General features: G+C 43.7%; 1 protein-coding gene across 1 annotated transcript; it reads right to left on the bottom strand.

Annotated features, from left to right (window-relative positions):
• Positions 1-4,025: 4,025 nt before the first annotated feature.
• Positions 4,026-67,921, bottom strand: LOC117355339 (leukocyte elastase inhibitor-like). Its single transcript, XM_033933755.1, has 8 exons — positions 67,883-67,921; positions 59,373-59,563; positions 54,607-54,681; positions 41,049-41,186; positions 30,499-30,613; positions 25,189-25,331; positions 9,878-10,045; positions 4,026-5,360 (listed from the first exon to the last, which is right to left on the bottom strand). The coding sequence occupies exons 2-8, from the start codon at positions 59,538-59,540 to the stop codon at positions 4,962-4,964; spliced, it is 1,206 nt and encodes a 401-aa protein (XP_033789646.1). The 5' UTR covers positions 59,541-59,563; positions 67,883-67,921; the 3' UTR covers positions 4,026-4,961.
• Between the last annotated feature and the right edge of the window lie 57,758 nt (positions 67,922-125,679).

The following is a 125,679-nucleotide window of genomic DNA, read 5'->3' as shown; positions in this document are numbered from 1 at the left end:
TTCTGGGGATTATAATGCTACTGATGAACAGTTGTCTTCTGGGGAGGGAAGGATTACAAATTTTGTACTGGATCTACTGCCCAATTAAACTGTCTGCTGAAGTCCCTGTTGCGTTCTGCTGAGGTTCCTGCTTTGCTGCTCCATCTGCTGTCATGCTTAAGGTAGTATACCCGGTGAGTAGGGTATACTCACCGGGTATACTACCTTAGGCATGACACTATACTAGTCCATCAGAATTGCAAATGGGCAAGAAATAACCAACACCTTTATTACAAAAAAGTATATTCAAGCTCAGTGGCATTTTCAATATGATGTCTAAATCCAATTTTGGATGTTTTGTGAACACGTCCAAAAATACAGTAGCAAACATGACTATTTTCAGAACAGGAAATGTCTTTTTGTTTCAAAAATAGCCATTTCTTAGAAGTGTTTTTGCATAGCATGTCGATCTTTTGGAACCATATGGGGGGGGGGGGGGGGGGAAGGGGGGTAAAAAAAAAGTTCAAAAGAAAAATGTGTAAAACAAGCTATTAGGATGTAGGAGGGGCAGCATGTTTACTAGACTGGCCACACAGACATCTCAGCAGAGCAGTAGACATGAAATGTCCCACGTGCGCATCTCACCATAACCCCCTAGAAACATAGAATATGACGGCAGAAAAGGGCCATAGCCCATCAAGTCTGCCCATGCTAATGGCCCACCCTCCGAACTTCACCCCGCTAGAGATCCCACATGCATATCCCATTTCTTTTTAAAATCTAGCACGCTGCTGGCTTTAATCACCTGCAGTGGAAATTCATTCCAATAATCGACCACCCTTTTGGTGAATACTTCCTGGCGTTGCCATGAAATTGCCCGCCCTTGATTTTCAGCGGATGTCCTCTTGTGGTCGAAGGTCCTTTAAGAAAGAAGATATCGTCTTCCACCTCGATGCGGCCCGTGATATATTTAAATGTCTCAATCATGTCCTCCCTTGTATTGTATGGTGAGCCCTCCAAATCCACCCAAAACCTAATGGATCCAACTGTATAGTAAACCACAACAATAGCCCATATGCCTGCAGGTGTCACCAATATTTATTTAAAATAAATTATATACCGCCTAAGCTCGAAGCGGTTTCCAGTATGAAACATTCATAAAACAAAACCATAACGACATATAAACCTTGATAAATAGTCTCTATCTAATCATACAGTCTGAACCTCGTAATACAGCATACAGGACACACTGTCTAAATACAGCATATGATTTTTCTCTGCTTCCTTCTACATGTACAAAAAAGTCTCTCTTGCCATATACAATCAAAAACGCAAAGAACTCCTTAATGATGTTTGCAACTAGGTAGCTGAACAAAAGCTGCATTAAAGCTAAGTTCTATTATGAATATTAAACTAAAACTAAACTAAACCTTAAGTTTATATACCGCATCTTCTCCACAGATGTAGAGCTCGGCACGGTTTACAAGAACTTAGAAAGAGCAGAATAAAGGGTTGGGGTTGCATAAAGGGGGGAAGAGAAAGGGTAGGGGAAGCGTGACAAGGGGGAGAAGAGAAAATTACATTTTTGTGAAAAGCCAAGTTTTCAGGTGCTTACGGAATAGTTGGAGGGAGTTCAGGTTCCGTAGTGGGACAGTAAGATTGTTCCAAAGCCCTGTGATTTTGAAAAGGAGGGATTTTCCCAGTTTACCCGCATAGATAATACCATGTAGAGAGGGGAAGGATAGTTTATGTTTTTGGGTAGGCCTGGTGGACTGAAAAGTTAAAAAGAAATGTTTTAAAATGTAATATGAAGCTTGAAAGATAAGAAGAATGGACGATATAATGAATAATAGAAATCAAGTAAAGTTACAAACAGAAAAACAAGTCTAAATTACACTAAATTAGGTTTTAATATAAGTTAATGGTTGATGCATAATAAAGAGTGGCAAAGGGCTTTTACACACACAGGGTGAATTCAGTGAGGAGTGCTGCTACGCTGACAGGAAACCATCAGAGTAGCGTTCTGAGATATCCCCAGTATGTAAACATCAAGGAGTTCTTTGCATTTTTGATTGTATATGGCAAGAGAGACTTTTTTGAACTTTAATTAATTGCTTGCCATTTAGCCTATTTAATAGTTAAATAACCTTCTACACGTAGGCATCAACAAACAGCTTTTAATAGTTTCTTAAAAATAGAGCAGTCAATACATATACCCCTTTTTATTAAACTGTGCTAGCAGTTTTTAGCGCGGGGAGCCATGCTGAATGCCCCACACTGCTCCCGTCGCTCGTAGAGTTCCTATGAGCGCTGGGAGCAGCGCGAGCCATTCAGAGCAGCTCTCTGCACTACATACTGCTATCGCAGTTTCGTAGAAGAGGGGGGTTAGTCTTAAGTGTCTAGGAAAGAACATTCCACAGAGACACACCAGCAACCGAAAACATTTTTGCTTTCGTAGCCGCATAATGCACTCCCATTTCCATGCTTGCTACATGTAGGTACTGTAGGATTTGGTGGGTTTTGGAGGGCTCATATGTTCTGCACAAGTGTACTAGTTAGAATAAGATATGGGCCTGGGTCCCCATCTCTACAGTCCACTGTACAGACCATTAGGCTATTCCAGAAATCTCCTTGCTGCTCAGATAGGCTGGCCATAACATCTGAAGCTGTCATACAGGTGGGTGGAAGGGGGTCGGTGACTTCTGAGGGGGTATGGGGGCGGGCATGCCTTCATCCCTCCAGTGGTCATCTGGTCATTTTAGGAACATTTTGACACTTACTCATTTTTGAAACAGGTCTACCCTCAAACGTCCAAATTGTACCCTGGACATTTTCCACAGTGTTCCATCATTGCAGAAAAACATCCAAATCATAAGACCGTCCTAGTCCCGCCCAAAGCAACATCTACAAAATTGGGTTCAAAAATAGTGATTTGGACGCTACATTTTGGCCGTTTTTCTTTTTTCTGAAAATGAACCCCATAGTGCACAGGACTTACTATAGGGGCCTGGTCCTTTGTTTTGGTATGGACAAGATTTCTTTTTTTTTAATAAATATCTTTATTCATTTTAAACCTCCCCCTTTATACATAACCAACAATTACACTCTAAATAAAAATAACTCCCCACCCTCCCTAGACGTGCATGATCAAAGAGCAAAATCAACAATCACCCCTTGCAGAATTCTGCCAATGGCTCCCAAACATCCATAAATTTCTTATAATGTCCCTGTTGTATGGCCGTCATAAGCTCCATTTTAAAAGTGTAACAAAGAGATTCCCACCAGAAAGTGTAATTTAATCTATCACAATTCTTCCAAATCCTCAAAATAAGTTGTATGGCAACCCCTGTCATTATAAAGAGAAGTTTGTTATTTCGAGCAGATATTTGGCTTTTAGCCCTCATTAACGTACCACATAGGATGGTATGGACAAGATTTCTACAATAGAGGAGGTCAGCCAAAAAGACCGCAGCTTGAACTGAAAGTGACAATAACAGAAAATGACAGAAAGTAGACAGTTGATTCAGAAATTGTTTATTGAATTGCTAGATGTAGCATAGTCAACAAATAATACATCACAAGTGATAGTTAATAAAATGCCAGGCATACAGTTTTACTGTGGATTCTGAACAAGGGCTTAGATGTATGAAATATATGCAAGAACATTTGAGGGGGCCAGCATGTACAATCAACAGCCTCTTTGGAAGCAGGGGTGAGAGTGTCACACTGGGTGGTTTGCCTTCTTCAATTACTTAAGATTTAGTGCAAGACAACGAACAGTAAATTGGTTAGTGCCAAGAAGGTATAGGAGGCAATTATTTAAATGGGTGCTAAAAGTTAGAAACTCGCCATCTACTACTATTTATTATTTCTATAGTGCTGAAAGGCGTACACAGCACTCTCAGAAGAGCTTACAATCTAATTTAGACAGGCCATTTCAGGATTGGGGAGATTATAGTGTGTATAGGTATCTGACAGCAGTGAGTGGGAGTTAAAAGTTGAAAGCAGTTTCAAAAAAGTGGGCCTTTAGCTTGGATTTGAACACTTCCAGGGACGGATCATGACGTATTGATTCAGGCAGCCTGTTCCAGGCATTCGGCGCAGCAAGAAAGAAGGGACGGTGTCTGGAGTTGGCAGTGGAAGAGAAGGGTACAGATAAGAGGGGCTTACCCCATGAGCGGAGATTGTGGCGCAAAGGGCCAGATTGTTGGCAGCCGCCGATCGTGTGCCGATCACATGATGGCGCTGGTTACAGAATCGCAGCCCCTGGCAAAGGTAGGCGCTGGATATGTAGGTCAGGGTTCCGGCGCCTTACCTTTGAAAATCGCACCTTCGTAGGAGCTTTAGGCTGCCAAACTCTAGTTCTGGCATTAGCCACGCCCACAGTGGCGTCAGATGACCTAAAGCACCTATGGATGCGTGATTCCGGCGCTGAAGTTTTAGGCGCTGGGAGGCACTTTGAAACTCAGTTAAAAAGTAATTTAAATGGCATTTTTAAAAACTGAACTTGGGTGCCTACCAGTGCCTAAAAAACTGGCACCGTTTAGAGAATCCGGGCCTATGCTAGTATTCAAGTCAGCAGTTAAACAGCACCACTTATGTTTCCTGTATGGCAGGGATACATTGGCGGGCCCAAATGCAGCAGTTAGGTACCTAACTGCCAGTATTCACTAAAGCAGGCAGTTAAATAGAATGCCTGTGACATGCCGCACGCCCTTTCTGTGTGAACACTGCCTCTGCAGTCATGTGCTAGGCACCAAGTTACAGGGTAGTACCTATGTGTACTTAAAAGCCATTTCATTGCTGTTTTGGTGTCTAACTGCCGCTTGAGCGCCAAAGGTAGGTGCCTAACTTTTAGCGCACATATAGAATGAAGGGGATGTTGCAGAAACCTGAGTACTTTGTACGAATCACTGGTAGACGAGATGCCTGTATGCCTGATCTATGTCTCCCCTGTTCAGATATAGAGATCCAACATAGTTCTACGGGGAACAGTATTTACCAAGGAAGAGGATGTTGTTAGTTTGGTTGTGTTGAATTGCGAAAATGAAAGGATGGTTTGCTTTGAAATCAGTGAGAATCGGTAAACTTTTTGGAATCACAGTTGCACCAGTGGCGGCCGCTGCCTCTGTGCCTTCCTCGCTAACATCCACAAAGGATTTTTGGAACACGTCAGAAACTTTCAAGCCCTTATTGGTGGACATAGCAGACAAATCAGCAACATCTGAAAAAAGATCTTTCATTCCCATTTCTTGCAAATTCGGTTTGAGACTATAGTTCCCTTCAATCTTGAAGGAAGGTAGAGACACACGGACTTCAGTTTCCTTTAGATCTGAGTTGATCCAGTTTGCAAAATTTTCATAGGTTAGTCCATTTTCAATCTATAAAGACAAAGAAGGCAAAACAATTTAATATTGACAAAGGAACTTAATTATTAAGGATTTTGTCTTTCCCCATTCTGTGCCTATGGAAAAACAGGTCTATGTTGGTTCAGTCCTTGATATCTTTTGTTATAAACATCCCTACTGAAATGTTGATCTTTAATAAATATGGAGAGGCAATATTTTACATAGATCTGAATCGCTCATTTAGGGAATTCAGGGCTCCTTTTTACAAAGGTGTGCTAAGCGTTTTAGCGCACGCTAAATATTAGTGCGCACTAACCACATGCTAAACGCTAAGGTGTGTATGTTAGTCTATGGATGCGTTAGTGGCTAAACCGCGCTAAAACGCATAGCGCACACTTAGTAAACAGGAGTAAAGTTTCAAAACATTTTTGGAGTGACCTAATGTGGTTAGATGCGGCCATCTCAGTACCCTGAAGTTGTGAGTTCAAATTTCCCACTGTAGCTCCTTGTGACTCTGGGCTAGTGCCTGTCTGATTCACCAATTTGAACTGATTCACCGATTCATTTCCGTGAATCGATTCGTTGTCCGAGAAAACTGGCCTCGCCGATTCCAGCAACCGACCCTCTCGAGAAAATTAGCACATTTTTTGTTGATGTTGAACACTTATGGGAGAATTCATCACGGTTACATTACCTATTTAGTGCGTGTAACCATGTTATGTGCGCTAATTGTTTAGCGCGTGCTAATAAGATAAGTTGTCCATTAGAAATTATATGGGTGTCTTAGGGCTCCTTTTACTAAGGTGCGTTAGGGCTAAATTGCCGCGCTCGCTAGATCTTAACGCCAGCATTGAGCTGGTGTTATTCTAGAAGTGTACCGTGTGGTTTAGCGCATGGTAATTTCATGGGTGCGCTAAAAACGCTAGCGCAGCTTAGTAAAAGGAGCCCTTAGTGTTTAGTGCCCCTTGATGAATTCCCCCCTTACGGGGCAATTCTACAACTGGGTAACTTCCATTTAGGTGCCCTGAGGACGTGCTGTAGGAACCAATTCTCTAATGACCTCTGGACACTCCAGTTGCTTTATAAAATGCTAATGTGATTCAGTCTCAGCCCGGATGATATTCGGTATGAGTAAACTGGCCAGGAACAGCCACTGACTAGCTAACTCACATCTTGGCGGCTAACTGGGCATTTCAGTGGCATTTGACCAGTTATCACCTCTGAAAATGCCCACTTCCCCCCTCCCCCTTGATATCGGGGCAGTCCAGTGTCATGACCACTTAAGTCCCATTATTTGGAATTTAAGCGGCTAAGCTTAACGGACAACTAAGACTGCTTTAAAAATAGACCTAACTGTGCCCTTGAAATCATGGCTAGTCACAGTCCTGAAAAACACCTTAACTTGCACATGTGTTAGCTTGCCTTTGAAAAAGCCCAGAAATCCAATGCCAGTCGCCAGATATGGCTCGGTATTGAAATATGTGAGTTTACATATTGGGCAGAGCTTGTCTAATGCTACTTGTGTACAGTTCCACTAACTATAGACATAAGTGTAACTGTGGGCATGTAATACGCATGCTTATAGTATTCCAGTAAGTAATGTGCATAGATGGGTATCTTGCCTATTTCCAACTCATGCTCCACCCATGTATGTCCCCCTTGTATTTATGTGCTATGTAAGTTAGGCATATCATGCCAGAACAGCACTTATAGTCACCCTATTGTCACTTTCATGGGTTAATGCACAATGAATATACATAAACTTGATTTGCATTCAATGCCTTCATTATATGCAGATTTCTTTCATGCATATTCATTTTGGATATGCTGAAAACTTGACTGGCAAGGGGGTACTCCAGGACCGACTTGAGAAACACTGCTTTAAAGAATCATGCTTAGCGATGCCTAAGTCACACAAGTATATCCAGTTCAAGCATGGAGGGGCATAAGGCCCTAAACGTTGAAAGTAGAAGCAGGGAAAATGTCCATTATAAAAAAAAATGTCCAAAAGGAGGTTTTTTTAAATAATGGCTTGCTTCTACGTTCAGCTGTTTAAACACCCAGACCAATACTATGTCTACACTAACAACATAAAATCAACCAAAAATGCCTAAGTCCCAAACGCCCAAAACAAGGGCTTTTAGGTGAAGGACGGGCCAGTCCTTCGCCTAAAAGCTGGATTCTGTAACTGGTATCTGCCAAAAACAACACTGGTTACAGAAGCCATCCCCCCCCCTGACACATCGGGGCAGGAGGAAGCCCAAGCCCTCCTGCCCTGGTGAGCCGCGACCCCCCCCCCGACAAGATCGGGGCAAGAGGGAGCCCAAACCCTCTTGTCCCAGTGAGCCGCGACCCCCCTGATAAGATTGGGGCAAGAGGGAGCCGAAGCCCTCCTGCCCCGGCACGCCATGACCCCACGACAAGATCAGGGCAAGAGGGAGCTCAAGCCCTCCTGCCCCGGTGAGCCACGACCACCACCCGACAAGATTGGGGCAAGAGGGAGCCCAAGCCCTCCTGCCCAGGCGACCCCCCTACCTTCCACCCCCACATAAGATACAGGCAGGAGGGATCCCAGGCCCTCCTGCCCTTGACGCATCCCCCTCCCATGATCACCCCCCAAACCCCTGATTGGCCCCCCGCTGAGCCTCAAGACTCCCCCTCTGACCCCTTGACCCCCCACCCCAAATCCCCCTCCCCGTACCTGTACAAGTTGGCCAAACAGATGGGTCCTAAGCCCATCCATCTGGCAGGTCAGCCATCCCTCGAATGGCAGGCCTTAGGGCCTGATTGGCCCAGGCGGCTCAAACCCCGCTCACAGGTGGGGCCTGACGGTACCTGTGCCAACCAGATCGTACCTAGTAGCCTTAGGCCCCCTCCTGTGGGTGGAGCCTTAGGCACATGGGCCTAAACCCGGCCCATGTGCCTCCTGCCGTATCTTAGTGGGGGTGGGGGGTAGGGAAATCACCTGGGCAGGAGGGGTTGGGCTCCCTTCTGGCCCGATCATAATCAGCGGGGTGGGGAGGGTCGCGACTCACCAGGGCTGGAAGGCTTGGGCTCCCTCTTGCCCCGATTATGTTGGGGAGGGGGGGGGTTATGACTCACCGGGGTAGGAAGGCTTGGGCTATCTCCCCTGCCCAGCTATCTCCCCTGCCGCGATGTGATCACCCCTCTACTCAGACTGCCATAAACCATGGCAGGAGAGATTGGGCATCTCTCCTGCTGCGGGTCACGGCAGTTCAGGTAGAGGAGTAATCGCATTGTGGAAGGGGAGATGAGCCATCTCTCCTGCCGCGATGGCTGCGGTGGGGTGTGGGTAGGTTACCGGGCCGCTGAGCTGATCGCACCAGCCGCCATCAGCTCAGCAGGCCCTTTTTCGGCACTTATACCTGTTTTGACTTAGTCTAAGTCAAAACGTATAAGTGCCGACTAAGCAACCTGTCAAAAGGTTTGGTTATACCTGCTTTACACCTAGGTGTAGGTCGGCCTCTTTAGAGTCAGGGAAAAGGCTTAAGCTGGTTTTAGATACGTCTAAAACCAGCTTTAGTTATGGGTACTTGGACAATCAGGCTTTTTGATTGTCCAAGTACCCATTTAGGCCACTTTTTAGACTTTTTTTTTTTATTATGAGCCCCATAGCATATAAATGCTCATCAAATAAAGTCAAAGGCAATAATTTATCAATGATCAAGTCCACATTAAATGGCCGAGAGTGCCAAAGCTTAAAAGAAAAAAGGTAAAGTAACAAAGTGGGGAAACTCATTCTCAAATTGGAAGTATCTTAAAACAGTTTTTGAAATATATAAAGCTTTATATTCTTCCGAGCTTTATTCAAATAAAGAAGTTGAGGGTTTAAAGTTTTGGAATTAATTATGGGCCTAAAATTCCTAAGCATATAAAAGGTACTCTTGATGCGCCTATATCAATGAAAGAATTTCAAGCAGCATTGAAGTCCCTTAGAGTTGGATCCGCTCAGGTGGTGATGGGTTCACTGTAGAGTTTTACAAATCATTTCAATTTCTCTATTGCCTCATCTATTAAATTTATATCAGGCTCAACTGACTAAAGGTTGTATTACAGGTACTATGGCAGAATCTTTAACTATAGTTTTGCCGAAGCCAAATAAAGATCCTATGTTGGTTTCAAATTACAGGCCTATTTCTTTGATTAATGTAGATGGACTTTTGGCTAAGTTATTGGCTTTATGCTTGGCCAAGGCTCTGCCTTATATTATTGGTATGCATCAAATGGGGTTCGTTGCTCAAAGACATTCTTCAAATAACACTAGGCCGGCTTTCCACATGTTAAATTTGACAAAAGCCATGGAAGATCCGGCCTTCTCTGTATCCTTGGTTATGCAAATTTGTAAGATGAAGGTGCTTTTACTAACTTATTATATGATATATATTTGTGTATTGCACTTCTGAAGTTTAGAAAATTAATAAAGAATTAAAAAAATATATATATATTTTTATTTCTAATTTCAACTTATGTTAATGTATTTTAAACAACCACACCATAATATAGTATATTAAATTAAAAGAAATTGTTACCTCTTTCAGGCCAGTGGAGTCATCATCTATTTTGTTTGGAAGAAATATAAGCATGCGGAATTCGTTCTTACAATATGGGAGTTCAAGGATCTTCATGTGCATCTCGGGTATAGAGGCCAGTTTAAATTTACCATTTTGATGCATCATCGGGACTGGCTTGCTCTCTCTCTAGAATAACAACAAAAATATACTTATAAACTAGTGTTATCTTTCATTCAGCTATTCCTAAATATACCACACATTGTTCATAGATGAGAGTTACGTTGGTAATCTGTGTTATTTTACAAAGCGCAGTGTTATGAAGGTTTATGTACTCATGTAGTATTTGTTCTATGATATACTAACAAAGTTATAAACAATAGAAAAGTCAATTGTAATCATACTGACCATTCTTCTTCGGGCAAGGATGGTTTACAGCAGGGGTGTCCAACCTTTTGGCTTCCCTGGGCCGTATTGGCCGAAAAATGTTTCTGGGGCTGCGCAAAAGCTGCAGCAAGACAGAGGAGGGAACCGGCAAGACGGTAAACACCCGGGGCAGCAGAGGAAAACACTGCACCGCCCTCGACCGGGGCCGCACAAACTACTTCACGGGGCCATATGCGGCCCTCGGGCCACAGGTTGGACACACCTAGTTTACAGTATACCCTGCATTACAATTATTTAAAAGTCTGGAAGAAATAGGCAATATGGGTGTGAATTAAGACCATGGTTTTCATCATAGTTCTCAGGGACCATCTGGTTAATTGCCTATCAAAACAAGAGACTATATTGTAATGATGGATTGCATCCTACTATTGCAGGAAAAATAATCCTTGCTGAGAAATCCAGGCAATATGTTTCTATGTGTTTAAACTATAAGGTTGGGGTGGCACGAGGATGCGGGTCACTTCTAGTGGCCACGCTCAACAAAAGACAAAATGTGACAGTAGTATAGATAGCAATGTAAACAATCTTAGCGATTCACTTCTTAGCAATGCAGCAGGAAGTGAGACGAAACAAAAAAATACTATAGAAAAAATGAGATTGCCACTGAAAGGTAGCTGGAAAGCAACGACCGCATATGCTCGCAGTCTAAGCAACAAAAAACATGATCTGCAAGTCATTTGTTAGCGGCAGACTTGGGTATTATTGCTATCACAGAGACATGGTTCAGTGATTCCCATGGATGGGACATAAACATACCGTGCTATAATCTGTTTTAGGAAGGACAGAGATGGTCCAAGTGACTGAAATGCAGGGTACTTGGGGACTTGGGGAGAGAAAGACGTGATATGGATCACTTTGAAAAGAGAATAAGGAACTTCTATCTGTAGGGGCGCTGTCTACAGACCTCCAACACAATCACAGCAAATTGATAAAGATCTGGTTGCAGATATCCAAAAGTTGAGAAAGAAAGGGAAGGAACTGTTGCTGGCGATTTCAACCTGCTGGATGTGAATTGTAAAGTTCCAGTTGCAGAATTGGAAAGAAATAGATTGTGAATGTCTTTCAAAGTGCTATGCTCATGCAAATGGTGAGGGAACTCATCAGGGAAAAAGCGATACAAGATCTGGTGCTCACAAATGGGAGAAGTGTCTCTAATGACCGAGTGGGTGCCCAACTGGGCGGTAGCGATCATTACACTGCTTGGTTTGACTCGTAATAGCTAAAGCAGAGGCAGCCATAGAAAACTCTGGATTTAAGTCCTGGATTTAAAACGTGAGGACTTTAGCAAAATGGGGGAAATATTTGAAGAAAGAGCTGTTAGGATGGGAGGATATAAGGGAAGTAGAAAAACAGTGGCCCATGCTGAAAGGAGCGATATAATTGGAAATCAACCTTTATTTGAGGAAAATAAATAAAAACAAGCGCAAAAGGAAAGAGATATGGGTTGCCAAACAAGTTGCGGAGAAAATAAAGACAAAAGAGTGTTTGTGAAATACAAATAAACTCAGGAAGAGGAGTACAGTAAGGAATACTAGATGAAAGCCAAAGAAGCCAAGAGAGAGAGATACTTCTGGTGAAAGAAGAGCAAATGACTAGAAATGTATAAAAGGGAGACAAAACTTTTTCAGGTATATTAATGAAAGGAGGAAGACAAAAAAGTGGAACTTTGAGACTGAAAGAAGCTGTGAGTGATGAGGAAAATGCAAATGTACTAAACAAACACTTCTGTGTTCACGGAAGAAAATCCCGGAGAAGGACTACTATTGCTTATATGGGACTTTTTTTGCTATATATTTTTTGACACGTTGGACACAATTGGGCACGAGGAAACATCTGTAGTCAGCTCTCCCTCCGTATTCATGGGGGTTAGGTGCAGAGCCAGCCCACGAATAGGGAAAAATCACGAATAAATTTTTGGGCTGGCTCTGACCCACCCCCACCTGACCCCTGCATCCCTGTACCTTACCTGGTAGTCTAGCGGTGACGCGGGGCAGGAGCGATTGTCCTATACTCTTGCCCTTTGCAGAGCCATCATCAAAATGGCTGCCATGAATTCCCGTTGTCCCATTTTGATGATGGCTCTGCACGGGGCAAGAGTATAGGACGATCGCTCCTGCCCCGCGTCACCGCTAGCCCACCAGGTAAGGTCCGCGGAGGTTCAGGCAGCCTGCAAATAGAAGAAAAATAGAAGTACAAAAAAAATTGTGAATAATCGAATTCACAAATAGGGAAACCGTGAATCCGGAGGGAGAGCTGTATTGCAAATGCATGAGTGCACAGATGGGAACAGAGACAGCACCACCTATGAGGTTTATTTCTCCAACAAAAGATAAGTGTTATTTTTATTTTGATAGAATTTTGTAACCAGTCTCTATTGAATAGTGACTCGATTTTAGCCACATAGCAACATTGTTTAATAGCACAATATGAAGGAACCTCAGTAGTGCAGTGATGGTTCCTCTTCATAATAGTTTTATTTACTCGTGACTTCTATGTTGGAGCACTGAGCACACCAAAAAACCATGTGCTGTTATATTTTTGTGGATATTCATGAGAGTTATTATTTTATTTATAATATTTTGTTATTAAAGTTTTAAGTACAATACTACATGGTGGTTTGAAGTATGGTAAGTATGGCAGTAACACAGTGAAATAGTCCCTTATTATTTTTGGTAGTAACATACAAATTGGGGATATGGCGATCGCCGGCTGGGACTCTAAATCCAGGCTGTCAACAGAATGGTTTTCTACTCTGCTATCTGGAAATAAATTTTATCCCAGGACAAGCAGGCAGGTATTCTCACTAGTGGGTGATGTCATCCGACAGAGCCCCGATACGGACATCTCACAAGCATGTCTTGCTTGAAGAAACTCAGAAGTTTCGAGATACTCGCACCGCGCATGCGCCAATGCCTTCCCGCCCGATGGTCCGGGCGTGTCTCCTCAGTTCTTTTTCTTCACGGAGCTGAGAAGTTTACTTCAATTCTGCGCCCATTGAATCTGTTTTTTGCCTTCTGTATTGCCGCGGGTTGGGTTCTTTTTGCTCTCCCATGCATTTATTTCTTTCTTTGATTTCTTTTTTCAAAAAAAAAAAAAAAAATTTTTCTTCCGACACCGGGTCGGCCGCGTGGCTGGGGCCTCGCGCCTTCGACCTTGCGGCGGAGCTTTTCCAGCCTATGTCCCGGCTGATAACCGGTTTTAAAAAGTTTAGCAAGTGCCAGCGCGCGATTTCGCTCACGGACCCGCATCGACGCTGCCTACAGTGTCTGGGTCCGGATCACCTTCCGAAATCGTGCCGGCCTTGCTCCACTCTGACGGCGCGAGCGTTTAAGCGCCGCTGTCTGCTGTGGGAGTCCATGTTCAAGATGGAAGCTTCGTTGGATCCTTCAGCTTCGACATCGACTGGTGCTTCGACTCCGTCTGCGAAGCCCTCTGCCTCCCCGGCTGCTTCGGGCCTTCTGAAACCGGCATCGTTCACGCCGGTTTCGGCCTCAACCTCGGCGCCTTCCTCCGTCTCCTCGGAACAGGTATCGACCCCTACAGTTCCACCAGTGGTGCTTAAAGTGCCGAAGGCTGGCAAGCAAAAGCACTCTGCACCGAAAGAGCGCAGAGACCGTGCGGAAGGGCCCCCTTTTGGTGCGGATCCCTCCATATCGGCTTCGTTGCAGTCCATTCTGGAGGCTCAGTTTGTGGAACTCATGACCACCCATGGGACCCCGGCTGATTGCCTCGATCCAGGGTGACCTCCCAGTTCCGGTTCCGAGGGGCGGGCCACCCCCTCCTCCTCCGCCGCGCCGCACGACCTCGTTGCTCGGAGAGGAGGAGCAGCGGGCGGTGTCCGGTTCCTCGAGGCGGGCCTCGGGTAGTGCCATGCCTCCCTTGGAGCCGATTCCCTCGAGGAAAGCCTCCCTTAGTGACATGCCTCCCTTGGAGCCTATTCCCTCGAGGAAAGCTTCCCTTAGTGACTTGCCTCCCTTGGAACCTATTACCCCTCCCCATGACACAGTGTGGCGTCCACCTTCGAAGCCTCCCAGTCCTGGGCATAGCAGGAAGCAGGACGAGTTCTTCCGAACCCCCTATCAAGCCTGGGTGGCTTCTGGGGAGGCACAGACTCTTCCGCCTCTCCGATCGACGGCCTCGAGTCCTATCTGCTCTTTGGAGGCTTCTGGGGACCAGTATTCTCACAGGCGGGCTCGATCCCCTTCCAGGCATCGAGAGGGGCATCGATCCAGACACTCTTCGAGGCATTCCTCTCGGCACTCGACCATCTCGCCTCAGAAGAAATTGCCTCGTATGGGGTATTCTGCTTCGGCTGGGTCTCCTCCTCCGGGCCCGGAGTTCGAGGACCCCGAGGTTTTTTACTCGCCCTGTAGCTCGCAGGCCTCTGTGGAGCCCGAAGCCTCGACTTCTTCTAGTCCTTCTCGAAGACCGGCGCTGGCGGACCAACTGTCTTTTTCCTCGTTTCTCAGACAGATGGCGGATGACATGGACATTACCCTCGATTCTGGGTCTCGATACTCCAAGGAGTACCTCGATACCATGCACTTGCCTCGTCCTCCGGCCGAGTCATTACGCACAAGCTCCTCGACCAGACCTTCATGAGGTGCTTTGAGTCTCCATACTCTATTCCTGCGGTCCCTGGAAAATTGGATGCTCGTTACCGCACGGTGCATCATAAGGGCTTCGAGGGACCTCAGCTTTCACATCAGTCCCTCCTGGTCGAATCCTCGCTCAAGTGGTCTCATCCTGGCCAGGTGTATGCTTCGGTGCCTCCGGGCCGCGAGGGCAGAACCATGGATAAGTTTGGACGACGCATCTATCAAAATTCTATGATGGCATCCCGAGTTCTGAATTATAATTTCCACTTTGCCACCTACTTGGAATTTTTTCTGCCTGTGCTTCGGAAATTCATGCCCTACATCAAGTCCCAGGCTCGGTTTGAGTTTGAGGAGGTGGTTGCTTTGCTGTCCCAGCTTCGCCTTCAGTTGATGCAGTCTTCCTATGATGCCTTCGAGCTCTCGGCCCGAGCGGCAGCCTGCTCGGTGGCGATGCGCCGGTTGGCCTGGTTGCGGACCATTGACATGGACCCGAATCTTCAGGACCGCCTGGCGAACGTCCCGTGTGCTGGGACAGATCTTTTTGAAGAATCCATCGAGACAGTCACGAAGAAATTGTCTGATCATGAAAAGTCCTTCCAGTCCATTCTTAGGCTGAAGCCTAAGCCTCAGCAGTCTCGACCCTCTCGACTGCCATTAATCTATCAGCGGCGTTATCAGCCGAGGCAAGCTCCACCTGCGAGGCAACCTGCGAAGCGGCAGCCTCCTCAGAAGGCTCAGCAAAAGTCTCAGCCGTCTACTGTTCCTAAGGCTCCTCAGCCTTTTTGACTGTCTCTTCGAGGGCATAACCAGCCTCGTTCTGCCTCCCCCTGTTTTTCCTATCGGGGGGCACCTCCATCATTTTTATCATCGCTGGGAGGCAATAACCACCGACCTCTGGGTCCTTACTATCATCAGGGAGGGATACTCTCTTCAATTCCATCGGGTTCCTCCGGACCACCCTCCAAGAGAGTATCCTTCCAACTTGACTCAGACCGCCCTTCTTCTTCGGGAAGCTCAGGTGTTGCTCCGGCTTCGGGCCGTCGAGCTGGTCCCTGTGGACCAACTCAACCGAGGGTTTTACTCCCGGTACTTCCTTGTTCCGAAGAAGACGGGCGACCTGCGACCCATTCTGGATCTCAGGGTCCTCAACAAATTCCTAGTCAAAGAGAGATTTCGCATGCTGACCCTTGCTTCTCTCTACCCCCTCCTCGAGCAGAACGACTGGTTATGCTCTCTGGATCTCAAGGAGGCCTACACTCACATTCCCATTCATCCTGCCTCTCGCAAATTCCTCAGATTTCGGGTGGGACATCTACATCTTCAGTATTGAGTGCTTCCATTCGGTCTGTCCTCGTCTCCCAGAGTCTTCACGAAGTGTCTGGTAGTGGTGGCCGCTGCACTTCGGAACCAGGGTCTTCAGGTATTTCCCTACCTTGACGTCTGGCTCATCAAGGCTCCCTCGGCCTCGGAAGTCATCTCGGCGACCCTGTCCACGATTCTGTTCCTGCAGAGTTTGGGCTTCGAGATCAACTTTCCCAAATCTCATCTGCAGCCTACACAGTCACTCCCCTTCATCGGGGTGGTCCTGGATACCATCCGTCTCAGAGCATTCCTTCCTTCTCAGCGCATGGATGCTCTCCTTCATCTCTGCCAGTCTGTGTCTTCTCGCCAGTCCATCTCAGCGAGACACATGATGGTCCTCCTGGGCCACATGGCCTCTACAGTTCATGTGACACCGTTGGCCAGACTCCATCTCAGAATTCCTCAGTAGACCCTGGCATCTCGGTGGACTCAGGTGTCGGATCCATTGACTCGACACATCATCGTCACTCCTGCTCTTCGGCAGTCTCTAATTTGGTGGATGACCTCTTCGAATCTATCCAGAGGTTTGCTGTTTCATTCTCCTCCCCACCAGAAGGTTCTCACAACCGATTCCTCGACCTATGCCTGGGGAGCGCATCTGGATGGGCTTCGCACTCAGGGATTCTGGACCAGTGCGGACCGACTCCATCAAATCAATCTTCTGGAGCTCAGAGCCATCTTCAATGCTCTTCAAGCTTTTCAACATCTGCTTCACGACATGGTGGTCCTCATTCGCACAGACAATCAGGTCGCCATGTATTATGTCAACAAGCAGGGGGGCACGGGCTCGGCCTCCCTCTGCCAGGAAGCTCTCAGAGTCTGGAATTGGGCGGTTCGCCACAACGCCTTCCTCAAAGCTGTCTACATTCAGGGGAAGGACAATGTCTTGGCAGACAACTTGAGTCGTCTACTCCAGCCTCACGAATAGACACTCCATTCCACACCCCTTCATCAGATCTTTGCTCAGTAGGGGACGCCTCAGATAGACCTCTTTACGGCTCCCCACAACTTCAAACTGCCTCAGTTTTGCTCCAGGATCTATACTCCTCATCGCCTCGAGGCAGATGCCTTTCTGCTGGATTGGGGAAATCGCTTTCTGTATGTGTTTCCTCCATTTCCTCTCATTCAAAAGACTCTGGTCAAGCTGAGGTCCGACCGTGCCACCATGATTCTGATAGCTCCTCGGTGGCCCCGACAACCTTGGTTCTCCCTTCTACTTCAACTCAGCAGCAGGGAGCCTTTTCTCCTTCTGGTGTTTCCTTCACTGCTTACTCAGCATCAGGGATCTCTACTTCATCCCAACCTGCAGTCTCTTCACCTGACAGCTTGGTTCCTCTCAACGTAACTCCTCACCAGTTTTCCCAGGAGGTGAGGGATGTCTTGGAGGCTTCCAGGAAGCCTGCTACTCGTCAATGCTACTCCCAAAAATGGACTAGATTTACTTCATGGTGTATTTCCAATTCTAAGGAGCCTCAGAGAGCCTCCCTATCTTCTGTATTGGACTATCTTCTTCACCTGTCTCAGTCTGGTCTCAAGTCGACATCTATACGAGTCCACCTGAGTGCTATTGCGGCTTTCCACCAGCCGCTACAAGGGAAACCTCTCTCTGCTCATCCTGTGGTTTCCAGATTTATGAAAGGACTTTTTCATGTCAATCCTCCTCTCAAACCGCCTCCAGTGGTTTGGGATCTCAATGTTGTCCTTTCTCAGCTTATGAAACCTCCTTTTGAGCCTCTGAGAAAGGCTCCACTGAAGTTTCTCACTTGGAAAGTGGTTTTTCTGGTAGCCCTCACATCTGCTCGCAGGGTCAGTGAGCTTCAGGCCCTAGTGGCGGACCCGCCTTTCACAGTATTCCATCATGACAAGGTGGTCCTCCGCACTCATCCAAAATTCCTACCTAAAGTGGTCTCTGAATTTCATCTCAACCAATCCATTGTACTTCCAGTGTTTTTTCCAAAGCCTCATTCTCATCCTGGAGAATCAGCTCTTCACACTCTGGACTGTAAACGTGCTTTGGCTTTCTACTTGGATCGCACCAAACCACACAGAACTGCTGCTCAACTTTTCGTCTCCTTTGATCCAAACAAGTTGGGACGACCTGTATCGAAACGCACCATCTCCAACTGGATGGCAGCTTATATCTCTTTCTGTTATGCCCAGGCTGGATTACCCCTTCCCTGTAAGGTCACAGCCCATAAGGTCAGAGCAATGGCAGCCTCTGTAGCCTTCCTCAGATCGACACCGATTGAGGAGATTTGTAAGGCTGCCACTTGGTCCACGGTTCATACATTCACCTCTCATTATTGTCTGGATACTTTCTCCAGAAGGGATGGACAGTTTGGCCAAACTGTGTTACAAAATTTATTCTCCTAAATTGCCAACTCTCCCACCATCCCATTGAGGTTAGCTTGGAGGTCACCCACTAGTGAGAATACCTGCCTGCTTGTCCTGTGATAAAGCAATGTTACTTACCGTAACAGTTGTTATCCAGGGACAGCAGGCAGCTATTCTCACGTCCCACCCACCTCCCCGGGGTTGGCTTCTCTGCTAGCTACCTGAACTGAGGAGACACGCCCGGACCATTGGGCGGGAAGGCACTGGCGCATGTGCGGTGCGGGCATCTCGAAACTTCTGAGTTTCTTCAAGCAAGACATGCTTGTGAGACGTCCGTATCGGGGCTCTGTCGGATGACATAACCCACTAGTGAGAATAGCTGCCTGCTGTCCCTGGATAACAACTGTTACGGTAAGTAACATTGCTATTTGGGGGTGACTTCAGGAACAAGTGCTGGATTGGGATGATATTTTGAAAAAAAAAAAAAGAAAACACAGAAAAATTTGGTTAGGTTTAAATATTGCTGTGCACAAAGAATACCAAGGGGATTACATTTACAGAAAGAGCCTATGTATGTGGAACGTTGTATGTGGAAGGAGTATGTGGAACGTTGGAACAAGGTCATTGCACAATGTTCATTGGACTTGATGCTGCTAACTGTGGATGTGTTAGAACAGTGTTCTTCAACCACCAGTCCATGGACCAGTGCCGGTCCACAGAAATCAGGCCCAAAATAGTGTTCTTCAACCGCCGATCCACGGTGTGATCGATGCGGCGTTATCTTCGAGCCAGCTCCCTCTTCCTAACTGATTCAGTGCACAAAGCCACAGGCAGTGGCTCCAACGGGCATCCTGCGCCTGAACCGGAAGCCTTCTCTCTGATGTTGCAACGTCAGAGGGAAGGCTTTCAGATGAGGCACGGGACGTGCAAGGTGTAATTAGTACTATTATGGGGATGGGGTCTGGGGTGGAGATTGGGTAGAAATGGGTGGGGTCTGGCCCACGACTTAGCCCCATGTTCTTCAACCGCCAGTCCACGGACCGATGCCGGTCCACAGAATAATTATTTTATTTCTGCCGGTCCATAGGTGTAAAAGGTTGAAAAACACTGTGTTAGAACACATTATAGAGGAGCTAACTAGTAAGGTACAGACTAAAATGGATACTATGAAGGAAATTGAAGATGCGGAGGCATATCAGGGTCACTTAGCAGACCATATTAAATTGATTCATAAATATCTCATGGAACAATGGTTGCTGAAGATGTCAAAATTCAAGTAGGATTTATTTGATCACACGAAGGGGTTTGTTTACCCCTGGATGGACAAGATACGTAGGAATTTTTAAAAATCCACTAAAGGGGGCAAGAAAAAGTACGAATTTAAAATTCCATCGAGTGACTCATCTGGAGATGACAGTGCATCCACCAGATCTATGGTCAAAATAGATCAGCGAGGTGAAATTAATAAAATAACTGTGCGAGATGAAAATTCCGCGCGACCAGAGTCTTTGTAGAGGGCACCATTCAAAGTACTGTGAACAAAAAAGTGGGCAAACCCCACGGGGGGGGGGGGGGAACAAGAACTAGTTAGGGAAGACCTTACTTTGACACCAAGTCCCTATTAGAATCTTAGGCTCCTTTTATTAAGCCGCGCTAGCGGGGTTAACATGCGTGGCTTTTCATCACGCGCTAACCCCCGCACTGGCTTAAAAACTACTGCCTGCTCAAGAGGAGGCAGCAGCGGTTAGCGTGGTCAGTGGTTTAGCGCACGGTATTACACGCGTTAAACCGCTAGCGCGCCTTTGTAAAAGGAGCCCTTAGTGTTGTGATTAGTGAACAAATAAAAGGAGCCCTTACTTTCATAATATGCTATCAAGCCGCGCTAGCGGGGTTAACGTGCATGACTTTACATCACGCATTAACCCCCGCGCTGGCCTGAAAACTACCACCTGCCCAAGGGAGGCGTTAGTGGCTAGCGTGGCCAGCAGTTTAGCGCGCGGTATTATGCGCTTTAAACCGCTAGCGTGGCTTGATAAAAGGAGCCCTAAGGTCTTTCATTGATCTTCAATTATTATGAATCACTGTTCACAAAGTCATATATACTATTTATTTGTATGGACCTTCTGACTGCAACCGAGCACCACACTGCCTCAGTTGCTACATTCTTCATCAGTCCAATCTTTATTAAATACTTTTTATTTTTCCTTTTTTTTATATATATAAAATATTTGTTAACTTTTAGTGTCTAATAGTCATCATATTCCTTTTGAAGATGATCAGGTTCAAGTTCAGGCGGCAGTCTCACTAGACAGACGAGAAGTCGAGGTAACTTTTCAGGAGGATATCAACGGGGATGAAATAGACAGAGAGGGGTACGTAGGGTTGGTTTTCAAAACAACAATCAAACTATATATAGACCCCATACTAGATCCCAGCAGGAATGACATCATACCCCCACTGCTCACATGAATAGCACGGAGTCCATGGTCATCAACATTTCAGACACAAGATGTAATAGTCAGCAGTTACGGATTTTGAATTTAGGTTTAGGGTTTGTACCAACTCCCAAGTATGATCCGTTTGAGACTAGACTGTCTATCTATCGGTTCTTACGGACTCTACAGTTAAAGGCGGTTTTTTCTGAACATGTGACCAGTAATGATGGTTCTATTATATCGGGCAACTCCAGTTGGTCTCCTCCTGGCCCCTTTCATCTGAATATAACCATCTTTAGAGATCTGGTCTTACAAGATTTAGAAATAATGGAAGCATAATTTGAGGCATCCAATAAAAACTATAACATTTCACATGATGAGTTTATGATGATTCGGCAATTAGGAGAAGACCCGAATATTGTAATATCTAGGGCGGACAAAGGTGGGGCCATGGTCATTCAATCAAAAGAGAAGTATAATAATGAAGCTTATAAACAACTGAATAATGTAAACCACTATAAATGCTTACCTAACAACCCTACGGAGGATATCAAAATGGAGATTGACCATATCCTAACTCCAAGATACAAGAGGAATATGATCACGAGTAAGGAATATGAATTTTTAAAGGAAAATCATCCTATAATCCCCCAAATTTACTTTTTGCCCAAAATTCATAAGAGCTTAGATATCCCTCCGGGACGCCCGATAGTCTCTATGAAAAATTCCATTCTGGAACCTCTATCGAAATTCATCGATTTATTTTTGAGAAAGGAAGTGAAAAATTTAAAAGACACTATCCACATGATCTCTACATTAGCTGCTATAACTACCATTGGTGACAATTGGATCTTAGTCACACTAGATGTTGCAGCATTATATATCATGATCCCGGCAGAAGAAGCTTTGAACATGATAAATGAGATTTTTAATCATAAAACTTTGATCCCCAGAATTACTCCTGAATTTCTTATGGAACTAACTGAATTGGTCTTAACTAGAAACTACTTTTGGTAGCCCCATCGATCACCAATCTGTATATGGCGAACAGAGGAGAACTACATATATAAATCGGAGGGGTTTAAAAATGTTAATATCTGGAAAAGATTTTTGAACAGCTTCTATGCAGGAACTGGAGTGTTTTCTTGAATGGCTGAATGGTATATTGCCGAATATTAAATTCTCAGCAACTATTAATACTAGGGAAATTGCTTTTTTAGATATTATCATACAAAAAGAAGCAAATGGATTTAAAACCACTTTATATCGAAAAAGCACGGATATAAATAGCTTGCTACGATATCATAGTTTCTACCCTGTTCGGCTAAAGAACAGTCTTCCTATCAGCCAATTCCTTCGGCTAAGGCAAATCTGTTCCACCCTGGAGGAATTCAAAATACAGGCAAAACTAATGAAAGAAAGATTCTATCAGCGGGGGTATCCAGAGATCATTCAGCAAGCATATACACATGCTATATATGCACAGAGGGAGTTATTATTGAACTATCATGAGACCAAAGAAGAGGTAGGCTTAATCTTTGTTCAAAGATTCACCCCATTGTCTTGAAAAATTAATAAGCTAATACTTAAACACTGGCATGTGGCCAGGTTAGCTGTACCAGAATTTCCAGAGAGACCAATATTTTCCTATAAACGCACTAAGAACATTGGGGAAATGGTGGAAAATAAACCTTATAGAGATAATGTTGACAGGGGTACCCATACCGCATGTGGTAGATGTCAGTGGTATGTTTTAGCAATCCCAGGGGAATCATGGACTCACCCAATATCAGGAAATACATACCATACTTATGTTTCCACCACCTGTGAGTCCACTGGGGTGATTTATTTGATTCAATGTCCATGCAATAAGATCTATGTTGGACGGACAATAAGATCAATAAAAACTTGCTTAAATGAGCATAAATCTCGTTTACGCACAGAAAGGGACACTGCACCATTGGTAAAACATTGGCAACTGATGGGGCATACTTGGTCAGATATCAAATGGAGGATTATGGATGCGTTTACAGTAGGGTGGGAGGGAATATACAGAAAGCCTTAGCCATTAAAGAACAAAAATAGATTTTTAGACTCAAATCCTTAGTACCTGAGGGGTTAAACGAAGAAATAGAATGGTTATCCATCTTGTGAGGGTTTTATATTTAATTCTATACCCCGGGCTTCTTTTTTGAAGCTAAATGCTGTACTCCTTCTTTTATGAAGCTGAGCCCCGCACTGCGCGTAGAATGACGTCATACGCGCTGCGATATGCGTCAGGCCAGCTCTATTTAATGGCATTTGTTCAAACTGCAGCCATGGTTTCAGAATGAATTGCTCCCACAAACGGTAAGCATTGGCGTTTTTGCCTGTTTGCTTCATTTTTAGGGACTAAGCTTGGTTGAGGCACTGTTGTTAAGATAGTCTAATAATTAAAGAGCAAATTGTACAGCATAATTATTTCTGTTTGCTATTTTAGTTTACCTCGACCCTGAAGAAAAGTTTCTTTTTTGAAACATGCATGTCGGGAGAGGTGAAAGATGAACTAATCACTATTAAGCTAAATGACGTTCCTCTTATAAATAGTACTAATAGTAATATGATGACTATTAGACACTAAAAGTTAACGAATATTTTATATATATATAAAAAAAGGAAAAATAAAAAGTATTTAATAAAGATTGGACTGATGAAGAATGTAGCAACTGAGGCAGTGTGATGCTCGGTTGCAGTTAGAAGGTCCATACAAATAAATAGTATATATGACTTTGTGAACAGTGATTCATAATAATACAAGTGAAATTGCTGGAGTTTAGATCTAAAGAAAGACTTAGAATTGAACAACTGTTTGAATATACATCAGTTGACATACTTTAGTGTGTCATTTATCTTCAAGACACCTTGCTTATGAAGAAACCAAAGTATTATAACTTGGAATGTCCTTTGTCCCTTCAGTCCCACATGACTTCTTTTTAGTAAGATGTCAACTTCAAAAGTTTTTTCAGAAAATAAGATTGTGAACATTTTTTGGAGATACGAATACAGAAGCAGATCCAATGGAATTTTCATTACGGGGTAAGCTACCCTCAACTTGGTCCCCCCTGGAATTCCGGACCCCTCCATAACAGCTTTTGAAAGACTGGTATTACTCATTACCCTTTGGCATGGTCCCTTCAGCCGGGGCCTGCCAGGCGGAACAGGCCTGCCTGTCACATGGCCCTTTTGGGCCATCGGGAGGCCCAAAGAAGTTAGGCAGGGTCTCAGCCATGTGGTGCTTGGCTTTGGTGGGGAGAGGAGAGACGATGAGCTGGTTCCTTTCTCCTCTCCCTGCTGGGGATTGTGTGCATCAGTGCCTGGGGTGGAGGTATCGATGATTGGGGGGGGTCATGGGTTTGGGAGGGGGGCCTGCTGGCAGGAGGGAGTAGGCATCTCTCCTGGCTATCATGGTTGTGGTGGTGGTGGGCTGTTTCGGAGGTTCAAGCAGGAATGAGTGGGCATCCCTCCTGCCGGGGACAGTTGGGGGGTTGTTTCGGGGTGTTGGCAGGAGGGATTGGGCATCCCTTTTGCCACAGAGAGTCTCAGGGGGGTGTTCCCTGCTACAGCCGCTGCCACTCAGCTGATTATGGTAGGAAGATTCCCTTGCTGCGATCAGCTGATGGCAACACAATTCTCTAACCGGTGCCTGTGACATGGGTGCTGATGATTAGAGAATCGGGATGGTTAGGCGAAGTGATGCATCTGTCTGTTAGGAGAGAAATGATTTTGTATAGGATGTTGGTGTATGATCTCAGCTGCCGCTTAGGCAGCAGCTGAGACTGGTGTTCTATACAGAATCTGCCTGTTAGTTTTTAGCAGCTAGCAGACAGCCAGCTATAGCACACGACTGCAAAATTTCAAATACTAAACAGCTATGTGTAGCAGTGAAATGGAGCTTTGCAAATAGCTGGTCTATCTTTGGCTGCTATAAACTTAGCTGGCCAGTTCTGGACATCGACTTGGCTGGCTAAGTTTATAGCGGCTAAAAATAAACCAAATATTCACTACCGGTTGCCCGGCATTGAATATCCAGGCTTGGTGCTGATTAGGGGAGCAGCCCAGCTGTTGTCTGAATATTAGCCCCCACTGTTGTTGTTTTTTTATTTTTTTAAAAAAATACCTTATTCAGCTGGAACGATGCTTCTTTTGTGTTTTCTTTATTAAATTGTGTTTCCCACTTTCCTTTGAAGTAGATAGCACTCATCAAAACTATAAGGGTATCTGGTCGAAGAGAGTCTTTAGCGATCATATCCTGAATTTTACCTTGACAAAAATAAATCCAACATTGCCATGTGTTTTCATTAGTGCCGATGCTTTTTTAAAAAAATCTTTATTGAATTTTCATATCTTACAAAAAGTGCAACATATCATACATGTCATAACCATAAACAATTAAGTACTTATAAACATTCAGAATCAGTTCATCAATACCCAGAAATACCCCCTCCCCTCCCAACCTTCAAAGAAAAGAACAAGGAATCATATAAAGATATACCTCCACCCCCACCCCCACCCAAAGATTAAACTACAACAATTCTACAAAAGACGCCAATTGACCCCACACTAATTTGAATATTTTTGTGTTCCCTGACAAATCAGCATTCATTTTTTCATATTTATACACTAAACATAGATTTGCCCACCAGAAAGTAGTGCCGGTGCTTTGTGGTATGAAAATGACAAAAGACCATAAATTCTGAGACAAAAGTATTTCATAAACTATTTCCCACTTCTCTTTAATGAAAACAAAAAACAATCCAACTGGCCTGGCGTGAAACACAATCAGAAACTGCAGACAAGAGTACAAGATGCAGGCTAAGGGCTCCTTTTACGAAGGTGCGCTAGGGTTTTAAGCGCACGCACAAAATTACTTCCCGCTATAGTGTGCGGTAGCTGAAAATCTACCGCCTCCTAAAAAGGAGGCGGTAGTGGCTAGCGCACTCGGGAATTTAACGCACGCTATTGCACGCGTTAAGGCCCTAGCGTGCCTTTCTAAAAGAAACCCTAAGTTTATTGAAACAAATCTATGTTGTGGTTAGTGTCACCATCTTTTAACAAACCAGGGGACCCGACACGGTCCGTGTTTCGGTTAACACGCTTTCATCAGGAGCCCCTAATTTGGAAAGGTATCAAATTAGGTAAAACCGCAACTAAAGTAAACTTAATCCCATTACATTAACGGGTGCTTAATGTCTTTCTTTCTTTCTCTCTCACTGCCCCTGTCTCTTTCTTCTTTTCTTTCCCACTATTTGTCTTTATGTCTATCCGTCTCTCTCCCTGCCCCCCTATGCAGCAGCATTTCTCTCCCCCCTCCACTTCCCTGTAACCCCTTTTTTTCTGTGTGGTTTTTTGACTGTCACCTTCTGTCTATCTCTTTGGCTGCTGTCTGTATTTCTTACTTTTGGTCTCTCTGTCTGTGTTTGTTTTGGTGTTTGTCTCTTTGGCTGCTGTATGTGTATCTGGTTTTTTTTCCTGTGTGTCTCTCTCTCCTTTGTCCTTCTGTATGTGTGTTTTTTTTTCCTGTTTATCTGTCTCTCTAGTAATTTTTGTTTTTTTTTTTGCTGTGTGTCTCCTTGTCCATTGTCTGTCTGTCTTTGTTTTGGTATCTATCTCTTTGAATCTGTATCTGTAGTCCCCTTGTCCTTCTGTGTGTGGTTTTTTTTTCCTGTTTGTCTGTCTCTCAAGTAATTTTCCTTCTCCATTGTCTGTCTGTCTGTCTTTGTTTTGTGAAGACTCCAAGGTCCAAAGTGGATTCTGTCAGGATAGCTCAGGAGTTATAAGCCACCCTCTGGATCAGACCTAGGCTACATCAGTCTTCATCCATTCAGGGTGTGAGTTATTTAAAAAATAATGAGTGAGGGCTGTAATTTAAACATAAATACAATATGCCTGACATAGTAATCACTGCAGCAATCTGCTTGTGTATCAATTGTCTGTCTGTCTTTGTTTTGGTGTCTGTCTCTTTGAATCTATATCTGTTCTGTGTGTGGAGATGTTTTTCACCTACTTTTTTTTTTTTGTAATAATGGAAGTTGCACAGAGTAAGTTGTTTGTAGTAAATCGTCAGAGTATAAATGGTACAAAGTATGAAATAGGCACAGAGTGGCTTGTATAGGTTAAACCGCCACTTGACACTCATTTAATAGCGAAAGTTTGCGCTTCGAACATGTGCACGTGCAAAACAGGATGCAACATTGTTATGGCGACTGTGTAAAGCGCCTACTATTACCCGGATGTGATGCCACGTTTGCTTTATGTTTAAGCTCGTTCATGTACCGTAACTATATCTTAAGTGTGAGAGAGCTAGTTCCCGTGCGGGTTTGCTGGTTTATGTTTTATTAGTCTTAGGTTTCCCTGGGGAGAGCTGCACCCCTCCCGATCTGGAGCGCGGGGAGTAGAAAAGAAATGGGGGAGCTGACCTAAAGGTACTCTCCCTCTACAGATCAGAAGATGGGGGCTGGAAAGCTGTAGTTTTCCCGATTGGGGAGAGCTCTTCCGTCAAAGTTCATTTTTTAGTGCACAGCCGACGCTGCGACTCCTCTCTCGATCTCCGCCTGAGTTGGAAGTCTTCTCCGATGCTGGTGCGTTTCGAGAGAGGAGCCGCGGTGGCGACTTTGAATTGCTAGTGTTCCGTAGCCGGCAAGCCCACTGCGAGATTTGGAGTTTGGAGGTGGAGAGCAGGGAGGCTTGTCTGGCGCGCATGCACACTCCTACCAGCTACAGCGCGACAGATCAGGAATCAGGGAAGCACGCGGTGAGAGTGCGTTTTCACGCTTAGCATTTTATTATTATAGATTATATCAGCAGTAGATTTTCTCTAACTCATACTCCTTTACTCTGCCAGATGATACAGCGATTGTACCCTGAAGAAGACAACCATTGTTGGTGAAACTTGGATCTGAGCTGGGACTTTTTAAAAAACTTGGTCTTACATTAAGGGCTGCTTTTACTAAAGTGCGCTAGGGCTTTAATGCGCGGAATAGCGCACTCTACATTGCCGCGTGTGCTAGACCTTAACGCCAGCATTGAGCTGGCATTAGTTTTAAAAGTGTAGCGCGTGGTTAGTGCATTGTAATTTCCTGCGTGCGCTAAAAACGATAGTGCACCTTAGTAAAATGAGCCCTAAAGAGTAAATATCAATCCCAAATGCTAAGGGAAAAAAAAAAAAAAAAAAAAAAAAAAAAAAAAATATATATATATATATATATATATATATATATATATATATATATATATATATATATATATTCAGTATATATATATATATATATGCTGGTGCATTTATCCCTATGGGGCCACCATTTCACCTCTATTGTCAGCTTCCTCGAGATGCCCTTTTCTTTCAATTCCTTTTCATCTACAACAAAAAATTAACATGGCTGATTTACCATGCTACACTAATTTGGAATCTAGGATGTTTCTGCACGGACACTTCAGCCCAGCTAGCCCAGTTCAGCACGGCCGTTTAACCACAGCTGTTTCATCACAGCCGTTGTAATGGTGAAGCAGCTGCGAGGTTTGAAAGAGAGGGAGGAATAGTCTCTCTCACCCCATTGGCAGGGCCGGATTAATGGGTAGGCCCAGTAGGCAAGTGCCTAGGGCCTGAACTTGTCAGGGGGGACCCGCTGAAGGAAAAAAGAAGTAACAGAAAGCTTTTTTTTTTTTTTTCCCCCCAAACGGCAACAGGCCCCTGGGAAAGATCGGCAATGCGGGCCCCCCCACCCTCGGCATCATTCCCCCCTGGCATTGAGCGGCAACCGTTCCTCAGCCAAAAGCTTCCCCTCTGACGCAGCTTCCTATTTCCGCCTGGGTGGTTCGCGTCAGAGGGCCGCTTTGGCCGAGCAGCAGCTGTTTTCGTTTTGGTCTTATTCCTGGAGCTGAAGTTTCATTCTCAGCAACTTGTTGCATCTGAGAAAATTCACAGAGAAGGGGTTGGAGAAAGGCAGCTTAAGGAATGATTTCAGGAGGCAAGAAGACTGCCGGAGTACCATAGAATGTTGTTTGATAGTGGCAGGAGCTGAAATTTTGGTAACTTTAAAACAATATTTTTGAGAGTATGGTGGGGCGTTAGATCCTGGCAAAGGACACCTAGGATTTCTTGTTTTCTTTAACTTTATTTTTCTTCTGAACTACTTTTCAACCCTTATTTACAGTGTCCAAGGTTTGGATAGTTTTAGACTTACTTTTTTTATTTGCATGGAATTAATTAGGTACATATTTGACCTGTCAGAAAATGATAGTTGTGTTTCTCTCTTTCTCTTTGGGGAAAGCATTAGGCCAAAGAATTGAGTGGGGGTGGGGAAGTGAATGGGAGTCTAAATTGAGATAAAGGAAGGCAGGGATTGTGAAAGAAATAATCGGCTGACAGTTTTATTGACGCTATATATCGAGGGATAAATAGGTTGAAGATAGGGGACAGGTTAAAGAGGAGACATTGGAACTGGAAGGGAGGGTAAAAAGCCTGTCTGCCAACATGGTTCAAGAGAACAGCCTATGGAGGAAAAGCTGTACTCAGCATCTCCCCAGTATTTATTGCACAGGATAGACACCTACCACATGGGCATCACCTACCATGCATTGGCAGATACCATGTGTATACTCATGCCATCTACCAATGCAAACCTCAGCAAAGGAGAACACAGCCACTATAGTGTAATACTCCATTCCAGTCCAATCCCCTTCAACTCATACAACCCTTCTGATTAACACCTTCTCCATGGATAGCAATCTCTCACTAATTAAGGCCCCTTCTCATGATCTAACCGCCTCCAGATCATGGCCTCCCCCCAACAAAGAAGACTCCCCTTAACCCCTCACCCCCACCTGGTACTCACCCAGGGGCTGCTATGGTAGTTCAATGGGTTGGGGTAACAGCACTCTCAACCCTGTGCTGATTTGGGTTCAAAATGGCACTTTTGATGTGTAGCCAATCTGCAACACTCTTATACCGCTAATTCTACACCTGGATCTTACTCTTGTCCCTGCTAAGGAGCTAACATGGGAATTTTTCTGTACTGGATGATTTTAATGTGTTATGCTAATTAATAGCACACTAATGGCAACTGCTCGATAAAATCTGTGCTAGCTGCTTACTGTGGGATACCAGTTGGGGGGAGGGATTATCTTATCAAGGAGCATTTGTGTGTGTGTGTGTGTGTGTGGGGGGGGGGGGGTTAGATGATTTATTCTGCCGCAGCAGGTTGTTTTTAGACTGTATAGGGGTCCATGTTACATGCATCAGCAGACAACATAGATGCACATGTGCTCTCAGTTGGGCCAGATAACATGGACTTATGTGCTATGTATGTGTTTTGAGCAAACAGTTCCGGTCAGATGCTCCTCCCCCCTCTTCCCCCCCATTACTTTCATTTATTGCTTGGGCTTTGCAAACAATAATTACAGTTTAGCGAACATGTCTTTTTGCTCTTACCTTGTGTCTCTTTCTCGACCCACAAATTAATCTTCTTTCTGACCTCCTCTACATTTTTAAAGTCAACATCTTCAGGCACTGAGTTATACATTTTTTCAACACAGCTTAGATATTCCTACGAAAACAAGAGCCACACACACTGGAGATTATTTCTATAAAAGGAAAAACTGAAAAATATATCAGTCCTGGATATTTTGTAAATGGTATGCTGGTTAATTTTTTATTTTGATTAATTAATAAATTTAGCTCAAGGTTCGACACATTCAGGTAGCGTATATTAATTAGAGAATGACATGGGGAAAAAATTTGTCCCCATCACCGCCCTGTCCCCGCAACCACTGTCCCCGCCCCATCCCTGTTCCCGCGACCACTGTCCCCACCCTGTCCCCGTGACTACTATCCCTGCAGCATCCATACAAGCCTCAGTACTGCAATATTTAGCTTATTCCTTCCTTATAAATCAAAGTTCTGGCTGCTGAACTAGAGAAAGAGATGTTTAGCTGGCAGGGCTTTGTTTATAAATATATATATATATATATATATATATATATACATATTATGGTATTATAAGATGATCAATGAAAGAGGGTATAAATTTTTATAAACACAACTAATATACTACTTTATCCTAAAGCAAAAAAAAGAAAATAAATAAACAGAATAAAATAGAAATTTTTTTTCTCTACCTTTGTTGTCTGGTTTCTGCTTCCCTCATCGTCTCATTCAATTCCTTCCATTCACTGTCTGTATTCTCTCTGCGTATTTCATTTACTCTGTTACTGTGCCTCCCTTCAACCCCACCCAATTGGTCTGGCAACCATCTTCTTCCCTCCACTCCCCCATAGTCTGGCATCTCTGTCTTCTTCCCTTTCAGCATCTTCTCCCCACTCTCTCTTCCCCATTTCCCTTCAGCATCTTCTCCCCACTCTCTCTTCCCCATTTCCCTTCAGCGTCTTCTACCAATCTCTCTTCCCCATTTCCCTTCAGTGTCTTATCCTCACTCTCTCTTCCCCATTTCCCTTCATTGTCTTCTTCCTACTTTTTCTTCCCCATTTCCCTTCAGCGTCTCCCCACTCTCTGTTCCCCATTTCTCTACAGCGTCTTCTCCCCACTGTGTCTTCCCCCCACTCTATCTTCCCCATTTCCTTTCAGCATCTTTTCCCAACTCTGTCTTCCCCATTTCCCTTCAGCGTTTTCTCCCCACTATCTGTTCCCCATTTCCTTTCAGCGTCTGTTCCTCTCAACCTCCCTTCAGCATCTGTTCCTTTCCTCTAGCACCCTTCCCTCTTGCCACCTCACCACCCTTTGGCACCCCTCGCACAGCCCCCTCCTTCCTACCTACCCGAATCTAACTATTTCCCTCCCTCCCCTTTACTTTCACTGCGCATTTTGTGTAAGTTCTTCAAAGCCATCGGAGCCTACAAGCAGTAGTGTGTATGTGGGCAGAAGCTTCTCTTCTGACGCAACCGGAAGTTGCGTCAAGTTTCAAGTTCAAGTTTCAACTTTAATTAATTTTAATATGCTGACCATTGACTTGCATCTGGCTGGTTTACAATGCTAAAAATGAAAGATTAAAATAAATTATTATAGGGGAGGGGAAATGTGAACATTAAGGGCTCCTTTTACGAAGTTGCGCTAGCAGTTTTATCGCACGCAACGGATTAGCACGCGATATAGCACGCGCTAGCCAAAAATCTACTGCCTGCTCAAAAGGAGGCGGTAGTGGCTAGTGCACACAGCAATTTAGCACGCGCTATTCCGCGCGTTAAGCCCTAAGCGTACCTTCATAAAAGGAGCCCTAAGTGAACAAATTACAGATACAAACCATGAGCTTGAGGGTGAAGGGGGAGGGGAAAGTTAATAATTGCATCATTAAAAACAAATTAAAAAAGGGAAGAGGGGGGAGGATATAACATTAGGAAAGGGGATCGCTTCTTAAAAGTGGTTCATATTTATTTTGCTAACTGTTGGAAGGAAATATTTAGATGCTATGGTATGCGTCTTGGAATAAGAACGTTTTGAGATTAAGGAACAAATGAGTTGAAGTTTGTGGAAACAGGCTTTTATGACAGAGCTTATCTGGTCATGAAAGGTTAAATCTTTGTCTAGAATAACTCCGAGCAATTTTATTTTTGATTCCATGTTTACCGGGCAAGGTAAGAGGAGAAGCTTCCGCCTACACACGCATGCTACTGCTTGCAGGCTCTGATGGCTTTGTGAAGAAGTTACTCAAAACGCGCCACGAAGATAAGGGGGAGGGAGATAGATAGATTCGGGTAGGTAGGAAGGAGGGAGGGGGGCTGCGCATGATTGGTGACTGCGTGCATTCCCTCCCTTAACTGCGGGGATGAGGTCATTCACCGCTCTATGGGGCGGTGGATGGCCTTGTCCCCATACCCGCAGTGGGCACTTTTTCATCTTCACCATTTCGGCGAGTTACCCGCGGCTACCCACAGCTAGCTGCAGGTAACAGCCACCGTGTCATTCTCTAGCGTATATACTTCCCTCTATTTAGAGGGATTGCCATCATAGGGCTAGATTTACAACAGTGGGCTACTGCTTGCAAAGCCATGATATAATTGGCCTGGTGACATTTTAAGGTAATATTACAATCTTTTCCCACAAATAAAACAAGGATTATATATATATATATATATATTTAAAAATCTTTATTGATTTTTAAAACTTATAAAAAGTGCAACAATTATACATTCAAAAATATCAAATAACAGCACTTATATTCTTGCAAACAACTGAAACAAATTACCCTATCTCCTCCCGCCCCTTTCCCTCCCTCCTTACCTGGATGTGTGTAGAATCTAAGTAAATCTAAGAACTAACGGATTTAATCATTCTGTTGCTTAACAAATGCCTCCAATGGACTCCAAATCTCTTTGAACCTCTTACTATTTCCAGATTGTTCCGTTATCACCCTTTCATATTTATAGTATAAACAAAGTGTTTCCTACCAAAAAGAAAAATTCAACCTATCCCAATTCTTCCAGTTTCTAGTTATTAATTGCATGGCCACCACAGTCATAATAATAAGAAGTCTATTTTGATATTTATCAATTGGACTATTAAGTTTCAACAATGTCCCAAATAAAACCACATCATACGACAATGGAATAGACACCTAATACCAGGTTGATTTTGCTCAAAATTGACTTCCAAAAATTGAGTATCAATGGACAATAAAATAAAAGATGATCCAGTGTCCCTACGTCAAGTTGACAGTGCCAGCATTTATTATATTTAAAATTTTTATAACCTGCCTAAAATACCTAGGCGGTTTCCAAGCAACATACACAATCCTTTAAAAAAAATTAAATGTACATATATAAGAATACAGCTGGAAAAATTGGGATTGACTTAATTTCTCTTTTTGGAGGGACTCTTTATGTTTATGCTACAAATATGAGAAAATGAATTCAGAAATGTTGTGTAATAATAAGTTATTTAAATTAACATGGAGTCCATTGACAAATTTTGTTAACAATGATTAGCTGGATTATTCTCCTGATTTCTTATTCGATTTACACATCCAGGGAGGGTGGGTGGGGGGGGGGGGGGGGGGGGGGGCGGAGGGGTATTATATTTTGATGTTATCATTGATCAATAAGTTCAATATGATGTTCACTATATGTCTGAAAGAATGCATTTGGTTTTTGTTCTTGTATTGGGGTGGGAGCGAGGGGGGGAAATGTTTTTGAAGTATTTCTATGATTGATGTAAATGCAATTTTGGAAGTTAATTATATGTATATGTATATTTTAATGCATTGTTTTGGAATGAAAAATTAATAAAGATTTATAGAGAGAATAATACAGCTTAATATTTGCATAACATTGACAAGAAGATGCCCAGTGGCATAGCGACGGTAGGAGGTACCGCCCCTCGCGTCCTCCTCTCCACCTCACTGCTCCTTTCCCACCCCCCATGGCACATGCAAACCCTCCCTTTCCCCTGTACCTTTTTAAATCCTCACCAGCATGAACAGCTTCTCTGGCTTGCTGCTCCTGCCAGCGTCGGCTATTCCTTTGACCTCACTTCCTGGCCCCGTGACCCAGAAGTGATTTCAGGGGGAAGCCAGGTCAGCATGTGCAGCAGGCTGGAGAATTTACTCATGCTGGCGAAGATTTAAATAGGTATGGGGAGGGGAAGGGGTGTAAGCGTAACATGGGTGGGGGGGGCAGAGAGGTGCCAGTGCTCCCACCAAAACAACACCCTGGGCGGTCCACCACCCCTTACTTTACCACTGAAGGCGCCCACTTGTATGCGACCCTGTTGTATGTGTGTTCTGGCACAGAGTTTGAGAGGGGCATGGGAGGAGTCTTGATTTTCACATGATTGTTGGGCACCTGCTCCTCAGCCAGAATAAATGTCCATGGTTTGATCTTGCTGTGCTTTCTGCTGATTTACACCTCATATTTCTATAAAGACACGAAGGTACCTACTGGAATGTGTCTTTATAAAATAAGTTAGAAGTAAATGCCTACTTGGCCTCCCACCATAAGTGACCTAGCTGGTTTCAATATGTGCATTAGATCTAGCTGTAATAATTTGTTTAACTAATTGTGCAGAATGTGGAATCATTTTCAAGGCTGCATTAAAGATAATGTGGCAAGGGGCCCAAAGTAAAATAAATGCCCAGTTAAACAGAGGCACACTAAACAGCTGATGCATAGGAACTAAAGGTGTCAACAAAGAAGTATGAAAACAGTATGATATAACAATGAGCCCCTAAGTAGCTTCAGTATCGGTTAACATCTCCTCTTTTTTCTTTGCACCTATGTGCTCACCTTTCCATTGTGAATATCCCACAGAGCAAGTCTTTGAAGTGACCTTGAACGTTGGCCAATGTGAGTGTAGACAGGGCTTTTCTATGTGTGAAGCTACTGATCCCTGACGACCATTGATGGACTATCTAGCATGGTAAGTATATTTGGTACTGGCATGCCCACTTAAGCAATTTCAGTAGCAGGCATAAATGTGCATATTAAAAATGCAGCTCTTTAGTTCATAAATGAAAGTATTCTATAACCTAAATGAGTAAATATTTGACACATCCATGCCCTACCCCCATGTGCGCCTTCCCCTGGGCCTGCTCTCTTGCATTTATACTCTATGGAGCTCATTTTCAAAGCAGATGGATGCCTCAAAATGCAAAAAACAAAACAAAACACCAACCCCCACAAACCCAGCTAGAATATACTAGCTCTACAAGGACCCTCTACAAGAGGAGCTCTACATCCTCTTGCTAAAAATGTCTAAAACATGATTTTGGAAACTTAGAATTTGGATGTTTCATGCAACAGATCATCCAAATAGTAAAGGGTGTGTTGTGGGCATGTTTTGGATAGGCCTTAAACCAGGATACCCAAAAGCAATTTTAAAATGGGAGAGGGGGATGGGATAGCCATACTACCTTTTTGTGATTACACAATCAAAGTGGTTTACATATATAGTCAGGTACTTATTTTTGTATCTGGGGCAATTAAGGATTAAGTGACTTGCCCAGGGCCGCAAGGCACAGCGCTGGGATTCAATTCTACAACCTCAGGGTGCTGAGGCAGCAGCTCTAACACTAGGCCACTCTTTACTACAAAAGAAATGTCCATGTCTTAAGAAAAAGGGAGATTTTATCTAGACCTGATTCAGTCATGTCTAAGTTACAAAAAGTTCCTCTAATTGAGCTTCTGACTGCTGAAGGGATTGAGACATGACCCCTCTGTCATCCCCCCAGGGGTTGCTGTCCCTCTCCCTCTTCCCTGAAAGTGAATGGGGGATATCAGGATCTAATCTAATCTAGTCTTCAATTTATATACCGGATCATCTCCCATCGGCGCTCGACTTGGTTTACAAATAGTCAAAAGACCAGAATATACATAAAAATAAAGAAGATGAGAGAAAAAAAAAAGATTAGTTTAGTCTATCATAGTAATAAGTTTTACAATATTATCAGCTGGTAGGTCCTGTAGATAAACTGTTTAGATCATGGGTGTCCAACCTTTTGGCTTCCCTGGGCTGCATTGGCTGAAAAAAATGTTTCTGGGGCTGCCCAAACGTGCAAACGCTGCAGCAAGACAGAGAAGGGAGCTGGCAAGACAGTAAACACCCGGGGGCAGCAGAGGAAAACACTGCATCGCCCTTGACCGGGGCCGCACAAAATACTTCACGGGGCCGCATGCGGTTGGACACCCCTGGTTTAGATATTGTGAAAATAACAGAGTCTACGACAGCTACAGGTATTAGGGCCATTCTGAATAAAGTCGCAAGCAGGTCAGAGGAGTGGTCCAGTGGTTAATACAGTGAAACTGTAAAGCAAGGAACCCTGTTTCCAGTCCCACTGTACTAGGGTTACCAGCACTTTGTCCGGGTTTTGGAAAGCTTCCACCTGGGGACCACATTGGGAGGGCATCTGTGCTGGCGTGAATGCAATACAGTGATGTCTCACGCCCAAGGACGAGAACAGGTTGAGGTGGGCAGGGCGGGGCTGTGGCTGTGGCGGAATAGGGTGTGGCCTGGACATAATGAGGTGGGGCTAGGTAGAACTGGGCAGGCCTGGGGATGGGGCTATGGGTCCGGATTTTACGCGAGTAAAATCTGGTAACCCTATACTGTACCTCTATTATTTTTTTCCTAGGGCTTCCTCCAGGAATAAAAAAATACATACTGTACCTAAAGACATAAGACACCCGCAAGCCCTATTGAAGTGGTCTACATTCAAGTACAGTAGGACCATATTTACAAAAAAAGAGTTGCAATGAATGTCCCTTGGTTTACAGCAGGGGTGTCCAACCTGCGGCCCAGTGAAGTATTTTGTGCAGCCCCGGTCGAGGGCGATGCAGTGTTTTCCTCTGCTGCCCCCGGGTGTTTACCGTCTTGCCGGCTCCCTCCTCTGTCTTGCTGCAGCGGTTGCACGTTTGTGCGGCCCCAGAAACATTTTTTTTCAGCCAATTTGGCCCAGTGAAGCCAGAAGGTTGGACACCCCTGGTTTACAGTAACATAATATAAAAACTCACTTGTATACCGCAAATACCATTAAGTTCTATGCGGTTCACAGAGATTAGCAATACGAATGAATAAACATCCAATGTCTAACTTCCGAAAGATTCCATATAAAGATGCGTCTTTTAAGCACGTCAAAATTGTTGATACGAGTTTGAAAGTGTGAATATGTGAGTCAGATCCCTAATCCATGAGGCTGCCTGAAAGGACAGCAATCGTTCCTGGAATTTCTTGTATTTGCATCCCTTTGCAGAAGGAAACGAAAATAGTGAATGAGATTTTCTAGAATGTTTGGAATTTGTCATAATGAAAGATTCCATAAAATACTTTGGGATTAGACTTGTTAATGCCTTAAAACAAATACAGCCGAACTTAAATTTAACCTGTACTTCGACCAGAAGCCAATGCAATCGACAATAGAAATCGGTGACATGGTCATACTTCTTTAAATCAAAAATCAGTCTAACTGCTGCATTCTGAATTATGCGCAGTCTTTGAAGATTTTTTTGAGCACCAGCAAGATGAACTAACAGTCAAAAGGAATTCATATCAAAATATGCTCTAATAGTTCTTAGTTTCCATAGAGTATAGAAACCCTTTTGAATCAATGAGTCAACCTGATTTTTCATGGTAAGGGTTCGGTCTAGAATTATACCAAGTATCTCTATGGTTGGCTGGATGCTATAGACTTTGTTATTTAAAGCAATAGATGTAACATCTTCATTTAAATTTCTTGATGCAAAAAAATTTTGATTTTTTTCTGTATTAATTTTCAATTTGAATTCTGCCATCCAAAATTCAATTGTCTGAAGAATCTCCATAACAGTTTGATTTGAGAGAAAGAAGTATGAATAGGAATTAAAACAGTGATGTTGTCTGCATAGCTAAATAATTTAATTTTGTAATGAGATAATCTATTGCCTAAAGAGGCCAAATAAATGTTAAAAAGCAATGGAGACAAAGGAGACCCCTGGATGCTCCACAAGGGTTACTCCAGCTTTTTGAAAACTCATTATTAAGCTTTACTTGGTAAGTTCTAGATTTAAGATTGTCTTATATACAATATTTCTTGATCACCCTTCAAAGGCTTGTCTTATTTACATGGTCAGTTATATGCCTTTTGGATTTTGACTCTTTCTGACCTAGTGTTTGTCAAATAATATCCCTGAACGTAATTCAGTAATTTTATATGGGTAAGCCAACAAAAAAGTAGCTCCCAAAGGTAGAACATCTTGTCTCATGGCCAAATAACCTTTCTAGATTCCTGAGTTTGTCTTTTTACATCTGGATAGATCCACACTTTTTCCCCATAAAATAAAACTTGGGAATTCCAAAAATACAGCTTCAACACTAAACTTATATTTCCTGTTCCCAGGACAGGCGTTCTATACAGAATCGGGCCTACGCCCGCCCAAAATAAACCCGATTCTGTAACCGATGTCCATGTTTCAGACGCCGGTTACAGAACAGGGCTACTGTAGATGCGGCCGCTATACTTATCGCGGCAAAGGATCTCCCTGCCGCGATAAGTATAGTGGCCACGACTGCGGCCGCCAAGCCCTCCAAATGATTGAGGCAGGAGGGAGCTCAACACCTCCTGTCCAAAGACCGGAAGACCTCCCAACGAAGATCACGGCAGGAGGGAACCCAAACCCTCCTGCCCGAAGACCCAAGACCCCCCGAAGAATATTGAGGCAGGAGGGAGCCCAACCCCTCCTGCACAAAGACGCCCCCACATGTGGTAGACTACCACACCTGCTAACCCCCCCCCCCCATTAACATTGAAATGTTGGCCAGCCAGCTGGGTCTTCCTACCGTCCAGCCGGCAGGCCTGCCTCTATCAAAATGAGGTAAGCCTGCCCCTTTCTGGCCCATACCACAAGAGGCTAAGGCCTGATAGGCTCAGGCGCCTAAGGCCCCTCCTATGCACGGGGCCTTAGGCACATGGGCCAACCGGATTCTGGTTGTCCCATATGCCTAAGGCCCTGCCCCTAGGAGGGGCCTTAGGTACCTGGGCCAATCAGGCCTTAGCTTCCTGTGTGGCGGGCCAGAAAGGGGTGGGCCTGACTCATTTCAATGGATGCGGGTCTGCTGGCTGGATGGTTGGAAGATCCATCCATCTGGCCAACTTTTCAAGGTTAGTGGGGAAGGGGGAGATTAGCCAGGGGTGGTGGTCTACCGTACTTGGGGGAGGGGGGTCTTTAGGCAGGAAGGTCTGGGCTCCTTCCTGCCTCAATCTTCATCGGGGTTCTTCCAGTCTTTGGGCAGGAGGGATTGGGCTCCCTCTTGCATCGATCTTCGTCAGGGGGTCTTCGGTCTTCGGGCAGGAGGGCTTGGGCTCCCTCTTGCCATGATCTTCCTTGGGGGGGGGGGGGGGTCCTCTGGTCTTTGGGCAGGAGGGGTTGGGCTCCCTCCTGCCTCGATCGTTCGGGGGGTGGGGGGCTGGTGGCTGTAGTCATGGACGCTATACTTATTGCGTCAGGGAGATCCCTTGCCATGATAAGTATAGCAGCCGCGTCTACTTAAAATGTAGGCCAGCATTTTACTGGCCTACATTGTATGCATCTCCTGCTGTCCTAGGGAGATGCATAGGGCCACCTAGGTTTGCCTAAGGCTACCGCCTAACCTTAGGTGAGCTTAGGTGGGCTTGCGGGCTTTCCTAGGCTCCCAAAGATGCCTTCAATATAGGCGGCTTGCCTGAGGAGTATTTTTTTTTTAAAACGTGCATCCCACTTGGCTGATTAGACAGCTGTAGGACACCTACAGCTGCCTACAATCAGGACACACTTTGCAGAATCTGGGCTTATTGTGTGAAGACTCTCCTGTATTTGTTGAAGGAATATAATAAACTCTATTTAATGGAGGAATATTTTGTGTGGAAAATTTAAGAATTTCAACCAAATATTCTTAAGGAGATCTTGGAAAGTTCAGAAAATCAAGATTTAATTACATCTTCTTATGAATTACAAGGAGAGTGTGGCATAGTAGTTAGAATTACGGCCTCAGCACCCTGAGGTTGCGGATTCAAACCCTGCACTACTCCTTGTGACCCTGAGCACGTCACTTAATTTTCCACTGCCTCAGATACACTAGACAGACTGTGAGCCCACGAGGACAGAGAGGGAAAATGCATGAAGTACCTATATATAAACTACAAAAACTTGTTATAAAACTACAAAAAGGCGGTATACAAGTCCCAATTCCTTTCCCTTTCTTTAATTACAGAAGAAGTATCTTTCAATGTTCTCATTTCCTCCTTTAAAATGTTATTTATGTGGAAAATTCCATTCTAGTTCAATCCAAGCTTTTAGATAAATCATCAATTTTACTCACGAGAGATTAAATTTCTCTAACAGATCCAAGTTTATTCATGACTTACTATACTGCAGCAAGGATAAAAACCTTCTGGGCGGCACAAAACCAGCACAGCACAAAACCAGTTTGAATACAGACTTGTATTCGAATATATTTTCATAGAATATTTTTAAAGTAAACTTTGTTAGTGGGTCCAACTTATGGCAATGTCACAAGCAACTTACATCTGTACATGGAAAGTCTTCTTGTCCGTACAGCTTATTGGCGATGTACAGCACGCAAGACTGATCACTTTTTTGCAAGCTGCTGAGAAGTTCATGGAATTTGAAGTGAACATTTCCTTCCTGGCAACACAGTGGCACCTTTTAATAAGAGGAAAGAAGCAAGTCAGTCTAACATTGTATATGTTTAAAAATGTATCTAATTATATTTAGTAAACTTTGAGTTTGTTGTGAATCAATAAATCTGTAAGACCAATGTTTTAATGTTTGCTAATATTGACTGATAATGCACAGTAATTAGGTAATATGAATGTCTCGTGCTTTATACCAAGGAATCACCAAATGAATAAAACACCTATAGATTATTCAAAACACATATGTGAAATTGATCTTCAAAGCAAAAAAATATGACCACATGACCCCCCTACTAATCAAGGCTCAGTCACTGAATCACTTATAAAATCATTTTGCTAACATTTAAGACAAAATTATTTCATTCCCAAGGCTTCTTGGATCAACTGATAATCCCATATAACCCAACAAGAGCATTAAGGTCAAACTCTCAAAAGCTTCTACTTCTCTCTACACCATCTTTTCTACGACACTACACGCAAAACAATCTTTTCAGTTACGGCGCCTACCCTCTGGAACTCATTACCAGCCCCTCTCCGTTAGGGGTCATCTCTAGATAAATTTTAATCCAGCCTGAAAAGTTTTCTATTCAGAGATGCCTTCAGTCTATAAACTCTTTCCTTTCACTCCAAGCAGACAGAAGATTACTCCCTCTAAGAAGAAAGGAGATTACTCCCGTTCCCTATTGTACTTTCCCCTCATTGTTCATCTTTCCTATCAAAAATTTTATTTCTTCCCCAGATACCTCATGTTTAAACTTGTTCTGTCATGTCAGTCAATGAGTCTGTGATTTTTCCCCTACAAATCTTGGATTTTATACTCTTTTTATAGGCCGCTTTGATATCGATAAAGCGGGCTTTCAAATTTTTAATACACTTGAAACTTGATATACTCATATAAAAGAGTTTTTCATTACGAGGGGGTGCTGAAAAGTCCCAACCAAAAGAGAGAATGAGGTGGATATGGTTCAATCAATGGTCTGAAACAATGTCAAAACATAGAATTTTGTTTTTGCAAATTGGCACTCAACAAATAAGATAACACTTTTTTTTAGCTACAGTGGCAAAATAATGCTCAGAATTTAGGAAATTGGTTGGTTGGGCTGAGAATTTTTCAGCATCCCTCGTAATGTACTAGCATAAAGGTTAATGTACTAGTACAGACATGATCACATAGCTTAACAATACCTCCCTGTAATAGTTATTTATTTTTACGATGATGGGTTTTAATTTTGTACATTTAGGGGGAATTCATCAAGGGGCACTAACCGATTTAGCACGCGCCAATGATTGATGTGATCGAAATGTACCCATTATATTATCTGGGTGTCTTAGCATTTAGCTCACGCTAATTGTTAGCATGTATTAAATTGGTTACTGCTCCTTGTTGAAGTTCCCATTTACTGTGTAAAATTTTCCAGAGGACACTAGTGAGCTCAGATCAACACAGCTGTATAAGATCGTGACATAGGAACATAGGAAATTCTACTTTACGGAGAGGGTGGTGGATGCTTGGAATGCGCTCCCGAGAGAGGTGGTGGAGAGGAAAACGGTGACTGAGTTCAAAGAACATAAGAACATAAGAAATGCCTCCTCTGGGTCAGACCTGAGGTCCATCGCGCCCAGCAGTCCGCTCACGCGGCGGCCCAACAGGTCCAGGACCTGTGCAGTAAATTTCTATCTATACCCCTCTATCCCCTTTTCCAGCAGGAATTTGTCCAATCCTTTCTTAAACCCCAGTACCATACTCTGCCCTATAACGTCCTCTGGAATTGCATTCCAAGTGTCCACCACACGTTGTGTAAAGAAGAACTTCCTAGCATTTGTTTTGAATTTGCCCCCTTTCAACTTTTCCGAATGCCCTCTTGTTTTTTTATTTTCTGAAAGTTTGAAGAATCTGTCCCTCTCTACTCTCTCTATGCCCTTCATGATCTTGTAAGTCTCTATCTTAATCTTCTCTTTTCCAGGGAAAAGAGTCCCAGTTTATCCAATCTCTCAGCATATGAAAGGCTTTCCATCCCCTTAATCAGTCTTGTCGCTCTCCTCTGAACTCTCTCGAGTAATGCCATATCCTTCTTAAGGTACGGTGACCAATACTGGATGCAGTACTCAAGATGTGGACGCACCATTGCCCGATACAGCGGCAGGATAACTTCTTTCGTTCTGGTTGTAATACCCTTCTTGATTATACCTAGCATTCTATTCGCTCTCTTAGCAGCCGCTGCGCACTGTGCTGTCGGCTTCATTGTCATGTCCACCATCACCCCCAAGTCCCTTTCTTGGGTACTCTCATTTAATAACATCCCTCCCATCGCATAATTATACCTCGGGTTTTTGCTTCCCACATGCAATACTTTACACTTCTCAACATTGAATTTCATCTGCCATCTCTCTGCCCATTCCCCTAGTTTGTCCAAGTCTCTTTGCAATTCTTCGCAGTCCTCCTTTGTCCGAGCTCCACTAAATAGTTTGGTGTCGTCTGCAAATTTTATTATCTCACACTTCGTCCCTGTTTCTAGATCATTTATGAATACGTTAAAAAGCAGCGGCCCGAGCACCGAGCCCTGCGGAACACCACTCGTGACCTTTCTCCAGTCTGAGTAGTGGCCCTTCACCCCTACCCTCTGTTTCCTACTTTCTAACCAATTTCCGATCCATCTATGCACGTCTCCGTCCACCCCATGGTTCTTCAGTTTCCTGAGTAGACGTTCATGAGGCACCTTGTCAAAGGCTTTCTGGAAATCTAGGTATATGATGTCTATGGGGTCTCCTCTGTCCTTCTGTTTGTTAATTCCTTCGAACAAGTGCAGTAAGTTAGTCAGGCACGACCTTCCCCTGCAGAAACCATGTTGGCTGGTTATCAGAAGTTCGTTTCTTTCAAAATGTTCATCGATGTTTTCTTTTATCAGTGCTTCCGCCATTTTCCCCAGAACCGAGGTCAGACTCACCGGTCTGTAGTTTCCTGGGTCACCTCTTGATCCCTTTTTAAAGATGGGCGTAACTTTGGCTATCTTCCAATCCTCCGGAATCACACCTGTTTTCAGAGATAGGTTGCAAATTTGCTGCAGTAGTTCCGCTATTTCCTCCTTTAGTTCCTTCAGAACCCTTGGATGGATTCCATCCGGACCCGGCAATTTGTCAGTTTTTAGTTTTTCTATCTGCCTGCGTACATCATCAAGGCTCACTTCCATGGATGTTAACTTCTGTGCTTGATTTCCCTTTAAGATTTGTTCAGGTTCCGGTATGTTGGTTGTGTCTTCACTTGTAAATACAGACGAAAAGAACCTGTTAAGTCTTTCTGCGACCTCTTTCTCTTCCCTCACCGCTCCCTTCCGGTCTCCGTCGTCCAGTGGTCCCACCTCCTCCCTAGCCGGCTGTTTCCCTTTAATATATCTAAAGAACGGCTTGAAATTTCGTGATTTCCTGGCTAGCCTCTCTTCATACTCTTTTTTGGCTTTTCGAACCACACGGTGACATTCTTTTTGATACTTTCTGTGCTCTTTCCAGTTTCCCTCAGATTTGTCCTTTTTCCATTTTCTGAATGAGTTTTTCTTATTGTCTATCGCTTCCTTCACTATTTTAGTTATCCACGCCAGGTCTTTTGTTCGACTCTTGTTGCACCCTTTTCTGAATCTGGGGATATACAGATTTTGCACCTCGCTCACCGTGTCCTTGAAAAAGGACCAGGCATGTTCTACCGTCTGCCATTTTTTGAAAGTGTTCCTAAGTTTCTTCTTTACCATTCTTCTCATTGCTTCGTAGTTTTCCTTCCTGAAGTTAAAAGTTGTCGCTATGGTTCTCTTTCCTTTCAGTGTTCCTATTTCCACCTTGAACTTGATCATATTATGATCGCTGTTTCCCAACGGTCCCACTACTTCCACTTCCTTTGCAGGTCCCTTTAGCCCATTTAGGATTAGATCCAGAGTGGCATTTCCTCTCGTCGGTTCTCTAACAAGCTGCTCCAAGAAGCAATCTTGTACAGTTTCCAGAAAGTCTGTCTCCCTAGCGCATCTTGAGCTTCCAAGACTCCAGTCTATCCCAGGGTAGTTGAAGTCTCCCATAATAACTGTGTTACCGCTTTTGCATTCTCGCTTCATCTCGGCTTCCATTTCTTCATCGATTTCTCCGGTTTGTCCAGGTGGACGATAGTATAGACCTATCTTTATTTCAGGCCCTTTCCTTCCTGGTATTTTAACCCATAGCGATTCTAACTTGTTGGCTGTCTCTGCTGTGTCCATTCTTGTCGATTGTATGCTTTCTTTTATGTATATTGCTATTCCACCGCCTTTCTGTCCTAATCTGTCTTGGCAATAGAGTTTGTACCCTGGCAGTGCTGTATCCCATCTGCTTTCCTCATTCCACTATGTCTCGGAGATTCCAATGATGTCTATGTTCTCTGCAATGGCCATGGCTTCTAATTCTCCCATTTTGTTTCTTAGGCTCCTTGCATTAGTATATATGCAATTTAGCTCCTGGAATTTTGTTGCCTTCATTTCCTTTCCCTGTGCTTCGGTCTTTAGATTCTTCTCTTTGGTTGCGATCTTTCTAATCTCCTCTCCTTTGTTAGTCGACTCTTGTAATTTGTCCCTTGTTTCATCCCAGCCTTTTTTCTCCTTAGTATCTTCACGAGATACCTTTTTCCGAATCATCGACGCTTGGTTGACTTTCGGCTTTCCCCTTCTTCTTAGTTTAAAGTCTGTTCTATTCCTCTCTTGACGTTGTTTGCTAGAAGTCTAGTTCCCGCCGCGCTCAGGTGTAGTCCATCTCTCCTGTAGAGCTTGCTCTTGCCCCAGAACGTCGTCCAGTTCCTCACGAAGTGGAATCCTTCTTCCTCACACCATCTCCTCATCCATGCATTTATTGATTGTAGTTCCTCTTGCCTTTTCACATCTGCCCTCGGTACCGGTAGGATCTCTGAGAACGCTATCTTCTGGGTCCTCATCTTCAGCTTCCTTCCCAGAATCTTGAACTGTTCTATCAGTGTGTTTCTTCTGTAGTTCCTCCTGCTGACATCATTCGTCCCGATGTGGATCATTACTGTGGTCTCTTCCGTCTCCGCTCCTTCCAGGATCTTTCCAATTTTGTCCACGATGTCCTTGGCTCTCGCTCCCGGGAGGCAGGTCACCAGTCGGTCCTCTCTCCCTCCTGCTATGTGGCTGTCCACATGCCTCAGGATCGAGTCCCCTACTAGGATCGCTGACTTTCCCTTCTTCAATGTTCGCTTCGGTCTCAGGTCGATGTCCTCGGTGTGCTTCTCTCTTTCTTCCTCTGGGCATCGGCTGGTCACTTTCTCGCCCTCATGCGTTTTTCCTCCGGGGGTGTCTTCTTTGCGGTCTTCTGTTTCTTGCTCTTCCTTCGATGTTGGTGTAACTTCTTCTTTCATCTGAAGTTCGTTCTCTTCCACCCTCCTCTTGTATGCCTCCTCAATGAAGTTCTCAAGTTCCCTGACTTCCTCCTCGATGTGCCTCTCACTCATGAAGTCTTCAGGTGTCCTGATTGGGTCCTCCGTGGTGTAAAGTCCTTCTAGCTCCTGTATCTTGTCCTCTAGTCGCTTGACTTCATTCTTCAAGCTTTCCAGCTCCTGACACCGACCGCATACATACGACTGTCTCCCCGAGGGGAGGTAGCCATACATATGACAGTCGATGCAGAACACTGGAAAGCTCATCTTCTGGTTTCCCTCTGCTTCCATAGTCGTTCCTATTTTAAGATAACACTTAAGACTACGTGTTCCTTGTGGGATGAACACAGAGGGTCTAGAATCAGAAAATAATATTAAATATTGAACTAAGGCCAGTACTGGGCAGACTTGCACGGTCTGTGTCTGTGTATGGCCGTTTTGGGGAGGTTGGGCTAGAGAGGGCTTCAATGGCTGGGAGGGTGTAGATGGGCTGGAGTAGGTTTTAACAGAGATTTCGGCAGTTGGAACCCAAGCACAGTACTAGGTAGAGCTTTGGATTCTTGCCCAGAAATAGCTAAGAAGAAAAAAATTTAAATTGAATCAGGTTGGGCAGACTGGATGGACCATTCGGGTCTTTATCTGCCATCATCTACTATGTTACTATGACTCAATCTTTGATTGTGCAGTTTCACACATGGCAAAATCTGTTTTCTCTTTGTCTCAAGTTTATCAGCTAAATGCCAGTATGACTACAATCAAGTCTACTAAGTCAAAATTTGTGAATACAGTATCACAGAGTTAGCATCTCAAACAAGATCACTGACTCCATAGAAATCAGCAGACCCTATAGAACAAGACATCATACTGTAAACCATAAGATTATGCAGCAAACCATGAAGGAAGAGCTTCAGGAACCTTTACTGAGGCAACAGTTATACTCAAGATAGGCAAAGCTATAAACCTATTTCTCTTAGTAATATCTATGGTAAATACCCTTCAAAATTCTAGCTCAGCAATTAAGTAGCACCTTACCATTAATTATTCACAGGGGTCAGACTGGCTTTGCACCAGGGTGGAAGTCTTTAGATAACACAAGTTCTGTGATTTAATGAATGTTGCAAAAAAACCCAATCAGGATTCTCCACTACTGGTATTTTCACTCAACACACAAAAAAGTGTTGACCGTATTGCTGTTTTAGATTGGTTTGGGCTTGGCTCTAAATTTATACAAAATATCCATGCTCTTTATGTCTCCTCCAAAGCACATACGTTAGCTCTTTTTCATCCAATGTGTTCAGTTTGCATCTGTTACCTCTCTCGTTCAATCTAGTTTTTGGAGCCTATTGACTTAGCAATATGTCAATCTACTGTAAAGTCAAGAGATGGGAAAATAAAATGTTCTTTTATGATGAAATGCTTTTATGATGAAATGCTTGTAAAGGAAAAAAAAGTGTAAAGAAAGAAAAAAAAAAAAAGGGAGAAATACTGCTATGTAAAAGGTCAAAGACAAAAGAGAGTAGGAGTTGGCCAGTGGTCTTCTGAAGCACAATCAAAAACAGAGGACATCAGAGAATAAAAATACAGATTTATTGGTATATATAAAAAACAAACTTGGCAAACGACAACAAGATCGTTTATTATTATTATTATTAATAATAGTTGAATAAATTTACCCCTCTTTTACTAAAGCCAGCAGTGTGGGCTAGCGCAGTAAATACTGATGCATATATGAATTTAATGGGTGTCGGGGCATTTTCCATGCGGCAGTCGATTGCACGGCTTTGTAAAAAGGGGGGGCTTAATATACCACATTTCACAATAATATCAGAGTCCATGCCAAAGTGGCTCAACAATACAGATGGATAAAATATTCACCAAGAGGCATAATGTAAGTACAGATGGCCCCATAGAATGCTATTGAGCACAGATGGACTTGACACGGCACCATATTTCAGTGAACCTCTCACATGATAGACAATGAAAAATGTTGCTTCATCAGTAATTGTAAGTTCAGAGCAGGTAAACATACTTTGCAAATCAAATCTGTATTTCTATCCTCTGGTGTCTGTTTTCAGTTGTGGTTTCAGAAGACCATTGGTGTACCCCTGCACTCTGATGCTTGTTTTCAGAGCACATTCTCTCCCTTACATACTAGAACAAATTGAGGTATTCTCTAATCATTCGGAATGTAAAGTTAATTGGTCAAAAATACTGATCCTCCTCCTAAAGGATCTTATTTTGAAGGAGGAATTAGCTCCCTGTCAGTGGCAAAGTGAGAGTGAGAGGCGCCCAGGGCTTTTTTTTTTGCCTCCCCATCCTTGCGGTCCAGCATCTCTCTAATAACCATTTCCCCTGTGATCCTCCTGTGATCCCTATGTGTTCCTCCCCTCCATAGGATCCAGTAAAGTAGCTACTTCAGGCTGCAGGCAGCGTGAGTAAAGTATGCACACTGCCTTCGGAGGCTAGGAAACTTTCTGCCTATGTGGGGACAGAAGCAGTAACAGAGAGAAAACTTCTGGGCCACCGAAGTGAGTTTGTTTACCTCACTCAAGTTGTCAGCGGCCCAAAGAGTGAAAGAATTGCTGCAGTGAAGAATCTCACAGTGGGGGAGAAGGAACCCTGGAATATAGTGCGAGCCACCCACAGGTGCCATAAGGCGATAAGAGGGGCCAAAAGAAACTATGAGGAAAAAAATAGCCAAGGAGGCAAAAAACTTCAAGCCATTCTTTCGATATATTAAGGTGAAACAACCTGCGAAGGAAGCGGTGGGGCCGATGGATGACCATGGAATAAAGGGAGTGCTAAAGGAGGACAAAGCCATCGCCGACAAACTGAACACATTTTTTGTGTCTGTATTTACCGAAGAGGATATACACAACATACCGGAAGCCGACAGGCTATAATCAGGAAATAAGAATGGGAAACTGACAGGGCTGATGGTCAGTCTAGAAGAGGTATGCAGGCAGATTGATAGGCTTAAAAACAGTAAATCCCCGGGACCAGATGGCATCCATCCAAGGGTAATCAAGGAACTGAAAGGAGCTATAGCTGAACTGCTTCAACTAATAGCCAATCTGTCAATCAAATCGGGAAGGATTCCAGAAGATTGGCAAGTGGCGAATGTTACGCCGATCTTCAAGAAAGGTTTGAGGGTTTGAGGGGAGAACCGGGAAACTACAGACCTGTGAGTCTGACCTTGGTACCCGGAAAGATGGTAGAGGTGCTGATAAATGACTACATCATTGATCACCTTGACAGACACAATCTGATGAGGACTAGCAAGCACGGCTTCAGCAAAGGAAGATCTTGCTTGATGAACTCGCTGCACTTCTTCAAGGGAGTAAACAGGCAGATAGACAAGGGTGACCCGGTCGACATTGTATATCTGAATTTTCAGAAGGTGTTCAACAAGGTCCGCATGAATGACTACTTTGAAAAATTTTGAGCCATGGAATCGAGGGTGAAATACTCATGTGAATTAAAATCTGGCTGGCGGATAGGAAACAAAGTGTGGGGGTAAATGAACAATACTCGGATTGGAAAAGCATCACGAGTGGAGTGCCACAGGGTTTGGTGCTTGGACCCGTGCTCTTCAACATATTTATAAACGACCTGGAAATTGGTACAACGAGTGAGGTGATTAAATTTGCAGACGATATGAAGTTATTCAGAGTAGTGAAGATGCAGGAGGATTGCGAAGACCTGCAACGTGACATAAACACGCTCGAGAAATGGGCCGCGACATGGCAAATGAAGTTCAATGTGGATAAGTGTAAGGTGATGCATGTTGGTAACAAAAATCTTATACATGAATACAGGATGTCTGGTGTAGTACTTGGAGAGACACCCAGGAAAGAGACTTGGGAGTACTGGTCGACTAGTCGATGAAGCCATCTGCACAATGCGCGGCACAGCGAAAAGGACGAATGGAATTATAGGAATGATTAAGAAGGGGATCACGAACAGATCGGAGAAGGTTATCATGCCACTGTACCAGGCCCTGGTACGCCCTCACCTGGAGTACTGCGTCCAGTACTGGTTGCCGTACATGAAGAAGGATATAGTACTACTCGAAAGGATCCAGAGAAGAGCGACTAAAATGGTTAAGAGGCTGGAGGAGTTGCCGTACAGTGAGAGATTAGAGAAACTGGGCCTCTTCTCCCTTGAAAAGAGGAGACTGAGAGGGGACATGATCGAAACATTCAAAATACTGAAGGGAGTAGACTTAGCAGATAAAAACAGGTTGTTCACCCTCTCCAAGGTAGGGCGAATGAGAGGGTACTCTCTAAAGTTAAAAGGGGATAGATTCCGTACAAACGTAAGGAAGTTCTTCTTCACCCGTAGAGTGGTAGAAAACTGGAACGCTCTTCCGGAGGCTGTTATAGGGGAAAACACCCTCCAGGGATTCAAGACAAAGTTAGACAAGTTCCTGCTAAACCAGAAAGGCTAGTCTTAGTTAGGGCAGTGGTCTTTGACCTAAGGGCCGCCGCATGAGCGGGCACGATGGACCACTGGTCTGACCCAGCAGTGGCAATTCTTATGTTCTTAAGGTCTCTGCGGGCCATCTTTAGCTTACGGGCCTTGCAATGAAGACTACTTCTTTACAGGACAGTGCTTAATTGCTTTGCTGTCATTTACACGTATGCATAATAATAATAATGACTTTATTCTTTTATACTGCCATAACCAAAAGTTCTAGACGGTTTACACTAAAAAGAGCTGGACAATCAGCGAAATACAATAATACAGTAAAAAATACAAATATTTGTAAAATAGAATACTTGGGTATAAAAGTGTGGCTATTCTGTACATTCACATGCACAAGTAGTTTGTAAGTGTGGGCACCCAGTTATAGATTACCCATTGTATTTTTCAGAACTTAACAGGAAATATTGGGAAAGAATGGCGAATTGCTGATATATGGTGCTAGAGAATAAACTGGTAGGTGATCTCTTTATCTTTCATGGTGATCTTACTTAAGTTAAATTACATTATGGAAATGTTCCCACTCAGTTTTCCTGATTGAATATAGAAAGAGTTGGAAAAGATAATATCAAGATTCATATGGCTTTGTATAAATTAAAATTGCCCTGGACTAAAGATGGTACTAGTCTAGTTTACCTGCCTTCAGGGCTTACCACAGGGCCTTTATCCTTAGTGGTAGCACTTGTGGTATGCAAGTAGAGATCAGGAAGATAGACCCATGTGGCTTACGCTGGAAGAAGTGTTTGGTCTATACCACTCTCCCTCCTGGGCATGACTTATTTGACCAGCAAGGAATTAGCAATTGTACTGAAGACCTCTTTTAGTGCATTTGGTGAGCTGGCACGAGCAATGGAAGCAAGTGACCTAATCTTTGCAGACTGCCAATTTGAAACAATCCTAAATTAACAAGTATAGCAAGCAAAAAGCAAAAAGCATTTGGAGACTCAGCCAACTGATAAATGTGTTCCATTTTAAAACCTTTTCACAGCTGAAGGATGAGTTTGGCATCATGATAGAGATAATGAAGAAAGCACTGGCAGGCAAGCACAATGCTGAGACCTTCTTTTTCGATCTGTGCACAGCTGATCGTTTTATAATAGCAACTGCAGCATTCTATAAAAGCTGGGATTCTTGACGGTCAACTTGTAGAGACTTAGAGCTTAGACGATGCACACGATAGCTAATTCTGTAATAAAGGCAAAAGCAATAAGGGGTTTCGGGGAGTCCAAGCCCTCTTGCCCCACGGCACCCCCAAATCCCCAATGAAGATCGGGGCAAGAGGGAGGCCAAATCCACCCCTCCCCGCCGAGTCCGATGGGGCCAGCCCAAGCCCTCCTGCCCCGCGGCCCCCGATTATGTTCGGAGCAGGAGGGAGCCTAAGCCCTCTTGCCTCGTGATCTCTAATCCCTCCCGAGTCCGATGGGGCCAGGTGGGAGCCTAAGCCCTCCTGGCCTCGCGCCCCCCACCCCCTACAAGATCGAGCAGGAGGGAGCCCAACCCCTCCTGCCCAAGCAGACCCCCTACCCCCCACCCCCCACTACAATACAGGCAGGAGGGAAACCAGGCCCTCCTGCCCTCGACACAACCCCCCCATCGACCGCCCCCGAACCCCCGATCGGTAAAATAAGACATGTGGAGGGGCATAATCATAAGATACAAATATCATCAACAATAAGACATGTGGAGGGGCATAATCATTAAAAAAAAAAGTCTAAGTACATTTTCACCTAATTTGCAAGTCGCCCAAAGTCAGACATAGGAAAAGGCACATTTTCAAAAAATATGTTCAAAATATATTTTTTTTCAAATATCGTCTAACTTTACGTCCAGCCGTCTGATCATCCCGGCCACTAAATTGTCTATCTTTATACCACATTTTCATCCAAATAGTCGTTTAAGTAAAAAATGCCTAGAAAAAGACCTTTTGGATGTGAGAGGGGTCAGCAAAGTGATGTACTGGACACCCAGACAAGGTACCAGAGTAGTGGGTTACCTTACAGGGCACTGCTGTGAACTTCACAGAAAGGGTGCCAACTAAACATCTCACTACAGCTCCCTTATAGGTCATGGTGAGCCCCCCCAAAACGCCCCCAGAATCTACTTGATCCACCTACCTACCACCCCAATAGCCCTTATAGCTGCAGGAGCCACTTATATGACAGTACAAAAAGGTTTTGGGCTTTTTGGGGGGTGCACATGTTTCACCATGAATGCAGTGGTTACAGTGGCTTATGGGCCTGTGTCCTCTTCTCCATGGTTCACTAACCCACCCACTTAAGATGTCTCTGTGCAGCTCTACTAGACTTTCCTATGCCAGACTGCCAAGTGCTGATGTTCTGAAGGCAGATATTTAAAGTTGTGATTACGATTTTTATTGTGGGGGGAGTTTGGTGATCACTGGGGTACTGTGTGTGGGTCTGTACTTTGTGTCTGCAGTGCTTATCTGGTCACTTTGGATAGCTTCTTGTGACTTAGACCATGTTTTATATTGGCGTAAGTCACAACGTCCAAGTTCCGTCTAGGCTGTGTTGTAAAACCTTTGGTTATACATGCAGTACGACTAAGTCTAGGAAGGCCCATGTCCTGCCCAAATCCCGCCCTCGACATTCCTCCTGAAATGCCCCATTTAACTCTGGTCGTTCAGCAGCACTGGGAAGGCCTAAGTCGTTTTTAGATACGTCCAAAACCCGGTTCGATTATCGGCATTTGGACGTCTTTCATTAATGATCGGCCAAGTGCCGATTTAGGCCGGTTTTTAGACGTTTTTCTCTTTCGATTGTGAGACCCACAGCATTTAGGTCCTGATTCTATAAATGGCACCTGAAGTTAGGCACCTAAATCAGAGGGAACTTAATTTTTTAATTGACTCAATTGACCCTGTTAACTGAAAGCACCATTAAGAACTGATTAAAAAAATCAATTAAAAAATGAATTAGCTAGTAGGCACCTATATGAAAAGAAGGTGGGGTTAGGGGCGGAGTTTGGATATGGATTGAGTTAGGCACCGGTAGACATCTGTGTGACATGTGCATCCTTGTATAATTTGTTAACACACTTTAAATTAGATCAAGAAAACCCTGGTGCCTAACATTAGGACACCTACTGGCACGTAAGCTGATTTAGGCCCTGCTAGGCATGATTCTACAAAGAACACATGACTTTGATTGACATGTGGTAGGTGCTACTTTGCCAGGCACCTAACAAATTATGCAACATTTATAGAATCAGGGCCTTCATGGGCTCTAAACTTTAATGAAAGAGCTCCTTTAGTTGTGTCTTCTATGCTTGGGTAGTTCAGTCTTAGTTTGGATAAACAGACGGGACCCAAACATTATGGGGTCCTTTTACAAAGGCGCGGTAGTGGTTTAATGCGCGGAATACCGCGCGTTAAACCGCCTGTCGCGCTAGTACCTAATGCCTCCATTGACAAGGCGTTAGGATTTTAGGCTGCCGCGGGGGTTAGCGTGTGATGAAATGTCCGACGCGCTAACCCCCGTAGCGCACTTTGATAAAAGGAGCCCTATATTTCTTAACATTACAGTACCGAAGAAGAGGTTTGGTCATCAACATTCCTGGCTCCAGTCTCGCCATGTTCCGAAATTTCATCAAAGTGAAGCACCTGTAGTTGAAAATATAAAGATAATCAATTTTAATTATGTTAAATTTTGTAATTCAAAAGGTTACTCCGTACTAAAATGTGTAATTCTATCTTTTCGCTGGGAATCAGATATCACGTTTCAGATCCAAGAGTCTGAGGTTACCTCTTAATTTACTAATTCAAGAGCTATTCCTTCTGGGAATCTGGTTTTTTAAAATATATTTAATTTTATAATATTTCCTAAATATATACCCCTTCTTTTATCAAGCTGTGCTGCCGAGCAGCAGAAGCTAAATGCCAAACCACCCATAGAAACAAAATGGGCAGCTCGGCCTTTAGCGCATGCCGTTTGGCCAGCGCAGCTTGATAAAAGAGAGGGGGATAATAACACCAAATTATGACATCAGAAAATAAAAAAAATTAACCTCCCTTTTTACAAAGCCGTACTGCCGGCCGTGGCAGTGACAGCTCCGATGCTCATAGGAATTCTATGAGCATCGGAGCTGTTGCTGCCGCAGCCAGCGCTAAAAACTGCGCTATGGTTTTGTAAAAAGGGGGGGGGGGGGAGGAGGAGAGTAAAATTTAGAAAAATAAAAAACCAATCACAAAAATAGATTTAAAAGTTTTTCTCTGCAATAGCATAACAAAGGACCAACAAAAAAAAAATACAAAGGAAAATACAGATTGGTAAAAGATGCCAACAGAGATGGTTGTTACAGTCAACCTATACAATATGAATTACCCTTGAGAGTCCAGCTCCTGGATTTTCAATACTTCTTTCGCACTCACAATTTGTAAGTGCTGCATGGAGTGAAAAGACAATATTTTCTTTCAAATGTTAAAGGGAAATTTCAAAATATAGCTAGTACCAAGAGCAGCAAGTGCCAAAAAGTCCTGACTTTGTTTGTGTAGCCTTTGACAACTCAGGAAATACAAGTAAAGAGGCATTTTCAATAGGAAGTCTAAGTCTAATTTGGATGTTTTGGAAAAAAAAACCCCAGAACCCATCCAGAAATCCAGTAGAGAAAATGTCCACTTTCAAAACAGCCAGATGTCTATCTTTAATTTTTGAAAATGACCTATGCAGACATTTTGGTCCTTAGTACATCTATCATTTTTGCCCACATAAAAAATGCACAAAAACAAGTTTTGCAGATGTACCTTGTCTGATCGCAGCAGGAGACTCCTCATCAGCTGAGCCGGTTTTGGGGGATACTGCCAGCTCAGCTGATGGGGATTCCCCCTGCTAGGATTAGCTGAACTAGCAGGGAGATTCCACTCTCCTTCCCTCTCTCCATCCTTCCCAGGCACCAATTCACACCAGTACACCTCTAAACTTACCAAATTAAAAAAGAGCCACCACGCCCTACACCCTTTCCCCCAACATGCCCCTGGCATCCATAGACCCCCAACATCCTTGGACATCCCCCCTGACATCCCCACCAAAATCCCCCAACATTCTTGTACCCCTTGACATCATTGGACCACTCCAACATCCCCCCACATCCCCTAACATTCCTGGATTTACCCGACATCCCCTGACACCATTGAACCTTTGAATGACAAATCAGCAGAAGGGATGCCCACTCCCTCCTGCCTATAGGGATGCGTGCTCAGAATAACAAGTCTTCCCCCTCCCACAGCATCTTGAGTGGGAGGGGCCTAAAGCTCTGCTCGGCTCAAAATTGCTCAAGATCTGGGTGTCGTAGACAATATGCTGAAACCTTCCACCTAATGTGCAACGGCTGCCAAAAAGGCAAATAGGATGCTAGGAATTATTAAAAGAGGGATGGTAAACTACAATTACTACTAAATGCCTCTGTACCACTCCATGGTGCGACCTTACCTTGTGTTCAATTTTGGCCACCTTTCTCTAAAAAGATATAGCAGAACTAGAAAAAGTTCAAATAAGAGTGACCAAGATGATAAATGGGATGGAATGCCTCTCTTATGAAGAAAGACTAAAATGATTAGGGCTCTTCAGCTTGGAAAAGAGACGGCTGAGGAGGAGATATGATTGAAGTCTACAAAATCTTGAGTGGTATAGAACAGGTACAAGTGGATCAATTTTATACTCCATCAAAAATTAGAGGATACTCGATGAAATTACAAAGAAATACTTTTAAAACCAATAGGAAGAAATATTTTTTCACTCAGAGAATAGTTAAGCTCTGAAATGCGTTGCCAGAGGATGTGGTAAGAGTGGTTAACATAGCTGGTTTTAAGAAAGGTCTGGACAATTTCCTAGAGGAAAAGTACATAGTCTGTTATTGAGACTGACATGGGGGAAGCTACTGATTGGGCCAGGCGCCTAATGCCCCGCCCATATAAATACATATATCTGTGATCGGTAGCATGGAATGTTGCTACTCTTTGGGTTTTTGACAGGTACTAGTGACCTGGATTGGCCACTATGAAGATGGGCTACTTGGCTAGATGGACCATTGGTCGGACCCAGTAAGGCTATTCTTATGTTCTTATTGGGGAAAGTCAGGTGTGTTATAGGGCAGCACCACTGCACAACCAGTGACATGGCTAGCCATAGAGCTGGTATAATTGTGGGGCCCTATATGCCAAAATTATACACATACATTATAGTATGCAAATCCAGATCCATTCTTTCACTGATGGCATTCAACTGTATCTACCACTGGGTGAACTCTGCGACTCCCAAATCACAAAACCCATGAACTACCTCTCAGAAATCAAAACCGGATACCCATCAATAAACTGCAACTGAATGCGTCCAAAACAGAACTCCTTTGGATCCACAAAGAGCATTGCACCCGCCCCCGCCCCTCTCTACTCTGGGAATCGACTACCATAACTGAAAAGGACTAAGCACAGCTTAAGGATATTACTTGACTCCAACCTATCGCTTTCCAACCACACGTTTCATATAGTCTCTTCCTCATTCTACTACCTATGGCAACTCTGGAAAATATGGAACTACTCGGAATCTGACTTCTCCCAACTTCTCTACGCCTTCATACTCTCCCACATGGGTTACTGCAATGCCCTATTCAATGGTCTCACAGCAAAGAATATACTATGCTTCCAATGTGTATGAAACACAGTGATCAGACTTCTAAAGAATCTTCATGCTCGTGACACTATCTCTCAGACTCTTTCATCAACCCACTGGCTATCCATAACGAAATGCTGCCTCTTTAAGGACTTGATACTAATGTACAAATTCCTGAACAACATGGCACCAGACTACATCAGCTAAGCTTCCTCCATCTTGCTAAACAGATCACTCTGCTCCTAGGAGGAAACACACCTCCAACCATTCCTTGGTCGTACCCTTCAACTACAGAACGCCAGCCAACAATCCTACTCCTATTTATTACCAAGCGACTGGAATCAACTGCCCCTGAAGATCAGATCTCTCAAAGGACTCCTGAAAGCAATAAAAACATGCCTTTTTACCTAATCCCTTGCCTATTGCTTATTGGAATGAAATCTCTCTATATGTTGAGTTTGGATGAGCAAAGTGTATTATAAGTATGGCTTATTTTAAACCGTTTTGACTGTATATTATGTATGTTATTCTGTAACCCGTTCTGAGCACGTTGGGGAGAATGGGATAGAAAACAAAATTAATTAATTAATATTCCATTAGTTATGTGTGCAAGTTTATATCTCACCCATGCTCTTCCCATGAGTATGCACCACCTTGCAAATAAACACCTGCCCACCCCCCACTGCAATGACCGCGGCAGGACAAATGCCTAATCTCTCCTGCCGCGATCGTGATCCCCCCGAACTGATGCGAATCACGGCAGGAGAGATGCCCAATCTCTCCTGTCAATACCCGAACCCTCCCGCGACTACCAGCAGGAGGGAACTCAAGCCCTGAACACCCCCCGAACCTCCCCCGACAATACCGGCAGGAGGGAGCCCAAGCCCTCCTGCCAAAAGGTGAACCCACCCTACCCCCCTCAAATACGGGCAGGAGTGATCCCAGGCCCTCCTGCCCATTGTGAACCCCCCCTATGATCCCCCAATTGCCTCCAAACCCCTGAATGACCCCCTACTACCCGGGCCACCCCTAACCCCTGACACCCCCCAACTTACTTTAACATTTGCCGGCCGGCTGGATCCCAAGCCTGTCCGACTGGCAGGCCCACCATTCTCGGAATGGCGGTCCTAGGGCCTGATTGGCCAGGCGCTAATGCCCCGCCCATATAAATACATATATCTGCAGATACATTTCATGAGTATTCATTATGCATATCCAGAATACCAGATAGCATCGGTGTCTTGAAGACTGAGGGATCCTTTTTCTAAGCTGCAGTAAGCACTAACAGGCCTCACTAACAGGCAAGCGCTCAGGTGTCCCGCAGTAGTTCTGTGATCGATGCGCATCTCCATTGCCACATGCTAACTGATTAGTGCCTGAGCCCTTACTGCTTGAAAAATAGGTGGCAGTAGGGCCTCATGCACTAATGACCATGCGCTAACGGGAAAATTAGGGTGTGGCCTTTAATTTTTTTTAAAAAAGAGAAAAATGGCCATTTTATCCATACAGATAAATGGCTTTAGAGCACAGGAATGACCCATGTAAGGGCATGCTGAGACCACATTTCACTGCAGTTTGGTACCTACCTTAACTCTTTGTTCCAGATTATAAAAAAAAAAAAAAATTAATTTACCAAAAGAAAACTTCAGATATTAATGCTAAAGTATTTAGTTCATATTTACCATACCTTTTCCATCTGGGCTTTAGTATTTCCCTTGGCTCCAACTAACACTGTGGCTAATGTAGCCGAGATGCCAAAATTACAGATTGAAATGTTTCGATCCTTGCTTTCTTTATTCAGCTCTTTGTAAAGGTCAAAAGCGAATGAAATATTTGCTGTGGCGAGGGAGCACATTGTGGAATCGAATTGGTAAAACCCTAAAAAACAAAATCAAAAAATAGTAATAGAGGGTGTGAAAAGAATACATATGGAAGGAACTGATTAGATAACGTACGTTACATTCAGTACAGAGGTTGTGCATTTGTTAGCATGCATCCACATTGCTGGTGTGCCTTAAAAATGTAGGGGCCTCATTACTAATCAGTGTTATGTAACATAGTAATATAGTAGATGACGGCAGATAAAAACCCAAATGATACATCCAGTCTGCCCAATCAGTCCTGCCCAATCCAGTGTGCCCAATAAGTGCTAATATGCAGTTAACATGGGGTACAAGGTCTACTGCAACTAGGGTTTCCAGCCGTCCGGATTTCCCTGGACATCTTTTCAAAACCCGGTATTTAGTCCGGGTTTTTAAAAGCCTCCTCGAATCGCGTCGGGCAGGGAGGAAGTCCGCGCATGCGTGGCCACCACGCGATGATGTCAGGCATCCATGTGCGTGCGCATAACATCACGTGGCATCTTTGTATGCGCAGCTTCCTCCTTGCCTGACAAGAGCAGACAGCAGGGGACGGGGCTCGGGCGGGACTGGGGGCGGGATTAGGACCTTACAGGGTGGGGATGGGCAGAACTGGGCAGGCCTGGGGGGTGAGTCTAGGGGTTCATATTTTCTATAACTGGAACATGTGTTAAAGCATTTTGTGGCAGTTTGCCTCATAGTGCGAGCTATTTTTTTTATAAACCTATTTTTCGGGAGGTGTGTGGCATAGGTGGCGAATGGGCATGGGAGCATTATCCAACTAGTACATTTTGATTAGCATACACTAGCTGCATATTGTGGACTTAAAGCAAAAGCACTTAGGCCCGGATTCTCTAACTGGTGCCGATAGGCACCTAAACTCTGTAAAAAAACGCCATTTAAATGACATTTTTAACTGAGTTTCAAGGCGCCTACTGGTGCCTAAAATATCAGCGCTGGAATCACGCCTCTGTGAGTATGGCTAATACCGGAAGTGGCATTAGACAGCCTAAAGTGCCTAAGGAGTAGCTATTCACATCAAAGGTAGGTGCCAGAAATGTAGGCCTGGAAACCCCTGGCCTACATTTCCGATGCCAGAGGCACGATTCTGTACCTGGTGCCATCATGTGACCAACAACAGCGCTGGTTACAGAATCCAGGCCTTAGGGCCTGATTTTATATATAGCACCCCAAAGAGTCAGCACCGACTAGAATGATGCTTAGCATAATTCTACAAAGTGCTTGCAGTTTTTATGGAATCATGCTTAGTGCCTGTGTTAGGCACACCCATTTAGGCCAGCTAAAACTAGGCCTAAACGCAGTGGTGTAGTGAGGGTGAGCAGAGCCCGTGACGGTGGTGCTCCTTCCCCACCCTCCACCCTGCCCCCTTCCCCTTGTGCGTGCCCCTTCCCTGCACCTTTTTAACTTCGGCATGAGCAGCTACCAACTTACTGCCCGGGTCAGCTTTGGCACGCTCTCTGACGCCACTTCCTAGGAAGTGACATTGGAGAGAGAGCAGAATCCCATGCGGGCAACAAGTTGGTGGCTGTTCAAGGCGAAGTTAAAAAGGTATGGGGGAAGGGAAGGGACACATGTGTTGCAGGGGGAGAAGTGGGAAGGCGGGGCAGAGAGGAGGAGGGATTCCGGCACCCCAAGCAAGATGGTGCCCAGGGCGGACTGCCCCCTCACCCCCCCTTAATGCGCCACTGCCTAAATGCCCCTAAGTTGTGCATGGATTGTGTTTGTTCTCTAACAGTGTGTCTAATTTGGGGGGATGCGTATGATCTGCCTCTGGCCACACCCCCTTTTCAAATTCACGCACTGCAACTGGCGCATACTTGTTATAGAATCACAGTTTCCGAATTGTGCATGTAAATTTTAACTAGTGCCAATTAGTGTCAATTTTGAGGTGCTAATTGCTAATTATTTGTGCCTATTAGGCTAAATAAGGGCTAGATTCACGAACCTGACCGATCAGTGTCTGATTCGGGCAGGTCCGATGGATTCTCCAAACTGCAATACACAGATGGGGGCGATGGGAGGAATGCCCCCATTTGCCAGCAAGAATCGCTGGTTTGCGATCCCAACACATGCGCAGACCATCTTAGATGGTCTGTGCATGCCCGTTTGAGCCGCGACTTTTTTTTTCACTTTACTTTTTTACTTTTTAACCCAGCGAGCCCGTGGTTTTAACCCGCGGGTTAAAACCACGGGCTTGCAGTGTGGAGAAGGGCAGGAGAGATTTGGGGCGCGAGGCAGAAACTGAGGATGAGCAGGGCGGCGATTTGAGGCGAGCAGGCAGGAGAGATATGGGCAGAGCAGTGTGACGATGCGGCGATTCGGGGCAGAGCAGGCAGGAGAGATCTGGGGAAGAGCATCACAAGAATATGCTGTCCCTCCTACAGGACACCTCTCATACATTGACCTTATGGCAATCTTTTCCAATTTCACTATTAGGCTGAGTTTATTTGTACAATATGATGATTGCCCCGGGGTGGTTATATAAACTTCAATTGCTACCTGTGACCCTACGCCACAAGGATGAGGTCTATTTGCATAGAATTATTCAGAAATTCTTGTGGTAAGGTAAAAAATCCAGACTTACTATATTTAAAGTAATGTTGCCCAGAGACAAAGGGGGAGGGGCTTGGTTTATTGAATGTTAGGCTAGCCATATGAGACATATCAATGATTAGTATCGTAATTCTTCTATGCTTTCCTTCACTGAAGTGGAGACACAGTTGCACTCCACATGGCATTTTAGTGCAATATTGCATGCATTTTCAGCTGAACTACTAGTGCATCTCAAAGACTGTATTTTGATGTGCCCCCTGTGCAATACAATGGCGGTGGACTTGCTGCTATCTGAATTTGTCCTCAAATATAACCCCACTTCTTCCTATAAGGAACAACCCAGATTTTTTGCCAGGTATGGACAATAAGAGCTTCTTGGACTGGGAGAATAGGGGTATTTGTTATCTCTGCATTGTTTTGACACCAGAGAGGACTCTCAAATCTTTCCTGGATCTGCAACAAGAATGTCGTCTCAGCAATAAGGACATCTTTGCCTATCATCAGCTGCATCACTAACTGAGCTCACTGTCAGCAGAACATTTGACTGAGGAGAAGCAAGAATGTTTATCATCTTTTTACTCCCTTGGTTCCTTTGGCAAAGTACCCCATGCCATCATGCAGCTATCCGTCAGACAGCAACCCCGATTTCTTATCAGCTGCTGGCGGAAACCTGGTCTGAGGATCTTCAATGTGTCCTCCTTGAGCCTTTTCGCCAATCTTATGCTACCTATTCTTGCGGAATTCCAGATGGCTCGCTTCTATGGGAAATATAATATAAATTTCTATTGCGCTGTACATCTTGCCTCGCCAAGCTTATATGGCCTCCTACAGATCTGATGACTCTTGCTCCAAGTGTCATAAGGCTTGGGCGACGCTGGGACACTTGTTTTGGCACTTTCCTGTGGTTTGGGCTTTTTGGTCAGCCATAATGGCGTTTATTCATTAACACTGGGACTTTGGACTAGTGGAGTGTCCAGTTTTCCTGTTTGGTTCTCCTGGTGGGACACAACCTGTTCGCAAGGGATTCCAAAGACTCCTTCACAAGGCGGTAACAGTGGGGAAGAGAGTGATTTTGCTTACCTGGTTGGCACCAGATGCATCTTTATGGAGCGTATGGCATACCCATATGATAGCGCTACTGAACTTGGAAAGACAAGAGGTTCACTCTCTGACTTATCTAAAGGACAATTGTTTCAGCAGACTTGGGAGCCTTTGTTTCTAGCAAAATGTGGCATGCAATTCCAAAGAGTATTGCATTTTCATTAATTTCTGTCTGCGGTCCTTCAATTGAATTGTATTTGTTGGGAGTGTGCGGAGGGTGGGGGTGGGTGAAGGGGGGTTATGGAGTGGAATTTTTGGATGGTTGGGGTGGAACTGGGAGATAATAGAAAATCTTGAAATGCTGAAATTTGATATTGAAGCTGTAACTATTTGTGTTGCGTTGATTTGCTTTTTGATGCAGTCAGACGTTTTGTGTTTTTACAACTGTGTTATTTGTTCATCATTTCCAATAGACATGATTTAGGTGGTTGTAAGCAAGATTTTATAAACAGCTTCTAAATTTTATTGACATACGGAGGGCACCGTTTCCCCAGGTGCCTACTGATTTAGGCCCCGTTTATAGAATCAGGCTCATAGGGACTGATTCTATTAGTGGTGCTTGAAACAGCAGGCATCTTGAAAAATGGCATTTACTGCATGTCAATCATGTTCAGGCACCACTTAGAGTATCATGGCTATTGGGTATTTAAAGGTCTACTATATTTCTGGCACCTAGGTTCATCATAGAATCATGCCCAGAGGGGCTAAGAGATACCTCAATTTCATGCAGATCTCTCTCATTGATATTTATTGTGGATTTACAGAAAACCTAACTGGTTGAGGTGCCTCCAGGCCTAGGTTTAGGAACCAAAAAAACACTGTGGAGAGATGATGTTCCTAAATTGCACTTTATTAAAATATATATAAAATTAAAATTTCCGGAACTTGGAGGCGAGGAGGATGGCAGTTTGAGTGCAGAGCTCCTCTCCCTGGACAATCTGGACAATGTGACTCAGGCCCCGCCCCCAGGAGGGACCTAAGACTCCCGGGCCCATTCTGATTGGTCCAGGCACCTTAGGCCACACCAGTAGGCGGAGCTTTGGAACGGATGGGCCAATCCGGCCTCATTCCGTCGTTGGCTGCCTGCCGGACAGGCGGGTTTGGCTCCTGTCTGTCCGGCCAACTACACAAAGGTACGGGGAAGGGGGTGTGGGGGTGTCATGGGAGTCGGCCAGGGGGGTCGCGGGTTGGCTGGGGGGGCGGTCGGAGGTTCTTGGGGGGGGGCGGTCATTGGGGGGAGGGGGTTTGCGTCGAGGGCAGGAGGGCCTGGGATCCCTCCTGCCCGTAATGTAGTGCGGGGTGGGGGTAGGGGGTCGCCGTGGCCAGGAGGGTATGGGCTCCCTCCTGGCCCGAACAACTAATTTTATCCACTTCATATACATTTTCATTGTGAAGTAATAGAGTGGCTTGAACAGCTGATGGAATAATTTCTGCATTATTAAAATCACAATCGAATTGTATGGGGCTGTTTTAAGTACATTGGGTCAGATTCCACTTTTTCGCTCAAGATTCATGATTAGAATTTTGCTATAAATATCCAAGTGGCAACTTTGCATGATATTCTTCTAAAGATGAGTGTCTATTTCATTCACTCTCTAATAAATGTGAGGGAAGACAGCAAACTCCTCTCTTAGAGCAGTTTAAAAAAAAATCTTTTGATTATTAATACTGAAACACACAGTGACAGATCGGGCATCGGCAATTTGTAAATCATGAGTGATTTGTTTGAAGTTCTGCTCATTGTTGAGACATGTTTTAATCAGGAACTGGTTATACTACAATTCATAGCACTTGAGTTTTTCTCACGCTTTTTCTTGACTCCTGCAGTGCAATTTTTCTCTATATTCATTGTTCCCTTAAACATTTTAAATCAAACTTTACACTTGAGACAAGAAGATACGTTTCCAATATGCTTAATGAAGTTTTGACATCCCTCTGTGTGTTTCAGGCACCCTGCAACTTTAATGGTCATGCACTATACTTTCACCTGTTTGATTGATAGCATGCATAACTTCATATTTTTCTATGAGGGGATGCAGAAAAATTCTGAGCCCAACCAACTTCCTAAATTCTCAGCATTATTTGGCCTTTGTAGTGGAAAAGAGTGATATCTTATTTCGTTAAGTGTCAATTTGCAGAAACAAAATTCTATGTTTTGGCATTGTTTCAGATCACTGATTGAACCATATCCACGTCATTCTTTTCTTGACTGGGCTGAGAACTTTTCAGCATCCCCGCAGATGACAATCACCTTAGATTAAGAAATAAGCATTTTTTTTTTGTTTGTTTTGTGTGTGCTCAATAAAGTTCTTGAAGCGTTCCAGAAAAAGGTGACAAAAATGGTAGGAGGTTTGCGCCAAAAGACATATGAGGAGAGACTGGAAGCCCTGAGTATGTAGAGCAGTGTCCCGCAAACTTTGTTGAGCCACGGCTCGAGGCATCCAAAAGTGTGTGGACGTCGACACGATGATGTCACGCACATGCATGACAACATCTCATCGACATCAATGTATGCGCATAGGTCCTATAGATGGGCCCTGAGTTGCCAGTTGGGGGGGAAGAGGGGGGTGCTGGCAGGGAAGACGTGCAAAGAGGAGAAGTGCTGATGCCGGCTGATTGCCTAAAGGATTTGCATCTCACCGTGACAGGCACATCCTGTAGGCCAGGGGTGCCCACACTTTTTTGACTCGCGAGCTACTTTTAAAATGACCAAGTCAAAATGATCTACCAACAATAAAATTTTAAAAAAACACAACGCACACTGTACGCATAGAATTGTTAATTATCATTCCTATTCCGGGGTTTTTTCAAAGAGGTCAAAGCAGATGACTCTATGCACTGTCACCTCAGTAACAACCATACAAAAATAGACAAATACCCACCCCCTCCCTTTTTACTAAACCACAATAGCAGTTTTTAGCTCAGGGAGCTGCGCTGAATGCCCAGCGCTGCTCTCGACGCTCATAGGCTCCCTGCGCTAAAAACCACTATTGCGGTTTAGTAAAAGGAGACCATATTGTAAAATATAGACAGCAGATATAAATTCTCAAAACGGACACATTTTGATCACTAAATTTAAAATAAAATCATTTTTCCTACCTTGTCTAGTGATTTCATGAGTCTCTGGTTGCACTTTCTTCTTCTGACTGTGCATCCAATCTTTCTTTCAGCCTGTATGCTTCCTCTCCTCCACACCTCATTCCCTCCCCCAACTTTTTCTTCCTCTCTCCCTGACCTTTCTTTCTTTCTCTCTTCATGCCCTCTTTCTTTTTTTCTGTTTCTCTTCTTTCCATCTGTTTCCCTGCCTGCCCCCTTTCTTTCTTTCTCCCTGCCCTTCCCCAAGCCACTGCCGCTGCCATCGGGGAACAGGACCCAAACGCCATCAATGATAACAGGCCCCAAAGCCGCCGCCGCCGCCGCCCCATGCTCTCTCTGCTTCGGGCCGATCAATCTTCCTCTCCCCGACATCAATTCTGCCTTCGGAGAGGAAGTTCCGCCCAGCCAGGCAGCGATTGGCTGTCCTGAACTTCCTCTCCGATGGCAGAGTTGACGTCGGGGAGAGGAAGATTGATCGGCCCGATAGATCGCCAAGGCAAAGGGAGTCCTGGATGATCAACTCACTTTGCCTTGGCGAGCTACCGGTTGATCGCAATCGACCTATTGGGCACCCCTGCTGTAGGCAGTCAGCCCGGCACACCTGAAATCTCAGGAGATATACTAGTGTGCCATGGCACATAGTTTGCAATACACTGCCCTAGAGGAAAGGAGGGACAGGGGACATAAGGTTCAGACGTTCAAATGCTTGAAAGGTATTAATGTAGAACAAAATCTTTTCCAGTGAAAGGAAAATGGTAAAAACCAGAGGGCATAATCTAAGGTTTGCTTTACGGAGAGGGTGGTTGATGCCTGGAATGCGCTCCCGAGGGAGGTGATGGAGAGGAAAATGGTGACAGAGTTCAAAAAAGCATGGGATGAACACTGAGGATCTCTAATCAGAAAATAATGGTATATATTGAAGAACTAAGGCCAGTACTGGGCAGACTTGCACAGTCGGTGTCTGCTATATGGCCATTCAGTTGAGGATAGGCTGGAATGGTTTAGATGGGCTGGAGTGAGTTTTGACAGAAATTCCAGAAGATGGAACCTATGCACAGTACCGAGCAGAGCTCTGGGTTTCTGGCCCAGAAATATCTAAAACAAAAGAACAATTTAAATTAAATCATTTACTATGTTACTATGGGCTCCTTTTACTAAGCTGTGCTAGCGGTTTTAGCGCACGCTTAGCACACGCTAAATTGCAACGCGCGCTAGACGCTAACGCCACCATTGAGCTGGCATTAGTTTTTGGCGTGTAGTGCGGGGTTAGCGTGCGCTAATTTGCAGCACAAGGAGCCCTATGTTACTAAATCCCACCCATTTAGGGGGTTTCCCCCATTTCATCTTTTTCCAAGTATGGTTCTTTACATTTTTAAATCTTTCTCATCTCTTATGCTTATTTGTTTTTGAAATGCCACCTTTCCTCCACAGATATCAAAGTGGGTTATAATATAATGACTAGTGGTATTCTAAGCATTTTCCTTATCTGTCCTGGCAAACTCGCAATCTAAGAACAATTTGTATTTTGAAGGCAGAATATTAAATTTGTGAATGACTCTTACAGTACCTTGCCTTCACTCAGCAATGCAGCAGGTTGTCTCTTCAGTCACTCTCTAACTGCTTTTTCCTCTTCACCGAGATTTAAAGCTTGACTTGGTCCACTCCCATTGGAACTTTTCCAAGGTAACCTGATAGTAAATTTATTTTCCCCTTCTCAAAGACTTTTTGAAAATCCACCCAGAATAAATTAAGGTCCAGAGTTACTAAGGTATGTTAATGAAGTACCATATTATTTGCCAAATACAGTAATATGCGTTAATTATCAATAACATATTATTTGCCCTTGATACTATATCAGGGCCAGTGCAAATGTATTAGGCCTCCTAGATAAAGCTTCAGTCTTGCAATCTTCCCTCCGTCTTTAATAAATTAAAGTCCACAATATATATTATGGGGTTCATAATCAAAACACAAAAACGTCTAAAAACCCGCCTAAGTCAGAGTTTGGACATTTTACTCGGCAAAACGTTCAAGCAACCATAATCAAAGGTTGGCCAGCTGCACGTCCTATGCCGCAAAATGTCTAACGTAAGTCGTACAAAATGGGGGTGTTCCGGGGCGTTCCGAGGGCGGATTTAGACCCCAAACGTACAAATACGATAACCAAAGCTAAATCAGTTTGCTCTGTGCGTTTAAAATAGCATTTTGACTTAGACCTGCTTTCAGAACGTCTAAGCTGTTCCTGAGTGTGTGGCGTTCTGTGTACAGGTAAGGGAAGGGTGTGTAATTTCGTGTGTGTGTACCCCCTCACTCTGACCATCTCTATCTCAACCTCCCCACTTATGTTCTCACTGCTGTGTGTCTCTCCACGTTTCATTCACCTCTGCATACACCCCTCTTCATCCCACCTACCTCCTATCACCATCACCAGCTCTCTCTCTTACATCTATGACAGCTTACTCATGCACTGTGGTCTCTATCGTGTGGCATGAGTGAGTATTCTGTTTCACCACCTGCCTCAATCCCTGGGGGGGAGGGGGGGTGTCGGGTGACTGCTTGGCTGGGGCCTGTTTAGACTGTAATGAGCTCTGCTTTCTTTGCCAGGTGCTTTCTTTGTGGGCCATGGAAGGGATCAATGTGGTCGTTGCTGTTGAACTTCTTCTGCAGGAGGAGCTGGAGAATGACAGGCCCCATCATCGAGTCCACCGTAGGAGGCTGTTTAGGCCTCACTCCAGCTTCCTTGAGCTCACTGACCAGCAGTGTGTGGAGCGATACTAATTTGACAAGGCCACCATCCAGGATCTCTGCCTCCAATTGCAGCCCCTGCTACAGGCCCGCACTCGCCGTAATTATCCAATGCCAGTGCATTCAAAATTAACAACAGCCCTCGCTTTCCTGGCAACTGGGAGCTTCCAGTCTGTATTGGCATCCAGCACTAAGCTCACTCAACCTGCCATTTCCAACTGCCTCACCCAATTTCTTAATGCCTTCCTAACCCACACCCATGACTACATCTCCCTCCCCACCACTCCCCAGGCCCTTCAGGATAGTATGAGGCAGTTCTACAATGTGGCTCAATTCCCCTCCGTCATCGGAGTGGTAGACTGCACTCATATTGCCCTCAGACCCTCTCGGGCAGATGAGGCCAGTTACCAGAATAGGAAAGCGTTCCACTCCATGAACATGCAGGTGGTGTGCAATGCCCAGAGAGAGATCCTGGATGTGTATACCAGATACCCTGGCTCCACACACGATGCCTACATAGTGCAGCATTGTGGCCTTCACAGGAGAGCAACCCAGGGGCACTTCAATGGCGCTTGGCTTCTTGGTAAGCACCTCAGGGACACAGCTACCCTGTTCCCCCACCCATCCCAACACTCTCTTCCCGCACCTGCAAATCACTGCCACTCATCATTGTTCTCTCTCTCTCTCTCTCTCTCTGTTTCTCTATGTCTCATAGGTGACAGGGGGTATTCTCAGCGAGTCTGGCTGATGACTCCGATTGTCCACTTCAGCTGAGAAGGAATACAACCAGCGTCACAGAGCCACCAGGAGCATCATCGAAAGAACATTTGGGCAGTTAAAAATCCGCTTTAGATGCCTGGATCGCTCGGGGGGCCAGCTGCTGTACAGGCCTGAGAAGGTGGCTCAGATCTTCGTGGCATGCTGCATGTTGCATAACCTTGCAGTACGCAAACACCAGCCACTGACGGATCCCCCACAGCAACAACTGCAGCAGCCACCTGATGGTGATGATGACGAGCCTCCCCCATCCCCACAGCACAGAGCCGAGCAGAGTGCCAGCCAGGAAGGGGTCAACGCCAGGCACCGTCTAATACAGATTCACTTCCTGTGACATGGATGCTGTACCCTAGCCAACTGACACTATATCAGTCCAGTGCCATTTAACTGGACTGCACAACCAACCCAGGCTAATGCCAGCTGCAGTGCAGATAAACTGCAGCTTGTAAACAGCACGAACAATAGTCAGCTGCAGTGTACATAAGCTGCAGCTTGTAAACAGCACAGACAATAGTCAGCTTCAGTGCAGATAAGTTGCAGCTTGTAAACAGCATGGACAATAGGTTCTTTTAAAGAAATACCTTTATTTTCCCACATTTTGTGCATAACACCACCCTTACATATACACATTCTCAACAACCCCACCCCCACCCACATACATGACCAATACCAGCCCCTTACTTACCTCCCCGTCCCCTTCCCTTGCCCACGTGGTCTCCCACGGCCCCTGACAGCCCTCCCAGCTCCACCTCTAGGTACAGATGAAGCTTCTGGACCAACTGGGCCCACATCAGTGTCTGAGCTGCAACTATCACTGCTGAAGTCAGTGTTCTGCTGTCCAAAAGCTGGCCATGTAACCTGAGTGGAGGAAGGCAGGTGTGGAACAGGCCCTAACAGCTGGGGTTGCTTTCTTTTCTCTGTGGCTTTGCATCCTGTCACCAGGGCCGCCATCAGGGCAGTACTACCAGTCCTGCATTCAGGGGCCCGGAGCTGACAGTGGGCCCGGGCTCCCCAGGGTTGCAAGCATAGTCTCCTCTCCTGATCTTTACCTGCCCTGCCGCAGCACACAGCCCTCCCTTCCTCCGACGTCAGCGCTGACATTGGGAAGACTTCCGGTCGGCTGCTTGCGGTAGGGCAGGTAGGGAAAAGGCAGTCGTGTTCTGAAGGGGGGGGGGGCATACGCCCCGGGTGCAGCCATGGGGTTGGGTGCACAGCCGGTCAGGTCCCCTTAGCCTTGTGGCGCTTCCCCCAACCGACCGACAACAGGCCTGGCCGACAAACCTCCCTGCCCTATAGCAGCGAATCTAAATTATCTTCTTACAGCAGCTTCAATACTCCAGCTGCTGTAAGAAGGTAATTTAGATTCGCGGCTACAGGGCAGGGAGGTTTGTCCGACCGGGCCTGTTCTGTTGTCAGTTGGGTGGGGAAGCGCCACAAAGGTAAGGGGCAGGGAGGGAGAAAGTGAGGAAAGGTGGAGTGGAGAAGAAAAGACGCTTAAGGGAAATGGGTAAAACTGAGGGGGGAGAAGGCTGCTGAAAGCACTGGGGAAGACAAAGGGGTGGAGGACACTGAAAGGACATGGGGAAGACAAAGGGGTGGAGAAGGATGCTGAAAGGACATGGGAAGATGGGGGGAGAAGGACGCTGAAAGGGCATGGGGAAGACAGGGGGGGAGAAGGAAGCTGAAAGCACATGGGGAAGACAGAGGGGGGAGAAGGACCCTGAAAGGATATGGGGAAGACAAAGGGGTGGAGAATGATGCTGAAAGCACATGGGGAAGACAGAGGGGAGAGAAGGACCCTGAAAGGACATGGGGAAGACAAAGGGGTGGAGAAGGACGCTGACAGGACATGGGAAGATGGGGGGAGAAGGACGCTGAAAGGACATGGGGAAGCCAGGGGGGAGAAGGACACTGAAAGCAAATGGGGAAGGCAGAGGGGGGAGAAGGACACTGACAGGACATGGGGAAGATGGGGGGAGAAGGACGCTAAAAGGAAATGGGGAAGAGAGAGTGGGGAGAAGACACTGGCAGGGAAGAAGACAGAGATGCCAGACTATGGGGGGAGCGGAGGGAAGAAGATGGGTGCCAGATCAATTTGGGAGGGGGGAGAAAGGGAGAGGCACAGTAACAGAGCAAATGGAAGACGCAGAAAGAAGAGAGACAGTGGATGGAAGGAATTAAATGAGAACATGAGGAAAGCAGAAACCAGGCAACAAAGGTAGGAAAAAAATTCTTTTTTTTTTTTTTTTGCTTCAGGATAAAGTAGTATATTACTTGTGTTGATAAAAATTTATAAACATTAGAGGCTCTGGTAGAAACCCGTTTACAAAGTATGTATTCTTCCCAATTAATATTTCCAAATTAATAAAGTCTTTTTGCTTATTTTTAAATGGGTTTCTACCGGAGCCTTTAATTCAGTAGCATAATTAAATGAAATAACTATTTCTGTAGTTTATAGGGACGGGCGGGGACGGAGGGGATTCCTCGCGGGGACGGGCGGGGTTGGAGGGATTCCCGGCGGGGACTCCTTGCGGAGACGGGCGGGGACGGAGGGATTCCTCGCGGGGATAGGCGGGGACGGGTGGGAGTCCTCATGGGGACGGATGGGGATGGGTGGGACTTTGGCGGGGACAGGTGGGGACGGGTGGGATTTTTGTCCCCGCGCAATTTAAACATGCACCTTTCTTCCTCCATCCCATGCACAGCCTGGTGGTGATGATTATCAGATTGATTCATGAATATATAATGATGTTATGAGTGTGCACCTCTTCCTTCCCATCCTCCTTAGCATGTCACATACAGCATGTTACATTACACAAAGTCTGTGTAATGTAACATGCTGTATGTGACATGTTGAGGAGGATGGGAAGGAAGAGGTGCACACTCATAACATCATTATATATTCATCCATATCTGCATGTTAATGATGTGATCATATGCACTTATTTATCATCATAACATATACATCATCATTAACATGCAGCTGTGAATGTGTAAGGACAGGCTGAGGAGGATGGATGGGAAGGAAGGAAGGTGCACATATCAACATATCGTACATTTTTAACATGCATGATGCAGCTATAGGCAAGCTGAGGAGGATGGGATAATACAGATGTGTATGTTCAGATATGCGCTCAGATGTGTATGTTTAGATATGCGCTCAGATGTGTAGTTTTTTCTGATATATTTATTAAGCTTACAGTATTTATAAAAACACATTTAATACTTGTTACAAAAAATATTGTGCAATTGTGATCTACTTCTGGCCTACAAAGGTCAAAAGAAATCCTTAACTGAGATTTTACATTCAAAAGTGAATTATAGCTACTAGCACTATTATTTATTAGTTATTTATTATACAGATGTTTGTTAGTTTGTTATTAGTTCAGTATTAGACATATGTTAGTTTAGAATAGATAGGTATAGATTAGTTTAGTTTAGGTTAGGTTAGGGCCCTGCTGAAAGAGTCTACCTTGACGTGGTTGCAGGTTTACAAATCTTTTGGTCAAAGAGTGCGGTGACAGAGAAAAGTATGTGTGTATTCGGCCCATGGAAGAAGGGGGGGAAGGGGGGAAGGGGTGCGTGGGGGGCCCAATAGGATTGCTCAGTAAGGGGCCCAGAAATTTCTGATGGCGGCCCTGCCTGTCACCACTGAGCCAGTGGTGGAGGGTGGTGCAGGCACCTGATCAGTCTGCTGGCTTGTGGAGGGAGGACGGTTTGTAGCTCTCAGCTCACTCTGGAGGCCTTCCAGCTTTCCAACAATGGCAGTGTTGGCATGCAAAAGCTGCTTCAGCAGTTCATTCATCTCCCGTTGGGTCTCCAGTGACTGCTGTTTTACCACCAGTGACTGCTGTCTTGCCTCCACACCCTCTCTCAGCAGCTGGAGCTTCTGCTGCCGATATCCCTCCAGGGTCAGATTGTGCTCCAGTAGCCTCTGGGCCAGTCTCAGCAGGTGGGGACGCTGGCGACTGGGTGCCCTCCAGCAGCCAGGCTGTGCTCCCTCACTGCCCTCCTCGTTATCGGCAGCCACATGGGCAAACTGCTCAGGCGGTGGGAGAATTGGCAGCTCCTCATCCCCATTGGCAGGCTCCTGGGGTTGGGTGTCCTGGGACTCGTCCGGCTCCTGCTGGCTGAGTGTTGCAGCTGCGTCATCCTGCTGTCCCAGCACAGTCAGTGTGTCGATGCCACTGCATCCAGCCTGATCCTCGTCAGAGCTGGCATCTACATAGGGGAAAAGCACATATGGATGTCACAGCATACCATAGGTAACATGCATCCCAAAGGTGTGTGACTACATACCCAGCTACCATAGGGCGGTGTGTTGGTGAAGGGGGTGAAAGCAGTGTATGTACAGACACCTTACGTGATCACACCTGCTGATCATAGCAATGGTTCCAAATTGTCTGTACAAGGGTGTAGGAATCTAATTCCATGCTCTGCCATCAGCACATGGAGCAGTACTAAACAGGTGTTATGGAAAGGTTTGAAGAGCAGTTGTACTCACTGCCCCATTAGAGGAGTAGAAGAAGGAGGATGAAAGAGAGGTCTCTCAGAATAGGGGACGTAGCTGTGAGACTGGGGATTAAGACAGGTACATACCAGAAGGCTGTGCAGGTGCGGCAGCTGATGCGTCCTGTGTGCCCACACCATAGGTTGAGATTGCTGACACAAAGGTGATCACCAGCTGGTCTATGGAGCTGAGGTCTGCCATGTCAGCATCTGGAGGCCGGTTGTCCACCTAAGCTCGGACCTCCCTTTTGATGGCTCTCCATTTCTTCTTGCAGTCCTCCACATTTCTCTTATGGTGGTGGACTGCATTCAGGCGCTGAGCTATTGCTGTCCAGACCTTGCTCTTTGAGTATGCCCTGAGTCTCTCACCTTGGGGTGAGAAGAGCTGCTGGTGGTGTGTGCATCTCCTGCACCAACATTTCGGTCTCAGCCTGGGGGAAGTTAGGCTTCCGGGACAGATCTTTGGCCGGTTTGGGAGCCATAGTGTCAAAGTAACCACACTTTTGATAATATGAGGTTAGACATATTTATTGGCAATTAAGCACGTCCAACAAGCCGTCAGCTGGACGTCTTCGCGTAATACGTCCATCTGGTCGGTTATGAACAAATCCGAAACACATCTAGGCCATGTTTATTGGTACGTTTAAATCCAGGGGGCTGGGATATGTCTACATCAGCACAAACGTCCGTCTCCTATCTGTTCGGAGACACCGTCCTATCTACTGATGCAATCCTAACACGTTTGCTGGATGTTACACATTACATGGTCTGCCTTTTCAAGCGTGTGGCTGTATTCAGGTAAGCAAGTATTCCTGCTTCATCGATGATGTTTTACATGCTTATAGAAATGTCTGGGCCTCACGTTGCTGGTTACCCTCTGGAAAGCCTGTTTGAAACAGCGTTTAGACGAGCAGGGGGGGGGGGGGGCAGCAATCTGCATAGGGGCCATAACAGAGTAAGGGCAAAGACTGGGTAAGCTTCCTGGAACATACCTCTTCCCTCTCCCCGTCCTCCATCCCTGCCTGGGGGGGGGGGCTCCTTATCCCACATGCCACCTCCTTCCCCCAATGATTGCTTCACCTTACCCCCCTCCCCTCCCCTGGGATTCGTTCCTTACCCTTGATCCTGGCCACAGGTGTATGTGTGGCCTTGTTGGTGGCTCAGCTGTTACAGCTTGTTGGTGTCATTGGGGGGGGGGGAATACCCTCTCAGTTGACACTGGTCTGCTTCCTAGTGCCTCACCTCGCACATGTGTAGCTCTTATGGGAATCTAACTGATTGCATATGAACGGCAGCATTGCACAGCAGTCACCAGCTCTCTTTTACATGAGTCTTCAATCATAATATGTCCCTTTAGTCGAGGGTTAGCAGAGGCCTCTAGAAAGAGGGGGAGCTATTCAGACAGTCAGGTGTTACATCCATTGCAAATCATGGAACTCACAAGTCTACATCTCTCCCCTTTTTCTTGAACTGTGGCTAACACAACCTCTGTCTCAGGTCCTGCATGTGACATGGTCCTGGTCTCAGCCAGATCTTACTTACAAGATGGCCACGTTCCCACTTTCAGTTGGCTGCCTACCTGCCCTTTTGTTAAGTGCAGGGCAGTGACATGAAATCAAGGGACCACACATGACACCCAGTTTAGAGGTAGATATCTGGTATTTATTTTGGTCTGTTTGTGTAGTCAAGATTCAAATAGAAATGCATACACCTTTGTTGAGGTAGACATGAATGGTAGAACACCTGGTCACAAATGACTGTCATAGAACAATTGCCATACAAATATGTATGCATTATGAAAACATACAGTATCATACTTACATACACCTGTCCAATTGCCCCAATATGCCTAACACTGCTCCAACCTGTGCAAAGTAAGCAAACAGTTCTGAGCCTCACATACCTGTTCATTTGTGAGGGTCAGCAAATATCTGTGAGGGCTGTCCTGCTGCAGCAGCCTCTGTCTCCAGAGGTTGCAGCTTCTAATCTCAATGGTGCTCCCTGTGCCCCTGGCCTGATTACATCATCATCATCCATTGGCCCATAGGTTATAGAAGCTATTTGTGACCTCAGAAATGCAGCCTAGCATTCCCACTTTCTCAGTTTCTAGTATGTTTTACATGGCAGCTGCCATACCTGTGCTACTGACTGGGGTGGGGTGGGGTGGGGTGGGGGGGAGGGGGCTGCCACTTACGTCCAGCTCTTAGGTGGTGTCTGGTGCGCCGGATGAGGGCTGGGTTTTCCCGGTGGACCCTGCGCCACCTGCGTCTCAGGGACTCGAGTCCTGGTACACACCATAACACCTGCAAGAGAGATATGGGAGAGAATAGGGTCAGGTGACAGTCCTTTTCAAACATATGCAGGGTTATGAGGGCACTGAGCACATCACATCTATCATGTATATTCTGATGAGGTGGGACATATCCAGAAATTACACATCTGCCTGCCAAGATATTGTTATCCTTCTTTATCTATCTATCTATGTTTCCTTTATATATATATATATCTATATCTATATTTTTATGGAACACAGAATAAGCAAGCAGTTCCTTGAAAGATGGGGGTGGGAGCAATAGGTGACAGGTTTAGAGACTAAGACACACTGGCTACATAGTGATAGGTACTGTGGGGATTCTCACCTATGCAGGGTGTCACGTATTCTGGACCAGGCCCTCATGGCGACATTGCGGGGTGGTCTTCTGCCATTGTGGCCAAACACCCATGCCTCATACTGGAGGAAGAGCTCCATCAGGGACTCGGTCTCCCCTAGAGAGTAGTTTGGTTCTCTTCACTCCACCATCACACCCGCACGCACTCACACAAGCTCTCACACACACACTCACACACCCTCTCCCACACTCATCCTAGTGGCCACACACTCTTCCTAGCACGCCGTTCCTCACTACACGATCTCTCACTCCCATAATCACTCACACTGTCTCTCTTGTCTGTCACCCTTACACTCTCTCTCACTTGATCTCACACACACACACTCACAGAAATACTCTCCAATCACTCAATCCCACTCAGTAATCAATATAAACTACACTATTCTCCACCAAACTCCTACCACTCTCCTACCTCCTCACTCAACGCCTACTACACCCACAAGGGTCACATTTCCACGTGGAGGTTTATATATGGGCATGCAGGACATTATTGGGGACAGTGTGACATCAGTAGGACATGTGCCAGGACATTTAAGTACATCACGGGACGGGTCGAGGTGGAAGATGATATCTTTCTTCTCAAGGGACCCTCGACCACAAGAGGACATCCGCTCAAACTCAATGGAGGGAAGTTTCGTGGAGACGCCAGGAAGTACTTCTTCACGGAGAGAGTGATTGAGCATTGGAACAAGCTTCCAGTACAGGTGGTCGAGGCACGCAGCATCCCAGACTTCAAGAACAAATGGGATACCTATGTGGGATCCCTACGAGGTCATGCCAAGGGATAGGGTCACTAGGACTTGAATGAGCGGGTCAGTAGAGTGACAGTATAATTACAATTGTACTTTAGGGGGTCAATAGACTTAAGAGGGTGGGTAAATGGTGTGGGCAGACTTGATGGGCTATAGCCCTTATCTGCCATCAACTTTCTATGTTTCTAACTTTCAACTTTCTAACTAATGGACAGTGGCGTACCTAGGGTATGTGGCACCCGGGGCCCATCATTTTTTGACACCCCCCCCCATCTATATGAAAAATATGATTTTTAGTACCAATCTACATATCACACCACAAGAGTGTACCTAGGAAAAGGCTGCATCTTAAACATTGCAGTGAGCACTAGAACACCAACACATACATTGTAAAACTAAACAAGCCAGATCCCACACAGTCAATTGGTCCTGTAGTCAATGCCAACTGAAAACTATGTCTTTTTCAGAACACACAGAACAGAGATACACCCTCGCCCAAAATGGAATAATCACAAACTAAAAATAGAAATATGTAGACAAAAGTTAAACTGATCCGCCAAGAAACCAGACCCTGGATACAATGCAACACCACAAAAAACAGTAACACATGTCCTCTAATACAGTGCAAAATATAAAGACAGTAGATGTAAATTTGAAAAACCTGATACATAACAATCACCACTTTATAAATTAACAAATAAAAATAAAACAAATAATGAGAAATAAAAAAATACCATTTTATTGGACTAATCCCCGTAAGCTCGGTCCCCATCCCCGCAAACCACCTGATTCCATCCACACAAGCCTTGAATTGTTTATATTAAAGTATAAAAAGAAACAATATTCTGTACAATTGTCAATTTATAAATCAGCGCCTTCTCCCCACTCTCTTCCCCATTTCCCTTCAGCATCCTCAGCCCACTCTCTCTCCACTTTCCTTCAGCGCACGCACATAAAAACAAGCAAGTAATTTTATATCATTTTCATTCTATTCATTCATAGAAATTAAAGTCTAGATAATGCCAGTCACATAACAAAACATGATTTTACAAAAATAATTCCCTGCAGTCAAGCCTGCAAGGATTACTAGATGTCTTTCAGCAGTTCCCCTCCCTCCCTCCCCCTTACCTTTGTGGCCAAGTCAAAATGATCTACCAACAATAAAATTTTAAAAACACAAAGCACGCTGTACGCAGAGAAAATGTTAATTATCATTTATATTCCGCGGGTTTTCAAAGAGGTCAAGGCAGATGACTTTATGCAATGTCACCTCAGTAACAACTATACAAAAATAGACAAATATTCCCCCTCCCTTTTTACTAAACTGTGATAGCGGTTTTTAGCGTAGGGAGCTGCGCTGAATGCCCCACGCTGCTCTCGACGCTCATAGGCTCCCTGCGCTAAAAAACTCTATTGCGGTTTAGTAAAAGGGAGCCATAGTGCAAAATATAGACAGCAGATATAAATTTTCAAAACGGACACATTTTGATCACTAAGTTGAAAATAAAATCATTTTTCCTACTTTTTTGTCTGGTGATTTCATGAGTCTCTGGTCCTTCTTCTTTCTCTCTCCCCCTGGTTCCCCTCTTTATTTCTGCCTTTCTTTCTCTCTCCTCCTGGCCCCCCTCTTTATTTCTGCCTTTCTTTCTCTCCCCTTGGTCCCCCTCTTTCTTTCTGCCTTTCTTTCTCTCTCCCCCTGGCCCTCCTCATTCTTTCTGCCTTTCTTTCTCTCCCCCTTGACCCCCTCTTTATTTCTGCCTTTCTTTCTCTCCCCTTGGTCCCCCTCTTTCTTTCTCTCTCCCCCTGACCCCTCTTTATTTCTGCCTTTCTTTCTCTCTCCCCCTGGCCCCCCCTCTTTATTTTTTCCTTTCTTTCTCTCTCCCCCTAGCCCGCACAAAGCCATCGTGCCGATTTCTCCACTTCCACGATTCTTTCCCTACCCTCACCCCCAAGCCAGCAGCCGATTTCTTCCTGCTCCTTCCCCGATGTCCTGATGTCCTGAACTTCATCGGGCAGAAGCAGCATTCACAATTCACTGCTGTTGCCCGCTTCAGGCCTTCCTCTCTGTCGGGTCCTGTCTTCATGAAAACTGGAAGTAGGCAGGACCAGGCAGAGAACAAGGCCTGAAGCCGGCAACAGCAGCGAATTGTAAACGCTGCTGCTGCCCGAAGAAGGTAATGGAGCACCGAGGCAGTCCGCTTCTCCCCCCTCCCAGCCGAACCCCCGCTGACCCTCATATCTCCCCCCCCGTGAACCTTTCCGACCTTCCCAGCGAGAGCAGCAAACCTCCTTCGCGGCTTTCTCCTCCCTCTGCCGCGTTACTGATGACGTCATCAGTGATGCGGCAGAGGGAGGATAAAGCCGACGCTACTGGAGGGAGGTTTGCTGCTTTCGCTGGGAGGGTCGGGAAGGTTCACTTGGGGGAGGAGAGATAGGATGGTCAGCGGGGTTTCGGCTGGGAGGGGGGAGAAGCGGTCTGCCTTGGTGCTCCAAGGCCTGGCGCCATTACCTTTTTCGATAATGGCGCCGATGCTGCTTTCGCTGGGAGGGTAGGAGCGCGATAGGGACCGGGCCAGCTGTGCACCCCCCCCCAAAGGCGGCACCCGGGATGGACCTCCCCCTCGCCCCCCTTGGTACGCTACTGCCCTGGGGAAACAGCCTGCAACAAGATCGCGCGATGCCAGAGATCTTTGCCTGCTTCGGCTGTTTCCTCCGCCGCGGTCCCGCCCCTCCTCTGACATCAGAGGAGGGGCAGGACCGTGGCGGAGGAAACAGTCGAAGCAGGCAAAGATCTCTGGCATCGCGATCTTGCTGCAGGCTGTTTCCAGACGCGACACCCGGCGCAGGGGGGGGGAACTGGACCGGACCGGGAGCACCCCCTCAGGGCTTGGTACCCGGGGCGGACCGCCCCTCCCGCCCCCCCCTTGGTACGCCACTGCTAATGGATAAGGAGCGCTATACGACTAGCATGCAGCAGATCGCGGCGAATACAGATGTACATCTTGTTTGGATGGTCATCATTTTGGTAGGTAAAGTTGGAAGCTTCGGTATAGCGCATGTGGACGTGTTTATATTGGATGTCTTTCGTGCTGATAATCGATTGACTTGGACATCTTTCTATTAACGACACATTTCTCTGGACGTCTTATGCCGCCGCCGAATGGAGCTTTTATACGACCTATTGATTATGCCTCTCCACATGTCTAGGTCCCCTGGGTAGGATTATTTAGAGAGAAAAATAAACTTCTAATGGCTAAAATGGTAAATTAAAAAGGACAGATTTATTGTTTTCTTCCTAGAAGAAAACCAGAACCTGTTTAATGTGGTAACCAAGAATAAAAATGTATTTAATCTGCATACTGGCTTTTCCTTAATATTGCTTGTGAAAAGAAAGAGAAGTAAGAGAGATAATCTTATAATTTTTGTAATGAGCTTTAGAAAGAACATTGTGTACAAAAAGTGCTCACTGAGAAAGAATTCAGAGAGTATAAAGCGTGTTTCCAGAAACCCAAAAGCAATCTGTCTTTTCAAACGGCCTCAGCACAGATTTCTGCTGGCTGCCGAGCCCTTGTTGTCTCCAGAGCAGAAAGGAGCGTGGGAGCACCGATCCAGACGCAGTACTTCAGATTGATAAGTATTACAAAAGCCATTAACTGATTCTGTATAGCCGTGCATGACACTGAAAAAGTTACAGTTGTAAACTTGCAACACACTGCCGCAGCCAAGGCATTCCGAAATCTGTGATACACTGTAACAGCTGCTAGCCCTGCAAATCACTGCCATAGTCTGTAACCTTACTACTGCGCAGCCTTGCAACTGTGCAATCAACCCGTAACCTGCAACTCTGTAACCCGTCCTTTCGCCTGGCAACCCTATAGTAACTTGGGGCCTGCACAACACCTCAGCAGCCCATAACCGCCTACAACATTGTTTTCAGCAGATAACTATCCAGACAGCCCACATCCCATACAGCTTATTTAGCCTGACAAACATTGCTCAACCAGACAAGCACCACAACCTGTTTATCCAGACAAACACTATCCCAACCTGACAAGCTTATAAATCCAAGACAAAGACCTCTCACTCCTTGACCTCATACACACCACCCTCCACTCCTCCCACAACACCCTCTTGCTAACTTCCAAACAACAAGTACCTCCCCTCCCCCCCCACAAACGCGCCACCATGGCCCGACCAAACTCTCACCAATGTGCCACACTACTTCTACTTTATCTACTCACCATCAAGATCTGCACAGCCGACCCTATATACTCTGCCTCCATCCCAGTTCACTACTCCTCATACCGCATGGTAAAATCCAAATTCCACACCATCACACCCCACACTCCATACGACTACCCAGAAATAGGCTCACCCGCTGACACAGGCTCTCCCCCCACCTCAATCCCCCCCTTCCCCACAGATCTACCAAGCCCCGCATAAAAATACAAAGATCACTGAAAAAACTAGCCTACTCCCACTACTCCCCAACAGACCCCACTAACATCCAGACCTTCCAAGGATACTACCTAAACATAAGATCGATGAGAAACAAATCCATTCTGATCAAAGACTGGCTAACTGAATCCAACCCCGACTTTGTCCTACTCACGGAAACCTGGCTGCTATCAGATAAAGACGTTATTATCAAAGATTGTCTTCCCCAAGGCTTCAAGATTCTATCCCTAGCCAGAACCTGGGGAAGGGGAGGAGGATTAGCAATAATCTACAAAGACCACCTAAACTGCACCACACTTAACTCCAAATCATCCTCAAACGCAGAAACTTTAGCCATCTCACTAACCTCAAAAGTCATTTGCCTCCTCTCTAACAATCACACTGTTCTATATCCCACCCAAAAAATGGACTTTAGCCAAGGAGGACTTCGCAGAATGTCTACTAACTAACTCTTTAGCAAGTCCATACAACCTATTATGCGGAGACATCAACATTCACCTAGAACAGACAGACCAGCCAGATATATCAGACTTCTGGTCACTAATCTCTCAACTAGGCTACTTCATACCCCCGCCCATCAAAACCCATCAAAGAGGTCACCAGCTGGACCTGGTGACATTCTCCACCAAAGAGCAAATCAACCCCATATTCCTCTGGAACCAAGATAACTGGACAGACTCCCTATGGTCCGACCACAAACTATGCAGCTTCTCCATTCACTGCCAACAAAAAACCTCTAAAAACAGCAAAAAAAGAAACACCAAAACTCACACCTCTAGAGGTAAGATCGACCCGGTCGAATTCTGGTCCCACTATGAAACCACTGCAAAACAAAATGAAGAACCGGATCAACTTATGACCTCCTGGATCACAGAGAGCACAAACATTCTAAATGAAATAGCACCCATAAAAACACGTAGAATCAGATCTCCTATTCAGGAAGGATGGTTTGATTCAGAGCTACTACTGTTAAAGAGGGACCTTAGAAAATCTGAACGAATTTGGAATAAATCTGGAACCCAGGAGCACAGAGTAGCATGGAGACTCAAACTAAAAAAATACAAAAACCTCACCACGGAAAAACGAAAAAATTTCTATGCCCATAAAATTGGAAATGTCACAATCAACATTAGCAACCTCTTTAAACTGGTCAATGACCTCTACAACCTAGAGACACTCACCGATAACCATGATGACGAATCTTCATTAACCGCTAACACCCTAGCAAACTTCTTTAACGCTAAGATGCAGAAACTAAGATCATCGTTAACTTCCCCTCCCATCCCCCACGGGGACTTCCCTATTCTCCCAGACACAGACAGGTCTATACTAGACCCAGGGTCCAGAACGGACCTAAGTTGGAATCAATTCACAACCATCGACTGGCACACCTTCAACAAATACTTTAACAAATACACCAACTCCTTCTGCAGACTGGATACATGCCCCCCAAACATCATGAAAACTGCTCTGATCCACTTCAAAGCCAATATGCTTGCAAGGACAAACCACCTTCTATCCACAGGTAGCTTTCCAGCAGAACAGGGCCACATTTCGATAACCCCAATCATAAAAAATACGAAAGAACCATCCAATTCGCCGTCTAATTACAGACCAATTGCAAGCATCCCACTATTCACCAAAATAACTGAAGGAGCTAACCACATACCTGGAAAAATTCAACATCCTACATGATAATCAATCAGGTTTTAGCTCTGACCACAGTACCGAAACCATCTTAGCATCTTTACTAGACAACTTACACACACTCTTTAGCCAGGGCTCCAGCGCATTGATCCTGCAACTCGACCTGAGCAGTGCTTTCGACTTAGTTGACCACAACATTCTTTCAGACTGCCTTGCATACATAGGCATCTCCGGCCAGGTCCTCAACTGGTTCCAGGGGTTCCTAAGAAACAGATCATACCGAGTATTTAAGAATGACTCCTTTTCATACAGCTGGGATAACTCCTGTGGTGTTCTGCAGGGCTCCCCCCTGTCCCCCACCTTGTTTAATGTCTACCTCGCCTCCCTGGGTAACCTTCTGCAAAGACTCAAGCTCAAATTTTTCATATACGCAGACGACATCACAATAGTCATCCCGCTATCCAGTTTCACACCAGAATTCCTCACCTTCCTTTCAAATACACTTAATCAGATAGAACTTTGGATGCAATCCTACAGACTAAAACTAAACCCCGACAAAACAAAATTTTTCCTGGCTAGCCCCAAAGACAAAATCAAAGACACCACAATTCAAGTGAAAGGTAGTATTAAATTTTTACAAATTAACTACCTAAGTACTTCAGAAATAAATGTGTTTTTAGATGTTTTCTAAATTCCCCATAAATTTCAGTAAAAATGAGCAATTGATCTAGATCTTTGCCCCATGCTGCTGCTTGATATGAAAGAAGATGCTGATGATATTTTTTTAAGTTTGCATCCTTTAACAGGCAGAAAAGCAAAAATCAAATGTGAACTTCTTTTATGTCTATTAGTTGTAAAAGAAAAAAAGTTCATTTATATATTTAGGAGTCAGACCAAATAGAACCTTAAAACAAAAGCAACTGAATTTAAATTTCATGCGCGCCTCCATTGTCAACCAATGCAACACCCGATAAAAGGGTGTCACATGGTCATATTTTTTTAATCCAAAGATCAACCTGACCGCTGTATTTTGCACCATCCGTAATCGGTGCATATGTTTCTGAGCAATTGCTAAATAAGCAATGTTGCAGTAGTCAAGTTGATTCAGTAGAAGAGATTGAACCAGAACTCTAAATGATGAAACATCAAAATATGCCTTAATGGAGCTTCCAAAGAGTAAAGAAACCCTTTTTAACCAAATAATCTACTTGGTCCTTCATTGTTAATCCCTAGTCCCTGGTACAGAAGATATACAAAAAGCAAGCTATTTACAGTGTGATTCCTGTTAGTGTTGGACACATATTTTCACCTGCCTTGCTTATCTGTGCTAAGCAAGGCTTCTGTACCTTTTGTATTTCATTGTCCAGTTTGGGGAGAAGCAATCAAGCTGCCTTTTTGTTGCTTTGGCATTTCAAAGCACTGGGTAGTGGAGGATTAAGTGACTTGCCCAGGATCACAAGAAGCAGTATTAGGATTTGATCTCACAACCTCTGAGTACAGAGGCAGCAGCTCAACCAGAGAGCCACAGCTCTCCCTCGGGGCACTAATCCAGGTTTTCTTGCCCTAATGCAGTTATTTACGTCACCATGCTGTACATAGTAATGAGATTCAAATGTAGGTAAAGCAACTCATTACTGTGTAAATTCTATACTGCGGCTTGTGGTGTGCACTGGGTACATACTGCAAATCATGGTATAGCCGGAACAATATTTTACTTCCTGGTAGCATTGCTTTGCCAAACCCTTGAGCCATATCTCAAAGGGACCAAAATCCTGAATTAAATGGGTTGCTAGTGAGTCCCCCCCCCAAGCCATTAGCTCTTCTTGGGATCTTCCATCAAATCCCCACCCCTACTGGCACACCAGCCTTATCCTCATCCCATCTATAGGCCCTTCTACCGAACAACCCCCCACTCTCAAAAGTACCTCCTCAAAGGCAGTAGCCAACTCTCCCAAAGACTCCTCCTCCACTCCAGACCTTTCTGTCCCAAAATTTCTGGTGTCTAGTGTGTGGGCAGGAGCAATAAAGGCAGTCGAGGAAACAGCCTTCCAAGAAAGATCCACCCTGCAGAAATATCATTTTTTTCTTCCCAGTGTGTGTATAGGGAGATGAGTTAGAGAAACAGATGAGTAATTATATGAGTGAAATTACTGAGTGGATGGAAAGACAAGGTCTGAGATTGAATGTAGAGAAGACGGAGGTTATGTTGGTGGGTAAATCTGATCGGGATAGATGGCCAAAAGAACTAAAAGTGGTAGATGAGATATTGCAAGTGAGGGAGTCAATGACAATTTTGGGAGTGAGATTGGATCCTGGGCTTACAATGAATTGTCAAGTGACAAAGACAATACAAATATGTTTCACTCAGATACATTTATTGTATCGTGTGAAACCAATGCTTTCACCATTTGATTTTCATGCCGTTGTATAGGCAATGATCTTGCCGCGGCTGGACTACTGCAATGTACTGTACCTAGGAGTTCATTTAGAAAACTGTTAAAAACACAATTATTTGTTGATGCATTTTTCTGAGTATTGATCATTATTGTAAGAATTAATTCTGTCTGTTTCTACTTGTCCTGTTTTTTTTTTTTTAAATATTTTATGTAACTAACTATTTTGATATAAAACGGTATAGAAATTTTAAAATAAATAAACATACCTGAAAGGAGATGCTGGATGCTTTGGAGGAAGAGGGGAAATTAGTGGAATGCATCTGAGGGAAGAAATTTCCCACTGAACCCAAGGGAAAAGAAGGAGTTCAGGAAGCCCAATGGAGTCTTGACCTTTAAGAGCTGAGGGAGAGAAACACACCAGCAGGATCATGAAAATTTTTGAAGCTGGGTTCATTTATGCACCCAGGGCAGCGGCAGACTGATCATTGGGACAATACTACAGTGCCCAAGAACCCACAGGATCAGAGGACCCATTCTGTACTAGCTTCCATCTAGTTTATTCATGTTTGATAGGCGGTTAGGATCCCATGACCTCTAGTGATCGGGGACCTAGATCACTGCCAATCTACTCTTGCCCAAGGGAATGACAATATCTCAATCAGAGAAAAGGAGGGGAGTAGCCTACTATAACTTCCTATTAGGGATAATTAGGGTAGGGAGGTGCAATCTTTCTCACCTAAGTTAGCTCTCCAAGAACTCTAGGCTAAAGAATGAAGACCAAAATTGATGGGATTGGACAGCCTCATGATTTTTTATACAGCTCAAGAAAAGGAGCAAAAGGGAAGAAATTGAGACAATGGCTAAATGCTAAGTGGAGTAACCATGAGGTGGGGGCCCACTTTGGGCTTGGACCCCCTTCAAACCTGCAATACTCCTTTAAATGGCTTGTGGTGATGCCGAAGCCCCACCAGCCAAAGAAACACCATGCTCAAGGTACTCCCCACCTTGTTACACTGCTTCTGTAATCCAGATGTCTACAGCATGCATCCTGCTTCAACAATGTCCCCAAAAGAACCACGTCATAAGACAATGGTACAAAGATACCGAGTAGATATCAATTTTCCCCCTATTGATTCCCAAAATTGAGTATCATGGGACAATAAAATAACCAGTGATCCAGTGTCCCTACATCAAGATGACAGTTCATGCAATAACTGACCATGCTCAGGGAGTCCTGCAGTCAGCAGCTGGAGGCAAGCCAATGACTTCCACATTATAGAAGCAGCATAAGGAGATAGGAAACAGCCAACAATGCATTTCTTTGGCTGGCGGGGCATCGGCATCCCCACCAGCAAAGGATTGTTTAATGTGGAATTATTAAGAATTATAAGGTATAAGGTATTGATTATATGATAGCTAAGGGTGGGAAGGGTAGGAGATAAGAGAATATCATTTGTACCATTGTTGATTATTAAGTGATATATTTATGGTTAATTTGTTTGTACATATTATCACACTTATTGTAAGTTTGAAAATGAATAAAGATTAAAAAAAAAAAAAGGAATTAAGTATTAAGAAAGGAATGGAAAACAAAAATGAGAATGTTATAATGCCAGTGTAACTGCAACTCAAATACTATGTGAAACTGTGGTCATTGCATCTCAAAAAAGAAATGGAGGGACATTTTCAATATGACATCTAAATCTGAGTTTAGACATTTTAGGAAAACATCCAAGTTCATGTTCAATTTATTTAATATACCACAAATATAAAACCAAAGATAAATCTAAGTGGTTTACAATAAAAGTTTAGAATAAGTAAATATAAAAATTAAATAGGGTAGTGAACATAAAATACAGTTAAACAGTCAAACCAACAAGGAAATATGAGAAAAGGAGGGAGTTGGTAGGTTACAATAAAACAAAAAAGGTTGGGGAAAGGGAATGAATAATCAATATGATAAGGGAAAAAACTAAAGTTTGATCTGCCCACATTAGCTGATATAAAGCCAAAGAAGGAACTATATAGAAAAGTTACCTAGAATTTTTTTTTTATTTGGAAATCTTTAATTTTCAGAACTGATTCAAAGTGCAAACAATATACATTCAGATAAAACAATAAACAGCACTTATAGTCGAACAAATATTAAAATGAAATACCCTTCCCCCACCTCCCTCCATCCTTCTCTGGATGTGTGTAAAAATCATCTAGGAATTATGGATTTAATCAATCTTTTGTTTAACTGTAACATATACCTCTAATGGACTCCATATTTCTTTAAACCTTTTATTATTTCCCAATTGTTCTGCATTCATTCTTTCACACCTATAATACAAAGTGTTTCCCACCAGAAGAAAAAATTTAATCTATCCCAGTTCATCCAGTTTCTGGTTATTATTTGCCTGGCCACCCCCATCATAATCAGAAGAAGTCTACATTTATGTGTATCAATTGGACTCTTAGGCCCCGATTCTGCAAACTGCATCTATCTTTATATGTGGTTTAGACGTCGCCCGAGCGCATGTCGCGCTGAGTGTCACTTAGACGTCAGATGTGTGTCTCCAATAATAATTTTTCTCCCCCCTTCTAGATACCAGGTAGATGTCTCTACAATGTAGTTATATGTAAACATTTGTTTTTTTTCTGATTCTTTTTTCTTATTTCAGGATTTTAAGCTTTAACATAATAAAAACACAGTATACTATCTTTAAAAGGATTAGAAAAACACAGTATACCATCTTTAAAAGGATATTTATAATATATTCTTTTCAGTTGGAGTTGAACTGGGAACATCAGTGTGAATCTTGAAAAAAATGTGACACGCTAACCTTCATTCTAATCTGCTGTGCTACACAATGAATCATATAATAATAGCAATTCTGGTTCTATTACACTTTTCCGTATAGGCAGTTAATTCTGCTAGGATAGATGACAGGAGACAATACAAGCTGTATCTCACTCCCTGTCATATTCTTTTTCTTCATTATTTCAGGATTATAAGCTTTAACATGATAAAAACAAAAAAGTACACTATGCCATCTTTAAAAGGAAATTTATTATATTTTATTTTCAGTGAGAGGTACTGACTGGGAGTTGAACTAGGAACATCAGTGTAGAAGGGTATAACGTTAAGCTGTGTGCCACATTGGAGCTGCAGAGTAATTATAGAATTAGATGCACTATAAAGAATAGCTGTTTGCGTGTTTTTGGGCTTTAGATAGACTTGGTTTGAGCTTCAGAAAGACATTAGTTGGATAGATGCTATTTAGGCAGCCCTATAGGTCATCCATTGAGCTTTGTGTGGGCTTTAGATAGACGTTTCTCTGAATGGGATTTAGGCAGATTTTGGATGTTTCCAAACTGATCTTCTAAATACAGTTCAGGCATTTTATTCTGTGATTAAGCCAGCACATAAACATAACAGACCTGAATGTGGCTTCTAATTCATTGCAAATGGAGGTATGCAGCTATACAATACTGACCTCATTGTGAGATCATCAAGGTGCACCTGCAAGTTACAATGCTACCGTTAAAAGATAGGCTGGGAGCTGAACTCACAACCTCTGCAAGATCAGCACAGAACTTTTACTCATTGAGCTACACCACTCTCCTCGCCAGTTTTGCTAATGTGCTGTTTGAGATGAAAATTAGATTTGATTGGTCTGTAGCTTGTAATTTTTATTAAAATGAGTATTGTGTCAGCTGAAGTTCATGAGGGAGCTTAACCCACATCAGGCTCACACACTAACCTTCATTCTAACTGCTGTGCTACACAATAAAATAATAGTAATTCAGGGTTGATTATACTGTTCCGTTTAGACATTGTTATGGCTGTAGATACGGTGTACTTGTTGCTCCATAGCGGAGTGCCCGAAGCACGCCTAAACAGCTGCAGTTAAGCATATCTTAAGTTGTCAGGGTAGGAAACCTTCCCCTTGACTGAAAGAAGCCATTTTTGGCTCACCAAGTTAAGGCACCTTGTCCATCCTCTTCACCTCTCATATAATGTCATTTTCTCAAATATTATGCTGTTTGCAGGCTGTGAGGCAGTTTAGATGTCTCATTGGACTGTTGAGCAAGTGGAAGGCAGGCCAGCTCATGCCGTCCTCCCCCCATGAAATATAGCACACCTACCCTGTTTGCTACCCCTAAGGGCCACCCTTCTTATAGGTCAAGCATCCATGTTCCACTACACTTATCTCCTTTGCAGCCTAAGCAAGTAACTCATGGAACAAAGGAAACACTAATGCCCAGATGCTACTCAATAATGTTGTCCCCATATCACACAGGGATAGGGTTATCACACTATTGTATCCTTTATGTAAATAAGCACAAGCTCAAAAATGGTTTAAGATTTTTATTGTAGAATAGAATGTAAATTCCTAGACACTCAAATCTAGAATCATGTTTCAGTCCAAGAAAGCAGCAAGGTCCAAATTGTGACTCTGGTTGAATTGTTAAGGTCCCATAATCTTCTCCTGGTTGTCAAAAGCAGGCCATAGAAAAATGAAGATGGATTGAGATAAATTAAGACTATATTGGTGAGTTTTAAGCTCTCTTTTATAAAAATGCATTAAATCAACGCATATGCTATCTGCTACCGCATCCATAGGATAACATGCAGGCGGTAACATTTAGCACGCGCCAAGGATGCCATAATGCACAATTGGTTTACCGCGTAGTAAATGTTACCGTGTGCATGTTATCCTATGGACGCGGTAGCAGATAGCACATGCGTTGATTTAATACATTTTTGTAAAAGAGAGCCTAAAACTCACCAATATACTGTTCTCTCAGAACAATATACAGTGGTACCTTGGATTACGAGCATAATCCGTTCCAGGAGCATGCTCGTAATCCAAAATGCTCGTTTATCAAAGCGAGTTTCCCCATAGGAAATAATGGAAACTCGCTTTGATAGGTTCCCACCCCCCCCGAGGCCAGCAGCGCTGCTCCCCCCCCCACGAGAACCAGCATTGCTCCCCCCGAAGGCCCCCCGCGAACCGGCACCCTCCCCCCCACAATCCGCAACCCCCCGCCGCCATCGGGCACCTTCCCTACCGCCATCAGGCACCCCCCCGCCATGACCTGAGGTCCCCCCAACCCACCCAAACCCTCTTCTTACTTTTCTGTAGCCTCCGCAGTGGCACCGGCACCAGCATGTCCTGTGCATGGTGCCGGTGCCTGAAGATCTGCTTCCTGTGCTGGGCCTTGAGAGTTCATGTTCGATGTGAGAGTTCACGTTCAACGTGAACTCTCAGGCCTTGAGCATGTGCACATGTTCAAGGCCCAGCACAGAAAGCAGATCTTCAGGCACCGGCACCACGCACAGGACATGCTGGTGCCGGTGCCGCTGCGGAGGCTACAGAAAAGTAAGAAGAGGGTTTGGGTGGGTTGGGGGGACCTCAAGTTGCGGCGGGGAGGCCCAATGGTGGCGAGGGGGTGCCGGATCATGGGGGGGAGGGTGCCGGTTCGCAGGGGGGGCACTCGCAAATCGAAGCGCGCTCGGTTTCCGAGATGCTGATTTTGCGAATGTTTTGCTCGTCTTGCAAAACACTCGCAAACCGGTGCACTCGTAAACCGAGGTACCACTGTACTGTTCTCTCAGAAAGTCATCAAGAAGTACACCCTTATGAACATATGAGACATGATAGCAGGAAATAAAAAGTGTTAAATAGGTTAACATCAGATAGTAAGCACAATTTGCAGTCAAGTGAAGGATATATAGAGTAAGCAAACAAAGGTTGCAATATATCACTCTTGCCTATTCTTTCTGTTTTTGTCTTTGAGCTGCTTGTGTGCAGAACCCAGTTTTCAGAGACCTGCTCTGGTCTCTGGGAAACATAAGGGGAGTCATTAGCCACTCTGGGGAGATGAGCATAGTCAACCTGAAATCAGGAGAAAAGAGGGAATATGTTAGAAAGACAGAAGTTGTGGGAGAATATGTCACAGCACAGTCTCAAAATAACACCTAGCACAAACACTGTTAGACACCTAAAAAGAAGAGGCAGCTGCATCTGAACCCTTTTTATAATAAGGATGCTTAACAATTAGGCACCCATGATACACATGAGCAACAGTTAGCCCACTGGCAATAGTTATTAAATGAGTTCTTACACTGAATATGACAGTAAAAAGAATTACCTATAGCTCTATGAGTAAAAGCACTGCTTCCATCATCTAAACATCATAGGTTTCACTCTCAGCTACGGTTAACACATAATCATGTAACTTGCATATCCATTTTCCTGGCAGCAAAGTTTCAAACAGCATGGGTGTTTTTTCAGCAAACACACCTGGAACCAATTTTTATCAACACTAATTCTCATACCTGCTAATGGCCCTATGGAATGGAGAGAGTTGTGGAAGATATCCATGGGACAAAACGTTAAAGGAGAATCATCATAAGCAATAACACAGAATGGGAGTCCAAAAGAACAAATCAGTTCTGCATGAGCTTTTTTGTAATTAAGACACCTAAGCAGCTAGCAATATATTATTCTCACCTGATTTTGGTATCTGAGATGCTAGCAAGGAGTTCCTTGCATAGGTACAGCATATTCACCTGGAAAGATGAAAAATGTTAGAAAGCCATCAATTGCAAAGTACTATAGCTGCTAATGATCCTGTGAAATGGAGAGAGTTGTGTTAGATATAGGAAACAAAAGATAATCAGGACAGGTAAGGTCTCAGAAATCAGCATAAGCAATAAAAAAGAATGGGAGTCCTAAAAGAGAAAACACTGCTCTGATGGACCTTCTTATACTAAGCACGCCTATGTGGCGTCTGACGTCATAAGCACTGTTAGGATTTCCCGTCAGAAAACATTCAAACTGATTGGGTGTGCTTTGGGTATAGTTTGGGCAAACACACCTGTATTGACTTTTAATCATTTCCTTCACTTCTCAAAGCTTTGACAAGAAGCTATTTGTCATCTGCTTTAGTCTGTAGAGGCTCCTGTTACCAAATTCTGAAAGGAATTCTCTCTATAGCTCTATGCTTTTGTCTTCCAAACGTCAGGGGTTCAAGTCTTGAGTATGGTTAGCAAAAATGTAATATTCATTTTTCTACCAGAAAACCTTCAAACTGTTTTAGCATCCTTTGGCCATTCCTTTGCTTAAACATATTTAGGTTGAGCTTTAAAATGAACTGCAGCTATTCTCAGATGTCATCCTAAACCTCCTCCCCCACCCCAACACACACTCCTCAGGCATGAAACCACACCAGCCACATCCTTTGAGTTAGGGGTTTCTTACCATGAGAGCTTAGGATATCCTAGCCATGGCAAGCTCAAAATAAGTATGCCTGCAAACTGCACAATGCTGATGAAAAACAGCAAAGTTCATCATGTATACTCCTATGAGAGCTAATAGGAAGTTGTTAAAATGAGTGCAGGTGAGAGTGGGATTTGAACTGGTGAGCTTGAGAAGATAGACAAGGTGCAACAACTTGCCCTAACTTGGTGAGCCACACATGGCTTCTTTCTTTCAAGGGAGAAGTTTCCTACCATGACAGCTTAGGATTGCCTAGCCAAGTGAAGGTGAAAATAAGTTTGCCTGCAAAAGGAAATGTCCATCATCTAGACTCTTTTAGGAGAGCTAATAGGAAGCTTTTAAAATTAGTGAAGATGACAATGGGGTTTAAACCGGTGAGCTGGAGAAGATAGAGGAGGCACATTAACTTGGTGAGCTAGAAATGCTTTCTTTGTGATAATTGTGATATCATTCCTAAGCAGATGATACATAGGCAGATCAGTAAGCTATGATATGACAGGGCAGTGAGATCTACCTGATCAGAAGCTGATGTAGTTCAATGTGTTAAAATCCTTTGCTGATCTTGTAAAGGTTGTGAATTCAACACCCTGCACATCTTTTAATTGAGGCATTCTACCTTGCAGGTGCACCTTGATGATCTCACAATAAGGTCAGCATTGTGCAGCTGCACACCTCCATTTTCAATGAAGTAAAATTAATGTTAAGGTCTGTATCTGGTTTTTCTATTTTTAAGCTTTGAGAAATGAAGTAATGTGTGCAATATTTATATATTTTTCATCTTCTTTCTTTGCTCTCAAAAAAAGAGCTGATTGCAGCCACTGTTTAGTGAGATAAAAAGGGGTTCTTTTTAAGCAGGAAATCCAATAGTGTTGCAATTAGTAAATCATATTGCTGTTTGGGCAGAAAAGTACTATGTTTTGCATGCAATATGTTTGTATTGATGCCCTATTGATATGGTTGCTTATTAAATCTATTAGAAGGGGAAAAGCGAGGAAAAAACATATTCTTGAACACTATGTAGAAAATATCATTTTGGAAGCCCAAAGCATGCCTAAGTTTCGCCCATAGAAAGTCACGTTCAGCCCAAGTGAAAACCACACTTAGACCAGCTTTTCATTCACCTATAATTTCCGCGATGTTTAGACGTGGCCTGTCGCCCAAGTAGCGTCTATCTGGAGTCTAACCCTAACCATGCCCATGTTACGCCCCGTGCAGCCCACGTCTACATATTTAGATGCGACTTTTCTTGAGAACGCCTACAAATATGAAGACACATCCGAAAACTCGCATCTACCTCGCATCTATATTCTGAGAATGCCTACCTGACACCTAACTCCTTCTAAGTCTCAATTAACGCTTGTTAAGACGCTTAAATCGCTTATAACCCACTTAAATCGGATGCCTAAATGGCAGGCGTCACTTAGGCGCCCTTAGGCGCACTTTGCAAAATCGGGGTCTAAAAGGCTGCTATTCTGGATTTAGTAGATAATAAGGATGTGGAGATTGTATGCTTTACAGAGACATGGTTACGAACTGAGGAAGAAGCCTATTTATTTCAGGCACTTCCTTCAGACTTTGAACTTTTTTCTCATTCAAGATCTGATAAGAGAGGAGAAGGGATAGCCATAGGCTTTTAATCCTTTTTATAGTTGTTTGAACTTTAATCAGTGTCTTTCCTATAAAAGGAACTAACATAGTAACATAGTAGATGACGGCAGATAAAGACCCGAATGGTCCATCCAGTCTGCCCAACCTGATTCAATTTAAATTTTTTCTTCTTAGCTATATCTGGGCAAGAATCCAAAGCTCTACCCGATACTGTGCTTGGGTTCCAACTGCCATAATCTCCGTTAAAACATACTCCAGCCCATCTACACCCTCCCAGCCATTGAATCCCTCTCCAGCCCATCCTCCCCCAAACGGCCATAAACAGACACAGACCGTGCAAGTCTGCCCAGTACTGGCCTTAGTTCAATATTTAATATTATTTTCTGATTCTAGATCCTCTGTGTTCATCCCATGCTTCTTTGAGCTCAATCACCGTTTTCCTCTCCACCACCTCTCTCGGGAGTGCATTCCAGGCATCCACCACTCTCTCCGTAAAGTAGAATTTCCTAACATTGCTCTTGAATCTACTTCAAACTCAAATTATGTCCTCTGGTTTTACTATTTTCCTTTCTCTGGACTATTATTGGTTCAGATCGGGAGGAGGTGCCCAACCTATTTGGCAGTATTTTACTGCCCCCCTGGATTACCAGTGAAAACTTGGAATAATATATATCAGATTATAGCAGATTTAACGGTACGATATTCTAGGTTCAGATTGACATGGTAAATGAATGTAGAACTAGATTATTATCTTTATTAACCAATTTAAAATTGAAACAATGGGTTAATGTGGCAATTCATCAAAAGGGACATACATTAGATTTAGTGTTAACTTTTGATAATATTGGTAATGATAATTTGGTGAGGATAGAGGCTGAACCTCTTTCGTGGAGTGATCATTATGCAGTCAGTTGGAATATAATGTTGGGTAATCAAGTTGATAAGAATACTGGGTCAGCAAAGATAAGATATTGTAGGTCATTGCATTCTATTAAATTAAATGAGATATCCTCTTTTTTTCCTTAAGTTTCCCTCAGATTTTCTGGAAGCTCTATTAGAGGATCAGGTAGATATTTGGAATAAGGTTTTACAGGAAGTATTAGATGAACTAGCACCACTGAGAGAAAGAAAAACAAACTCAAAATAAATGGATTGGATAGGAGACAGTTAAGAAGGGCAGAAAGAATTTGGAAAAAGAAAATAACTAGTTCAGCTTTAGGTTGGTGTAAGAATATTCAAAGCATTTTTAATAGGGAGATAAAGAAAGCAAAAAAAGATTATTTTGTACAGAAAATAATGCAAGAATTCCAACTAAAGAACTATTTTCTATAGTATCAGCTTTAAAAAAAGGGGAGTCTAATAATAGAACTAGAATAATGCCAGAGGCACATGTGCTAGCTGATTTTTTTTCTCTCTAAAAATTTTACTTTTATGGTCAAGGAGAAAAAAATGGACCATCATATAATGTTGATTTAGATAGGGATGAATCAAATGAGGATAATATAAAACTAGGAAAATCAAACTGGTATTAACTCGTATATAGAAGCATGAACATGGGAAACCGTGAATACATGAAACCAGAGTCAAAAGCATTTATTCTGAAGTGTTGAAAGTGAGCCCAATTCACTTCAAGAAGTGATGTCCTTATTGTGCCTCTCTCTCTGCATCTCAAAATTCCCTTGGCTCTTGCCACTGCTTTATCATGCTATTTTGCTGCCTTGTGAAAGTCAGGAGCTATCACCCTCGGTTTTATTTCTTGCATAATGGTCACTATTAGAAACAAGATCATGGGCTTGATAGACCTTTGGCGTGACCCAATATGACAACGCTTATATTCATATGTTAAAATGTTAAAATATTTAGCTGGTAGTGATCAGAATTTTTTTTTTTGGCTGCTACCAGTATTATTCCAGAAACGAAGAATGGAATTGTCCAAAACAGAATGATGTGCACTAAAAAAGTGTCCACAAACTCATCTGAAGGTGTAGAGAACTTTATTCTTCCAATATCATCATGGTACAATCAGTGATTCAATGACTCGACATGTACATGTTTCGGCTAACAGGCCTGCCTCAGGAGTCTCAGAAATCACTGAACAAAAATAAACTAATATAAACTTATTACCAAAGCACATGGATGTTGCCCATATTCAAGTGAAATTAACACATAGGGCACCTCAACACGACTGAACTATATACCTTCAGATGAGTTTGTGGACACTTTTTTAGTGCACATCATTCTGTTTTGGACAATTCCATTCTTCGTGTCTGGTATTTTACCTGTGGTTTTGTTTTTTCCCCTGATTTGTGTTACCAGCATATTTAGTGCTAGGCCATATCTGGGCACTGGCACTGAATATCCAGGTTTGTGTGGCCACTCTTAAGAGAACTACACTGGCTTTCCATAAAGAAAAAAATTCAGTACACAATGGCATGCATGCTCCATGGAGATAATTCCAAAGGATTAGTCTTGGACATCATTGTTACAAACTCTTTTCTGCCTTATCCAGTTGTAATCAGTACACATTCAAGGGGAGATAGATATATTTAATGTTCTGAATGGTCCAGACTTTGCTGGTGAAATGCATACTACATTTCCTTGCCTTAGCCACCTGTAACCAGTCAAAGCACTGACTGTAACTTTGGAAATGACCTACCTATTAAAAATGGTCCTGAAGGATTCTTGGCAACTGATGCATAAGACATACATAGTGCTAGATTCACTAAGCCTACCGATCGTGTCCCGACCAGTTTGCGACCACTTAGCGACCTTGACCCGATTCACTAATATTCTGGCCAATCCTGTCCGTACCCGATCCGATCCGCACATGCAAATGAGGGGAAATGCATGCATAAATAGGAAGGCAGCGATTCACTAAACCAATGAAGGAACACTGATTGGGTTGGCCGATCCAAACAAAAGCGATTGCTGAGGACCAGTCACTCATGTCTCTACTGCCCTGCCTCTTTGCCACCCTGCCTCTCTGCCGCCCTTCGAGCCCATGGTTTTAACCCGTGGGTTTAAAGTGGGGCTGCACTACGGCGTGCTCTGTTCCAGAACATGCCGAAGTGCAACCCCACTTTAAACCCACGGGTTAAAACTACAGGCTCGTGAGTCCACTCCACTGATGTTTTGTCCGAATATATAAGTATGCATCTTGTGGTTTGTGGGTTGTACATGAGGGGGAAACAACTTTAGTTTAAGCAATCATGGTCTGTTAGTCTTAAGCAAAAATTCTAAAAACCTTTCGTGCAAATCCAGAATAATTCAAGACAGGTTTCCATATGAGGAAGCAACAGGAACAGCAGCATGTTTTGGGTTTTTTTCTTGGAGAAGCAGGGCCTTTGCTGTTAACCCCCCCTCCACTTTGTTTTGGCCTCACTTGTACAGTCTGCGCATGCGTCGGGATCGCTCTTCAGCGATCCATGTGGTCGGTGTGGGGAGTGCCTCTGACTGCGTCAATTTGCATGAAGACTGGTTGTGAATCTGTCGCCCGGCCAAGGATTAGATCGGATCAGAAACGGATCGGCAAAGTAAGGGGGGGGGGGTAGTGAATCTAGCCCTTAAACCTACATTATCAACCACCTCCAGGTGAATAACCATTTCCCTGAAGCAGTGTCTCCAGCTGTGATGTCTGCTTTCTCCCCCCCCCCATAACAATGATATGAAATACCACCCAATTCCCTCCATGATAACAGAGGGGTTTGCCTGCTATCACACTGGGGGAAGAGACAGAAGCCGAGCTAGGAAGACAGACTTCATCTTTGCTTTCTTTCTGCTGCTAGGTGGAATGGAGATGGCCTATGACCATCCCTGAAACCAATGGGTCTTATATTTGCAAAAAACAACAACAAAAAAACCAAAAACACAACAACCCCCCCCTCAACAACAACATGCCACTGTTGAAAAAATGGTTCAGCAGATTTTCTCTACTGTGGTCTTCCAACAGTGAAAACATTCAGTAAAAAGATCATCCTCAAGTGCTGATTTTTTTGGTGGGAGGATCTCCTCTCTGCTTCCTCTGGGGGGGGGGGGGTTGTTGTTTTTGGAACTGGGGCTGAAAACAAAACATGGAAAAGCGGAGACTTAGAGGGGACATGATAGAGACTTACAAGATCAGGAAGGGCATAGAGAAAGTGGAGAAGGACAGGTTCTTCGAACTTTCGAAAACTAGAAGGATGAGAGGGCATTCGGAAAAATTAAGAGGGGACAGATTCAGAACCAATGCTAGGAAGTTCTTCTTCACCCAAAGGGTGGTGGACACCTAGAATGCGCTTCCAGAGGGTGTGATAAGACAGAGTACGGTATTGGGGTTCAAGAGGGGATTGTATGATTTCCTGAAGGAAAAGGGGATAGAAGGGTATAGATAGAGGATTACTATACAGGTCCTGGACCTAATGGGCCACCGCATGAGTGGACTGCTGGGCAAGATGGACCCCTGTTCTGACCCAGCAGAGGCACTACTTATGTTCTTATGAGGTGAAAAAGCAAGGTCATCTCTGACACTCTCCACTAACTGCTGTTCCTAAGAGACGCTCTTGATCCTGGAGGTATCACTACCTTCTTTCTGTAGCCACTCTCTATCTATCACACTAATAACTAGTGTAATTCAAACCAGCGATTAAAACATCAGATAGCACTAATCCCGGAAATCCCTCACATGATGATTCATCTAAACCAGTATCTGTCAAAATCTACATTTTACATTTCTCAAGAGGAAACACCTATTACAGCAATCTGATGGGTTTTCCTGCTGCCATTTTGCCTTATGTCTGGAAATAATAACATATAATTACCATCTCAACTTTTCAATGAAACTAGGCTTTCCATCTGCTACTCTCCTATAAAAAAAACAATTGTTGTATTGTTGCTCATACTACTGTAGCTGCTGCCTAGCCTTTCCTTCTCTGCTTCTCCCATTCTTCATGCATACACCTTACAGCTGTAACAAGAGAAAAATATATTTCTCCTAGTTTCTGTATATTGTGTAATGTGTAAGGATATTAATCAAGTCTCTTTCAAGTGGGACCCTTGGATGATGGACACAGAAAGGGAGTGGTAAAAGAGGAAAAGGAGATAGCTGACAGGTTAAACGAGTTCTTCAGTTCAGTTTTCACGAGGGAGGACACGACCAACATTCCGGAACTGGAAGAGATCATAAAAGGAGATTAGGATGGTAATCTGGTCCAACTAGAGGTGGGCAAGGTGGATGTCCTCAGGCAGATAGACAGGCTAAAGAGCGACAAATCTCCGGGTCCGGATGGCATTCACCCAAGGGTACTCAAAGAACTAAGGAACGAAATAGCTGAGCCACTTCGACAAATATGCAACCTATCCTTAAAAACTGGAGAGGTTCCGGAAGACTGGAAAATAGCAAATGTCACACCCATCTTCAAGAAAGGCTCAAGGGGAGACTCAGGAAACTACAGGCCGGTGAGCTTGACCTCGGTCCCGGGAAAGATGATGGAAGCACTGATTAAAGACAGCATCTGGGAACACATCGAAAACACTGGGCAGCTAAAGCCGAGCCAGCATGGCTTCTGCAAGGGCAGGTCATGCCTCACAAATTTATTATACTTCTTTGAGGGGGTAAACAGCCAGGTGGATAAAGGGGAATCTATAGACATCATTTACCTTGACTTCCAAAAAGCCTTCGACAAGGTACCACACGAAAGATTGCTAAGAAAGCTATGGAACCACGGGGTGCAAGGGGAGGTCCACCGATGGATCAAAAACTGGCTGGCGGACAGGAAACAGAACGTTGGAGTAAAGGGCCATTACTCGGACTGGAAATGGGTCACGAACGGAGTTCCGCAGGGGTCGGTGCTGGGACCGCTCCTGTTCAATATATTTATTAACAACCTGGAGGCAGGAACAAAATGTGAGGTTATTAAATTTGCGGATGACACCAAACTATACAGCAGGGTTGAAAACACGGAATACTGCGAAGATCTCCAAAAAGATCTGACAGCGCTGGAAGAGTGAGCCAAAAAGTGGCAAATGAGCTTCAACATAGGGAAATGCAAGGTCATGCATGTAGGGAAAAAGAACCCGATGTTCACTTAGACACATCATTGAAGGCGTCGGCGCAGTGTGCCACAGCCTCAAGGAAGGCAAACAAAATGTTGGGCATCATTAAGAAGGGTATCACGTCCAGGACGAAGGAAGTCATCCTGCCACTGTACTGTGCAATGGTGCGCCCGCACTTGGAGTACTGCGTCCAGTACTCCAGGTGAAGAAGAACTTCCTTATGTTCGTGCGAAATCTGTCCCCTTTCAACTTTAGAGAGTGCCCTCTCGTTCTCCCTACCTTGAAGAGGGTGAATAACCTGTCCTTATCTACTAAGTCTATCCCCTTCAGTACCTTGAATGTTTTGTCCCCTCTCAATCTCCTCTGTTCGAGGGAGAAGAGGCCCAGTTTCTCTAATCTTTCGCTGTACGGCAGCTTCTCCAACCCCTTAACCATCTTAGTCGCTCTTCTCTGGACTCTTTCGAGTAGTACCGTGTCCTTCTTCATGTACAGTTAGCACTCCTTAGTAAAGAGGGGGTTAGATTGTGAGCCCACTAGGGACAATTAAAAGCTTACTACTTCTCACAGGCTTTCTGTTCAGAATCAGATAGAGCAGATTAAAGGAAAAAAACAAACAAACATAAAAGAGATTTCCTTTTATTTCCTAGCCTTATGTTTTATCCTTTTCCCTTTTTTCCGTACCCTAGATATCATTGTAATCAACCATTTAACTCTCTCCTCATGTTCCTACTGATGTTTGTTGACTTTGTCCTTGTAATTGATCTAAGTTTGTTCCCCCACCCTCCTTTTTTTATTAAAAAAATATGACTGTAAACCGCTTAGATTTTAACCCTGGTTTTATATTTGTGGCATATTAAATAAATTGAACTTGACAAAAATAAAAATACCTGCATATAGTATATGTAAACTGCTTTGACTGTACCCACAGAATGGTGGTATATCAAACCATGACCCTCTCCCCAACTAGAAGAGCAGGACTTGGGTGTGATGACTTTAAGGTGGCCATACAGGTTGAAAAGACAATGACAAAAGCCAGAAGGAGTTGATATTGCCTCTGTATAAGTCTCAGGTAAGAACGTGATAAAACATCTATAAACACTATGAGGAGTAGAGGAAAAACATCCCCCCAAAATATCAAACTCTTTACTTTAAAAATCCAAAATGCCACTGTGCTTAAATGCGACTCTACTTAAAAAACCATCATAGGCATAAAAAACTTTCAACCCTTTGAGCTGCGGAGTAAGGTAATATTAAATTCTATGTGTTATCATTTTGTGGTATAGCACCACTTCTTCAGGGCCATTTAAACCTGCCACATTGAACATAGAAAGCAAGCAGAAGAGGGTGATAGGGATTCAAGATGGCGTCAAGGACGGACGCCTGAACGGGAGGCAGCGAGTCGTTGAGTTTTTCTTAGCACTTACCGCTGTGGATTCCTGACCCATAATGGGGAAAAAAAAGGGGACAGTTCGCCCTAACCCTCCGGCATCTGATACCCCGCAGCAAACAACTCAGCTGACGATTTCAGCTGCCTTCGCCCGCTCAGCTGTGGAGACCCACTCTACTTCGGAGGTGAGCCCAGAGTTATCGGGAGACCTCGGCGCTAGAGTTTCCCGGATGATTCTGAGCCCGGAGCAGAGGTCAACTCCTCCCCAACCCAGAAGTCTGGTGGTGCAGGGAGCTGCAGGAGCCCAGCAGCCTGACGAGGGGAATCTGGACTCCAGCAGAGGAGGGACGCCAATGCTGGAAACTCAGCAGGAAGGTGTTGGCTTGGAAGTTCAGCTAACCCCCACTACTAGTGAAGCAGAGGTGAGAGGAACTTCTAGAGGGAACAACATTAGTTTTGGGGAGTTGAAAAGACCAGAAAAGATTGATATGGAAGCGCTGTGGCAGGCCATATCTATAATGGACGCCAACCTAAAATTGAGTCTTTCAACTATAAAAAATAATTACGGAACTATCTATTCCAAGGTGGAACAGCAAGGACTGCAACTATCTAAATTAAGTGAGAAATTGGAGAAACAATAAGAAAATTTGGAGGAAGTAAAGTCTGTCCAGTCGGAATTGTTTAAGGAAAAATAATTTATTTCCCGCAAGTTAGATAACTTTGAAAACTCACTTAGGAAAAATAATTTAAGATTTCTGAATTTTCCCAAATGCCCAGTTATCTTCCCAGTGGAGATGGCGAGAAAGTATTTTCGAAAAGTCCTAGCCATCTCATTGGAAAATTTACCTCCAATTGTCAGGGCTTATTACATGAATATAAGGAGACCTCAAGGGGAATCGACCCCTAAGGAAAAATCATGACAATGTTGATCTGTCTTTATTTTTGGAGAGTTCTCTTGAGGTGGTTACAGATAGAACCACTCTTTTGCTGACTCTAGCCTTGGAAAGTGATAGGGAATATATTTTACATTTATATTTCCGTCATATAAATGACAAATTTTTGGGCTCAAATGTTAGAATTTTTCCAGATTTAGCACAGAAAACCCAGAGACGTAGAAAGGAGTTCTTGGCCTTGCGGCCTAGAATCCTGGCCCTTGGAGCTACTTTTTTGTTAAAATTTCCAGCAAAATGTTTTATTTCCTATCAAAATAAAAATTTTCTTTTTTTAGAGCCTAAACAGTTATTAGATTTTTTTTAGGACCAAAAGAAGGGTTGGTTTCTTAGTCTATTGATGAATGACCTGACTATTGGCTGTAGGATGGATAACCATTGCCGTTACTCTAATTTAGAATAATTTGTTCAGTGTATTGAAATGTATTTCTTTTCTTGAATCCAAATATTTGTGGACTAAATAACTGATTGTATTTCTAATATACACTTAGGTATATTTATATGTTAATTTTTTTTTTCTTTTTCTATATTCTGATCCTTTGTCAAGATTGTTATGCTTGATGAAAATATAAAAGGATATAAATTAAAAATTAAAAAAAAGCAAGCAAGCAGAGGAAGAGTACCTTTCTATGTTTGATATGACAGCTTTAAATGGCCCTGAAGAAATGGTTCTATACCACGAAATGATCGTTGACTCGATTAATTTAAGCCTATGTTAAACAACACATAGAATTTAATATTATCTTTCCCCGCAGCTCAAAGGGACAGAGTTTTTTATGCCTGTGATGGTTTTTTAAGTAGAGTTGCATTGCAACTGTGAACTGAGACTTTTCTTTTGTCCACTTTAAGCGCAGTGGTGTTTTTGATTTCTAAAGTATAGTTTGATAGTTTTTTTGTAAGCCTCAGGTTAGACCTCATTTAGAGTTCTACATACAATTCTGAAGATCTCAAAAAGATATAAACAAACTGGAGTAAGGCCAGAAGGTGGCTACTAAAATGGTCAGTGATCTTCATCATAAAAGTACTTTGGGAGAGATTTAAAGATCCCAATAAGTATACAATGGATAAGTGAGAGAGAGGCATTTCCTAGAGACATTTAAATACCTCCATGTCATAAATGTACAGGAGGTAAGTCCCTTCCAATTGGAAGGAAGCTCTGGAATTTGGGAGCATTGGATGAAGGTGAATGGGAACAGACTGAAGAAAACACTTGTTCACAGAAAGGGTGGTAAATTTGTTGAATGGCTTCATAGTGGAGGTGATAGAGATGAAGACTGTATCTGAATTCAAGAAATCTTGAAAGGAAGAGGATAGTAGAAGGTATGGGATAGGCAGACTAGATAGACCATATGGTCTTTATCTGCCTTCATTTTTTGATATATTTTCATATTATTGGACTCAGTATTCAAAAGGTTTTAACCAGACAGGAGAGGCTCTGACCCAGTGAAGTTCTGTTAAGCTGGCCATCTGGCATTATTCTGTGGCACTTAAACAGATAGCCCCAGCACTATCCAGTTAGTGCAAGGATGGTCTGAGGGTAGAGATTGGGTGGATCTACTCGTAGCATTTAACCAATTAGTGGTGTTATTCTGTCCACTAACCATTTAAGTAAGAGGACAAAGACAAAGACCAGTTGTAAGAGGACAAAGTTAGACCAGTAAAAAGGCTATCCTAACTATTTCCGCCGAGCTAACCAAGAACTAGTCTGAACACTGACCAGTACCCAGTTAACTTCTGGGTGACTGCACTTATTCAGTTATTCAGTGCTAGAAGCCAGACTTGGCCTGGCATTGAATATCCAGGCTTCATTCAGCCTGTGGAAGTCAGAGGCTTAAAAACTGCTGACCGTCATGGGCTGAATATTGGGGCCATCATTTTTTCCTCATAATCGACCTGAAGAAGAATGCTCCACCTTCCCAGATATCTAAGACTATTTACCATCTTAATACAATTATGATCTAAAGACAGCTTCAATTGTGGTTTCACTCTATCTCCTGATATACAACATGCCAATGTTTTTGACATATTCAACACTAATTTGTGTCTACTTAACCATCCCTCTATATTTTTCAGACATTCATGTAGGGGACCCAAATCTAATATTTGAGGTGATACTCTATAAACTAACAAAATATCATCAGCATAGATATACATACTAATTCCCATTTCCTGAATCAATCTGTTGAGGGGGCTTAAAAATATATTAAACAAAATCGGTGATAATGCTGAGCACTCCACAATCTAATGATATCTCCTTAGATATTAGAAACATAGAAACATAGAAAAATGACGGCAGATAAGGGCCATAGCCCATCAAGTCTGCCCACTTCACAGACCCACCCCCCTGAGTCTGCTCTCCTGGAGATCCCTCTCCTAATGACCCATCCTTAATTCCACCCTCTTAAGGATCCCACATGGGCATCCCATTTACCCTTAAAATCTGGCACGGTGTTGGCCTCGATTACCTGTATTGGAAGCTTGTTCCAATGATCAACCACTCTTTCGGTGAAGAAATACTTTCTGGTGTCCCCATGAAATTTCCCGCTCCTGAGTTTAAGTGGATGCCCTCTTGTGACTGAGGGTCCCTGGAGAAGGAAAATATCTTCTTCCACCTCGATACGTCGGGAGATGTATTTAAATGTCTCCCCTCTCCCTACGTTCCTCGAGAGAGTAGAGCCGCAGCTTGTTCAGCCTCTCTTTGTATGAGAGATCCTTGAGCCCCGAGACCATCCTGGTGGTCATCCGCTGAACTGACTCTGCTCTTAGCACATCTTTACAGTAATGTGGCCTCCAGAATTGCACACAGTATTCCAGATGTGGTCTCACCATGGTTCTGTATAACGGCATGATGACCTCAGGCTTCCGGCTGACGAAACTTCTGCGGATACAACCTAACATTTGTCATGCCTTAGATGAAGCCTTCTCCACTTGATTGGCAGCTTTCATATCTGCACTGATGATCACTCCCAAATCTCGTTCTGTTACAGTCCTAGCTAAGGTTTCACCATGTAAGATGTAAGTTCTGCACGGATTCCTACTGCCGAGGTGCATGACCTTGCATTTCTTGGCGTTGAAGCCCAGCTGCCAGGTAGATGATCAACGTTCCAACAAAAAAAAGGTCATGCGTCATACTATCGTGTAAATCAGAGCCGCTCACTATGTTACATAGTTTGGTGTCGTCGGCAAATAGTGTTATTTTACCTTGAAGCCCCTGAGTCAGGTCCCCTCTAGAAACTACTTGAAAAGTACATCCCTGAAGGAAAGATGAAAACTAATTTAGGACTGTTCCTTTTAAATCAATATCTTATATTAAAGTCATTAAAAGCTTATGATCAACCAGATCAGAAGCTGAACACTATCCAAAATAGAATGTACAGTAAAACCTTGGATTGCAAGTAACTTGGTTTGCAAGTGTTTTGCCAGACAAGCACAACATTTTATTAAATTTTAACGATATACATGCAATGTCTTGCAATCCAAGTACATATAGTATACACATATCACAACTGAGCCGATGGTTCATCTCTCTCTGACACTGCAGGAGTGTAGTGACTGTTCTAAACAATGCTCCCCATTCCTGCAAGCTCTGTTCTTATCTGCACAAGCCTCAAACACTTTAAAATCATAACTGTTCGAGGCTTGTGTGGCTAAGGCAGAGATTACAATAATGGGGCAGAGATAGGGACAGCAATAAAATTTGCGGGGACAGGATGGGAAAATTGAGTTCCTATGTAGAGAGTTGCGTGGGGACAGAAATCCCACCCATCCCCGCCCGTCCCCGCCAGGATCCTCTCCATCCCCACCCGTCCCCATCAGGATCCTCTCCGTCCCCACCCGTCCCCGCCAGGATCCTCTCCGTCCCCACCCATCCCCACAAGGAATTACCTCCATCCCTGCCCATCCCCATAAAAAGCAGCAATTACTTCTGACAGGATCATCAATTCCACAGTTTCTTTTGTGTTTGCGCTGCTGTTTTCCTTGTGGAATCTCTTTGGTGGAACCCTTTTTTTGTTTTCTGTTCAGGTAATTAACTTATAAACCTCCTCTTTTACTAAGGCTGACGTGTCCATTATATTATATGGACGAACCCTGCTTTCAAAGCCTTCCGTCCCCGTAGGAGTCCTGTTGGCTAGAGGGGGGTCCCCGTGGGAGTCCCGTGGGCCAGAGGGGGGTCACCGTGGGAGTCCCGTGGATTAGGGGGGGATTCCTGCGGGACTCCTGCGATCCCCGTTCCCGTGCAGACCTCTATTCCTATGGGGATGGGGACAAATTTGTCCCGAGCCATTCTCTAGTTATGATCTCCATACTATTCTCATATAAATCTCTAACATGTAACATTAACCCCCTCTTTTAGAAGGAGTACTAGCGTTTTTAGCGCCGGCTGTGGCGGTAACAGCTCGGCTAATAGGAATTCTCTTCCTCCTTTAGAAAGCCGCACAAGCATTTTTAGCACCAGCCATGGCGGTAACAGCTCGGACACTCATAAGAATTCTATGAGCATCAGAACTGGTACAGCGGCGGCTGACTCTAAAAACGCTAGCACGGCTTTGTAAAGGAGGGGTTAAGCCTTAGGTTTTTAAAAACAACTGTCCAATTTAGTTAACAGCACATGTTCAGGCATTTCACAGTCAATTGGCCAATGACTAGAAAAAGAACAGGCATTGTGAATTTTGGCTTGTTGTGCTATGAGATCAAGAGGGGAAATTATCATGCATGGAGGTAAACCTCGAAGACGTTCTCAGGCAGATAGATAGATTAAAAACTGACAAAGCTCCGGGCCCAGACGGGATCCACCCGAGAATACTGAAAGAGCTCAGAGATGAAACAGCAGAGTTACTGCGGCATATTTGCAACCTGTCCTTGAGAACAGGGGTAATCCCGGAGGACTGGAAGATAGCGAATGTTACACCGATCTTCAAGAAAGGATCGAGAGGCGACCCGGGAAACTACAGACTGGTGAGCTTAACCTCTGTTCCGGGGAAGATGGCCGAATCACTGATCAGGGAAGGTATCAATGAGCATATAGAAAAAAATAATCTGATGAGATCAAGCCAGCATGGTTTCTGTAAAGGCCGATCATGCCAGACGAATCTACTGCATTTCTTTGAGGGGATAAGTAAACAATTGGACCAAGGTGACCCCGTAGACATCGTATATCTAGATTTCCAAAAAGCCTTCGACAAGGTGCCCCATGAACGCCTACTGAAGAAACTGTGGAGTCACGGGGTGGAAGGGGACGTGCACAGATGGATCAAAAATTGGCTGGCGGACAGGAAGCAGAAGGTAGGAGTAAAGGGGCTCTACTCTGACTGGATAGGGGTCACAAGTGGTGTTACGCAGGGGTCAGTGCTGGGACCACTGTTGTTCAATATATTTATTAATGATCTAGAAACGGGGACAAAGTGCGAAGTTATCAAGTTCGCGGATGACACAAAACTCTCCAGAACGGTCAGAACTGTTGAGGAATGCAAAGACCTGCAGAGCGACCTGAACAAACTGAGTGAGTGGGCAAAAAAATGGCAGATGAGCTTCAATGTGGAGAAATGTAAGGTCTTGCACATAGGGAAGGGGAACTCCAGGTACAGCTATACGATGGGAGGGAGGGTACTCGGGGAAGGCAGCCAAGAAAAAGATCTGGGGGTATTGGTGGATAACACAATGAAGCCGGATGCGCAATGTGCAGCGGCCTCAAAAAAAGCGAGCAGAATGCTGGGCATTATCAAAAAGGGTATCACTACCAGAACGAAGGAAGTTATCCTGCCACTGTATCGAGCAATGGTGCGCCCACATCTGGAATACTGCGTCCAATACTGGTCGCCATACCTCAAGAAGGACATGGCAATAATTGAGAGGGTCCAGAGGAGAGCAACGAGGATGATAAAGGGTATGGAGAACCTCTCATATGCCGAACGGTTAGACAGGCTGGGGCTCTTTACCCTGGAAAAGCGGAGACTGAGAGGGGACATGATACAGACTTATAAAATCATGAAAGGCATAGAGAAGGTGGAGAGGGACAGATTCTTTAGACTAGCAGGGGCAACTAAAACAAGAGGTCACTCAGAAAAACTGAGAGGAGACAGATTCAAAACGAATGCAAGAAAGTTCTTCTTCACTCAACGGGTGGTAGACACCTGGAACGCGCTTCCCGGAGAGGTGATAAGCCAGAGTACAATTCTGGGGTTCAAAAAGGGACTGGATGACTTCCTGGAAGCGAAGGGAATAACGGGGTACAGATAGAGGTTTACCTCACAGGACACTGAGCAAATAGGGTATGGACTTTTTAGGTTAGGTAGGGAACATTTTCAGGTCATGGACCTGGAGGGCCGCCGCGGGAGCGGACTGCCGGGCGCGATGGACCCCTGGTCTGACCCGGCAGAGGCAATGCTTATGCTCTTATATTCTTATAAGAACTTGAAAGCATGCCCTGAAAGAAGAAAAGGTTCAGAAGCACTGCTCAAAATGGCAGAGCAGCCATACAGCACATCTTACACAAGCCGTTTAATGGCAGTGTGATACTTTTGGTGCTGCAGACTGAGGCTGATAGGCCGTGATAGACAGGACTGCACTTGTTAATAGACCTGGGAGAGGAGATGGCTTACATTGCTGTTTCCACTCTAGAAGGGAAAGAGAACAAGTCTGTCAGCTCTTCTCTGTAGAAACGTTAAGCAATATCAGCAGAGAGATGCTTGTGCTATTGTATAATTATAGGGTGTTACTGATATAGCATACTGTAATTATTGTTCCAATAAAAATGCCATCCCTCTATTTGTACAGATTTGTGTGATACTTTGTCCTTCAAAGGATTTTGAAGAATCCTTTCTATAGAAATACTACTGTAATACTAGTTAGAACTTGATAGATATTGCATGTGAATCAGATAGTATATTTTTTTGTTTTTAAACTTTCTAGAGGTAATCATTTTTCCCCTACTATTCCTATGAATGGGTAAAGCCCTTTCATTCCAGCTGACCATCTAGTCTAGTGTAGCTTAATCTCATTCTAAAGTCTTACAACCTGTATTGATTGCACCCCCAAATCAACTTCCTGTGTCTCCTCTTTCACCTCTTTTACCTGCTGTCTATCTTTTCTAGCTTAAAAATAGATTTTAATAGGGGGGACCATAAAAATATTCTTCCCTCGTAGGTATTCAGCTGTCCAGTTCAATAACGAGTCAAGTAGCACTGGCTCCCTGTTGGCTAAGATTGTGGTGGGCCTAGTACAGACAGAGCCAAAACAGGTAAAACCTTCCTCAGTCCACTTTTGGCAATTTAAACAAAACTGCAGATATGTATGTATGTCTATCACAATGGTGAAATAATACTGGGGTAGCAGTAACAGTAACCTACGTAATAAATGATATTCAATACCTCTATGTTCTTTTCTCTCCACTACAACTATTTGTGGGTCTATACTCAAATGCAGCAGTCGGTGATTTTTTTTTTTAAACATCTCCTGAATACCGTAAATGTTGGACAGCAGCAACTGGTTCCATCTAATTGTGTGCTGCAATGGTTAGAGCTACAGCCTCAGCATCCTGAGAGCACTGGAGATTTAGACATATGCATTCCCCTATATACCCCCAAACCCTTTTTTACTGGCATATAAGTGGCTCCTGCAGCCATAAGGGCTATTGGGGTAGTAGATAAGTGGGTCTAGGGGATTCTGGAGGTGGTTTGGGGGGCTCACCATGACCTATAAGGGAGCTGTAGTGAAATGAAAACATGGCATCCTTTTTGTGAAGTTCTCAGCAGTGCCTTGTAAGTTACCCCACTATTTAGGTGCCATGTCTAGGTATTCAGTCCATCACTTTGCAGACCCCTCTCACATCCAACACGGCTTGTTCTAGATGTTTTTGACTTGGACGAAAAGTTGGACGAAAATGTGGTATAAAGATGGACGATTTAGCGATTTGGACAATCATATCGGCAGGACGTATACTTAGACGATTTTCGAAACGAAAAAATATTTGGACATATTTTTTGAAAATGTGTCCTAAGTTGTTTTTTACTTTGGATGACTTGCGACTTGGACGAAAACGGACTTAGACATTCCTTTCGATTATGCCCCTCCAAGTGGTCTATAAATCGCCACATTCATAGCAAAATGGAAAACTGCAGGTTACCAATCACACACTATCCCTATCCTAACAACAACACACAGACCTGCTCAATATACCAGGAAACTCCATACCCCTAGAACTCTAACTCCATGTCCATTGTCCAACCAAGCTAACATTCCCACTTTCTGGGGAAAAAGACCACCACCAAAGCCTAACACAAGCACACAAAAACACCAAACATCACCAAGAACCATCATCAGCACAACCATTACCTCCCATTCCCACACAAAATTCACCTCAATAGCTTGCGCATATATGAACATAAGATCCATCAGCCCAAAGGCCGAATTAATCAAGGACTGGCTGATCAAAGACAATCTAGATTGCCTCTTCCTAGCCGAAACATGGCTCACCTCTGATTCAGATCCAATCATTACTGAATTTTGCCCAAACGGATACAAACTAGAGCTAGTATGTCGAGAAAACAGAAGAAGAGGAGGTCTAGCAATCATAGTAAAAAACAACCTCAACATTAAAGTCCTAACCAAGTACTCCACCCCTCATCTAGATCTGCTAGCTTGCCAACTTTCCGACAACTTACTCACAGGAAATCTAAACTGTCTTCTTTGCTACATTACACCAGGTAAATGGAATACCTCAAAACAAGAACTAGAAGAATTCATCTTCCAGAACTCTCTCTCCTCCACACATAACTTGATCCTTGGAGACATAAATCTCCACTTAGAAGATCAATCCTCCAAACAAGTAGCAGATATACTCTCATACCTCAACTCCCTATCCTACCAAATTCTCAACCCAGAACCCACACACGACAAAGAACATCAACTTGATATAGCAGCATACACATCTACAAATCAAAACACACAAAATATCCACATCTCAAACGGTTCCTGGCATCCTACCCTCTGGTCAGACCATTATAAATATATATTCACTATCAACTGGGCGCAAAACAACAACAAACCCACCCCAAAGAAAACACACATCAAGACCAGACAGAAAATCGAACCTACCACATTCTGGGACACAGTTGACCCCGAAATAAACCCCAACAACCCTAAAGACTTCATAAACAGTTGGCGTACCCTCAGTGAATCCACACTAAACGAACTAGCTCCAATAAAAAACAAAAGTAAAATAGACAGACCATCTAACAAATGGTTTGACGACGAACTCTCACACCTAAAAAGAAAATGCAGACAATTAGAAAGGACATGGAAAAAACTGAAACAAAACCACACCAAAGCTGAATGGAAAATCCAAATTAAGCAATAGAAAACCAAACTGAAGGAAAAAAGAAAAAACTACTACTCCAAACTCATCGGCATCGAAAAACCAGACACAAGAAGACTTTTTAATATAGTAAGAAATCTCACTGATACCAAACCATTCCTCGCCACCCAAGGAAACTAATCTCCAGCAGCTACCCAATTAGCGGACTATTTCAAACACGAAATCATTACAATCAGAACCACATTCAACAAATCACAAAACAACGTAAAAGAGATACTAATCAATCCCACAAAAGATGAAGCAATCCCAGCAGACAGGATCTGGTCAAACTTCCCAACGATACAATGGTCAGATCTGGACAGGCTTTACAAAAAATACAGCAAATCCTCATGTGACTTGAACAACTGCCCCTCATACTTACTAGCTACAGCTTCCACTAAATTTAAAGCTAGCCTCACACTATGGCTACAAACTACATTAAGGGAAGGTCATTTCCCACCGGAACTAGCAAAATCATAATTACTCCCATACTGAAAGATCCTAAAGGCCCTATAGACAATTCTACAAACTATAGACCAATCGCCTCTATCCCACTATACATCAAACTAACAGAAGGTCTTGTCGCACAACATCTCTCCAACTACCTTGAGGACCACCACATACTGCATCCATCACAGTCTGGATTCAGAACTAACCATAGCACAGAAACTCTACTGGTTTCACTATTAGACATAGTCCGACAACACCTCAGCAAAGGAAACAAGCTGCTTCTCATCCAACTCGATCTTTCTGCTGCATTCGACCTAGTAGACCATCCCACACTACTCCAGATACTAGACGCAATAGGAATCTCAGGTAACGTACACAACTAGTTCCAAGGTTTCCTTAAAACACGAACATACAGAGTCAAGTCAAAAGATCATCTATCCGACCCTTGGTCAAACCCATGTGGAGTACCACAAGGATCACCACTATCGCCCATACTATTCAACCTCTTCATAGCATCCCTTGGCACAAACCTAGACGCCCTAAACACAGTATCATTCAGCTACGCGGATGATATAACTATCCTCCTCCCCTTTAACATTGAAGACCCATTATCCACAGAACGCCTGAAATCAACAATGGAAACGGTAGAAAAATGGATGTCAAACCATAAGTTGAAACTGAACTCAGATAAAACCAAATTCCTACTACTAGAGAAGGAAAAAAAAACATCCTTAACAGAACTAGAATTAAACACAATCAAGTACCCAATGCAGAGCACACTCAAGATTCTGGGAATACAACTAGACAGAAACTGTACAATGCAGACTCAAATCCACAAAGTCATCCAAAAAGCATTCTTCACCATGCGAAACCTAAGAAAAATAAGAAAATTCTTCAACAAAGATCAATACAAGATCTTAGTACAATCCCTTGTACTAAGTATTGTTGATTACTGCAACAGCCTCTACCTACCATGCCCAAACTACATGATAAAACAACTACAGACCGTTCAGAATACAGCCCTCAGACTCATCTACTCCCTCAGCAAATATGACCACATCACCAATGCATACCTAGACTCACACTGGCTACCGATAAAAGCAAGAACCCAATTCAAATTCTACTGTCTACTATATAAAGTAACCCATGGAACTGCACCCAACTACTTAAACAACCGTCTATACCGTAACCTCTCTCCCAGAATAAGGAGAACTCAGAGCCTATTCATATACCCACCTCTCAATGGTACCAGGCGCAAGAAACTATACGACAGCCTTTTGGCGACACAGGCAGCGAAGATTGACCCTACCATCTCCAATCTACTGAGCAAATCAACAGACATTAAAGTATTCCGAAAAGAAATCAAAACTCATCTTTTCAAAAAATACTTCCCATCATCCTAACCTCATTATAGCACTAGAATATACTCTCATGAATACCAACTCCTCCACCACAACAACTCCTTCAACATAGTATAACTCACTACTGTATCCCGAATGTATTATTATTATTATTATTCACCACAGCAACCTATTAAATACTTACTCTTTGCTTTCTAATTCTCCTGGAAATGCCCAGACTTTCAATGTAACTTGCTATACACATGACTCTTTGTATTGTAATTTGTAATTCTCCTGGAAATGTCCAGACTGTCAATTGTAACTTGCTATATACATGATTCTTAGTATTGTAACGCTCCTGGAAATGTCCAGACTTCTAATTTGTAATCCGCTTAGAACCGCAAGGCACAAGCGGAATAGAAATCACTAATGTAATGTAATGTTTTAAATACAGTAAAACCTTGGATTGCAAGTAACTTGGTTAGCAAGTGTTTTGCAAGAAAAGCAAAACATTTTATTAAATTTTAACTTGATATACAAGCAATATCTTGCAATACGAGTACATACAGTATACAAGCATGAGTCGATGGTTCTCTCTCTGATGCTGCAGGAGTGTAGTGACTGTTCTAAATGAGCGAGGTCTTGCAATACAAGTATGTACAGTATTTTGCATTAAAGTTTTTGGTTTGTGGAATGAATCGTCTGGGTTTCCATTATTTCCTATGGGGAAATTCGCTTTGATATATGAGTGCTTTGGATTACACCAAGGTTTTACTGTAAATAAATAAAATGTTTTGTGTATAGGCACGTAAATGGGACTTAGGCTCTGGTAGACGCCTAATTTAGGTGCTGAGATTTAGACCAAGAAAAACTTGGCATAAATGAGGGAAGCCTAAGATTTTGATGTCTACTGGCACGTAAATTCAATTTAGGTGCCGCTAGGTGTGATTCTATATAACTCATGATTGACATGTGCTATGCACTGCGTTCCTTGGCAACTATGTTTTAGGTGCCATTTATAGAATTGGTAGCTTTTTGTGCTCAGAATCATGAGGACAATAACTAGGGCGAAGCCCCGACACTACTGTCTCACCACCCAATCATCGCATCTTAAAGCACCATTTATAGATAGCATAAATATTTAAATTGAATGACTTGAAGTGCCATTAAGGCAAGACTACTTCTTCATCTGTATAGGTTTAAACAAAGCCGTAACTTATCTTGTAGCTTGTGGGTGTCAGGTTCCGACGTGACACGTTTCGTATCTGCTTCAGGGAACCCACAAAATAGTGAGAAGTTTTTACTTATGAGCGGTGTAGACTCTGAAATTTGAAGAGTTAAATGAATTAATACTTTATTTAAGAAAACCTAAAAACATTCTATGTATTCTATTCTCAACATCTATAGGCAATTTAGGAGAGGACTCACCATTAAGAGAACACTTTTTGCTTTACTGATTAACCTAACATATTTAGGCTTCCTTCTCTGATGACAACCGTAACTGGAATGTCGTGGGCGAATTTAAAAAACCCAGCACATGACCATGTGATCATGACCTGAGGCTGGAATGGGATGTGATGATGTCATCGTGCCGGGATGTCCTTTTTACTGCAAATAATCCCACTATGAAGTCCTCACCTGTATGTGTCCTTCCATATTCTCAACATGCCTTTAAAATCAAACGCATTATCAATTCACATTCAAATATTTTACAATATCACACAGCTTTTCAAGATCCGCCTTGGTTCGCATACTCTCGTGGACGTAACCTCAAACAGTGTTTGACTAGATCTCAGTTTAGCTCAGTGACTCAACCTGATTCAGTATCATCGGGGGAGCACTCCCCGTGTTCAACATTGAAGATCTGCCAGTATAGTGCAACTTTAAAAGATATGAATGTGCCAGGTTGGGTGAGAAATCGTAAATCGTAAATCTGTTTAGTCCACAGACTGCAGCACAAGTGAAGTGGTGTACGTCATTCAGTGTCCGTGCAGGCTACTATATATAGGTCATACTGTTAGAAGTGTTCATATTCGGACTGGAGAACACATTAGCAGAATAGCTACACATGTTTTAGAAGCATCGCTAACTCAGCACTGGCTCAAAGAACATCACCCAGTGAACTCGTTACGTTACTCAGTCTTGGAAGCTCCTGTGTTGCCTCTAGGAGGCAATTTGAAAGCCAAACTTTATGCTAAAGAACAAAGTTGGATTTTCAGACTGGGCACTTTGCATCCGAAAGGACTAAATAATGAAATCGAATGGCGGGCTTTTTTACAATAAGAACTCTTACAGTAAGCTGCTATTTTTATAACCTTGTGATGGAAGATCTTTAATAACAGCAGTGGAGTTTGCCAATCCTACTCTGCTCTTAGTGAATGACACTTCTCATCCCGGCACAATGACATCATCACGTCCCATTCCAGCCTCAGGTCATGATCACATGGTCACGAGCTGGGTTTTTTAAATTCTCCCACGACATTCCAGTTACGGTTGTCATCAGAGAAGGAAGCCTAAATATGTTAGGTTAATCAGTAAAGCAAAAAGTGTTCTCTTAATGGTGAGTCCTCTCCTAAATTGCCTATAGATGTTGAGAATAGAATACATAGAATGTTTTTAGGTTTTCTTAAATAAAGTATTAATTCGTTTAACTCTTCAAATTTCAGAGTCTACACCGCTCATAAGTAAAAACTTCTCACTATTTTGTGGGTTCCCTGAAGCAGATACGAAACGTGTCACGTCGGAACCTGACACCCACAAGCTACAAGATAAGTTACGGCTTTGTTTAAACCTATACAGATGAAGAAGTAGTCTTGCCTTAGTGGCACTTCAAGTCATTCAATTTAAATATTTATGCTATCTACAAATGGTGCTTTAAGATGCGATGATTGGGTGGTGAGACAGTAGTGTCGGGGCTTCGCCCTAGTTATTGTCTTCATGATTCTGAGCGCAAAAAGCTACCAAGATTCATAAGCAAAATTGGAACTGTGGTTGTTGAAATTCAATTATGAGTGATAATCTTAATGTGTTTAAGTATATTTCATTATAATCACTCAAGTGGAAATTTCTGGAGTCCATTTGCCCCTATTTGTGTGTATTTATAGAACTGGGGCTTGAGTGCCAGGCTGGTTTGTAAGAATTTTCAATGGCATTAGCTGATAGTGCTGCTGAAAACTGAAAGATATGGCATTTATCTGTATAGTGCCTGCCATTACATTGATAAGTGTTTTTGCAATATTCAGAATATGTTTTTTTGTGGTGGGGGTGGAATGTGTGCATGGAAAAATGTTTTAGTTCTTTTGTGAAGATATGTCACTTTATCCTAGTTTTTCATTATTTCATTTTCTGTTTGCTTCACACATTTGTGATAATTCAAATTGTTTAAATCACATTAGAACTTTTTAACTCATGAAATCAGTTGTATGTACTTTAATTCATAGGTTCATACACATAAAATTGATTTTGCGCATTCAAATTTTTAAAGTCACCTTAACTAATTGGATGTGTACTAATGAATACCCATCCCTATTCTGCCCGATATTCAAAGAGATTTAAACAGCCCGGAAAAGCTCCTGGCCATTTAAATTGCTTGTCTGAATGTTCATGGTTAGTGCCTGAGCTGAAACTGATAACTTGTGGGTGTTGGAGGGGTGGAGTTGGCATTTATGTGGTTAATTGCCGATATTCAGCCTTTAACCACATATGATAACAGCATAAATTGGGCAGCATGAAAAACTGTCCTAATTTAGGCGGTTCAGCTTATGTGGTGAAGGGCTGAATATTGTACTTGGGGCTAGAATCACGAACCTGCCTGAATGGGCCCGATTCAGGCAGGTCCGATGAATTCATGAAGCTCCAATATGCAGATGGGAGTGATCGGAGGAACGCCCCCATCTGCCTTCCTGGATTGCTCGATAGCGATCCCAGCGCATACGCAGACCATCTGTAGATGGTCTGCGCATGCACTGGACTTCAGGGCTGGCATAGATTTATTAAAAATACGAAAAAAATAGGCGATCGTTTTATCGGAGCCCGTGGTTTTTGGAGCCCGTGGTTATAACCTGCTTAAGCCCGTGGGTTAAAATCATGGGCTTGCAGTGCGGGGAAGGGAGGCAGGCAGCATGTTCGGGGCAGGCAAGCAGCGTGTTCGGGGCAGGAAGGCAGGCGGGTTCGGGGCAGGCAGGCAGTGTGTTCAGGGCTGCAGGATAGGTGCTGATAGGGCAAAGAGCAGGGCGGCAGAAGGCAGGGCAGCCGGAAAGGGCTTCCGCGACTGGTCCCCAGCAGTCACTTGTTTGTGATCGGCCAGCCCAGTCGGTGTTGCAGGGTTTTGTTTAGTGAATAGCATCCCTGCCTATTTTGCATGCTGTTATCCTCATTTGAATGTGCGGATCGGAGGATGGTTGGCAGAGAGGTAAGTGAATCAGGCCGGGGTTGCTAAGGAGTTGCAAACAGATCAATACATGATCGGTTTGCTTTGTTAATCTAGCCCATAGAACTGGATATCTAGTGCCGGTGCCTGGACATGGCTTGGTATTGAATATTTGGGAATACAGCCGGCGGTGAACATAACAATGCTGACTGCCGCTGGGTGAATATCATCTAGATTGTTCTTATTGTCTCCTCCATGTACACACAGATCAATTGTAGATGATTTACTCCAAGGCATATAGAAAAGGTTGTCCATTGGCACAGACAACACATGTTTTTAACCATGAAGGAAATATATCTGGTTTTAAGAAAAACAGTTGTGTTAAGATTGAACTTTATTTAATATGCCATATGTCAAATCATTCTCAGTGGTTTGTAACAATAAAAATATAAAGAGACCTAGAGAAAATTAGAAAACAGAACACAAAAGGAAACTAGGTTACAATTCAGCGTATTAAGGAGAGGGGATACAGGGAGTATACTTAACCCTAAAAGAGCAAACAAGAAGGGGTGGAGGGAGGGAGGGAAGAAAGACAAAACATACTGGTTCAAGGTTAGCGACTGAAAGTTAACCAGCTATACTGTGCAATAACACCGCTGACAGGCTATTTGGCAGAAGTGGAGGATGCAAAGTGCTCAAGAGACTCTAGAAAGACTTTCAGTTGAATAATCATCCCATGAGGCGTTTTGGTTTTGGTTTTTTTTCGGTCCAAGTGTGTTGCTTGCCGATATGAAGCGAGGTACGTATCTTTCAATAAGCAATTTTATGGTGTGGTTTCACTAATTTTAACACAGTGCCCTCCTTGTGTTGCCCTAATCCGTTTATTTTGTGTCTGTGTGTCCTCCCTGACATTGTTTCCTCTTTGTAATTTGAGCCTTGTCCTCCATTGCAGGTAATAGAGAGTGATAACATGGCTCTCTTTACTCAGCAGCTCTTTCTTGGTTACATTAAGGGGCTTTTGTATAGCAGGAAGACAAGTAAATGATGGTGTTCTTGTCATTTATATGTACCAGTGTAAAAAAAACTCCTAAAGAATACTTACACATCATGATTTCATGGGTGTATGCATGGGCAGAACTTGGCTGGATCATCAAGGTATGCTTATAAGTTATAGCTTATGTGCTAATATCTTGGCACAGTCATTTGCATCAGCAAAAGACAGATGGAAAGGCATAGGCAGCAATATTTCAAAATGGCCGGTTTAAGTAATTGTGCCTTAATGAATATATGTTTTTGGCTATTTACCCTTGTATTCTACAGAGAAAAGTAAGACACCCTGTATTTATTAAATATGCTTAAAATAGGCACCATAACCAGCACTTATAGTAGGCACCCCTTTATAGAATTACTTTCCATATGTTTCTTCTCTTTTATTAATCCTGCCTTGCATTCTTTGTCCATGCATCTTATTGTATGTTACCTGTTATATCTGAGTTTCTTCTTGTCTCTTCTCATTTCCCTTGCAATTCAGAGCATGCAGTATCCTTTCCAAAGACAGATATCTTGCAGCTCCACAAAGGAACACATTCATTGGGGTCTGCTCTGGAGGAGAACATAAGAATAACTATGCTGAGTTTGGCCATGGTCCATCCAGGCGAGGATTCTGTCTCTAACAGTGGTCTTTCGAAGTTACAAGTACCCGACAGACTCTGATAATGTTCAGGGATGAGCAATGGCTTTCTCAAGCCTGCTTATTTAATAATATTTAATAATAAACTTAGAATATTTCTTCAGGAGCTTTTCCAGTCCTCTTTTGAATCCCACTATGTTGGTCACTATGATTTTATAGCTTAATTACACGTGGCATGAAAAAGAAACTTTGTAAAATATTGGGCTCATAATCAAAACTTAAACACATCTAAAAACTCGCCCAAGTCGGTACATGGATGACCTAAAAGACAGGTCGTACAAGTGCTGATATAATCAAACTGACTTTCTGGACATATCGTGGGACTTTTTATGCCTCTGAATGCTGCTGTGTACCCAGAGCTGAAAGGGGCTCTGGAAGAGTGGTTAGGGCAGGATGGGGACCAACCTAGACTTAGTCATTCTGCAGGGATAATCGAATGCTCTACTAGACATCCTGGATGAAACTTAAATGTTGTGAGTTAGATGATGTAAAAAACATGTAAAAGTGCCAAAAAGATATCCAAAGTGACCAGATAATCACTGAAGAGACAAAGTAAAGCCCCCTACACACTCCCCCAGTGTTCACTGACCCCCTCACACTCCCACAAAGATCAGAATAAAAAAGTACATTCCTGTCTCCAGAACATCAGCACCTGCTATAGGAAAGCCTTGTAGAGCTGTACACAAGTGTCTTAAATAGAAATCATTCGCAGTCATGAGAAACTTAAGGCAAGTTTGAAAATTCTTCAACAGAAAACAATTCCAGCTCATGGTCCAGTCCCTAGTCCTGGGTCTTCTAGTCTACTGCAACATCCTCTATCTCCCCTGCCCCGCAACCATGATATAACAACTGCAAACAGTACAAAACACAGTTCTGAGACTTATCTACTCACTGAGGAAACACAACCACATCACAGTGTCTTACCTCGATTCACACTGGCTCCTAATACAAGCAAGAATACTATTCAAATTCTACTGTCTACTATTTAAGACCATAAACAGAGATTTCCCAACCTACTTGAACAACCGACTAATCCAAACAACCACAACCAGACATAGGAGACCCCACACTCCATTCACGCACCTTCCAATCAGAAACGTGAAACGAAAAAAAAAAATGTACGATGGCCTCCTGGCCACTAAAGCAGCAAAACTAGACTACCAATTCTCCAATTTACTGATCACAACCCCAGACTACAAAACCTTCAGAAAAGAAATAAAAACCCTGCTATTCAAGAAATCCTTAAAGACAAACTAACACAGCAAGAATCATCTCAATCCCCAATAGCAACCCACTCCACTCCATAATACTACAGGAAATGTCCAGATAACTCCTTATGTATTCCTAAATGTCCAAATAACTCCTTATGTAATCTGCCTTGAACTGCAAGGTAATGGCAGAAAAGAAATCACTAATGTAATGTAATAGCCTGGGGGGTGGGCTAGTGAACCATAGAGAAGAGGACCCAGGTCCATAAGCCACTCCAACCATTACATTTATGGTGGATCATGTGCACCCACCAACCCCCCCCCCAAACCCTACTCTACTGCTATACAAGTGCCACCTGCAGCCATAAGGGCTATTTGGGTTGTAGAAAGGTGGGTATAGTGGGTTTTGAGGGGGCTCAACATAACCTATAAGGGAGTTCTGGTGAGATGTTTATCTGGCACCCTATTTGTGACATTCACAGCAGTGCCCCACTGCTCTGTTGCCTGGCCAGTCCATCACATTGCTGGCCCCTCACACATCCAGAAGGTCTTGTTCTGGGTGTTTGGGACTTGGACAAATATATGGATGAGAATATGATATAAAGATAGATGTCAGGGTAGTATGAATGAACAATAGCTTGGATGTCCATATAGACAATTTTTGAAAAAAAAATATTCTAGATGTATTTTTCAAAAATGGGCATTTTTCCACTAGTGCCATGCACCCAAATTGGACTTAGACGTATGTTTTGATTATGCCCCTCCAAGCTTTCAGTTTTCTAGTCTTAGGGTGTCCTCATATTTTGAGTCCCAATATCCAGATCCCGAATAAAAGTAGTGTTAAATGTTCAAGATTGTCCTGAAAAGCCTCAGCCCCACCACTCCACCGCTAAAATATATCTTGATAGCGGAAAGATTTATGTGGTATTCATCACCAGCTTTCCACTATTGTATTTACTACTTTTATTAATATTTAAATGTATTTTATCTTTATATCCACAAAACTACATTATCAACATTTAAAGTTTTTAGCCACTTATCTTTAAAGCTGACATGACTCGGGAGAGACGACCCGACATGTTTCGAATTCACGTACTTTTTCAAGGGTCTTCCTAAAAAAAGAAAAAGAAGGGCACTGTTTAAACAATCTTATAAAACAATACCCTACTATAATATCTAAATTGTTCTTATTATGAAGTAACCCTTACCGTAGCCTTCCCTGTCATCCGACTCACTGTGAATTATACGAGTAAGATGGCGGCGGCGTTTATCTTCGATATTTAACTAAGATTCATGCTTATTGTTACCATCCCCTACACACTATTGGGTCTCCCTTAGCCAATGAGAGATGCCCATTCCAGTTCCCTGTTAAACCCATTCGGCTACAGTGTTTAGTTGGAAAATATCTCTCTGTTCTCTCTCGTTCATACAGAATCATAGAGGAAATCAGGTATGATATACATAATACATACATAGAGGTATTAAGAACTCCATCTTGGTTTTCTGCTTTTCTTTGTCCTCTCTGTGTCTTTGTTCAGGTTTCCCGCTTTGAGCCTCGTGGTTCTAATTGATACCAGACCTCTCAGTCTGGCTTGTAGAAGATATAGGGTTTCATATTTTTGAATACAAATAGTTATATGTATCATATGAATGCAATATACCATGTTGTGTGTGAAAGGGGCCCCGAACGAATGTGTGTGATATGTGGTATGACTATGTAAGAGAATGATTTGTACTTAATTTCAAATGTTTTAAATATATAAGATGAAAGAAAAGTTAAGGAAAAATCCTGAGAACAACATCTGGAAATAGTTAGAGCCAGAGACACTGTACCAGTCTTTGAGAGACTCAAAGTAGGAAAGGCCAGCTAGTTTGACCTCCAGCATAGGAGGGAGGGGGAGTAGGTCTTTTACCTGCTTTTTCTGTGCTGATAGGGACATAAACTTTTCAGAAGATGCTGAACAAATGCAGGCTCTCTTGAACTAGATAAACGGTTTGATTTAAGGTTTGAGAATGACAAGAAGAGTATTGGATATGTAATAATGGGTTTATGCATATTCAGAAATGAATGTAAACAAAAGTATGATTTCTGAAACTTTTATTTCGATGTCAAAAGGAAGTTCTTTGTTCAAACTTAAGGACAGCCTCTGTCAGTTGATTGGCTGACAAGTAATGATGTCTCTGAAGTCCATCCTACACGAAGCAACAGACATAAAGACAGTAAGTAAACGCAGGAGAAACAAAAGACCCCAATGGTTCAGTAAAGAAATTTCAGACCTAGTCAAACAGAAAAAAGACACATTTATTACCTACAAACATTTAGGCAGAGGGGGCGAAAGAGGACTATCTAGACAGATCTAAAGCTGTCAAAACAGCAGTCAGAGAAGCCAAACTCCGAATGGAGGAAGAGCTAGCACAGAAAATTAAGAAAGGGGATAAATCTTTCTTCAGCTATATTAGTGACAGGAAAAGAAACAAAGATGGGATAGTACGCCTGAAGCAATTGGACGGTAACTTTGCGGAATCAGATTCTGAGAAGGCAGAACTACTAAACAAATACTTCTGTTCAGTGTTCACCTGCGAAGCGCCGGGAGCTGGTCCACAGCTGCAGACGGGAGATAACCAGAAAGACCCGTTTCAAGATTTCGAATTTACGCCCAATAGCGTCTATGACGAACTATCAAGACTCAAAGTAAACAAAGCCATGGGACCGGATAACCTACACCCCAGAATGCTCAGGGAGTTAAGGGAAGTTCTTTTCAATCTTTCCCTAAGCACAGGAAGGGTCCCCTTGGACTGGAAAACCGCCAACGTAATCCCACTCCACAAAAAGTGCTGCAAGACAGAGACAGCAAACTACAGACCAGTGAGTCTCACGTCTATAGTGTGTAAACTCATGGAAACACTGATCAAACAGAATCTTGACACAATCCTAGATGAAGAAAAACTGCATGATCCACACCAACACGGGTTCACCCAGGGTAGATCCTGCCAATCTAATCTGATTAGCTTTTTTGACTGGGTTACTAGACAACTGGACGCTGGAGAGTCACTGGACGTGGTATATTTGGACTTCAGTAAAGCATTTGATAGCATCCCTCATCGAAGATTACTGAACAAGCTGAAATTGATAGGATTAGGAGACACTCTAACTACATGGGTTGGGGATTGGCTGAGCGGTAGACTTCAGAAGGTGGTGATGAATGGTACCCCATCCGAAGCATCGGACGTGATCAGTGGAGTGCCGCAGGGCTCGGTCCTGGGCCCGATTCTATTTAACTTATTCATATTGCAATTCTTCTGTTTCAACTGTAAACCGCTTAGAACTTCACGGTACAGCGGTATATAAGAAATAAAATTATTATTATTATTATAAGAGATATGACGCAAGGACTTAGAGGAAGGGTATCACTGTTTGCCGACAACGCCAAACTTTGCAACATAGTAGGCAAAAGCTTATTACCTGATAATATGACACACGACCTACTGTTGCTGGAACAATGGTCAACTACTTGGCAGCTAGGCTTCAATGCTAAAAAATGCAAGATAATGCACCTGGGTAAGAGAAACCCGCGTAGAACTTATATACTAAATGGTGAGACCTTGGTTAGGACCACGGCGGAACGCGACCTAGGGGTGATCATTAGTGAGGACATGAAGGTTGCCAATCAAGTGGAGAAGGCTTCCTCCAGGGCAAGACAAATGATGGGGTGTATTGCAGAGGTTTCGTCAGCAGGAGACCTGAAGTTATGA

This window comes from Geotrypetes seraphini, chromosome 2 (genome assembly GCF_902459505.1).
Source record: "Geotrypetes seraphini chromosome 2, aGeoSer1.1, whole genome shotgun sequence".
Classification (NCBI taxonomy): Eukaryota; Metazoa; Chordata; class Amphibia; order Gymnophiona; family Dermophiidae; genus Geotrypetes; species Geotrypetes seraphini.
The sequence above is the reverse complement of the archived record's forward strand: the minus strand, read 5'-3'. Positions and strand labels throughout refer to the sequence as shown.

Coding starts and splice junctions, on each gene's coding strand:
- LOC117355339 (XM_033933755.1), bottom strand. CDS start 59,540: ATGTGCTCCCTCGCCACAGCAAATATTTCATTCGCTTTTGACCTTTAC. Junction 25,332..30,498: donor GGTCGAGAAAGAGACACAAG/GTAAGAGCAAAA, acceptor ATTTTTGTCAAG/GTAAAATTCAGGATATGATC. Junction 10,046..25,188: donor CATCGTTCCAGCTGAATAAG/GTATTTTTTTAA, acceptor TTGTTATTCTAG/AGAGAGAGCAAGCCAGTCCC.